The sequence below is a fragment of the Hakea prostrata genome, chromosome 9 (assembly GCF_041222555.1).
Source record: "Hakea prostrata isolate BN-2017 chromosome 9, UWA_Hpros_2, whole genome shotgun sequence".
Lineage (NCBI taxonomy): Eukaryota > Viridiplantae > Streptophyta > Magnoliopsida > Proteales > Proteaceae > Hakea > Hakea prostrata.
Genome location: NC_142608.1, coordinates 56675299 through 56819477, shown reverse-complemented (window position 1 = coordinate 56819477; position 144179 = coordinate 56675299). Strand labels below are relative to the sequence as shown.

The 144179-nt window shown below is 38.8% G+C and overlaps 6 protein-coding genes, 1 non-coding gene and 1 pseudogene across 9 annotated transcripts in view; 4 read left to right on the top strand and 4 right to left on the bottom strand.

The window, feature by feature from the left end:
• The window catches only part of LOC149005662 (TMV resistance protein N-like), a 5224-nt pseudogene extending 2328 nt beyond the window's left edge, over positions 1–2896 (top strand). The window contains exons 3-6 of the transcript XR_016175549.1: positions 65–361; positions 448–1262; positions 1470–1872; positions 1971–2896. The product of XR_016175549.1 is annotated as a TMV resistance protein N-like (transcript). The remainder of the gene's footprint in view (positions 1–64; positions 362–447; positions 1263–1469; positions 1873–1970) is intronic.
• A 25837-nt stretch (positions 2897–28733) lies between these two features.
• Positions 28734–31461, bottom strand: LOC149005661 (cytochrome P450 87A3-like). Its single transcript, XM_089135500.1, has 9 exons — positions 31262–31461; positions 30822–31146; positions 30546–30695; positions 29753–30016; positions 29572–29661; positions 29408–29486; positions 29222–29328; positions 28996–29120; positions 28734–28907 (listed from the first exon to the last, which is right to left on the bottom strand). Exons 1-9 carry the CDS (start codon positions 31459–31461, stop codon positions 28814–28816), a joined length of 1434 nt encoding a protein of 477 aa, XP_088991626.1. The 3' UTR covers positions 28734–28813.
• A 7764-nt stretch (positions 31462–39225) lies between these two features.
• LOC149005659 (protein HOTHEAD-like) lies at positions 39226–52475 on the top strand. The gene is made up of 6 exons (XM_089169678.1): positions 39226–39559; positions 49823–49880; positions 50038–51048; positions 51147–51372; positions 51519–51532; positions 51890–52475. Exons 3-6 carry the CDS (start codon positions 50727–50729, stop codon positions 52123–52125), a joined length of 798 nt encoding a protein of 265 aa, XP_089025804.1. The 5' UTR covers positions 39226–39559; positions 49823–49880; positions 50038–50726; the 3' UTR covers positions 52126–52475.
• Positions 47998–48069, top strand: TRNAG-UCC (transfer RNA glycine (anticodon UCC)). The gene has a single exon. It is a non-coding gene; the product is annotated as a tRNA-Gly (tRNA).
• A 25867-nt stretch (positions 52476–78342) lies between the features above and the next one.
• LOC149005658 (TMV resistance protein N-like) lies at positions 78343–83235 on the bottom strand. Its single transcript, XM_089169643.1, has 4 exons — positions 82566–83235; positions 81107–82232; positions 79579–80847; positions 78343–79455 (listed from the first exon to the last, which is right to left on the bottom strand). The coding sequence occupies exons 1-3, from the start codon at positions 83063–83065 to the stop codon at positions 80458–80460; spliced, it is 2016 nt and encodes a 671-aa protein (XP_089025769.1). The 5' UTR covers positions 83066–83235; the 3' UTR covers positions 78343–79455; positions 79579–80457.
• Positions 83236–86386: 3151 nt separating this feature from the next.
• On the bottom strand, positions 86387–101189 carry LOC149005657 (thiosulfate/3-mercaptopyruvate sulfurtransferase 1, mitochondrial-like). The gene is made up of 12 exons (XM_089167879.1): positions 100918–101189; positions 99184–99366; positions 98128–98187; positions 97794–97856; positions 97027–97151; positions 96725–96887; positions 96027–96086; positions 90328–90386; positions 88187–88268; positions 87292–87355; positions 86976–87043; positions 86387–86868 (listed from the first exon to the last, which is right to left on the bottom strand). Exons 1-12 carry the CDS (start codon positions 101017–101019, stop codon positions 86764–86766), a joined length of 1134 nt encoding a protein of 377 aa, XP_089024005.1. The 5' UTR covers positions 101020–101189; the 3' UTR covers positions 86387–86763.
• A 16693-nt stretch (positions 101190–117882) lies between these two features.
• On the top strand, positions 117883–121486 carry LOC149005656 (subtilisin-like protease SBT5.3). Its single transcript, XM_089168441.1, has 11 exons — positions 117883–117966; positions 118103–118212; positions 118298–118395; positions 118495–118659; positions 118984–119092; positions 119158–119689; positions 119799–119896; positions 120023–120268; positions 120396–120510; positions 120656–120869; positions 120951–121486. Exons 1-11 carry the CDS (start codon positions 117883–117885, stop codon positions 121484–121486), a joined length of 2307 nt encoding a protein of 768 aa, XP_089024567.1.
• On the bottom strand, positions 119767–127947 carry LOC149005655 (uncharacterized). 2 transcript variants are annotated; one of them, XM_089168429.1, is made up of 7 exons: positions 127633–127947; positions 125815–125967; positions 123848–123941; positions 123406–123488; positions 123067–123220; positions 122314–122545; positions 119767–122151 (listed from the first exon to the last, which is right to left on the bottom strand). In XM_089168429.1, exons 1-7 carry the CDS (start codon positions 127771–127773, stop codon positions 122148–122150), a joined length of 861 nt encoding a protein of 286 aa, XP_089024555.1. In that variant the 5' UTR covers positions 127774–127947; the 3' UTR covers positions 119767–122147. The 2 variants fall into 2 exon arrangements, with proteins under 2 accessions (XP_089024555.1, XP_089024557.1); XM_089168431.1 differs by lacking the exon at positions 119767–122151 and having other exon boundaries at positions 122162–122545.
• Positions 127948–144179: the final 16232 nt, after the last annotated feature.

Here is a 144179-nt window from a genome sequence, read left to right as displayed (position 1 = left end):
ATGCTTCAAATTTTTCTTACTTGAATACTATTTTTCTTACTTGAATACTATTTTTCTGCTATAGGCCACTCAAATGGTTGAGGTTATTCTCCTTCTAAATAAAATGCAAAAAGATGATTTAAGCTTTGATGACTTTGCAAAGATGCCCAATTTGAGGATTCTCCAGCTTCTAAGTAAGAATAGTATCAGACCAATTACTGGGAATTTTTCAAAACTTCCTTCCAAATTAAGATGGTTAGAATGGTCGGACCACACTTTGAAAATTCTACCAGCCAATTTTTATCATGAGGAGCTAGTTCATCTTAGCTTGTCAGCCAGCATCAACCAAGCTTGGAATGATGGACCTCAAAATATTGAAAAGGTAGAATATTGTAATTTTATCTTTTCAATTGTTTGACTATCAAATTTGAAAGACTGCTATTTTATATGTATTATTTTGTTTGACAGCGGTTTCAAAAATTGAAGATTCTTTGTCTCCAATCCTTCGATCATTTCTCAGTCTCTTCCAACTTCTTCTTGTGGTTTCCATGCTTACAAAGACTAGATTTCCGTGGCTGCAATTATCTTTTGCAACTACCGGAGAGCATGTGTCAGATGGTTTCTCTCAAAATTCTTATTCTCAATGGGTGTCGGTCTTTCAACAAGTTGCCTGTGTCCATTGGTAATCTGAAACATTTGGTTGAGCTTTTGGTAGGTAAGACAGAGATTGAGGAATTGCCGGATGGTGTAGCGCAGTTAGAGAAGCTTGAGAAACTAAATGTTTCAGGATGTGATAAACTGGCAAGACTACCGACCTCAATGGGTAGACTGAGATTGCCTTGCTTAGACTTGACAGGTACAATAATTTTGAAATTACCGGATGATTTTTCAAAGCTCTCGTGCTTAGAGGTATTAAAAATGAGCATGGCCTCCTCACAGCAAGATGAAATAGGCGACAACCGGATGCTTCAACCACTTCAAATCAGCGAGAGTAGTTTTCCTTGTCAGCTTCAAGAGCTATATTTGGAAGGCTACATGAACCTTGAATCTCTCCCAAGGCTTCCCTCCACTTTAACTACTTTAAAAGTTTGGAACTGTAATTCACTGCAGTTAATTTCTAATCTTTCAGACCTGGTATTATTGAAGAAATTATCAATCCATGGTTGCAAATCACTGGAAAGATTACCTGATTTGTCAAACCTTTCGAGATTGAAGAAACTTTATTTTAGTTGTGAAAATCTCAATGAGATTTCTTGCATTGAAGGGACAAAATCCTTGGAAAAGTTGACTGTAAATTATTTCCCCAGATTAAAAGAGTTACCAGATTTGTCAAATCTGAAGAGGCTGAGGAAATTATGCATCCACAATGCTGAAAACCTAGAGAAACTTTAGGGTTTCGAAGGAATAGAATTGTTGGAAGAGTTGACTTTGGAGAAATGCCCCAAATTAAGAAAGTTACCAGATTTGTCAAACCTGAAGAAATTGTGGAGATTGGATGTTATTCATTGTGAAAATCTAGAGGAAATTCAGGGCCTGGAAGGAACAAAATCCTTGAAAGATTTAGGGGAGGACAGTTGCAACCAATTTTCACAGTTGCCAAATTTCTCAAACCTGAAAAGATTGAGGGAAGTACGCATTCGCCATTGTGTAAATCTAGAGAATATCCAGTGCATCAAAGAAGCAGAATCCTTGGAATATTTGGAAATTAAAGGTTGCCATAAGTTAACAGAGTTACCTGATATATCACACCTAGAAAGATTGAGCCATATATCTATTTCAGATTGTATAAATCTAGAGAAAATTCGCTGCTTTGAAGGAGCTCAATCTTTACAAAAGTGTGTGGTCACTGGTTGTGACAAATTGATAGAGACAAGGAGGAAAATATCCGGGCAGGTACTTTTATTCTTCTCTTGTCCTGTAACTTTTTTATTCTTTTTCCTTCTGGGGGACACCAATTAATTGATTGATAGGAATTTACAATTCAAATGCAGGGAAGACTTCTTGATGATATTGTCGAAGGTGTCGAGGGAAGCAGCCAAATTGTCACTGGTGATCAAGGGTCCACAATTCTGTGTATTGTTTTTGCATCGAGATATAGGAAAAGCCTGGAACAGCAAAGGTTTCATGTTAAAGCTTATATCCATCGTCAAGGAGTAAGATGGATTCACTTTGAACATTCCATTAGATTTGAGGACCAAATTGAATTCACTAGTAAGGGAGACATAATCTACATCCACCATTTCAAAGGCTTCGATTGGTTTGGGTTTCCGCTGGAAAGCAATGATGCTATTGAGGAATTGACTGTAACTAGAGGCTACAGCCCAGTGAAATTTTGTAGGGTATTGTTCGAAGATAAGGATTCAGAACAACAAATGCCTGACAAACAATCCAGTGCCAAGTTGGTAGCAGATTTCTTTAGATGGTCGGATGGTAACAATGATGAGGTGGTGAAGGAAGAAGAAAGTGCCCACGAAGAGGTGGAGGAGGAAGATGGTGGGTCGATGTCGTCGTCGTGGAGTGAATCTAGTGCTGATGACGGAAACAAGACAGATGCTGGCCCAGAGACCTGCAGTTGCTTTGTTGCAGTGAAAGCAGTTTGGCATTGTTTCTCCAACTGTTTCAGTTCTACTGGGTTTTTGTTATGAGGCCACCCTATTCCCCTCTAAAGAAAAAGGTTTCCGGTGATCTTGGTCTGGTAAAGAGATTGAGATATGTTACTAGTGCATGGAATCTACTGTACATGTCCTTTTTTGGCTTTTAGAGAGGTAAGAGGATAATTTATTTAAGGAAATAATACAACTTATGTTTGGCTCTACTCTAGATGTCCTTTTGATGAGAGTTTGTACATCATTTCTGGGTATTTTTAAGATATCTTCATTGTAATCTTTTTAATAGACAGAGTAAAATTTCTTCAACTCTATCCATGGCACATCTCATTGATGCATTAGTCTTATTGTTATACCATTCTGATTAGGATACAAGATAATTATAAGATGGAAAAGTTCAATTAACATTCACGAAAGAATCAGTAAAATCAAGAAGTTTGAATTTCCAAATGAAAATAAAAATGCCTGTACCGTTCAGAGATATGACTGTGAGTCGAAAATGTACGTCCAGACTCAATCAAGAACATCAGAAAAACGTATGCTGTTGTATATGGCAAATGAGATTTGTCCATGGTTTCTAAGGCTTGGAGCTAGTGTCCAACATCTCCATTGCTGTCTTCTCTATTAACTATTCAGCTAGCTAATAATATCTCTATGCATATCATTCTATCTATTCATTGATATTTGAGGAAATGTGAGTCTGCTGAAGTCAGATTGAAGAATGCTTTGACAGAGGTAGGGAAACAGGATCAAGACCCAAAGAGAGATGCAAGCATTCGGAGAATCTGTGTATATACATATGATTTCTCAGTAAAGTCATTCTTAATTTTGGTAAGAAAATGTGCATGGTATAACACATTTAAAACAAAAGCACCAATCTAAGTGAATTTTATCAATTTTGAGCACAACCAGCTTCATCAGGATTACTCTGGATTGGATGAAACTCCACACGGCATACTAAACTGACAACTCTTCCAAACTACTCGACCTATGAAGTGGAGACAGGTGTGTCATCTTGTGCTCCCCATTCAGTCCAAGATCTATCATAAACAGCAGCATCACTCTTCCCAAGCCGATGGAGACCCTGCAAGACAATCGAACATAAGCACTATTTTCCAAATGTCATAATCCAGAAGAACAGTTCAGCACCTAGCAGATCTATATCTCTTATTTTTTGCACAGAGAACTCACCAGTGCAATAATTAACACAAGCTGTTACACTAGTACCACAAGACGTAACCACAGGTTTATCCAAGGAGATGCCTGAAAACAGAACATTACAATTAAGAATATAAGTATAAAAAAGACCAAATATCTGCTGGTTGCCACCAAAGAAACTATCACAACATAAATATGACCATATAAATATTTAGAATTCTACAACTATATGAGTAATCATGCAAGAGAAGCTCAACATAGATATGACTGGGCTCACCATAAATATAACTATATAAATATTTAGAATTCAAGGACTGCATAACTAATCATGCAAAACAAGCTACATAAGGATAGAAGAGCATTCATTCTATCCTCTCTTTTTTTATTTTTCTTTTAATGGGGTTAACAGAACAAGTATCAAGTATTCAGAATAGGTACGTTGTTCTTTACGGAGTCTGCTGATTTATATTGTATTAGAACATAATAGTATTCTATTATCTTAGATCTAAGTGAAAGGACAATGCATTGTATCCCTAAAGGACAATGCTCATATCATATAATCATCACATCAGCTAAAACATTTTGTTGTGTCTATACTGTCCAAATAGTTTGAGATCTGATTAACCAACCAATCCTTCATTTTTCAATAAATATAAGCATGAGAAGGTACAAATGTGATTCTAGAAAGGGAAGCATATTGACCTGAATATCACAATTTTAAAGTTCTAGAAAGCCACGGTCCTCCTCTTAAGTTTAACCTAAAAGCATATTGACTTTTAACTATCTAATCTCAAGGGATTACTACTTTCCCATCCCCTGCATTTTATTTTTCTCTCTAAGGCATCCTGAATGTGAGCCACATAATTTTCTTCTAGGCTTGCTCTAGAGAATTGGCATATTTTGGACAAAGAGCATTGCTCATTGAGGGCTTTATTTGCGTTGGAAAGAGCAGCATAATTGAAAAGAGAAAGAAGATTTGAAGGATACTGCACCAACCACCTTTCCAGAGATCAAGGAGAAAAAAAAAACAGGACGACACATATTCAAGCAGCCATGAAACAGATAAACAGTCATATACTGAGTCCCAAAAAAATAGAAAAGACCCTTTTTTTTTTTTTTTGGGTCCCCCGCCTGGCAGTTTTTTCTCTTTTCTCCCCCATTTATGTTGACAGACTTTTCACTCACTAATTAACAAGTTCTACACAAACCTTTGTTCATCTAGAGCATACAATATTGAAATAGTTAAATATGAAACTCAATTAGATCATACAAATATTTTGAAGGTCCAAATACCTTCTCGCTCAAATTGTTTCTCAAGCTCATCTGGAGATAAGAGGGTCTGTGATTCATTCAACATCTGCACAGGGTAAACAAACATGTTACAGATCAAGTTCCTGTGAAGTCTACTCTTAAGTCTTAACTGATGAACAAATTAAGAATTGAGATTTTTTTTGGGCTTTCCAAGAGATCTGAGGAAAGCATGCAAAATGGATATTACAGCATTTAGCAAGTAACATAATGCAAGCAGGTAGTTCAACAACTAAGAGACATCCTGATAGGCTACAGAATTACCAGGTAGTTCAACAACTAAGAGGTATGACAAGAGAAAAACAGCTGAACCTTACTCAAGATTTTCAAAATCTTTCTACGTTAAAAATCACATCTTGATCTAACATTCGAACATGCTTAACTTTGCTTATACTAAAAGAACGTAATACTGCTGAGAGTAGAATGGAGAAGTAGGATTCACTTAGTTGATCCCATTTAGTTGGCAGAATCTCTTACATCTCCTCTTTTTGTTTTTAACCCACCTCAGGCTTGATTAGCATCATAATATGCCTAATAAGATTGAATCCAATGAATTTCAGGAAGACAATCTGTTTGGAAATTCATCAATGAACAAAGGGAAAATTGGAGATACATTGAAAGCAAAGAAGATGACCTAAAAATGAAATTTTTTTATAACACAACGGCAACTAATAACAGAAAAGCTGACAGGTTGCAAAGAAATTTAGATTCAGATCAGAAAACACAAGGATCAAAAGCTTGAAAAATGTAGAGATCAACAATTCATAGAATAATGCAGATCCAAAATAACATAATTTTAATGGAGAACAACAGTACGCCTTTGACCTGAGCAAAAAGAATGCATTTGCTACCTGGTACGTGACCACTTCTTATTCCCTTTTGTGGCTCTGGTGCAACTCCATCAAACCTGCAAAAAACCCAATAACATCTCCATCAATTCAAGTGGAGGATTCCACAAGATGTGAACCTAACAGATTTTTGTTTATCTATTAAGATTTTCTATTTATCCTTGCTGATTCAACTGTGCTTGGCATTTTTATTTATTTTTTGGATAAGAAAAGAAAAAGTTCATTTACTGGTGGGAGTCGTTACAGTTACAATTTATGTCGGAGTGGTTTGTATCTCTCTCATCAAAATGAGGTGAGTTAGTTCTAACAGCCAGTTTTCTAGAGGGTGAGATCAGATATTACAAATTATGATGTTCTTTTTGCTTTCAAAAAGTTCAGTCATTGGTTGGATCAAATTCAATGGCCATATGCTATTGTTGTGTATGCATGGCTTGGAATTTGTCTTTGCAGCACCAAATTTCTTTTATATTTACAAAAATTTCCTTTGCCTTGCCCAAGCCTTTATGATGCATCGCGCCATTGCTTCCTTCATTGTCCCCATCTCTGTTTCCCCTGTGCTTACAAATAGTATTTTTCTATTCCATAAAAGGTCCACCCTCCACGTTATCTTGTATAGAAGTTCATTAGGTAGCCCTACACACAATAAAGTTGGTGAGCAAAAGGATTTTACACAATTACATATGCATTGATTTGTATTATTTATATGAATTTGCTCATTGTTCGTGCTATTTGGAATTAGCTTATGGTAGAGATGTAGGTCGGTTATCCACTTGTTTACATTATGCATTACTCTAGCCGGGTTAGGATCCTTATTGTTACAGACCTTAGAGTTTCTTTCATGCCATAGGAAATAGCAAGTTATTATGAAAACTAGAAAAGAACCATTTCTTGGATTGTGTATCCAAGTTTGAATTTAAAAGAAAGCATTGCAAAGATGGATGAGGGAGTTCTAGGAAATGAACTCCATCCAAAGTTCTAACTGTCCCGCCGCCCAAATCCTTTTTGTCCATTCACCATAAAGGAAGAGATGTCATTCTAATTCATTAGAAGCACCATAAAGTTTGCATACTGGGTCAATTTTCGTCCATTTTGAAAGAGCTATCTTAATAATGAGCCCTGCATTCAATAGACGCCAAAAAAAATTCTTTAAACTTAGGATGAAGTGGTAATTTCCAAAAGAATATCCGCCATCATAAGTAAATATTCTGCATGTTGTTGTTCTTTAATTTCGCCAAGGCTTTTCCTATTGTTTAACAAAGAAATCACCATCAGTCGATATTAAAGATGACCAAACATCCAGAGCTGGAGACAGTTGGACAATACTTATGATTGTATTTAGAAAGTGAGAATTAGGGGAAGGATTAGAGTTAAGAAGATACTCCCTGCTTTGTGATCTAATGTGAGTGATAACCTCTTCAACTATTGCTTTTGAAGGAAAAAAAAAATTAGGATTAAGCTCACCCACATAATGGTTTGCAGTGTTTCTTACCCAAGGGTCGAACCAAAGGAGGTGGTTATGCCATTCCCTATTTTTCTTATAATCATAGTCTGAAGCGTATGAGTTATACTGCATATACAGTTCCAAGTCTAGGATCCATTTATACTGCATATACAGTTCCAAGTCTAGGATCCTCTTTTCTTATACTGCATATACTGTTCCAAGTCTAGGATCCTCTTTTCTTCTTTATTTTAGGATAAAAATTTGTTGAGGCAGGAAAGTATCTTGCTTTTAACAGTTGTGCCCACACAACTTTGGGGTTGTTTACCAATCTCCATCCCTGTTTTAATAATAAGGCACAGTTTATATCCTCCATTCGCTTGAAGCCCAATCCACCTTCTTCTTTTGGTCTGCAACACTTGTCCTAAGAAATGAGGGTGACTGGATTGGTCTTTGTTGGTTTACTCAGCCAAAACCTCTGGCACATGGAGTCCATTTTCCTGCATTGAGTTTTTGGGAATTGGAAACATTGCATATGGTACAACAATTGAGGTTGGATTACAACCTTCATCAGCACTGTTCTTATTGCATAAGATAGGGATGCAGCTTTCCATGAGGCCAACTTTTGGTCATTTTTGTGAGTAGAAACTGCATATATTCTGGTTTGTTTCTCCCATGGAAGAGGTTGGTTCAACGATAGGTTGCACTTCTATTCATTTTCGTTATTCCCAGAATGGATAGGATAGCCTTCTTGTTCCCTTGTTCAAAATTTCTTTTAGAAGAAAGCTCCACTCTTCTCAATGTTAATCTCTTGTCTAGTTAAATCAGAGAGCAGCTCAACCGCCACTTTTATTGCGAGCAGATCCTCTTTTTTAGCACGGCAGAACAAAAAGGTATCATTAGCAAAGAAAAGATGGGAAATTTCCAGGGGGCTCTTCTGGCGAACTTAATACCTTGGAACAGATTCAAGCTTCTATATTCAGATAGAAGCCTAGATAAAACCTCCATTATGAGCAGAAAGAGATAAGGGCTGAGAGGACAACCTTGTCTTAGGCCTTTAGTGCTAGAAAACCACAGATAGGGGCTTCCTATAAGCTTAATTGAGAATGAAGCAGAGAATGTTAAAACACGAATCAATTTACACCAATGTGTATCAAAGCCCCATAGTTCAAAGAGCTTAATGATGACTCCCCATTCGACCCTGTTATAAGCTTTTGACATATCAAGCTTAAGGGCAACATATCCAATATTTCCCTTCGTGTTGCTCATGAACTGAAATATTTCTTGAGCCATTATTATATTATCTGTAATTTTCCTATTAGGTACAAAAGCTCCTTGGCAGGGTGAAATAATGCAAGGTAACAAGGGTTTAAGTCGGTTTGCCAGAATTTTGGCTAGAATCTTGTAGTTAACATTACAAAGATTGATGGGACAAAAATCAGAGATGACCCTGGGCTGCTCTTTCTTAGGAATAAAGCAGAGAAGTGTATGATTTACACCGAAAGGTAAGTGGAGGGATGTGAAGAACTTCGTCACAAAATTAAAGAGCTCACCATTGATAAGGTTCCAATTTTTGTGGTAAAAAAGAGCATTGAAGCCATCAATGTCAGGGGCTTTGTTAGGGTCCATTGCAAACAGAGCAGCTCTAATTTCCAATAGGGATGGGGGTTCCGACAATCTAGGTGGGAAAGAGGGGGGTAAAGGTGGAAAAAGACCTTCAACCAAAAGTGGATCAAGAGGACCAATCGAGGAGTAAAGATTTGTCATGAAAGAAGCAAAGGCATCAACAATTTCTCGAGGGTTATTGATTATGGCACCATTGTGTTCCATGCGTCAATTTTTCGCTAATGATAGTGGATCTTAGAAGTCAAGTGATAGAATCTGGTGTTTCCATCCCCATCCGAGATGTACTTGTGTCTAGATTTTTGAAACCAAAAGGATTCTTCAGCTTGCAAAGCCCATCGATGATTGGACAGTTTGGATGCAATTAGCTCATGGTTTAGGCAGGGGAAGGACTCAAGGGCATAATTTCTGCTAATAAATTATCAAACAGGTTGTCAATTCTTCCAAAAGAATTTATGTTCTGTTGCTGTAAGATTCTGGAGAGGTTAGCAAGATTAGATTCCATAGGAGCATGTCCCATATTAAGCCATGCATATTAGATCACCTCACTAAAGGTGTTGATACCAAGCATTTTGGAAGTGGAAGATTTTCTTCCCATATGGGTTGTAAAGTCAGTAAATAGAAAGATTGGATAGAGCCTACAACTGGTAAAGTTTTGAGTTTGGGGTGAAGGGCAATCCACAAGGGGCAACTAAGAAGGTGATCAACCTCTCCTTAAACAATTGAGGGGTTTTTTGTTTGTTAGACCAAGTGAAATTGTCACGCCCTCCCAGCCGGTACCCTATCTGGCATACCCGAGAGTGTGATCCACAGCCCGAAGATCAGGTATCGAGTGATCAACCTCCCACATAAACAATAACATAATCATGAACAATCATAATAAAAGTGCGGAAGATAAACCATAGATCCAATAAAGAAAGAATGAATCATAAATGAATCAGAATAATAGATATAATCAGAGTGTCAAACAGATAAGTAAAGTGAGGCAAAAATCCCACTTTACAACCAGCGGAAAAGTAGCTCTAAAAGAATAAACTAGACAAAATCTAATCCCAAGAGCAAGTACATTGGGTAACTAAATTGTTCTCCACTTTATAGACAACATCCTTATAAGTGTAAATCTCATAAATGGCACAAGGACGCTTCCACTCAATGGTCGGACTAAGCATCGTACGGAGCATAACCACTCGCGGGATCTTCGAGTAATTGTGGTAACCGCAATCACCTTCCCCGGAGATATGCCTCTTTGCCTTGCGCTTCTTCATAGGGACCGTCATAATACTCGGCACTGCGGGATAGTCTAACAAACATTGTACAATAAAGGAATGAGTTTCAAAGAAACTCAGTAAGGCGATTAAAATCCATAATAACATAAATGGCAGGATTCCGGAACAATCATAAATGCAATATGATATGAGACAAGCAATGAATGAATGAATCTAACTCTATGTATGCTGGTCTCTATTGGCGGACATGCTTTAAGTCATAGCACCGTACTTCTTTAGGAAAGTCCACTCACATCCTCAACCATTTAAGATATCTTGGATTCTCTCACGGATCATTTCACCGGTCTTGAGCAGCCGATTGGTAATGGGTCCTTCATCCTCGGGACAAACCTTGGCGGGGGTTAAGTCAACACACTCTCTCACAACCATTTGGTATAAGTAATGGCGCATGTCGGGGTAAAACCTAGCCAAATGCAAGTCTTCTACTTAGTTACATCAAGTCGGATCCAGATACTTCCATTCCTCGTCCCCGACGATCCTTTCCGGTATCCTTCACACTAGAGTCCTCATAGTCCCCGACTACGGACTCATCAACCCTATTGATCATCCACATATGGTAAACGGGAAGCTCTCACGTCCTCTCACGGGTTGGTTACCGGTCTTAAGCGCCCGTGAGCCCAAGTCTAACCATATGCAACCCTACCAATAAATGGCCCCCACAATGTGATTCCTGTCCTCTCACGGGTTGGTTACCGGTCTTGAGCGCCCATGAATCCCCATTGCTACCACGGGTCGTTCGGTCTCAATACCCCTCCGATTAGGGTCCGACATAACAGGACATCCTAGCCAAACACTACTAGACAATCCTAGATATGTCATCCAACAGTTTAGGAAGGTGTCCAGAGGGCATCTCCGGAAACATCCCATAATATTCCCGTAGTAGTCCAAGGACAGAAGTGTCAAAAGGACACCTCTCCTTTCCAAACCATACTTAAGCATACACATGCATCAATTCATATCATCACATATATGGTAACTTCATATATGGAAAGAAATCAATAATTACAATCACTTGTATAACATTGGTAAGTAAAACATACATGAATCAATTCAATATGAATAAGTAATGCTACTGTAATCGAAGTTATGCAACAGTAGTATATCATTGTAAGAATCTAATTTAGGAATCATATCTATGATATTCAAATATAGAAACTAGATTCATGCTATCTATGTAATTAAGGAAATAACCATCCTTACCTTTTATAACTCGCAAAGGAATCCTAAGAAATCAAGTAAGATCTTGGCAAACTTGAGAAGAAGGTCCTAAACAAGTATATACAACATATTAGGAAAGATCCCTAACAGAAAAGATACCAAAACATCCAACACGGACCAATTCGGAGTTGTTGTACTCATTGGTCGAGTGGATTGGTCGATGGCCCGATCGACCAATCAGTTGACCAATGCAGATAACGAGTAGCCTAAAAAAAAACGAGTTTTAAGATATGAAATCCGAATTTGGTGGTTCAAAAGGGTACTAATCAAGGGGTAAACTACATCAGTAGTATTCTAACATATAGGGGACCTCAAAACACCAATCAAATCAAGACATCAAGATCCAAATTAGGAAACAAAAAGTTACCATAATTAGATCAACCATGGATCTTGATGAATTCGAAATAGAAATCAAAGACAAGAACAATAGGAGGATGGATCATTGCTTCAGGTAATGGTATCATGAAAACATACTTAGATCTTCAAGGAACAAGGCTTAGAAGCATAAATCTAAATAAGGAAATAAAACCTACCATATATGTAACTATCATGCTTCATGAAGAACACATAGTATGGTAGAAGAGAACAACTAAAAATTGATAGATTATGGATCATGGAAGGAAAACATGTAATTAACTACTAACATGATCAATCATAGAAGATCCAAAGAGATCAGAATTCAAATCAGATGTTTAACAAGATTAGATCATGGTTTGATCATGATTCCTTCAAAAGCTTGCAATGATCATGGTTAAGATCATTGTTCTAGCCTCAAATCCTTAGGATGATCATGAGAACATGTTCAGAGATGTTTGCAACGAGAGAATGCAGCATCTCTTCTACTGTCTCAACTCGAAAGGAAAGAAAAACAAAGATGGAGGAGAAGAAGAGAGAGTAGACATACCTTTTGATGCAAAAAGAAGAGTTTCGACGAAGATCCGTCAAGAAAACACCAAGGATGCAAGGGAGATGACTTGCAGAGGTCTTTGGTTCGATCCAGAGAGTTTGGAGGCAGCAAATACGAAGTGGACTCGAGATTGGACTTAAATAGAGCAAGAACAACCTAATTGCCAAAGACAAGACTCATTGGTCGAGTGGATTGGTCGATCGGCCCAATCGACCAATCAGTCGACCAATGCCGACAAAGAAGACCAAAACAGGGAATTGAAGGCCCAGATCAAATCCAATCCTAAAGGGGTTTTGCACACAAGTCAAGTGACTTACCTAATAGGTAGAAATGCCTTCAAACCAAGATAGAGAGCACTCCAAGTCCATCAACTAATCAGATCTTCATCAAGATTCAGTTTCCATAAATAGAACTTCATCATCAACTTTCATGGATTCAAAGCCAGACACCAAGTCCTCTACTGGGATGGCCCAAAGCTGACTTCTTACTTTACTTCGGGTCACTGGACCTACAAATAACAAGGTTTCCGGGTCAAGGTTAGGGCTGGGTTTTACAGAAATAGGTACCATTAGTTGGGATTTCTTGAAGGTCAAGGGTCCTGGTCAGCTCCAGGAAAGAGTTAAGGGATGGTGTTGGCGTGAAGTTGTTCCCAATTTGTAGTCCTGCTTAATGACTTTATTGAAGTCACCCAAGATGATGAAAGGTTTATTGAGAGAAGAAGAGAAAGATAGGAATTTTTTCCCAAGAAAACTTCTCTATCATGATAGGAGGGTGGGGCATAGATGAATATGGTAATCCAATCTTTCTTTAGAGAGGATATTTGGATTGCAATGAAGGAGGGGTTAGTGTGCAAGAGGTGAGGGGTAGAGATGGTTTGGACAGCACACACACCCCTCCCTTCAGCCCTCGGGTTTCAAAACTATTGGGAAAAGCTGATAACTCAAGATTTCTAATCTCTTTAGGTATGAAAGTAAGGTGGTCAGAGCATTTAGTTTCACAAGGGAATAGAACATTCAGAGCATGTTTTTTCACTACTTTTTTAATACATTGCATTGAAATTTCCCTTCAAACCTCTCACATTCCAAGATATAATTCTCATGGTTAATATAGAGAAGATTCTATGATAAATCATACAAGAATAAAAGAAACACAAAAGATCTTTGGATTTTAATATGCAGCTGAAAGCAGCAAAGAGTGATAGAACAAATATGATCGTAAAAAAGAAAATCAAAATGCTCCACATGGATAATCTTCCTTCGAAACTCAGATTACTACTTCTCAGATTAAGCAGACATAGATAATGTAAATTACTATTAAGATATGGATCCGACAATCCCACTGTAGCAGCAAGATCAAGATCAGTCTCAATGTTAAGCACTAAACCTATTTCTACACTTGAAAGCAATCTTTTTAACTCTAGAGTGTATAATAGCAAGCACAAAAATCAAAGAAATCAGAGTAGATATGGTAGGCGAAGACCTGAGGGGCTTCATTGACTTGTTCCAGGACATGATTCATATCAGGTTGTGGAAGTACAGGTTGCATAGCTAGACTCTAAGGTTCTTGCAGAATGGGTTGAGTTGCCTGAGAATGCACGTTGTTGCATCTAGCTTCAATGCCTAATTTGAACCTTTCCAGCACCATTTCAGGTTGAGCACAGTTGGCTAGAGTTGTTTCCAGAAGGAAGTTCAAGTTGTCCACAGGGTCAACAAATGAAAGAGACTCAGATGTTCTTCTTTTCTTGCAAATGGTGAAGCTGCCCGAGGGTTCTTCACTGTTCAGGTCTAGCTGGTTCAAATGACTTGAAGCATTCATGTTCTGTTGAAGACACGGGTAGCCAGATGCAGGTTAAAGTCCTGCTCCAAGTTAAGAGCTTTTTCCTTCCCTTTTTGCTGAGATTTCACAGTCAGCTGCTCATCATTTTCTTTTCTTGCTGTCATGTCATCTGATTGCATACAGTTGCAATTGAAGATGACAGTTTAAGCATGGATAGAGTGGTTTGTAAAGTTTGCATGATGCTTAAGCCTCTCCATCAGAGTTCTAGTCCTGTCATCATTTGAGAGCTCAAAATCTTTCACATGAAACTCCACATTTTTGGAATTATCCTTCCCAGTGTTGATCTTAATAGTAGTGATAGAGTCTTGATTGTTAACCTTCCCTTCCCCATTCTTCTCCCCTCCTCATCCACAATAACCACCTTTGGGTTGGGAGGTAAAAGATCATCTTTTTTGGCCTTCAAAAACATTAGTCACAGTTGCTGATACATTGGATATGTTATCCAGATTATGGATGGAAGAGCAAGGATTTGTATTACTGGATTCACCCAGTGATTGTGTGCAGTGCTTTGAAGTCTGACCTTCCACCAGGTCTTTTCCCACTTCAAAATCCTCCATTAAGTTTGGAGGGGAGGGGGTAACAAAACTGATGCTAAGATTTTCCTCACAGTCAACCATGTATTTCAAAGGTGAAGTAGGTCTTCCTTCATCACTATTCAGTTTACAGAAATCATCAAAAGTAGGGAGGGAATACAGAATCTCCGAACTATGGGTGGAATGGAACTGGTGACCCCACCTTCAGTAGGGTCAGTAAGAAGACCTTCAAAATCAACACCAAAATCCCCTACTCCACTACACTGAGAAGAGGGGTGAGTGATCTTACCACACTTGGTATAGATCAGTTTCAGTTCATACAGTACCTCAAGGGGGACTGTCTCAGCATTAACATTCTTATAGGACATTTCTATTAACATCTAACATGATTTTCACCCTAGCTGCATCCTCAACATCCTCAGGCAAGCCCAGTTTTTCAGGGTTCAAATGCATTTCCACTACTCTTCCCAGGTCACCAGCAGCCTTTTTTACATTGTCAAAAGAGAAGTTATCATATATGACACCTCTAAATTGGATCCAAACAGCTATGGGAGGGAGAATGTGACCTTCCCTGTATTCAGGTATGTGATTAATCAATAAGTGTAGGAGGCAGTTTCCCAACCACCAGGGGGAGAGGGAGAGGATCCCATTTCTTCCTCAGAAACACAAACAACTCTGAAAAGGTTTAACCCCATCACAAATACAGACTCAACACTAAGGGGAAGCCAAAAATCTGTTAACTTTTTACAAGTAGTCACAATTGAGTCCTTAGTAAAACCAATTAGATATCCATAGAAGGTATGATCAAGCTCATTAGCAGTCTTAGGCAAGTTACCTTTGTAGCTCTTGAAACCAGCAAAACCTTCGGGTTGTTTCCAGATTGCATACCTGTATGTGGACTTCTCACTGAACCTGGAGAACCCATGGCCTCCTCCATTGTTAGGAGAAAAAGGTGGCCTATACGATCTCAAAGCAGGGTGGTGTTGCGTGTTTCAGTCGGATTGTCTCCCCATCTGTAGTTGCCAATGGGAAAGGACAGAATGTGGCTTGTTGTGTCGTGCACAAGTATCACAAATGGTGAGACACAGGGGATTTGCAACACCTTCAACGAATGGGAAAGTGAAGTGTTTGTCTTCAAAAGGAAAGAGGAGGTGTTTAAGAGGGAGATGAGGTTGGTGGGGTAACGTACTGCAAGTATAAATGATTTGAGTAGGATGTTTGAAAAATAGTTGGCATTGCACAGAGAGGATCAGATGCGTTTGAGGGTGATATGGAGAAAATATAACTGAACCTGGTTCAATCTTGGTTCGACCCTCAACTCCGGTCGGGACAAAAGGAATCGACTCGCTTCTGAGCGAGCCGGGTCCAGGAGATAGCTTGCCGATGAAGAAAACTAACTCAGTCACAAGCACACCCTAATCCGATACGATCGGAATAGGCTAATCAACCTAAAGATGGCTAGCAGTATTTGGCGGCTATCACTCATCGCTATGATATGGATAACTACCATATAAAGATCGTATTATCAAAGGAGTCATCTACTAGTCCAACCTACTAGAGATCTATCACTCAACGGATCTATTTGTTAAGATCCAATGACTATCCGAAGAAGGCTCAAATACATCCAACGAAGGAGATTCGAAGGTACACTCTATATAAGACATCACCTACCCACAAGGTGGAAGAAAAGAAGACACACACAGATACATACAATCTGAATCGTATTCTCGTTATTCATTCCTTAGCTCTGTGACCCAACAGAGCCGTTTGTGATTAAGTTCATCAACTGACTTAGCCTTCGAAGGTGGACTCCCGATCCCAGCGGTCGGGCCACATCTGACGTTCGTTTTTACAAGTCATTCTCATGAGATCTAAGGGCTGAGCAGATTTTGGACGCATCATTTGGCGACGTCTGTGGGAAACGTTTCAGAAAACTATGGTGACTAGATCAGCGGCTGCTGTGGCCCAGTGAGATGCTAGCGTCCAAATTCCCAGAGTGAAACAATCCGGATATTCCAGAGGGAAGTAGACCCCTTGAAGTAGATGGTGGTCAAGGAGGTAATAATCCTCCAAATCCACTCCAGTATCAACTGGATCAACTGAAACTCCAGATGTTGGAGATAAGTCAAGCACTCCGTGTGCTGACCAGACAACTGGTGATACAACAAGCACCCGATCATCATGATGCAGGAAGGCGCGCATCACAACGGGATCAAAGACTGATCGATGAGCAGAATATCGGTCAAAATTTTCGAGAAGGCGACCAGTTGTGAGAAAGAGAACCTAGGAGAACTGGAGATCTCCCTAGGCGAGATGATCGGTTCGACGGACCGCAAGGAAGTACGACCGGTTCAAATACGAGGTTGGTTGCAGGAGTACGCACTCACTCACCAACTATCAGACGCGTTGGTCGAGAGAATGATCGTGTTGTCGGAGATCGGTCAGCACATATTGGTCAAGAATTGGCCAATATCAATCAAAAGCTCGGACAATTGGCGAGAGGGAGGATAAACGATGATATATATTCGGTTATTTGAAAAACTCCATTTGCCGAGCCCATAGCCGGATATCGGTTTCCTCATAATTTCCGTTTGCCGACTTTTTCCACGTTTGATGGTTCGAGAGATCCCACTACCCACATCAATTATTATCAGCAAACTATGGCAGTTGCAGGTAATTCTGATGAAATCCTTTGCAGGGACTTCGGTTCGTCCTTGACGGGAGTAGCACAGAAATGGTTCTCGAATCTCCCGTCAGGAAAGATCGTGGATTTTGACGAATTGGCGTGTAAATTAATAGGACGATTCCAGAGTGGAATCCAAATCAAAAAGACCGAGACCTTGTTCACTATCAGACAAGGGAAAAGTGAATCGATTCGGGAATACCTTTAAAGATTCAACAGGGTCACAATGGAGATAGAGAATCTAGATGAGCAATTGGCTAAAACTGCTTTGTTCACTGGACTCACTAACCGACGACTCTTGGAGTTATTACTACAAGATATGCCTACCACTTACGCTGAACTAGTGCAAAAGTGCCAAAAGCAAGCAGAAGTCACGGAGATCCTAGACGCACGCCAGGGGGATAATAAAGCCTCTACAAAAGAACAGAAGGCTCCTGAGAACAAGTAGAAGCCGAAACAGAATGTTCGTGATCGAGTCGGAAAGCCTCATCAGGCGTGGCGGCAAAGATCTCCGGGTAAAAGTGAGTATACTCCATTAAATACTCCTCGGGCTGATATTTTGAATATTATCAAGAAACAGAATATCTTGAAGTGGCCTCCAAAGCTTCCCACCAAGCCTGGGGAGCAGGATCGAGAAAGGTATTGCCGTTTCCACAAGGATTACGGTCATTATACCAATGATTGCAGACATTTAAAAGCAGATATTGAGAGATTGATATCTCAAGGACACTTGTCCAATTTCGTCAGAGGAAGACGAACAGAACAGCGAGACCCAGGTAACAAAAGGGACCGTTCGGTTAGCCCAAAACAACCGACGGAGGCTCCTAAATCTAAGAAAGGTAAGGAGGTGATCGATGCCACTCGATCACCAATCGTAACAATATTTGGAGGTCCCGAACCTAAGTCACTCCGGAAGCTGAAAGCAAAATCCAAGTTCGTTGGGACCAGAGAAACACAGAAGCGTAAAAGGCCGAATGGTGAGGGTTCGATCACCTTCGGAGAGGAAGATGAAAGAGGCGTCTGTTTGCCTCATGATGATGCCATAGTCATCAAGGTAGAGATTGCGGGCCATGAAGTACATAGGGTGTTAGTTGACACCGGGTCTGTTGCAGACCTTTTATCTTATGCAGCTTATCAAAAGCTTAAAGTGGATGAAGACTTGATGGAGCCTTCATCCACGCATCTATATGGCTTTGCAGGATCATCTGCAATAGTGGAAGGATCAGTACAGTTGGACCTGTCAATTGGAAGCTTCCCCAAGGAGGCTACCGTTCGGGTAAACTTCTTGGTGGTTCGAGAGCTCCCGGCAACAACGTCATCCTCGGGAGACCATCCTTATCAAAGTTAGGTGCTATAGTTTCAACGAAGCACCAGAAATTAAATTCCCGACAGAGATGGGGATCGGTCAAGTTTCATCTGAGCAGAGAATTTCTCGGCAATGTTATGTTGCATATTTAAAAGATAAGGAGGGCCCAAGAAAGGTAACGGCGCTACCAATTGAAGTATGAGATGATCGGGATGAAGTAGAAATGCAAAGGCCCGAGCTGGTAGAAAAGTTGGAGTAGGTCCAGTTGTATCCCGATGATGAAAAAATAATTACATATATCGGGTCTGAGTAGCTGGGAGAATTCAAAAAAGAGTTGAAGTCTTTCCTTCAACAAAACAGTGATGTGTTCGCATGGTCTGCGGACGACATGCCAGGAATTGATCGGCAAGCTGCAGAGCACAAACTTTGGATAGATCCAAAGGTGAAACTAGTTATACAGAAGAGGAGAAATTTCTCCATACAAAAGTACGAAGCCGTTCGGGGCGAAGTTGAAAAATTGAAGAACTCTGGTTTCATTGAACCCATTGAATGCCCAATCTGGTTGGCCAACGTGGTAATGGTCAAAAAGGCAAATGGAAAATGGAGGATGTGTACAGATTACACAGATCTCAACAAAGCTTGCCCTAAAGACTGTTACCTGTTGCCCAAGATTGATCTGTTAATAGATGCAACAGCAGGATATGAAACATTGAGTTTCATGGATGCATACTCAAGATATAACCAGATCCTCATGAACCAGGAGGACGAAAAGTTTACGGCTTTCATGACTGATCTTGAGAGCTTTTATTATAAAGTCATTCCATTCGGCCTGAAGAATGCAGGGGCTACTTATCAGAGGGCCGTCAAAAAAATCTTTAAAGACTTGATCGGGAAGAACGTGGAAGCATATGTTGACGATATGCTGGTAAAAAGCATTGCAAGAACAAAGCACATCAAAGATTTAATAGCAGTATTTTCAGTACTGCAAAAATACCAAATGAAGCTGAATCCGGAGAAGTGTGCCTTCGGAGTTTCGTCGAGAAAGTTCTTGGGCTTTATGGTATCACAAAGAGGTATTGAGGCTAACCCGGCCAAAATACAGGCTTTGATTGATATGGAAGCCCCCAAGACTGTTCGGGATGTGCAATGCTTAACGGGGAGAGTAGCCGCGTTGAATCATTTCATCTCACAGTCGGGAGAAAAGTGCCTACCTTTTTTCAAAGCACTCAAAGACTTAAGGGGCGGTAAGGAGGCAAAATGGACTGAGGAATGTCAGAAAGCTTTTGAAGATCTGAAGGAAACACTCGGAAGACCACCGCTATTGTCCCGACCCGAGAAGGGAGAAATTTTACATCTATATCTAGCAGCATCCCCTTCTACAGTAAGCGCAGTACTTGTTTAGGAAAAAGACAAGAAGTAGTGGCCAATTTATTATGTCAACCACGTACTACTTGACACGGAGGCACGGTACTCTCAGATCAAAAAGCAGGCTCTGGCTCTTATGATAGCAGCTAGAAAACTACGGCCATACTTTCATGCTCATCCAATTGAGGTATTTACCACTTTTCCCCTTTGTAAAGTTCTTCGTAAACCTGATTTGTCTGGAAGAATGGTAGCTTGGTCGGTCGAACTCAGTGAGTTCCAAGTTAGCTTTAAGCCTCGAACGGCAATTAAAGCTCAAACATTAGCTGATTTCGTAGTAGAGACTACTGCACTAGTGGAAGAGATTATCGAACCCACTATTCGGACCGCTTGGGAGGTATATGTGAATGGTTCAAGTAATAAGCAAGGAGCAGGGGCTGGAATTCTCTTAAAAAGTCCAGTAGGTTTTGTTATTCGATATGCATTAAGATTCGCATTTGAAGCAAGTAACAATGAGGTAGAATACGAAGCCCTAATAGCTGGACTTCAATTGTCAAAAGCATTGGCCATAGCAGACGTGACTATTTTTAGTGACTTACAGCTTATTGTCAATCAAGTACAAGGGGAGTATGGCGTTAAAGAACCCCGATTACAAAAGTACCAAGAGATTGTGTATACATTGCAGCAAGAATTCAGGAATCTGAAAGTATGTCAGATCCCAAGAAAAGAAAATACAATGGCAGATGAGCTATCAAGATTAGCCAATGCCAAAGAAAAGAATTTAGACCCTTCGGTCTACATAGAAGAGATAACATTCCCAAGTTATCAGGAAAAGGAAATCTGAAGCAGAGCGTTGCTGGATGGATCCGATCGTAGAATATCTGAGAAATGACAAACTACCAGGGGATCCGAAAGAAGCAAGATTAATCAAGGTACGATCCGCACAATTCATTATGCAGAATGGAAGGCTATACCGAAGATCTTATTCCGGACCCCTTTTGAGATGCTTGGGTCCCGAAGGATCGGAATCAGCTCTGGCCTAGGTACATGAAGGAATTTGTGGTGCTCACATGGGCGGTCGGGCCCTGGCACACAAAATTTTGAGGCTCAAGTTATATTGGCCTAAGCTCCAGCAAACTGCTATGGAATATGTTCGTCGGTGTAGCAATTGCCAAATCCATGCTATGGAAATTCTTAAGTAAAGGCATCGGTTTAAAACCCGTGTGGGACCTTCTACAAGGCATCGGATTAAAACCCGAGTGCGTTCCTTCTCAAACTTATTGAATTTCTCCGGAAATTCTTAAGTAAAGGCATCGGTTTAAAATCCGTGTGGGACCTTCTACAAGGCATTGGATTAAAACCCGAGTGAGTTCCTTCTCAAACTTATTGAATTTCTCCAAAAATTCTTAAGTAAAGGCATCGGTTTAAAACCCGTGTGGGACCTTTTACAAGGCATCGGATTAAAACCCGAATGAGTTCCTTCTCAAAACTTATTGAATTTCTACGGAAATCTCCAAGTATAGGCATTGTTTTGAAATAACTAAGACATACTGCAACAAAGACTCAAGTGACTGATAAAGTTCAAAGATGAAGTTAATTATTTATTTCTTTAAACAACCAGAAGGGGCCAACCTTTACATCAAACATACATATGAGATAACAAGTGTTGAGATACAATCTTCGTTTGGTTAAAAAAGAAAGTAATCATCGATGATCGTCAAGAATTTAAACAAGATCGAAGCAGCTTTGTCAGAAGCAACACAAAGTCAAGAAGCAACACAGAATCAAGAAGAAGAAGAAGAACAGAGTCGAGAAAACATATGTTATTATTTGTTTATCTCCCACGGGGATTGCGAAGCATTCTGCAAGTACAAAATCCTCCGCAATTCCATACTCTTTATCCAGCTTTTCCAGAAGAAGTCTGATCTTTGATCAAACCTGCATTCAAGGCAAGCTCTTCATAGCTGAATCCTTTAAGAGGAGAATAGGGAGGAGAATCGTCAAGATGATGCATTATATCTGGATCTGGAGGTGGAAGGTCCGTTGCATCCTTGGTCCAGGCAGGAAGAGGAAGTCCTAGCTTTGCAAACACTTCAGGATGACAATTAGCGCGGTGGGGAGTCGTGTTGAAATAAGGATTTCTCCTTAATATCGATTCTCATACCTCGTTCTCACCATCCCGATATGCCTGCAAGTTATAAGCGTTCAGCATGTCAACAAAAGGCTTACTCTACAAATATTTGAAGATGCAAGCCCTGCGAACATCAGTTGAAGGGACTCGGCCAAAAGGGTAACAGCTTGCCTTTAGGACTTGGACACAGCTCCAAACCCTTTCGCCCCTGCTGAAAGCTTTCCTACTTCCCGCTTTAGCTGCCGGATCTTCTCCCTGGCATCATCCAAATCCGAACGAAGATGCTCGTTCTCGGAATTCTTCTCTCAGGCAATCTCCCAAGCTTGGTTTCCAAGACAAGCAATCTCAGCATCTTTGGCTTTGGATTCTTCCCGAAGCCTGGAAACTTCATCACTCAGTCTACTGAGTCTAAAGGCTGCTTCCACTTGATTGTGGAAGTTACCAGTGAGACTCCTGCAACAACTTAAGAGTTAGTCAAGAGCAAAAGAAAAATCTTCAGAACAAAAGGTAATAAAGAAAAACTTACATCACCAGTGATTTTATAAAATCCCTATCTGGGATCGTGGAGAGGGCTCTGCTCTCGGCAGGCATTTAAACAGCAGTGCACCATTCTAGTGCCTTATCAAAATTGCCTGTCACCAAGTCAGACCTCTTCAGCAACCAAGAAGGATGGAACACGTCATCAGTCAACTGAGGGCGCTTCCTAGTGGCAAAATCCTCCGACTCCAGGGAAGGAGTGGAGGAGGATGCCAAACAAGCACTAGAGTTGGAAATACAAGCGGCACCCGTGGGTACCACATCTTCCTCAAATGCCCGAAGGGTCTTCATCATGGAAGAAGACTCCAGCGTATTGCCAGCAGGGGCGTCAACAGTGCAAGCGACGACGGAGGGAGCCACATCCTCCTTAGAAGACCGAACGGTCTCTCTAGGCAAAGGAAGCATGGGAGAAGCATCAGCAGAAGCTATGGGAATCTGATCTGAAGATTCACCAACAGCAATCTCCCCACATTTAGAAGATTCACCAACGGAATCACCTCAGAGGGAACAATCTTCGTCGGTACTGGGGTAGTCTTCTTGCAAGAATTCGCCCTAATATAATCCAAGTTAATTCTGGGAGGCACTACAAATACAAAAAGCAGCATCAGTACAAGAATCTAACAATTTATAGCAAAAAAGGGAAAACCCTAGATTTCTATTGAACAGATGAAGTAACGAACACCAATCAGGGAACTTCCGTAATGAGTAAACCCCAAGTATGAATAGGGTGGAGATTACTCAAGGAGAAGAAGTTCGTGACAAAACTGAATGACAGAGCAGAAGACTTACTTGTTCAGGTTTTGATCGAAGATATTGTTGGAGGACAAGAGTACGGAAACAGCAAAGGAAGACAAAATATTACTTTGCAAATCTATCAGACAGAAATAATTTGCAGATAGCGAGATAAGGATGAAGCACCCTTGAGGAACTTAAATAGCCTCAAGGAGTGATGTGACGGTTGAAAGCCCAAGTTAATCAAGGGATAGGATGGAAGAGACGCTTCGAATTCCTAAAAATGCAGGATCAACGGTCTGGGGATAACGGCGCTTCAAATTCGAAACTTGAAGGCTGAACTAGGTTTCCGTATGGAACAGTGTGCACTCGATAGATGATACTCCCAAATACCAACCGTCGCAGCAATATTAAATAATAGAGTATTTTCAATTCCTTGGGAAGAGCAACTTGTATACGAATACAAGGAAACGTTTGGGCTTCGTCATAAACGAATGCAGTAGCAGCATTTTTCTGCTTCTTGGCCTCGCGTTCGGCAGCAACAGCACGACTGGTCGACGAGTCAAGTTCTTTCCTCAAAGAACTCATCTCCTCATCATGCTTCTCCTTCAACTCTTCAGCTGCTTTCTTCAGCCGGTCCACCTCAGGATTGGCCTTCGCCAAATTCTCTTCACAAGTTTGCAGCAAGGAGCCGCTACGATCAACTCGGCTCAATGCCTCCATGTGTTGATAGAAGCTCAACACAACATTCCTGGAAAGACAGGAGAATTATCAGAACTCCCGGGAAAAATTACAAAGCAAGTAGTAAAAGCTCAAGAAAGGTAATACCTTGTGGAAAGACGAACGAGAACGTCATCTTGCAAGGTTTCAAAGGCTTGACGATCAGCAGGCATAAGGCCGAGAGAGCTCCACTCGGCAGCCTTCTCGAGATCTTGCGTGATTCGGTCTGTCCGCATCAATGACCATTGGGGGACGAAAATCTCCTCAGAATCTTTATTCTTCTTGGATTTCTTCGAGGCAAAAGCATCGACCAAATCGTGCTTCCTTTTTGTTCGGACGGGAGAGGGAATTTCGACCTCTTCCACCATCGGTTTCTTCCCTCTCCCCGAAGCCTCAACCACTGGCTTCAAGTTTCTAATACCCTTATAAGAAGGATTTGGGGGCGGCACTGAGGCCACCTGTTCTGCAGCCAATGCCCAAGGAGACCGTTGTTCTGCAGTCACAACGGCCTTAGCAGCCTTCGCCCGAAGGCTGTCTGGATTCATTCTTGGAGGCACTACAAAGAAAGACGAAAGTCAGAAAGTTGAAAAAATTCGCAATACATTCAAGAAAGTGAAATGTGGCAGTTAGAAAGCTCCGTTGAGCCAGCCCCCAGTATTGGAGAATGGAGTTGTATTCCATCTCAAGCCCATGTATCTCTTGATACCATGGAATTGACTTGATCTTCCTGACAGCAGCTCTGTCTTCTTTGGATAGTTGAGGGACCTGGTTGCCCTCAGAATATGAAGTATACAATTTCCAGGTTGTCGGGAAGTTAAGATCTGATTGAGGCGCTCGGCAGAAAAAATACCACTTGCGCCACCCTTTGTGATTGGAAGGGCAAGTTCCCCTGACAAGAATGCTGCCTGACCAGTCAAGCTCAACCTTGTTGCGCTTGAAAAGCACAACCCAGCTAGGAGGATGGGAAAGAGAAAGAACATGAAAATGTACAAAAAGAGGAAGAGAAGGTATGATGCCAAGCTCAAAACATAAACTCAAGAAGCCGACGATGAGACGCCAGCTATTGGGAAGAAGTATTCCGGGACAAATGTCCCAATGATTCAGAATAGCAGAAAATAAAGTATTGAAGAAGGGAAAGCGAACTCCGCTTTCCAAATGATTCAAAATCACCAGTGATTTTTTATTTAATTTTATATTGTGAATAATGTTTATAGTTAGTAAGTTAATTACTACCATTGGTTTGCATATTTTAACTTTAAAAAATTAGTTTGCATTTCTTGCCAAAGAAATTTTTTTTAATATTAATTCCCTTCATTTTTTTAGTCAAGAAAATTTTGAGAAAAAAACCTTCTTCACACAATTAGGTACTCTTTCTCTTTTTCAATTTGTTTATCTTTTTTTTTTCTCATTTTTTTTGTAATTCTTTTTATTTATATTCTCTGTTTCTTTATTTCTTTTGCAAATTTTTTTATTTAATTTTATATTGTGAATACAATGTTTATAGTTAGTAAGTTAATTAATTACCATTGATTTGCATATTTTACCTTAAAAAAAATTTTGATTTGCATTTCCTGCTAAAGAATTTTATTTTTTTTTAATATTAATTCTCTTAATTTTTCTAGTCAAGGAAAATTTAGAAAAAAATCTTCTTCACAATTAAGTACTCTTTATTTTTCAGTTTTTAAATTAATTCCCTTAATTTTTCTAGTCAATGAAAATTTGGAAAAAAAATCTTCTTCACAATTACATACTCTTTCTCTTTCTCAATTTATTTATCATTTTTTTGTAATTCTTTTTATTTGATTTTATATTTTCTATTTTTTTATTTCTTCTGCAAATTTTTAATTTATGTTATAAATAAAATGTTTATAGTTAGTAAGTTAACTAACTACATTTGGTTTGCATCTCTTACTTTAAAAAAAAAAAAATTGGTTTGCATTTATTGCTAAAGAAAATTTTGGTTTGCATAACTTTTTAGGGTTGAAGTCATGTTTTTTTTTTTTTTTTTTTTTTTTTTTGTATTATTGTTTTAGTTTACCTATATTTTGTCTCAAAAAAATATCATTATCAATAATTTACCTATTTTTTCAAATATGTGTGGGTCTTACAAAATATATGTAAATCTATTCTTTAATATAATAAAATAATTCAGAGGTATGACCTCCAATGGATCTTATAAGGCCTATACAATATGTGTGGCAAAAAAACATTAGTGTTTCTTTCGAAAAGATTATCTGGACTTTCATTATGTGGCCCCCTAATATTGAATCTTGTTCCACTCCTATTAGAAATGGTGGACAAAAAAAAGAACCTTATTAATCCCAAAACAAATAATAAAATCTCAATCAAAATAAATAAATAAGATTTCTTTTAATATTTTCTCACTTTCAAAATCAAGATCCAAGGCCCTCCACACTTAAGAAATTAGTGAGGATAATAACAGATTAAGTGTGTGGAGGAGGGTTTTGTAAGCTTTTGATTTTTAAAGGGGGTTTTATTTTCAATGAAAGGAGCTCATATAAAGTTCAATAAATAAATATCAATAGGATGTTAAGATATTTATAAAGATATTAAGAATTAAAATGATTGGTAGGCTTTGGACAAAGACAACAACATGAATTGCTCGATACTTTTTTATAGATATAAATGGGGTTGTGTGTGTAAGTTGAGATTCTCTACTTTGTGTGTAGAAGCTGTGCTTTACTTACACATTTTCTATTAAAAAGAAGACACACCTTTGAATTATAAAATAAATCAAAGGTTCCCCTCTAGTAGGACCCTCCTAATGTATAGTGAAAATTAATGAGGAAAGTATAGATTCCGTCTCTATTCATAGGGAAGAAAAAAATCATAAAGAGACTAAACTTGTCCAGAAAATCATGCTCTTCATCAGCATGGTTCAAATTATTTTGTCAATAACCCCATGAATAGGTTCACATATTCAAGAAATAAAGAAAAAATAATCTTGATAGGGGCATAATAGTCCAAAAAGTTTTGATTTGGAGCCTTAAAAAAAATAAGTGAACATAAAAAACAGTATGAGACAACGACATGTTTTTGCTAAATTGGCCTCACACTAGCACTAGTGGGACTTAGTCTCACAACAAGTGACACATACTTTTGGTTTGATCTCTGGGCACAAACAAAAACAGCCCATATGTTAGGTAAACAAAATTTCCTGCCTTGACAGAAGCATGCTACGGTGCGAGAAGTACACAACAACTACTAGCAAAGAAGCAGGGATCTAAATAATTAGAACAATACTAACCCACTAACTTGTCTTTTTTCTTAGCTAATTCTTTCATTTAATCCATCTCCTACACAAGACTCATGGTAATCTCTATTATCGACAACAAAGGAATTTTCTGCAAAACAAGCAGAAATTACGTTGTCAAATACAAATAACTATGACTCGTTGCCAACATCTTCCCTTTGGTGGAAGTTTCATTAGAAACTACTAATACATCCAAAAGTTAAAAAAATAAATTTGCGTCTCTTAAATGCAGGATTGCCAATAAAGCTGACTCTTTCCAAATGGACATAAACAAATCCAATATGTGAATTATGCAACAACAAGGAAGAATCAATATGACCTATTTTCATCTTGTGCGAGTAGACAAAAAAATTTTGGGCAGCAGGAGCTTTGAGACTAAGATCGGAATTCATTAGAAGCACTCTCTTCTAAACTTATGCATTTCCTTTCTAACCAAATACTCATTTTGAAAAACATACTTAAAATCTAGTTCTTCTATAATTTCAGAATTACCTATTAGTTTATTTGGCTAGCAAAGAATGCAAAAATATATAACAACAAAAATCCAAATCCTTCTTACATAATTGGTAATGTAAATCAATGGATTAGCTAGGGATTTAAAAATTGCTGCCAAAGATCCTGAAAGGACAAATAATGAAACAACATCCCAAAATACTTGTCTTAAATATTTTTATTCAAACAATAACTTTGAAAACTCAATAATGTTAATGTGTGTAGGTATATCTGATGAATTAAATGGAGATAGATGGAGCGTATGACTGTTGTGTGATGGAATAATCAAAGTGTGCAAAAAGGATGGGTCACATTAGGACAACTGTTGAAGCATCTACTAGAAATCATTGAGGTAGTGATACAAAGAGCACAGAAAATGATGTCCAACTAAAGCATATTTGGTGTGATTATTTAGTAGGAGAAATCATTACCACATGCAAACAAACCACTCAATTATTTTCCCCATTTTGGCGACGATGATACTAATCATATCCAAATTAGAAGTATGTAATTTAAAACAGGATGTAGCTAAAACTTGGCTTCTTAGTTTGTCAGATGACCACATAAGGCTATACTACAATGAGACCATGTCTCATACTGGATGTAGCCACAAAGTTTGATCTCTATCAAACTTATCTTTATCATAAAAAATAAAAAAGACAAGTTATGTATTTAACTATTTATTTATTCATTATCAATAATAAACAAGAGACAATTTATTTACTTCATGGTTTAGATTAGCTAGCTGGTTGGATCACATATTTATGTTTGTAATACAAATAGAAGTTCCAGTAGTACTTCGCAGTGCCGACCTTGTCTCTTGGAATAAGTTGCCTTCATTTATGTTTTTCAAAGAATTGAACTTGAAAACCTTTCGGAAACTTTATGCCAGGATTTCTCAATATGTCTCCTCCTTTGGTTACCTTCCACCTGAAAAAATTACAACTTCTATACATGAGTGACTATTAGTGCTACAGCAAGCGTATTTGGTAAGCTGTACAAACCAAAACCTATATACCTGTATTTCGTGACCAAGTGATGTAAAAAGATAGTCATTTCTAGCTTTGCAAAGTCTGATCCAACACAAAGTCTCACTCCACCTCCAAAACCCATGAAATTCTTCCCATGACTTAATTCCATGGCCTTGTGTTTTCAATCAGAAACAGATGACAGTAAACTAAATATTTGTAGGAGAGTGAACATCAAAACTACATATTTTCTCAGAAGTTGTGCTGAAATGTTACCTTCCATCGCCATGGATTGAATGTCAAAGGATCAGCAAACATAGCAGGGTCCAAATGAGCCGCTGAAAGATAAAGCATAACAGCCCACCCTTTTGGAATTGTATATCCTGTGGAATTTGATCATGAGATCTTAGGTCGTATTAACACAAACTGAGAGAAATTAGTTCTCTAAATTTTTGAACATACCCTTTATATGGACATCTGCCACTGATTTTCTCATAATTAAGGGAACTGGATTTCCCAGCCTCAATGATTCATTGATAACCTGCATGTATTAATATAATTGATGGATAAACAGCAGGAGTAACTTTTGCACTAGCTGAACTGGTTGAGATTATTCTGCAACTCACCATGGACGTAAACTTCATTGATTTATATTCTTCCCATGTGATTCCAGAATCCATATTTTCACGTTTTTGCAGAATCTTCTCATGCTCCTTCTGATATATTAAAAAACAGTACCTGATCAGTATTAGTTAGATCACAAAACAAAGTAAAGAACCAAAAATCTTCAAATGTTTCGTTACGTACAGTTAGTTCTTCTACCACTGATGGGTGGTCTGTGAGAAATTTCATCATTAACGTTATGGATAAAGAAGTTGTTTCGTAAGAAGTAAAGATGAGCCCGAACAATATATCTACAGTGATATCCTCATTAAGGACTGAACCATCTTTCTCCATTTCCCCAATCATAAGATCCAAGAAATCACTATGGTCATTCATGGAAGCAGGTGATGCTGATTTGCGCCTCTGACGTAACATGTTCTTTATCAACGTTATAGCCTTCTTTCGCCCCTATACTTATACATAATACACTAAGAATTTGTGAGGATTAATTATGAGATAAATATGAAACTAAGAAATTGTTTATGTCCTCTTATACTTTCTAATTATTCTTATTCTCTGTCAAAAAGCTTCATTTGTGATTCTCGATGAACTATTGACCCTCTCCTCCTCTTGTGATATTTTAAAGAAATTTTTTTTGAGAGGGGAGTAAACTGTAAGAGTACATAAAGGTTAAATAAAGGAGCTGGAGGAGTTTGGCTTCTCCACCCATTAAGATAAAGATTTGTGCTTCCCTTCACATTTATCCATCATATATTAGTAGGAGACCCACTGAGAATCTACTTTTAATTTTCCTTATCAATTCAAAGATGCACCCACTTCTAAATATATAGTAAAAAGTCACCAAAGAGCATACTAACTCTAGTTACTCTACCCTATCTGCTAGAGGACTCCAACTTGTCAAAATTATAAACATTTCCCTTGTGAAAACATGTGACTTAATCTCAGGTATTAATTATGAGAGTGTAAAAAGCAGCACCTGTAAGCATTTATAATAAGAAGTTCCAGGTATTTTCAGAGGAAAGGAGATAAGACCACGCATGAAATCTGCAAAGTTCTCCCTGAGCTTCATGGAGCACTTTGCTTCATCATAACTGATCAGCTTCTTGGCTGCCAGGTTGAATAACATCTGTAGAAAACCCAGGAATAATTTAAGTTGTTTGCAGCTTGACGAGCTTATATTTTTATGATATATAAATGACCTCCATGCATCATTCAAATAAATTTCCATTTATCCATTTCTGAATAAATTTACCGTGCTAGCTTCTTCTTTCAAATCGATAGGTTTCTGGGTAGACCACAACTGTAGCTGTGTCATTGTTGCCTGATCCATTTCAGAGAGTAGCTTCTCCTTCAGGCTTTGAGGACCAGTCAAATTCAGTATCAGGTTCCTGAGGTACTTGTGAATGTAACCCTGAAAATCCATCAAACTTTGTTTCCCAAAGATCTTCTTGAAGGTATCCAAGTACCATATCACAAACAACTTTCCTTCTTGCTGGATTACGAAATTATTGAATTCCTGATCAGTTGATACTACAACAGGTCGACCAACTAGACTTGTACGAAATAATGGCCCGTACCTGCAGATGATATATGGCCATGAGACAACACAAAAGCAATATATTTTATACATACTTGGATGAACACAGTGACTAAAAGAAAAGAAAAAAACGTAAATTAAGTGGTTGTTGCTACCTTTCCATTCTCTGTTTGACGAAAGGAGAAAGATCATTTGATTTGGAGGAAGAAAAGAACTGAAGGGTCTCACCAAGGAGTGGAATCCCCATGGAACCAGGTGGTAGTTTACCATTACATTTCGGGTTCCTCCAACTGTGAACCCAATGTGTTATGCAAATGGCAAGAATAGCTATGGCGAATAAGAAATAGGACCACATCTGAGCAAGGTTCTGGTAATGGAACAAGAACGAATATGGATGATCAGAGAACAATATTGGAGATGAAGTTCAAGTGGCTATGAGAGAAATGCTGTTACTGGGAACCACTTTTATAGACTCTCACTATCGTGTGGCAGAGACATTAAGAATTAAAATGGTCGCATTCGGTGGTAGTACGAAAAAAGATAAAATTATGGTTCAGTAATCATATAATCTTACGGTACATATATATACGTTCAACATCCACTACCATCACCAAGATATGAATTGAAAGCAAACAGCTCATTTGCCAAAAAAGAGTTAAAACAAAAAGCTCGGCTGGCTAGGTTACTGAGTTTTTATTGATTAATGTGCAGTAACGTATGGGTGGTGAAGTGATAGAACATGTCTAAAGCTGCTGTACTTTGTGTAAAGCATAAGAAGAGAGAGAGAAAGAAAACAGAGATGATGTGGTTCGGACCGTTCGGTTGAGGTGTTCAATCAATGTCCACAATAAGAGAAGTTGTTGAAGCTTTTCTTATTCTGATGATGATAAGCAAGTTCTTATAAGATACATGAGAGAGTTCCTGAGAAAAAGAAAAAGCTCTTGACTTAAGTTCGACTTCAGTGACCAAATCCAAATGCAGCACTGAACTCCCACTGATTTTATTATTAATTTGCATGAATTACTTATCTTTTATTCTAGGCAAGCTTAAGAGTTCATTACAAAGCGAGTGATCTCTTAAGTTATGGGTGATATTCTCATTCTTATCCTTTAGAGGGAAGCCATTGACCAATCAAATGCAATAACAGCAACACAAAAGCAAAAACTTCAAAATACATCCCCATTGCATGAAAGTATTGAAATACTTGATGAAGATTAGCCACCAAGTCTACAGAAGCAGGGACTCCAACAGCAAGTAATTAAACATCTATACTTGCATGATCATGGAAATATTAGAAAACTAACCACCGATGAGATTATGTTTGGGGCAGTTTAGGAACAAGATGGTTGATGTGACATAGAGGTGATAAAGGTTATTGAAAATGGAGAGCTTATTTATGATCATCACAATATCAGGTCTTGTACTCTTGTGGGTTATGGTCATTGGCTATTAATATATCGATCTCTAGTACTATGTCAAAAAGAAACAAGATTTTCACTATTCTCTGTCTCTGATCTTCAAATACAAGGAAGAAACTTTGCGAGATAACTGGTCGATTAATTCTTTCATTATTATACGAAATTTATATCTCAGGCAGGGTGTAGGATATCTATGTTTGACAAATTCTCCCCCTGCTACCTCAAACAAATTTTTTTGAAATTATTACATTTCTTTTCCGAAAAGATATTCCCACTAACCTTCTTTTCATGTATGAAATATTAATATTTCGACTAGATAATGGGTTGAAAATTCATTGTGCTTTTTGTAAAATATCGGATTTGACCCCTCCCAATATTACATCCGGACTCTGCCCTACCTTTATTCTTGTTCAAGAATTGAACATGGAAACCATTTGGAAACTTCAAATCAGGGTTTCTTGCTATTCTCCAGTTTTAAAAGGTGACCATATTCACTAACATGCATCATGTATTTATAAACATTTTAGATATTATGACGTGGATAGCCATGCTTTCACTGTTGTCAACCATTGATCGGATTGAGTTACACAAGGAGTAGAACACATGAAAAGCTAACTCATCCATTCATTGTTCTTAACATTAAACTTACTACTTCGTAATTAACCTGAATGGCAATGCTAAACTTCAAATTCAACCATCTCTTATTAGCCATTCTCTTTCTTCAAGAAGATAAGAGTACTGGAGGAGTGGTTTCATAAGGTGGGGAAAAAAAGAAAAAAAAAATTATACTGTTGCAGCTAACAACTCCAATTTATTCACTGATCAGTTGATCACTTCCCTTGTCCATCCTCCTGCTCATGGACCTGTTCGTCAAAGATTAAAGAAACAATAGTCAAGATTACAAAAGGGTAAGAGACAAGAGAGAGAGAGAGAGAGAGAGAGAGAGAGAGAGAGAGAGAGAGAGAGAGAGAGAACTAACAATTGATGGCAGGCAGGTAGCACTCAGAAGTGGGAGCCCTAAGATGGTACGAGGAAGGAAAGTCATAGCGTTGGACAGCTAAAGGAAGGTTTTCCTCAGTAAAGGAGGAAGCAACAGAACCAGGACCATCAGCAGACCTAGTAGGTTGTTTGGATTGCCTAGAGGATTCGGTAGTCACCTTCGGAGTCATGGATGGTCCAGACTCAGGAAGGGCAGAAGAAGCCTCAGCTTTTTCTTCTGCTTTTTTCTGTTGACTAACTTCTGCGAAGTCACGCCAGAGAGCAGTTAGGGTTTTCTTGTCGCTATCCGACTACTCAGAGGGGACGGAGGCAAGGGCCTCATCACCAGTATCGCCCTTACCGGCGCTAAGTACAGGAGAAATTTCAGAAGAAATCCTACCGCCCTCCATTACTAAAAAGTCTAATTGTGGTTTCTAGCAAGAGAAAAGAAACTTGGAGACGAAAGTAAACTTTGCAAAGGAGTCAGTAAACTTACTAAATCACTGAGGCAAAAGGCTCGAGAGCGAGAAGATCGTGAGGGCGTGAAGAAGACGACGAGGTTTCAAAATTCCAGACAAAGATAATGAAACCTACGAAGAGAACGAACCGCTTTTAAGCACCAGCACGAGTGTTCGAGGACGTGTACAATCAAGATGAATTCAACATCAACAATCGAGATTCGAAGACGGTTCGAAAGTTTGAACTCAAAAATCAAAAACAGGCATTTAGAAACCGTCGTTTTGATTTCATGAGCAACGATAGTTTCGGCTGCCAAGGACGCGTGGCGTCACCCTCACAAAAAGTGAGAACACTCACAATGCTCGAGGAAAATGCGACACAGCCGCATTAAATGTGATATGACATTTAATGGGTTGAGGATTATGCAAAACTATTGTTCGACGGAAAACCCAGTTAAAAACCAAGCCCTCGGGATCGACCAAATGCTTGGCCTGGGGGGCTCGTGATATGGAGAAAATATAACCGAACCTGGTTCAATCTTGGTTCGACCCTCGACTCCGGTCGGGACGAAAGGAATCGACTCGCTTCCGAGCGAGCCGGGTCCAGGAGATAACTTGCTGAGGAAGAAAACTAACTCAGTCACAAGCACGCCCTAATCCGATACGATCGGAATAGGCTAATCAACCTAAAGACAGCTAGCAGTATTTGGCGGCTGTCACTTATCGCTATGATATGGATAACTACCATATAACGATCGTATTATCAAAGGAGTCATCTACTAGTCCAACCTAGTAAAGATCTATCACTCAACGGATCTATCTGTTAAGATCCAACGACTATCCTAAGAAGGCTCAAATACATCCAACGAAGGAGATTCGAAGGTACACTCTATATAAGACATCACCTACCCACAAGGTGGAAGAAAAGAAGACACACATAGATACATACAATCTGAACCGTATTCTCGTTATTCATTCCTTAGCTCTGTGACCCAAGAGAGCCGTTTGTGATTAAGTTCATCAACTGACTTAGCCTTTAGAGGTGGACTCCCGATCCCAGCGGTCGGGCCACATCTGACGTTCGTTTTTGTAGGTCATTCTCAAGAGATATAAGGGCTGAGCAGATTTTGGACGCATCAGAGGGATTAATGAGCTGGAGAGTAAATGGGGGATTGGTTCCTCAGTTGTACTTTAGGAAGTAGGTGTGAGAAGTGTGTGAATATAATGGGTCTCAGCCAAGGGAGCAAGAAGACAGTAGTTTAAACCCATTGATCTCAGATGGTATTCAATTATGGTTTCTTGTACCTGCACATAAAAGTTAAGGCTTGTCCTGCATCATCATATGAAGCCCCTCAGGTAGATTTAGCTTAGTGGCATGGTATGCCCCTTATGGGGCAGTAAGTAGTGAGCCATATTGAAGGCAAACAGATCCATTCAACAGAATTTGAATAACTAAAATAAGTTCAGATCAACTTTCAGATCAGTTTTGGATGTTAAAGAATTAATTCAAACCAAAAAACTACATTACCAGCAGCAACAGAGATATTAGTAATTTAACTTAAGAAAAGACAGTGCAAGCTCAAAACAAGATGAGTTCATTTTTCAGTTGGGTCTCTTGGGACTAAATGTAGCCTTTGCAGTAGTAATCTCTACCGGAAACAAGCAGTGTTGTTCATCACAAACCATAGCGTTAGACTGTGTAGGGAATGCACATACAGTATAAATTGATGCAGCAAAAAAAACCAACAAACAGGGGAGGGGATTCAGCAACACCCGTTTCAAGAGAAGTGGAATGGCTTTAGGGGTGTTAAGAACTGGAACTGCCAAACAGAATGGCTTAAGAGCTGCAAAACAGAATGGCATTGAGGGAAAGCCAGGCACCTGAAGGAAGAGGGGTAGATCTCTGTACTAAGCTAGCTAGTAGCAGATCAAACTCGACTCTAGCAAACTCCAAAATGGTAAAAGTAAGCCATGATATATACATATAGTTGTTGTTCCTTGGGTGGAGATTGCAGTGTGAGACAGCAGAGCATCTCTTCCATCCAAAATCTCAAAAAATTGCATAGAGTAAGGGAATAGGGAACCTCACTCACATCATCTGTGCTTGGCAGTTGACACCAAAAATAGTTCCCTTTAGTTTAACTCAGTGTAAAAGAGACCAGCTATCTCTTTTTATTTTTATTTTATTTTTATCTTTTTTAAATCAAAATTTGGCCTTGTCAGGAGCCAACATTCCATATGTTTTCTTTCACCTAGCTAAATATTCATTTAAAATGTTTGTGTTACTTTCACAGGAATGTGCCATGTCAGATGATTACACCCATTCCTGCGTTATTAGTCCTTGTTATAGAGGTTCCACTTGTGAATCCTTGATCAAGTTTTTTTATATTTGATAAATCTCTTGTTCTTGCCAGTAGGATTTAATTTCATCATTGTACTTTAATCCTCCATAGATTAGGAAAAACAAGTGAATTTCTGAACATGTGAATCAAATCCTGTTCCAGACAGACCACCACCAGTTAAGGACTCTACTCCCACATTCAGTGTTGTTTGTGCTTGACAAGTGGATAAGTGGAGGCTAGAACAGATACCTTATTAGATGGTGTTGATGAATGAAAGTTTTAGAGAAAAAAGGAAGGGGAAGATAAGGAACTATTAAATTTTTTGTTTCATTATGACCACAGAAGCTTCCATTTGGATCAACAAGATGATGAAGATACCAAGTTGTGACATATGCCTTTTGTCTGGCAGTTGAAAAAGCTAGTTTTACATTTTCTATTTTTTGGGGGGTTAAGGAGCTGGGCAGGGCAGGGCAGGGCAGGGAAGAAAGGGGGAGTTGCTATATACAGATGCAATTAGACACTGGGAAAAGCATACCACACAGATTTCACTTTTCTTAGGTACATACAGAATAGCACTAGGATTTTTATATCCTCCCCTTGTGGGAAGATTTCATGTCACTGACAGTCTACTCTAAATCAATTGAAACTGTTCTATCTCAGGTAAATCACACAATAGAATGCATAATTGATACTATTCAAATTATCTAAACAGAGCTAAGAAATGACATCCTTAAATAATTGAAGAACACTTCAGCGCCTAGCAGATCTATATTTCTATTAATTCTGGTAGCCAATGGAAATGTGCATGGTATAAAACATTCAAAACAAAAGCAGCTATCTGGGTGAATTTGATCAATTTTGAGCACAACCAGCTTCATCAGGACTGCTCTGGATTTGAAGGAACTCCACATGTCATACTGAACTGATAACTCTTCCAAATTATTCGACCTATGAAGTGGAGACAGGCACATCTTCTTGTGCTCCCCATTCAGTCCAACAACATTTAGAAGTGTTTATTGGTTTTTTTTTTTTTTTTTTGATAGATCTCCATTGTAATATTCTTTCATTCAGAGTGAAAGATCTTCTTCTTTGCCCATGGACATGGCCCATCACATTGGTGTGTGAACCTTGTTAAATCTGTATTGTCTCGTTTTGTTTCTATTTTTCTTCATGGTTTTTTGGTGTGTGTTCCAATGCCTTTATTTATACTGGTGTTGCATAAAAGACAAGATTTCTACTTGTAATAGGAATCGAACATACAACCAAATCTTAACACAACTACTGGCAAAACACGATTCCAATTAGGACATTTTGAATAAGAAACAACCACTAATGAAGAACCAAACCTTTTCAAGCATACCAAATTTTAATTCAAAACATTGTCTCCTAACTGGTATTGCAATTGAGACATTTAGATTTTGGACAAATGATTGGTATGGTAGCTACAGCGGTTCAGAGAGACAATCATCTCATATTTCAATAATATAAGATATAGTTGCAAATGAGAAACCAAACCTTTTCAAGTGACCAGCTGAGATGTGGCCGAAATTTTGTCTGAACAAGAATACAAGAAGTTAAAATAGACAGAAATTAAAAGCAGACAAGAGAAACAGAAAATGCTAAGTTGAATGAAATAGGAATCATTATATTCAATGAAATAAAGAAGCTATGAATGAGGCGTAAAATATACCACATGATTCGAGTTGTAACATGTGACCTCCAAAGGTTCCCTACTGATCCAACTGCAGAAAGATTGTGTCAACATCCTGGATGACTCAACTCAAGGGCTGAAGCAGCCAAACTTGCATAAGGGAACTGCTAGCTTAACTTTTCCCAAACAAAGAAATAATTTATGATGTCAAAAAAAGGATCTTACTTTTGAAGATCAATCTGATATACCATCCACATCAAAGAAGAGGGCACCGGGAATGTGTGCAACCTGTAGAGAAGATAAAGAGAATATAAAATTAAAGAACAAGATAGCAGCACCACTTCCACAAGTTGTACGAATTGCAGCTGGAAATGGTAACCTGGAATACAAAGAGCAAAGACAGAGAGTGATATGGAAGAGCTTCTTCTGAGTACTGAAGTGACACAATTAACAAAAACTACAAATAAAAGGCATTAAACACAATCTATAAAACAGTACAAATGCAATGGCAAAGGGCATTCATAGAACCAAGGAAAGTTCAAACAAAACATCAGCTGCACCTGGTACTCTTGTATTGGATTCCTCTGCTCATCTGGCATGTACCAGGAAGCATTCAAAACCTAAATAGTAAGAAGCTGATAGGTTTACATAGATCCATCCACATACAAATAAAATCATAATATTACTTCCCAAGTAGTCCAACAAAACAAACTATATGACCATAAACATGTAAACCAAATTATGCGGCAAAGTGTTCAATCATATTCTTCTCCAAAGTGCCTCCCCTAATTGGTCATAACCTCTCTTAAGATCATCTTTTTATCATATACATGAAAACTTGAACTCCTATCAAGAGGATCCATGCAACAAACCAACAAACTTAGCCTTCAATTTTGTTTTCCACGTTTGAGATGTCCATTTAGTGTTTTTGAACATAAGATCCTTCTTGGGTATCACCACAGCAGGTCCATAACTGGTGTAGGATGTATCCCTTATCATTTTAAGAAAATTACATGTTTCAAGATCCTTCTAACTTCTAATTAACTTCTTCTAATTAACTTCGTCTATCTGAACCACTCCACCATCCACTTATGCAAGTAAAAGAGAAGACTATTGAATTTCTGTTCTCATGCTAGTCCCCAAACAGTTATGCACTATGTACTGTCTTTCCCTTTCAATGAAAACCCACCAGCTTGTAATGTATTAGTTGATTTATCTTTAAAAAAAAAAAAAAAAAAAGGCAGTGCTGCGGATGGCTACTCAGGTTGTTCAACGATCATTTCAAACAAGCTCCGAAAATCACTGGAAGAGAAATGGAAAACCTGAGCACCTGTCAGTGAGCATAAAGTCACAAAAAGTATCACAAATGTTTTAAATAGAATTGTACAATAGTATCCACAGAAATGTCAATTAAACAAAAGAGTATAGTATCGCCAATTAACCACCTTCACATCAGGCTCCTGAAGTTTAGTATGAAGCCAATCAACAGAAACAACAGGATCTTTGGTGCACAGATTCTGTTACAAAAACTATGGCTTTTCAGGCTTCAACAGAGGTTCGTGAATTGGTGAAGCAGCGCCCTTGTCTCTCACTCATCAGAGCTCAGGTAATTTGCAGGTCTTCTCTTAAGAATTCTTGTATCATATTGCTTATGAAATTTCTCATCTTTTGTTTCTTTATAATTTTGTTCATCTATTGAAATTTGGATTATCATAAAGCCGGGTAACTATCACCTAATTGTGAAGAATTTTGCTCGGCCAATTCCCCTTTCTTTTCTTCCATCTCCTTTATTATTCTTCTCTTTCTCAACTTTTTTTTTTCCCGAGTCCCACTTTTTCTTTTCTGTAGTTGCTTGGATTGGACGACACTGTAGCAATTCCTTGATCAGAATTATCCTTTACTATTGATTCTAGGATTCTGTTTATTTTCTTGAAACAATGACAACCCTAGATTCCAGGCTCTTGATATCGCTGCTCTTCCGCTGTGAATGGTCTGGAACTTGCTCATTCTGTTTAAGGCCTTAGCTAGGATTACTAAGCCAAAGAGATTTCTTGCCTTCTGAAGCCACAAACGAGATTTGCAGTCGAGATCTTCTTTTTTGTTGACGGGTTTAAGGGTAGCAATGATCGTCCTTGCTTTTGCTTTGTCTCTGTTGATACAAATACTGGATTGTGGAATCGTTCATGGCGTTCCACTTCCATAGTTTTTGTTGTGTTGGAGGCAATGTCTATTATCCTTCCCATCTCCCTAGGCCACAGTAAAATGGAACATTATACAGAAAACAGAACGCGTTTTCTTTCACTGGGCCATCTTTTCTTATTCAATATTTGGCTTAGGCTAGGTTGAACGTTGAGAAGTGACTCTTACCTATGAAGAATTACTTTTAAACTCCAAGAAATGGCCCAAATTCCGGAAGAAAATTAACCATCCCAAAATACCAGCCAAAACAATGAGGGTGATTTTCAAGCATGGCCACCAACAATGGAAGAATTTGATAGCATATAAGTAATCATCCAGAACTCATAGAAAAAGACCCTAAAGAAATCGAGTGAGGGAAAGCTTGGGTTCTGTTTTAAACCCAAAACTGGGCAGTTCGTTTCTTCTTTTAAGAAAGAGTGGTTTTCTTCAGCTATTAGTCTTCCATTTTATTCTCATGAAGTCTCTCCCCTCAACCCTCTTCCTCCCCTCAGAGGTAATCATACTTGCTAAAAGAATATAAGTCAATAAAATCAGGTTAAACTAATAACACCTGTTCACTGTGGCTCAAAGAAACTCAATCCAAAAGGATATCAAGACCATGTAAACGATGAACCAACCACATACAACTAAACAGCAAATTCAAACTCAATTGCCACAGAAGGCAGGCAGGTGATATAAAAAGAAATCAACCCCTTACCCTCTTATTTAAAACTAAAAATGATTAAAAGAACTAAACAAATTCGAGAATCCAACCTGCTCGTACTATGACTAACGAATATCAAAACCATTAAACAGAAGCAGATTATATGAAGCCTACAAACAAGACTTCGAAACAGAATAGCAGAAAGATTGATAACCAGAGTATCTAACTTACATTGACGAAGGAACTGTAAATTGAACATTTTTTATCGAGCTCATATTGATAAGTTTGCATATACGGAAAATCTAACTGAGACCCTTGGTGAACGTCACAACCGATGATCTTAACCTTTATTATTAAACTATATGGTACAGAACGCCCCCTACTGACACTTGAAAAATTAGCTTTCAAGGTCTGGTCGCTTTGGTGAATCACTTGAGACTGATTCCTCCTTATCCTTAGGATAGGTCTTTCAGAGCCTACTTTCCTGATCGTAAACCACCCTCTCCTGCTTTTCGTTGTTCATCTCGTTCGGTACAAAATTGCTTTTCGTATCACCAGATTAGATCTAACTTTGTAAATCTTGGATTCTTCCAGATTATACAACACAACATAAGACGGTCAAACTTTCATCTATTTATATTCAAAATTGTTTTACTACCAAAAGCAAAATCACATTCTTGTTGCCATACATGATACATCTCTACAATTCTGGAAATTTATCAGGTGCATTTCTGACAAGGAAATGGATTATTCATTTCTTGTAGATGTGTGCCATGTGTCCCAACATTACATTATCATATAATTGAAATCCATTTATCTGTCACATCAATAAACTCTTTGATGTGACTGATAAATGGATTTCAACCATTTAATGTGATGTTTGGACACATGGCACACATCTACAAGAAAATTAATGATCCATTTCCTTGTAAGAAATGGACCTGATATTGGTCCCTACAATCCTTGTACTTTGAATAGTTCAACTTGAGTTACCGCTATGCAGCTTACAACTACTTTAGGAGGAAATGCCAAGAAGATTGCATTTTTGCACCTTATTTCCCTCTTGACGAACAAGAGATCTATTAGAAATATTTTGGTGGTAGAAACATTGTGAAAGTGCTTCAGGAGTTAGAATTTCATTTGAGAGAGAATTCTTCCACACTTTGATTAGTGAATGAGAGATGTATATTAATATTAATTACAACTTGTTTACAATCAAACTCTACAACTTGTTGATACTTTAATTATAACTCACTCAAACTCTTCTTGATCGGTTGGAGATAAGATCAATCGAAGATAGAGCTAGTTACGGTGGATTTGAATTTGAATTTGAATTCAAAACCTTATCCTTTACACTCCCCTGCAAGGTTATTGGTTGAGAACAGACAGTGAGCTTGGATTTTAAAATTTTGAATCTTGGAGCAGATAAGCGTTTGGTGAGAATGTCTACGATTTAGTCTCCTATAGGAACGAATCGAATTGAAAGATTTTTTGTGGCAACTTGTTCACGAACAAAATGATAGTCAATCTTGATGTGTTTGGTTCGTGCATGAAAGACCGGATTAGCAGAAAGGTAAATAGCTCCAATATTATTGCAATATAGAGTTGGTGCAGAAGTGACAACCCCAAGTTCAAGCAGTAGCTGACGTAACCATATCAACTCAGCGGTAGCATTAGCAACCCCTTTGTACTCATATTCTATAGAGGAGAGGGCCACAATGGGTTGTTTCTTGGAACTCCAAGAGATCAAGTTAGGGCCCAAGTAGACACAGTAGCCACTTATAGATCGTCGATCAATAGTTGAACCGGCTCAATCCGCATCACTAAATGCAATGAAAGAAAGATTAGTTGTTGGCTGAAATAGAATTCCATGGGATGGGGTCTCTTTAGATAACGAAGAATTTGCTTAACCGCAGCCCAATCATCAATTGTAGGGCGATGCATATATATATATTTTTGGATGAATAATTAAATGCATTAAAAGAACTGAAAGATCGCACATACATCGAGGCAAAAGAAGCTAGAGCAGACAGACCAAGCAATTACAACATAGCCTAAATAAAAGGGATAGTCAAAGACCAACAAAGCTATTTTGCGGATTTTTTCTTTTTCTTCTTTTTCATGGAGGGCGATGCATATATTAACAAACCCTATTGACAGCAAATGCTATATCAAGGTGTGTGAGAGTCAAATACTAAAGGGCACCCACTGTACTTCTATATTGGGACGGACCATCATAGAGGGGAGGTTCCTCAATGGTTGCTTTGGTGATGGAGTTGGAGTTGCTACTGATTTTACTTCATGCATATTGGTCCTTCGCAAAAGATCTGAAGAATATTTTGACTGACAAAGATGTAAACCATGAGATGAGCGAGTGACCTTGACCCCTCAAAAGTAGTTCAAGTCACTGAGATCTTTGATGGCAAATTCCTTGCCAGTGGCCATAATGACATAATTAACCTCGGAAGAACTAGATCCAGTGAGGACAATGTCGTCCACATATACAAGAAGATAGATTGTTTGATGTGCTGAAGTAAGAAAATATAGTGCCGTATCAGATGAGGACTTGTGAGAATCCCGAGTGACACTACAAGAAAACCGGTCTATGGCAGCACTTTGGGTAAGGATATAGCGGCGTTTTCATAAAACGCCGTTGTATGTTAACTTATAGCGTAGCTCTGTAACGGCGTTTTTCACAAAACGCCGTCATATGTCCCCTACAACTATGAAAAATGATTTAAAACTTCGTTATATTAAACTTTTTAACGGCGTTTTAGAGAAACGCCGTCGTATGTAGCCTTATGACGGCATTTATCAAAAACGCCGTCATAGGGCTTTGTATGAACATAGTATATGGCTTTATAACGGCGTTTCCTGGGAACGCCGTCGTATCTTTGTGCCATTAGCTCTTACGGCGTTTCATGGAAATGCCGTGGTTGCCCAAATATCTCCCGCCCGCGCCTATTTTTTACTTGTAGAAAACGAGCACTCGAATGAAAAACCACGCCTATTTTTCACTTGTAGAAGACGAGCAGTCGAATGAAAAACCACTCGCTCTCTCTCTTTCTCAATCCCTTTGTTCTCTGGAGCAGTCGAACTCGAGTTGGAGCTTTCGTAAGCCTAATTCTAACCTCGGACGGCTGCTTCTCGATTCACTCACTCCTGCAAGCATTCTGAGAGATCGAACTCGAATATCCTATTTTGTTAGAGAGATCGCTTTCATCAGAGCTTTCGGCTGCTGAATCTCAGATAAGGAGCTTTGTTCGGAGATTTCATTAGGTTTGAGACCTCCTCCTGCGTCTAGTAGATCATATTGAGTTGATTTGGAAATTTATGTTTGTTAGAAATTTAGAATCGCACACCCATATTTTCTGTTTCTGTTTTTGAAGTCATACTACTATCTCTGTTTTGTCTTCATAAGATCGTAATCACTAAGTGTGCACTATAAATCATGATAAAGATGAGATTTCATTTCTCATTGCTGTTTTTGATCTTTTGACCAAAAGTAGCTGATGATACTACTTACAGTTGCAGATATTGAAATGAAATTTAGCTATGGTGTTTATGTTTTAGGAGCTTTGGATATATTTATTTGTCTTACATCTACTCTGTTCTTCCATGGATAACTCCAATGATATATTTATTTGTCTCCATTCATTTGTTCATTTTTTATTTCTCCTACTATCGCATTTCAGTTTTGCTCAGTATGGAAACCTTGACCTAATGTCTCATAAATCTTGTTGCTCTTTTTGATATTTTCTGTTTCTGTTTTTGAAGTCATACTACATCTCTTTGGATTTTCTGTTCCTGATCTAGCCTATCTCTTGACAATGAAAATGCACGGATCGTTAGTGTGATAATCATGTTTTTAGGCTCCCTGGGATGTTTTTCTCTACTCCACAACTTAGCTTTGCTTTGCAAGTCTTCTAGGTTGAACTTTCAGCACAAAAATAAACTTAATTTGGAAGTGGTTTGTGTCTAAACTTTCACAAGTACAACAGTGCCATTTCACGATTTTCTGAATTTATGATTTTTGTGTAAGTTCCTATCAACTTCTACTATATTCCTGTATAAATCTGAACATTAGATTAAGATCAGATTTCTGTTATCTATTTTAAAAGTTCTTTTAATTCCATATGGTTCTCCCTATGGTTTAAAAGAACCTTAGACATGACTTTCACAGTCTAAGGTTCCTTTAATTCCATATGTTTTTTCTGTTGGAGCATTGCCTTTCTTTGGATATACTACTAGTAGTCTCAAATCCTGGTGCCTTATTATCATTTCCCTTGTGATGGTAATCTCTCATTTTTGTTTTTCTGTTGTTCTGTTTCACTGCTCTGGTTTTCCACTTCATTAGCTCTTATTGAGCTGAAAATTGGAATTTGATTAGGGACCTTTTGGGAATACATGTCCTCAACATAGCAGAACTAGGTGGTAGTATTGAAGTATTACAATCAGATTAGGCATACTGCCCACCCCAATCCAATATGGGATTGGGTAGGTTGGGCCGGAACAGCTAATCTAGATCAGGATCGCATCCTGATCCCTCTCTTAGTGTATAACAACAACTCGGCCATAGGCCAACTGAATGAATGAGACCGCGACATGGATCTTGTCTCACATTTAACTCATAAATACCATTAAATGATCCGCCAGGTTGTTTTTCTTGGGGGGTATGGTGGTAGGTGCACAAGGCTCCCATGTTAGCAGATTCATAAATACTGTTGGAGGTACATTCCAGATTCAAAGAAAGCAATAGAGAGCCTACCAAAGCCAGAAGCTCAGTCGACTTGATGTTCTGTGTTGATTTATCAAGGTCAAGGCTAATTTTCTGCACTTTCTTCTTCTTTGGTACAAGGTGAAATTTGTGATTTTCATCTTGAATGTCATTGTTGTCGAAAGGATCATGTTGGGTGATGAAATTCTGAATGCAAGCTTTACTGAGTGAGTTGAAGAATGGGACCTAACAAATTAAACAGATCTGTATGATTGGGTTGGTCTAGTTTACAGGTTTTGTGAATGGGACCTAATTTTTTTTTCTTTTCAATTTAGTCAGTTTCTTTTTCTCTTGTTAACCTTGTACTATCTAGAGTATGCTTGAAACATGAAGAATGCTAGTTGGTAGGGATTCTTACTTTTTGAATTCTCGGAATGAAAAATTTTCCATTGAAGTGATTGCTGTTACTTTACTCTCTCATGCCAATGCAGTGTGTTTGTTCTGAAGTGATTTCTAGTTGCTATTTATCAGTTAAAAGTAGGTGCAATTGAAGACCCGACTAAATCCGCAAGAAATTTGGCAAAAATTGAGAGTTTATGCTCTCTTGTTCAAGATAAGCTTAAAAGGGTGTGGTTGGACTAGATCTTGATCCAACCGAGATATTGTGGCGAGAACTTGAGATCTCATAAGATCTCGAGCGAGTTATGAGAACTTTGAGATCTGGTCTCGCCTTTTTAGCAAAACAAGATCTCGAGCGATATCTCAAACCATGGAGAGTGAGAGAGAGTGAAAGAAAAAGGGAAATAGGGAGAGAGAAGGGAAATGGAAGTAAAAAAAAAATAATAGTAACAATAAGTTAGCGTGGGATTTACAAGGCAGTGGGGAGATGAAGGAAAGGGAGAGAAGTGAAAGGAAATCAATAATAGTAATAATAATAATAAAAACTAATTGGAACTATATGCAGGGGAGGAAGAGAGAAAGAGGAGGAGAGAGATTTAGTGGAAAAGAAATTTTTATTTACTTATTATTCTGTTTCCCTACTTTTTGTCTTCTTTATACTGCGTATTGTTATTGGTTGATTATTTCCTTGCAGCCACTTTTGGGTCAATGTTGAGTTCAAAACCAATGCATATTTTTATTTGATCATGGTGTTTGTAAACCAGTAATTCAATAGGGTTTTGTTCAGTCAGTAGAGGCAATCATAGACCCAACTGCTGTCTCTACATTACATGTTTGGTAAGCATTGCCAGACAAATAGTACCATGAGTGGGAAAAAGGTCGACTCGGTAAAGATCACCATCTCATAAGTAGGAGATCAAGAGTTCAAAGCTCCTTGTGGCCGGATCTTCTCCCTTTTATGTTTATAAGTTCTCCTTTGAAAATTAGTTGAAGTGCATATAAGTTGGCCTAAATGCCTCAATTACCAAAAAGAATGCCCAAATATTATTCATATTTGCTGTCAGGATTAGAATGATTCCTTTTGACTGAGGAACATTGCATGTGAATATTAAAGGCTTGAAAATTTCAAACTAAATTCCTAGAGTATTTAGGTTTACTTTTATAGTGTTTCATAACCACTTCAACCCCAACTCATGTGTCTAGTTTTACCACTTTACATTATTGAACTGTTTAGTCCCAATGCCTTACATAGCTTTATTTTTCTTATTGAGATTTGTCAATGAGCCATCTTTTTAATCAATCTCTGTGAAAACACATTGGACTAGGATTGCTATGAGAATAGTTTCAGATAAGAAATATATATAAAAGGATGGATTAGTTAAAAGTATCAAAAGCACTGTAGACTTGTATAAAAGAATCAGGGTACAGCTAGAATTATAGGAGAGCTGCACTGGAATTGATCACTAGCCTGTTATAGTGAAGATGTTTGAAAAGTTCAATTCATTGCTGTCAAGGTGGCACCTAGGTATCCGGGTTCCTTTGTTCTCAGATGTTATTTGTAGGAAGAAGTCTGAGTACAAACCATTTTCCTATCCAGACTAAGGAATAAACCAAAACAGTAGAACCCTATTACAACTGTGAAACCGAACTAGAGCAGGAAACTAGGAGAAGAATGAGATGAGATGATAAGTAGTGAGGATATGCTTTAAGTACTCAACATGAGAGACTCCATCTATTGTGTTTACAACATGAAAAGTAGTGAGGATAAGCTTTTACTACTCAATACCAGCAAAAACTATAGCTAATAAACTTTTAACTGCAGCAGAGGGGAAGTAACCATCTAGATTTTTTTCTTAAAAACCAAATGCAGTTATACTAGAAAGTAACAGAGCTGACTAGTTTTAAATGGCAACCTGTCATTTCTTTTCAACAGTAATCAAAGTGAAGCTCGAATAAATATTGAGACATGGAACGCTTTTGAACTAGATGAGATTTCAATGTGTGTGAAACTAGATGTGGAAAGTTTAGATTCACTTGGTTGATTTTGTTAACCAAAGGAACTACAAAAGCTTGAACAAGCATGACAGCATTTGTAGTCCAATGGTTAGGATAATTGCCTTCCAAGCAATAGACCCGGGTTTGACTCCCGGCGAATGTGCAAAAGAAAGTCTACTCTAGTGTGTGAATATATATATTTATTTTAATGAAAGCATCACATAGATATTTCCTAGATATATGTGTATGTATATGATGCAACACTAAACGTATTGTAAGTAAAATTGGAGGCCCTGCATATATTTGCAAAAAAGACAAAACTCTTTGGGTATTAGTTGATACAATTCATTGCTTTTAGCATCTGTGTCACACCTTTTCTTGTTGTTTTAATTACTGTTATGATTATATTGATTGTACGTTAACGAATGATCCATGAGAAAATGTGCAAGCTTTTTAAATGGGAGTTATGGTTTTACATGAAATTCTGTTGCATCACTTTCCTGAGAGAATATAATACACAGGTAGCACTTCGGCTCATGTTCAAATTGTTACAACTGTGAGCCCAACTTCATCTCATGTACCCCCATGTTCCACCCAAATATGCCATTGGTTTCTCTCTTTTTTCTGGGTAATGTTGCTTTTGTGATAGTGACATGGTGACACCCCATCTAACAATCTCGCTCCTAAGATTTCTTTCTCCATGTGTGGGAAGAAGCTATTGACTTAAGAGGTTGAAATCTGAGTGACCTTTGTGGTTTGAATGGATGGTATCCACCAGTTCTATCATAAGACCATTACAACTGAAACTATTGTTAAAATCTGAATTTAGAACCTGGCAGAGCTGGAACTGATCCTCTCAACAATTCAGATTTTATATGACCAAGGACTATCAACACTAGAAGCTTTGCTGTAAATAGGAAACGGGTTTCCTAGAACATGGATGAATGAACCCTCTAATTTGGAGGCTTTGGGTTCTGAAGCACTGGAAGTTATCTAACCATTGCCTCTAGAATTTAGTCAAAGATGGATAAACTTATCAAGCTAAGTGCCACTGTCCCTGCACCAGTGGTCTAGCGGTAGAATAGTACCCTGCCAAGTAAATATAGCAGTATAAGTTGAGATTCTCTTTTCGGATTTGGGTGTTTTAAGGTAATAGAAGAGGAAATTTGATTTGGGTGTTTCAAGAGGAAAGGTTGAGGTTCACTTTTTTTATTTGGGTGCTTTAAGAGGAATGGTTGAGGTTCTCTTTTTTGATTTGGGTGTTTTAAGATAATAGAAGAGGAAATTTGATTTGGGTGTTTTAAGAGGAAAGGTTGAGGTTCTCTTTTTTATCATGTTAATATGTATCTATTTATCATGCATGTTTTCATTTGTCTGTGGTATTCAAGGCCTTGTGTGTTTTGTTATTAATAATCTTATAATCCATTATCTTTTCTTTATTTATCCAAGTACTTTTGAGTAAATATTTTCTCTTAATTGTGGTAATTTAGTATTTGAACTCTAATCTGTTCTTGGTAATACTTGTTAGCTAGTGTATCATGTGTGAGCTCTTTTGAAATAGTTAGATATTTATGTTGTTGGTCTATTAGATATTTATTCTGTTGGAAGAATTTGTTGGCTTTTCCTAGTTCTTTATGTCTACTCCATTATTTTAAATTATGAACTAATTGTTTTTGTTCCACAAAACAGTTGTGCTTTGTCATCGATGCCCTTTTTTTCTGGGTTTGGTATTCATAAATTTTGATACAATGCGGTGTTCTTTTTGTTCTGGTTGGTTTACTTGTACCGTTGGTGTCCTTTATAATGTATTAGTCTATGTTTGTGCTGGCATGTTCATGATGTATATATTGTTGGTTCGTTAGCTTCATATTGGTTGTATTACTAATTTATGGCTAGTGATTATTGTTTTTCTACAGGAACTTTTCCTTGCAATATCATTTTTAGGGAGGTTGCTTACTAAGAACAGTCAAAATGGTAAGCTGACTTGATAATTCTCACATGCATCAGTAATTTTGTTTCTGTAATTTAAGTCGCTGATTGGTATCTTTCAGAAGTTATGTTGAGTCCTGCTGCTACTTTGTTTTCTTACCTTGTACTTTGTTTTCTTACCTTGTATTTTGAACTTGTCAAGGAAGTCTACTCTTACCGATTCTCTTGGGGCTGCTGCTGGAATCATTGCTCAAGAAACTGCAGGAGATGTTCGGATGACTGATACCCGTGCGGATGAGGCAGAGCGTGGTATTACTATTAAATCAATTGGTATTTCTCTCTACAATGAGATGACAGACGAGTCTCTGAAGAGCTACAAGGGAGAATGTAATGGGAATGAGTATCTGATCAATTTGATTGATTCACCTGGGCATGTTGGCTTCTCATCTGAGGTCACAGCTGCTCTCCGTATCACTGATGGTGCACTTGTAGTGGTGGACTGTATTGAAGGTGTCTGTGTCCAAACCGAGACTGTTCTTCGACAGGCACTTGGTGAGAGGATTCATCCTGTCTTGACTGTAAACAAGATGGACAGATGTTTCCTGGAGCTCCAGGTGGATGGAGAAGAGGCTTATCAGACCTTTCAGAGGGTCATTGAGAATGCTAATGTGATTATGGCCACCTATGAGGATCCACTTCTTGGGGATGTTCAGGTTTACCCAGAGAAAGGAACAGTTGCCTTTTCTGCAGGTCTGCATGGTTGGGCTTTTACTTTGACCAATTTTGCCAAAATGTATGCATCCAAATTTGGTGTAGATGAGTCAAAGATGATGGAGAGGCTCTGGGGTTCAAAGTTAGAAGAAGAAAAGTGAAGGCTTACAACATATATCAATGGAAAGTTTCCAAACTTCTTTAGCAGCCCATGAGTCTGCTTTTCATGAACAAAGAATGTTTCATTCACTTCTCGCTCCCTTTGTTTCAAATCTTCTGCTTCTGTGGCAATCTGCAGTCAGAGATGGATTGATTGAAGCTGGTGTGTTGCCTGATAATGGCTTCACTTATGACCAAATTTATGGGACTAAGGTTGGTGGAACTATATTTGATTCCAAGGGTCATCGACATACTGCTGCTGATCTGCTCAGGTATGCCAACCCCAAAGGTCTCACAGTTCTTCTACATGCCACAGTTCATAGGATCATGTTTAGAACCAAAGGTAAGAAACTAATAAGAACCCAATTTTCCTTTATGCATGACTTCATAAACGATATCATCGATCTTATCTTAAATAGTTAGCATTACATCCCATTACAGGGAAGTTAAGACCGACAGCAAATGGAGTGGTGTTCACAGATGATGCAGGAGTGAGACACAGAGCATACTTGAAGAAGGGAGCCATGAATGAGATAATCTTATCACCAGGAGCCCTTGGCAGTCCACAACTGTTGATGCTGAGTGGGGTTGGTCCTGCCCAACACCTTAAATCCCACAACATCAAGGTGACATTGGACCAGCCCCTAGTGGGGCAAGGACACCAACGGTACAAGTAACCAAATGATAAATCAATTATACTTCTTTCATGCTTAAACATTGATCTATGTAACTCTGCTGTTACCTATTTGTTGAGTCTGATTACTTATTTGCTGTTTTCCATATGTGCCCTTTGATGAATTTGTGAACTTCCAGAAGAGAACTGATGAGTAAGTTGTTAAACTTATTTATTTTGGAACATAAACCTTTAAGTTCTTGGAATAGAATTTGTTAATTTTGTTGGCTATATGAACCTGCGAAAAGCATCTTCTTTCTAAGCTTTCAAGTTAAATACTGAACCATGGTGAATGAATCAGATGCAATGTTTCCTTTGAATACTAGTTGAAGTCCTCTTGCAATTGTGATTTTACCTTTATTTATTTATTATCTGGACTTCAATGTCTTCTTTTGAATATTGGGGATGCCCCAGTTGAGTTAAATCTATCTTACATAGATGGGAAATCATGTTTTAGGTTTCTAGTTGCTTGCAATATTAAAAAACAATGTCTTTTGCATGATTGTTCCAGTTACCTACTGGAGTTTAAAGATGATGAAGAAAATGGATCTCTACCCCAGAGGAAAGTACCCTTCCACAAGGTTGTTGAGCTGCCTGAGGGACATCGCTAGTGTCAATGTCTGCTGTGTTTGCATTGCCGCCGTTCGTGTTCTTTTCCAGCCAGATATACTTACTGTGTATCTCATGTTCCGTCGCATTATAGCAGTTCGAGTTTGTGGGCAATTACTTGTGCTATTCCTTGTCTAGAACTGTATAGGTCTTGTGATAATTTATTCTTATCAGTGGGTTTTGGTAATTTTCCCATTGATTTTTTCAGTTCTTGCCGTTGCTAGTCATTCCCCCTTTTTTTAAGGTCCAATATGGAGTAGAGAAATGTTTCTTTACATTGTGAATGATCTTGAGGTAATTTTCCCATTGAATTTATCAGTTCTTGCCATTGCCAGTCATTTCCCTTTTTCTAAGGTCCAATATAGAGTAGGGAAATGCTTCTTGACATTGTGAATGATATTGATTTAGCTCATGCGAAGATGGTTTACATGAAAACCCCATCAAGAAAATCCAAAAGAATCAATCCGATGTCATTTTCAAGCTTTTGTTCAAAACAAAATACCCCTAGTGGGGCAAGGATTGATGGAATTGAATATTCATTTGTAAAATTGAATTTGGCTTTTTGGAATGATTTTTTTTTTAATTTAAAAAACCTATCCCGGCGTTTTACAAAATGCCGGCATAATTAACGTGTCACGGCAACACTGTTAACGGCGTTTATAAGAAACATTGCAACAGAACTGTTAATGGCGTTTATAAGAAACGCCGCAACAAGAACTTTCATGGTGTTTATAAGAAACGCCGCAACAAGAACTTTCATGGTGTTTCCTAGAAATGCCGCAACAAGAACTTTCATGGCGTTTCCTAGAAACGCCGCAACAAGAACTTTTTACGACGTTTCCTAGAAACGCCGCAACAAGAACTTTTAACGGCGTTTCCTATAAATGCCACAACAAGTACTTTTGACGGCGTTAAAAGTGCCGTCGTAAGTGACCATTACCGTCACTTCTATTTAGTGTCGCTATAACAATGCGGCATTGGTTTTGCCGGCATTTTTTGCGGCGTTTTTGAAGCGTCGGGGAAGCTTTATAGCGACATTTTAAACATTTGGCGGCGTTTCCAAAATGCCGTTGTAGGTCCATTTTCTTGTAGTGTGAGTAAATAACTGTCAAGCCGATGAGACCATGCCCTAGGGGCTTGTTTCAAAGCATATAAAGCTTTCTGAAAGTGACATACATAAGTAGGTCTCTCTGGATCAATGAAACCCTGTGGTTGAACCATGTAAACCTCTTAAGATAATTCACCATTTAAAAATGCATTTTGAACATCCAATTGGCGAAGAGTCCATCCTTGGTCAACTACTAGCAATAGAATCAAGCGTATGGTAGTAGGTTTAACAACAACACTAAAAGTGTCAAAATAATCAATTCCTTCACGTTGATGAAATCCCTTGGCGACCAAACAAGCTTTATAACATGAAATAGAGCCATCAATGTTTCTTTTGATTCTGTAAACCCATTTATTTTCAATCAAATTCATATGGGGCTAATGAGGAACTAGACTCCAAGTACCATTATGTAAGAGAGCATCAAATTCGCCACTCATAGCAAGCCTCCACTTGGGGTCTTTACTGGCAGTGGTATATGAGGTGGGTTCTGTTTCAGGATTATCAACAAAAGAGGTGACTAGGAGGTTCAGTTTAGAGATGGGTTTAGGATGATCCGTTTTTGATTGGGTTTGCACATGGTAAGGTTGAGGTTGAGTTGGTTGAGATGGTGCAGGTGAGTTATGGGCTAGGGTTTCAGGTGGGTTTTAGGCTAGGTTTTCAGGTGGGTTATGGGCTAAGGTTTAGGGTGTAGGGAGAGGTTGAGATAGAGTTTCTGAAATTTCAAAATTTGAATTTGAATTTGAATTTTGATTGGAAAAGATGAGTTCAAATTTTGAATTTGAATTCGAAGTTCGGGTGGGGTGGGAAAATTCAAAATTTGAATTTGAATTGGAATTTCGGGTGGGATGGGAGATTTCAAAATTTGAATTTGAATTTGAAAAGAGATTATCAGCTGTAACTATGGTGGGAGTGGAGTGAGAGTGGGAATGGTGGTTACGAGGTTGAGTTACAAAGGGAAATTTGGTTTCATCAACAACTATATGTCTAGAGATGTAGAATTGGTCAAGAGTTGGATCATAACATACATACCCCTTGTGTGAGTTGCTATATCCAAGAAAGATACATTGCCTGGAGCAATATTGCAACTTGTTTTTGTTATAAGGCCGTAACTAAGGAAAACATGCACATCCAAAGATTCTGAGAAATAAAAGATCTGAAGCACGAGCCATAAGAGTGAGGCTTATTTCTACTATATGTCTATGCTTCCGTTCCACTCTCCCATTCTTTTCAGAAGTGTGCGGGCATGAATACTGATGAGATATATTATTCTCTTTAAGGGCCTGTTTGGTTACATGAGTCTAGAGATTTCAAATCTATAGATTTGAAATCTATAGAGTTATAATTTATAAAATCAGATGTTTGGTTGTGGAATAAAATATGTGGATTCATCCTAAAAAACTATTTGATCAACGTGATTTTTGTGAATGTGCAAATGTATAGCTTTTTTTAATCTCTGGATTTCACCCCTTACCCATAAATCAATAGATTCACGTTTTTAGTGTAAAAAGGTGAATCTCTAGATTTCATGAATCTAGAGATTTTTACAACCAAACGGGTATAATTCTCAGATTCATGAATCCAGAGATTTCAAGTCTCTGGATTCATGTAACCAAATAGGCCCTAAGATAATGATAAGAATATCCATTTTCCTTGGCACCATCAGATTGAAAAACTTGAATCTTGGAATTAAAGACATATGTTGCATAGTAATAGAATTGCTTGAATACTGAAATTGCATCAGAACAACATACAAGTGGAAAAATCCATGTAAATTTGTTGTAATCATCCAAAAAAGAAATATAATAACTATAACCTTGGGTAGATGGTGACTGAGAGGGGCCCCAAATATCAGAGTGCAATAATTGGAATGGAGATACTACCCTTGATTTATTCAACTTGAAAGGCAATTTATGCAATTTTCCCATCTGGCATGGGATACACAAAACTGGTGAAATAGATGAAGGTTGGTGCAGGCTAGAACTGCGAAAGAGAAAGTCCAAAGTTCTCTTCGACAAATGCCCTAATCGGTCATGCCACACTTCTTGAGACACATGTTCACTAAGATGAACTGAGGGAGATGTGGATGGTGGATGGTGGATGGAAGCGATAGAGGCCAGCTTCAGTTGATCCTTGAAGTAGAGCAGTCCCCATTTTGAGATCCATCACAAAGCACAAACTTGGATGAAATTCCATATAAACATCATTATCACGTGTAAATTTACTCACAGAGAGCAAATTTTTAGTAATAGAAGGAACATGTAACACTTTAGATAAAGTAAGAATTTTTTAAGGCGTTGATAGAGAAGCACTTTCAATATTTTTTATATGCAAACCTGAGCCATTACCAATGTGAAGTTGATCAATACCATGGTAAGGTATTGTTGTATCCATGTGGGTTACATTGGACGTAACATGATGAGTGGCACCTAAGTTAGGGTACCAAGAAAGATCAAATGAAGTCGTGGGTCCTCCCAAGAAAGCTTCTGGAGAAGAATTCAGCTTGGAGGCATTGTCACCTGGTGCATAGCGAAAATAACATTGCACCGCTGTATGATTAGTTTTGTTGCAAATCTAACAAGCAACCATAGGGGTAGGGAGGAGAGGTGAAAGATGCTTTGCATGTCGACCACGATTGGAGTAATCTCGAGCTCGTCCTCTGCCATAACTGTGAAAGGGACCACAATTTCGGTTAGTGGGTTGATCTGGTGGATAGATTAGCTTCTGATGAAGGCAAGTCAAGTTGGTGTCTTGTTTGATCTTTGAAGATTTCTTGATTCAATAAAAGGCCTATGAAGACGGAAGGTAATTGAGGTGGAAAATGAATTATATTCTTGGCCACGAAGCATTGTGAGGATAATATCCGCATCAACAACTGAGTGAGCAAAGGCGACAAGATGATCAACAATAGATTTAATCTTCTGAACATACTCAGCCATAGAAGAGTGGCCTTTGTGAATTTGCAAAAGTTGGTATTTCAATTGCATTATGCGGGCTTGAGATTGGGAGGCATAAGTCCATTCAAGGGAATTTCAAGTAGCATGGGAAGTGGTGAGACCAACGATTTGAAAAAGAGCACTTTCAGAAAGGGAGGAGATGATCCAAGATAAGATCATCTGGTCTTGCTTGCGCCATTGAGGTTAGGAATGGAGGTTGATGTGGGTGATGTGGTAGAGGGATTGGGTATGGTTTGAGGATGAGTTGGATTGGTTTCATCGACATAGCCATAAAGGTCATGTGCATGAAGTACAAGAAGAAATTGCGATTTCCAGAGGAGATAGTTGCTTTGATTAAGCTTTACAGGTAGGAGAGAAACAATGTTGGTAGGTGAAATCAGAGAAGAAGCCATGGCAGTGGTGGAGTTGGTCCTGAGGATTGTGTAGATGACAGTTAGAGGCTGAAAAACTGATATCAAGTTAGAATTTCGTTTGAGAGAGAATTCTTCTACTATTTGAATTACAATTCAAATATTTGAATTTGAATTACAACTTGTTGATATTTTAACTATAACTCAAACTCTTGTTGATCAATTGGAGATAAGATCAATCAAGGATAGAGCTAGTTATGGTGGATTTGAATTTGAATTTGAATTAAGAGACTTATCATTTACATCAGGTAAATAAAACTTTGATAGAAGACATTGTATCACAAATGTAAGTAACGATGCTAACAGATCTTAATAATCCCTGCATTTAATTCTTCAGGATGCTGAAGCCAGTCAAAGAGCTAGTGTGATAATGACCATGTACTTTGAGGCTCAAGCAAGGAATGCATATTCAATTCATGGGTCCACAAAGATCATCAATAAATTGAGAAAGTAGATACATGACACACAAGCTGAACTTGAGAAGACGTGTGCAACAATCGCCCTCAGTGGCAACCAAACAGATGTAGGAAACCAGTCTTAGCAACCATCTGATGCTTCTAGCAGCTTAAAGATCAATTCATGAACATCACCCATGTTGATCATTGGAGAGTCTTCTGTTTGCATCCATTAAACTCATCAATTGTAAGGAGCTTTTATGTATGCAAATGTGATTTAGTTTAGCTACATTTTCAGAAAAAATTTAATGGTATTCAATCTTTCGGTATTTGGTCAAGGGATATTCCTTCATCCACCTCCTCTATAAGCCTATAGAAGCTTTGACGGGAGTTGCTCTCAAACAGATGTAAAAGAGAAAATGCATCACCCAATTCGGAGTTGTTGGTGCTAAAATTGCCGATAGCCTCGAACCGCCACCTTCGCACCGAACTCCTCAGATCTAGATTGATCTGGTTGGTTTGATTTCCTTTGTCAGTCCCTCGTTCACTGGAAAATGAAACACACCTGTTAGAAACAGTGCCGATCGTCTTGATCGGCGTCGCGTCTCCGACGGTCTAGTTAGGTAGGTGAATAAAATTCCTTCGAGCTCGCAGGAGCTTCTGAGGTGTTCTAATGGAGTAAATCAAGCATTATCCAGTGTTTGAGCTAGTCTGAGAGACTTACCTTCTACGAATCCTTCTTTTCCTTTTTATATAGATTTTCCCGTTCATCATGTTTTTAATCATGACCGTCAGATCATAGCTTCTGATTGGATGGTGTTGATCACCTTTTCTTTATAATCTTGGGCGGACCCATAGATTCCTTCATCTCATCAACTAAATCCGGTTAAACCTGATTAGACCGGTATAAACCGGAAGTGGATATTTTAGTCACAACACAAGCCCCCAAGCCTACTGATCAGGTCGAACTTGTACGAGACTCTAGTCAGAAGGTTTGAATCTTTCTTTTAAGGTTATCCAGAGTGCTATGTTGAGTCCCTATATCTTTTCCCAAGGAACTTTATAATTTTCAAAAAACAATAACGCCAGGTCATCAAATCATCATTAACTTGAACGTTGATCTGTGGTCCACCTTCTTTATAAAATCACAATTTTCTTAATAATCAAACCATCCTCCATAATCATTAAGTTTCTGTGCTCAGCCCCCAAATCATCTTGCAAACCAGCGGAAATCTCTTTCTTGTCAGACTTTTCATACACTCTTAAAGATAACTTTTCATCTTCCGTAACGTTATCTTCTTTCGCGCCATTTGATCATAAATTTTGTCTCTTCCCAATGTACGGTTATTATGTTCTCCCTCACTTTTCTTATATCATCCTCGTATTCTCAACTGCAATACCCCTAACTCCACCGATTGATTCCACATGTTGGTTACGAAAAGTAATGGCCATCGATTTTGAAACATCGTATATTTCCCTCCACTTTTTAAGAAACCTTTTTCGCCTCTCTTCATTCTTTATATATTTATCTGTCAACTATCACCTGCTTTCATCCATACTCTGTCTTCCTTCTTCGAGAATATCAAATATATTCATCCGCTATTTCTATCACTCTTCTTCAAGTTTCCTCCCAAGTTTCATTCTGCAAGTTTTTCTCCTCTTTTTTTTTTTTTTTGTTTCAACCATGGATCCTGTTTCCACCTCTTCAGCACCCAGCACCTCTACACAGCCCATTGTGCTTCCAAGTATAGAACGAATGAAAAATACCTCTGGTGCTTCTTCTTCCTGTCAGAATCCTTCGGACTGGAAACCCTCTCCATATGCCCATGATGAAGTTATCGTTGCTTACACGCCCATGGACATGTCCAAGGAGAAAATGGACCCTAAATACGTAGGTCCAGAGTGGTATCCCACCAAGGTAAAGAAGTCTCATCTGTCTTCTTACTTAGAAAATTATCACTTTCCTTCCAATGCCAGAATATGGGTTCTCGAACCTTCTGATCGTCCCTATACCGTTGATCCATGAGTTATCACTATTTATCTTGACCATCTCGATTCAGGTTTCAGAATTCCTTTAATCCCGATAATCCAGTCCCTGTTGGATTACTATCATATTTGCCCTTCTCAACTCACTCCAAATAGTTGGAGGTTAGTTTATTGCTTTTTCGCCTTCATTCTTAGAATAATTCGCATTCCTTCTGTTGAACTTTTTAGGAACTACTACACTTTGAAAGTATCCCGCAAACATGGATACATTCATTTTGCTAGAAGAACCTGTATTGCAAATGAACTGGGCAAAGAATCCTAGATTTTCATTGACTCTTCCATTCCTCATAACAACAAACAGTGGCGAGAAAAATACTTTTTTTGTGCCATTCCAAATCCAAATTTCCGCTCCTGATGGTGTTTGCATTCTTTGAACTCTCTATTTCCTCAGAATAAGCGTCCGGAACTCAATGAGTATGATCGAGAGACCTGGGGCTTAATTTCTGCTGGAGCTCCGATCGATGCGGCTGACCTAAAAACTGATGCAGGCCTAGCCAACCATGGTCTTTTCCCAGGTAAAGGACGATAACAATGACATACTTTTTCCTCCCTTTTATTATTACTTTTTCTTTAAGCCTTATCTTTACTTCATGCATATACAGGAACCATTGCTCACCAAATTCCCAGTGTCGCCAAACTTCGAAGAGTTGCTCTAGAAGAAGAAAAGTCTGACCCCAAGCTTACCAAACCCCCCAAGAAAAGGAAACACACTGCCCTTCGTTCCTCCAAAAGAAAGTCTGTTGAGAAGGAATCCTCTCCTGGTCAGGAGAAAATTGACCAGGCACCAGAGGATTCCGTTAGAGAAACTCCTGATAAAGAAAACCCTAATGTACAACTTGTTAAGATTGTTGCCAGTAAAACTCCTGGTGTCAAGAGAAGGACTTCCAGAACTTCCAACACTTTGAGATGTAGGCTTCGGTCTACAGGTCCAGCCTCTTGTCAGGGGTTATCTAGATCTAAGAAGAGGAAGAAAAAAGAATCTGACTCTACACCCACTAAAGTCCCCATTGAAGAAAACAATCCTCAAGAAGAAGCCCCCAATGCTACTGAAATCAATGTTAAAGAAGTCATAGAACATATACTTCCCACTACATCAGCTGAATTACCTCATGACACTTCGATTCTCCTAGAAAAAATGGTCGAGAATGAAGGTCAAGGTAAGGAAATTTTCGATTATTCTTTTGATCATCTAAAGGAAATTGCTGAAGATATACTCGCTCATGCTGCAGGTGATATCATTGAAGAGATTGTTGATCAATTAGTTGATGTGAATGTTGATGTTTCCAATCCTCCTTTGGAAGTTGTTGCTGAAGAAAGTATTTTTGTGAATGTTGATGTTTCCAATCCTCCTGTTTTTGTTTTGCCTTTATCAAATCCTGCTATGAATGATGTCATTCCAGACATCAATATAACTCTTGTTCCTGAAGAAAATATCCAGAATATCCCACCACCTGAAGAAATCCTTGAAGTTGTTCCTCCAGAAATTAATGTTGCTCCCCAAGAAGTCCATATGGCAATTGATACCCAAATTGATCTTGGAGATCAAGAAAATATTGTGGCTGAAGATTTTGCAATGTAGACTGATTCAAATGATGCTACTGTGAATATGGATTCTCACAATATGATTGAGGTTGCCAATCCCCAGCCAATTCCTGGTCAACCAGATGATACCCAGAGTGTTGCTGACTCGGGAAATCCCTTTAACCCTGGATGGCTTTTGAAAGAGAATCATACAGCTAGCCATAATTGGGAGGTTGCTAGAGAATGGGGAACCAAGGGCAGGATTCCTCATGACAAGACAGAAACAGCCCGAATGTCTGACCTTGACCTTTACTCACATGGATGGGGGTAAGGAACAAAATTCTATCTTTCTTATTAAAACTGATCTATTATTGATTTTATTTATTCTATTTGGTCTTTATTGATTAACCTACAGATGTTTTGGAGCTGCTTTCAATGCTTTTTCTGAAGTTCTGAAAAGAGAAAAAGCTTTGTCTTAGAAAAATGACAGCCTGATTAAGAGGAATTTTGAACTGGTTAATGAGGTACAAGAACTCCGAAAAAGTTTGAACTCTTCAGAAAGAAAATTGACAGCTGCTGAATTCATAGAGATACATTTGATCAATGACTTAGATGATTTGCAAACTGACTATCAACTTTGCTCTGATTTATGCGCTGACTTGCAGGAAGAGGTTTCCATGTTAAGAAGTGCTGTTTTGAAACATAAGGATGAGCTTCTTCAGCTCGAGATGTCAAAGAATGATGCCCTGGAAAGGGCCAAACTTGCCACTGTTGAGAGAGAAGATCTCAAAGAAAAGTTAGCCAGAGCCTTTGCTTGGTCAAAAGATGTTGAAAGAGAGAAGAATGAACTTCTGGAAAAGTTTGAAAAGACTGAGAAATTAAATGCAAATTTGGAGTTGGCTCATGAATACCATCTTAAAGCCTTTAACTCAATTTTGCAGGAAAAGTCTACTTTGGAAAATCAAAATGATAGTTTGGGATTGAGACTTTGCGAGGTTGCAGCAGAAAAAGATAATCTCAAGGTTTCCCTGAGTTTGATTTCTCAGGAAAAAGAAAATCTAAATGTTCTTTTAGATGAAACTCTGAGAGATAAAACCTTTATGCTTGAAGATATGCAGACAGAAAGAAGACAATTTGAGGTAGAAAAGAAAAGAATACAAGATGAATATCAAGTGGTCCTCAGCTCAGTTACCTCATCCATAAAGGAAGTTGGAGATAATCAAGCTTTCCTTGGATTTTGAAAGAATATGGTAAAGGACTATTCTGATCAAATCTTTCCGGAAATCCTCAAGATTCACCCCAATATGGATTTCAAGTCTGCCCCCAGAATTTCTCCCATCTAGAAAATTTTTTGATCTCAAGAATTTGAAGCACCCAAACTTAGATAGTTCCACAGATGATGATAATGATGATGACAATGATGAGTCTTTAAATTCTGGCAACAGCCACTCTGCCAGTGATCAAGATGATGATGATGATTCACCTTCTCAAGGTGATAAAGAAGTTGTTGCAAATGATGATCCACCTGCAAATTAAAAGATTTAAGAAAGGGATAATTACTATTGGCCCCCTGTACTTTGATTTTATTACTACTATATCCCCTGTACTTTTCAAAATTACTAATCCAACCTTCAACTTTGTCTATAATTACTATTGCCCCCCTATCGTTAAGTTCCGTTAGTTAACTGATGATGTGGCATCTTTATATTTTCTCAAAAACCCCAAAATACCCTTATACTTATCTCTTTACTTATTTACCCTTTTGTCAAGTTACAGTAGTACCCTTAATTAACTGTGAACAAAAAAAAAAAAAGAAGAAGAAGAAGAAGAAAGAAAGAAAGAATGAATGAATGATTGAATAAAACTCAAATAGAAACGGAAGAGGAAGGAAAATCGAATTCAACTCAAATTGGAAACTGAATATCACCTAAAATTTTTTCAAAATAAATGAAGTTTAGTTAGGGTGGGAAACCAAATCGGATTTGGATTTTGCTCATTTCATTAATTCAAAATAAATGAAGTTTAGGGTAAAATTGACATTTAATCTGGTTTTATAAATGGGGTAGCATCGTCTTTTGATTTCTTAATTTTAATGAAGGGCAAATTAGACATTACATATTCAAACTTAACGGCAACTTAACACCCTTATAAGGAAGGGGGGCAACAGTAATTTCATAAAGAACAGGGTTTTATTAGTAATAAAATCAAAGTACAGGGGGGCAACAATAATTATCCCTTTAAGAAAACATTCTCTTTTGCTTTTCAACTTACCTTCTTGTTAACCTCTTTAATAGATAAGATTTCTGACTTTGTCAATCTTTTATATCAATAGAATTTCCCTTTCTTCTCTTTTGCTCCTTGTGGTTTTAATAAAATAGTACTTTGAAGAGAATCTTTGCAATGTTGACCATAGATATAAAATGATAACCATCCTCAGGCTGTTGCGCATCTGATCAGATATCACCTTTCTGACCAACTACTATACCTTTTATTAGTTTTCAAAGAAATATTCTTGAGGAGAATACAACTGATGAAGCTGTTATAACTGATCAGATATCTTTAGATAAAAATTGCTGATGAAGCTTTCATAACTGATCAGATATCCTTAGATAATAGCTTGGAGAAAGTCTTTGCGTTTTCAATTAAAATCTTCCATATAATCTGCTTGTAAGAAATTTTCTTGATTAGCTCCTTTGCCCTCGATCGAAAGGCTGCCTTGGAAAATTGGCTACTTGAGCTTGACTTCGGAAAGTCGGGACCATCCTCGGAAGGAATGATCCATGATAAAGCTAGCGTGATTAGGCCTCGGAAGGCTGGCTACTTGAGCCTGACTTACGAAAAGTTAGGACCACCCTCGGAAGGAATGATCCGTGATCAGCTTCGGAAAGCATGACCAGGCCTCGGAAGGCTGGCTACTTGAGCCTTGTTGGAAAATGCCATGTCAGCATTTTTGCCACATCGGCCTCCATTGGTTTTGATGATAACAAACATGAAACTTGAATTCACCATGTTTTGATGATAACAAACATGAATTAGAATTCACCATGGAAAAACATGAAAATAACATGCATATGAATGAGTGTTTATTTGCTAATAATTATCATTCATATTTTCCAATCATTCATGTGTTTATCATCATCAAAAAGGGGGAGATTGTTGGGAAATGCCATATCAGCATTTGCCACATCAGCCTCTATTGGTTTTGATGATAATAAGCATGAATTACTAATGGCTATATTGAGTTATGATGTTTTAGTTCAAGATGAGAACAAGTGGACCAACTCCAAGTCAAAGCCATATGCAAGTCAAAGCCAAGATCATGCCAAGACAGACATGAAGATGGACATGAAGTCTAAGTCAAGATGACCATGCCAAGACAGACATGAAGATGGACATGAAGTATAAGTCAAGATGACCATGCCAAGATGGACATGAAGACCGTTGCACAAAATCAAGTCGAAGACCAAGTCAAAGATCAAGACTTAGGCTAAATCAGGGCTTAGGACACCTTTGCATACACACACATGTAAATGCATCCATAATATGTAATCCATGTTACTAGAATGACCTAGGACATGTTAGTAAGGTGTACAACGCTTAGGATTGTCAAAACGATCCAAAAATCAAAGCCATATCCCAGCCCAAAGTTGTTTAGAAAAACAGAGCCCAGACGGATGTCCGTCTGAGCAGACGGACGTCCGTCTGTTTTGATAACTCTGTTTCTCAGAAAACAACAGAAGGCCAGACGGAATTTCCGTCTGGCAGAGGGATGTCCGTCTGAGCCAGTCCAGGCCAGACGGATGACCGTCTGGGCAGACGGATGTCCGTCTGGGCAGACGGACGTCCGTCTGGCCCAGATTTGACTATAACGGCTAGTTTAAAGAGAATATCCTCTACAGCTGTTTGCAACGGATACTTTTGAGACGGATGACCGTCTGACCAGACGGACGTCCGTCTGGGCTGAAAAACAGGACAAAAAATGTGTTCGTTTTCTATCCGTTGGGGATTGGGTTTTGGCACTCAAAGGTGCTCTATATAAACCCAATTCACCTCATTTGAGAGGGACAACACTCACACTTGATCACCCACTCCCCAAGTGATCCTAAAGCTCTCAAATTGCAAGAAAGCCTTGTGCTTTGCCTTTCACCTTCTCCCCAACCTTGAAGAACATACCAAGGTGTTAAAGTAAGCTTGTGGAAGTCAAGCTTGAGGTGATTGAAGGCTTTGGTGGTGCATACATTTCATATCTTGAGCATACAACTCTTATTGCATCACACACACACAAGAGGTAAAGTGTCACACCTCTTGTTAAGGTAACATCCTTCTCTTGTATCTGTTTTCAATTCTAGTCTAGGTAGATTAGAATTGGTTTTGGGTACTCTTGCCCGTGAACAAAGATTGGTTGGGTGCTCTTGCCCGTGAACAAAGATTGAAGAGGGTGCTCTTGCCCGTGAACAAAGATTGAAGAGGGTGCTCTTGCCCTAAGATAAACAAAGATTGTAAAGGGTGCTCTTGCCCCGTAACAAAGATTGTAAAGGGTTTGATCTCTACCCATTGTATTGAAAGAGAATCACTAGTGGAATACTCTCTTGAGTCCAAGAGAGGAGTGGACGTAAACTTGCAAAGTCGAACCACTATAAAATACTTGTCTTGTGGTTGCTTGTATTGTTTAGATTCATTTGAATTCTCAATTTATCTTGTGTTTCCGCACAAACCAAAAAATTGGGACAATCCACTAGTTGCAACCTAATCACCCCCCTCTAGGTTGCACCAACAAGCCTGACTTACGAAAAGTCGGGACCACCCTCGGAAGGAATGACCCTGGATCAGCGTTGGAAGGCATGATCAGAACTCATAATCTTACCTCGGAAGGCTGGCTATTTGAGCCTGACTTCGGAAAGTCGGGATCACCCTCCGAAGGAATGACCCTGGATCAGCATTGGAAGGCATGATCAGAAGGCTGGTTCGACGAAAAAAGACCTTTTGCACAAACTGAAGAATAATCTTTTGATGACAATGGTTGATAACATGATTTCTTCAAGAATACCAGAAAATTGTATTTCCTTTCTATTGATAATATTTCTTGAGATGAATTACATTCCATGGTCGCCTCAAACAACTCCCATATGCATCCTTAAGCCAATATGTATTTTTGCTTACAGTTTTTGTCACCACATATGGTCCTTCCCAGTTTGCAGAAAGCTTTCCACAATTCCTTGGATCCGATGCTGACTTCTTTCTCAAGACCAAATCCCCCACTCTAAAAGATTTAGGTCTGACACGAGCATTCTAGTACGCCGCTGTTCTCCTCTAGTATTCTATATTGCGATATAAAGCTCTCCCCCTGACTTCATCTAATAACTCAAGATTTAACCTCAATCCTTCTTCATTAGTCTTCGGATCAAACCTTTCTGATCTGTCTGATCCTACCATAACCTCCACTAGAGCCAATGCCTCGGACCCATATGCCAGCTTAAAGGGTGTTTCTCCTGTTGGTGTTCTGAATGTAGTCCTATACGCCCACAGCACATGAGATAATTCATCGATCCACATGCTGTTTGCTTCATCCAGTCTCCTCTTAATTCCTTGTAGAAGTGTTCTGCTGGTTACCTCGATTTGACCATTGCATTGAGGATATGCCACAGAGGAGTTTTTACATTCAATGTGATTATCTGCACAGAATTCCTTGAATCTTTCATTGTCAAATTGGGTTCCATGATCTGTCAGTAAAATCTTTGGCAGACCATATCTGAAGATAGCCTTGTTTCTGAAAAACTTCTCAATTTGATTTGTGGTGGTTGTGGCTAAGGCTTCTGCTTCCACCCATTTTGTGAAATAATCAATTGCAACTACCACAAATTTCTTCCCTCCGGTTGTAACAGGAAATGGACCAAGTAGATCCATCCCCCACATTGCAAATGGAATGGGATTGAGAATTGATGTCAGTTGCTCCGCCGGTTGGTTCTGAATTGGTGCATGAATTTGACATTGATGACATCTTCTTACATACTCAGTTGCTTCAATCTGCATGCGTAGCCAATAGAATCCTTGCCTTAGAACTTTATAAGCCAAAGCCTTCCCGCCTAGATGACTTCCACAGATTCCTTCATGGACCTCTGCCAAAGCATATTGTGCATCAAATGGTCCCAAACATTTCAACAGTGGTCCCGAAACTGTTCTTTTATATAACAGTTCATTCTTTAGAACAAACTTGGCAGTCCTTCTTTTCACATTTCTGGCCTTTTCTCTGTCCTCAGGGAGAGGAGAGTACCCTCTTTTAGATACTGTATAATAGGATTCATCCAAGATATTTCTGCATCAATTTCCATTATCTCTGGCTCTGAATATCCTGGGATATCCAGTTCCTCAATATATATAGCCTGTGGTAAAGAAGGAGATTTTGCAGACGCTAATTTCGCCAAAGATTCCGCCAACGTATTTTGATTTCTAGATATTCTCATGATCGAGAATTGTGAAAACCACCCTTTACACTCCAACACCTTCTTGAGATAACTAATCATCCGATCATCCTTTGCATCATATACTCCTGTAACTTGACTGACCACCAGCTCAGAATCACTTTTTACTTCAATGTTCTGCACACAGAGGGATTTGGCCAGTCGTAATCCCGCGATGAGAGCTTCATACTCTGCTTCATTGTTTGAAGCGTGAAAATTAAATCAAAGTGCATTCTGAATTACAAATCCAAACGGACTTTGTAAAATCACACCGCTTCCTGATCCTTGAGGATGACTTGATCCATCCACATGTAGAGTCCACTCAGCAGATATTTCATTGGAATCTTTTTCTTCTTCCGATGATGAAATACTCTCAGCAATAAAATCAACTAACACCTATGCCTTTATCGCAGTTATGGGTTTATAATCTATATCATGTTCTGTCAGCTCTACTGCCCATGACACCATTCTCCCCGCAAGATCAGGTTTATGTACTATTTTCTGTAAAGGCCAGTTAGTAAGAACAACAATTGGATGAGCCTGAAAATAGGGCCTAAGCTTTATGGCCGCTATTATCAAAGCCAAAGCCTGTTTTTCAAATTTTGGATATCTAGACTCTGCATCTAACAATGTATGACTTACAAAGTAGATAGGATTTTGAATAGTACCTTCTTCTCGTATTAATACCGCACTCACTACCGCTTTCGAAGAAGATAAATATATCTGCAAGACCTCTCCTGGCCTTGGTCGAGATAGAACTGGTGGACTGATCAGCCTCCTTTTCAATTCTTCAAATGAACTTTGACAGTCCTCTGACCACCTGAATTCATTAAGTGCATTTAGATTCTTTAACGCCTTGAAGAATGGTGCGCATTTATCTCCTGATTTTGATATAAATCTGCTCAATGCCGCAACTCTTCCCGTTAAGCTTTGGATTTCCTTCATATTGCTGCGTGCTGTCATATTCAAAATGGCCCTGATTTTTTCTGGATTCGCTTCAATACCTCTGTGTAACCATATAACCAAGGAATTTACCAGATGAAACTCCAAATACACACTTTTCAGGATTGAGTCTCATTCCATTCCTTTTAAGTACATCAATGCACTCCCTTAGGTCAGTGAGATGATCAGATCTAAATTGACTTTTTACGAGAAGATCATCCACATATACCTCCATATTTCTTCCAATCTGGCCAGCAAACAACTTATTCATTGCCCTCTGATATGTTGCCCTAGCATTTTTCAATCCGAAAGGCATAACCTTATAACAATAACTTTCCCGATTTGTCATGAATGTTGTATGGGGTTGGTCCTCCTTCTTCATAAGAATTTGATTATAACCACAATAAGCATCCATAAAGCTTAACATTTGCTTACCTGAAGTGGCATCGATCAACTGATCAATTCGTGGCAGAGGAAAACAATCCTTAGGACATGCCTTGTTCAAATCAGTATAATCCACGCACATTCGCCATTTGCCAGTATGCTTCTTCACCATTACGACATTCGCCAGCCATTGGGGACATTCAATTTGCTCAATAAATTTAGATCTTTTTAGTTTTCCACTTCGACCTTAATCGCATCATGCTTCTCTGATGAGAAATTCCTTCGCCTTTGCTTTACTGATTTGATAGATTTATCTATCCAGAGACAATGTTCTGCTACCTCCCTGCTTAAACCTGGCATATCTTGTGCCGACCAGGCAAAGACATCTGCATTTTGTTGAAGAAATTCTTTCAACTGGTCCTTGTCTTGATTGGTCTGATCAGCCCCAATCATGGTTCCCCTGTCTGGATTTTCAAGACCAAAACAAAAATTTTCCAGCTTTTCTACTGGTTCCCCTCTTTGAATTTTTTTCTTCATCCCTATTATCCATGACCTCCACAGTAAGAGCAAGAGCTTTAACTTGTGATTTTGAATCTTTCAAAAAAGTCGTATAGCTTTGCCTCGAGGTTCTCTTATCAGATTTGCATTCTCCAATGCCTCCTTCAGTTGGGAATTTTACTTTTAGATGCCTCGTTGAAACCACAGCTCCAATAGCATTCAGAGTTGGTCTTTCCAGAATTATATTGTAAGCTGACAGATTCTTTATCAACAAGAATTTAGCAACCGTAGTTACTGTTTGTGGATGTGTTCCTAATGTGATTGTTAACTCCACAGTTCCCTCCATTGAAGTAGATTCTCCAGAGAATCCAAATAGTCTTGTTCCGCAAGGCTTTATCTTGACCATATCCATCTTCAGCCGTTGAAAAGCTTCATAAGACATAATGTCTACAGAAGACCCCGTATCAATTAAAACCTTGTGAATATCCCTGTTTGCCACCTCAATGACTACCACAATGGCATCATCATGTGGCTCTTGAATTCCATCCATTTCTTCTTCTTCTGTGAAGACTATCTCCTTCATCTTCTTGATTCTTTTAGGAATAACATGAGATTCGACAGCATTGACATACCTGGCATGTGCCTTAGACTTTGAAATTGAATTTAAATCTAAACTCCCCAAGATGGTCAGCCCCCCCCCCCCCCCCGCCCCCCCCCCCCCCCCCCCCCCCCCCCCCCCCCCCCCCCCCCCCTCGACAGTTTTTCTGCTTGAACTTTTTTTTTTTTTTTCTTTTCCCGAGGGGGGTGGAAAACCCCCCCCCCCCCCCCCCCCCCCCCCCCGCCCCCGCCTTCCCCCCCCCCCCCCCCCCCCCCCCCCCCCCCCCCCCCCCCCCCCCCCCCCCCCCCCCCCCCCCCCCCCCCCCCCCCCCCTTCCGGGGTTTTTTTTTTTTCCCTTTCTATCTTTGAAAATCTTAGGAAGATGTCTTTGTGGGCCATCTCAGTAGAAGATATGGTGTTTGACCCAAAACCCATGGATATTGATGATGGTGTTTCCTTATGGAAACCTTATTTGATTTGGTGTTGAACTATTTATTTGTGAAGAAGACCTTGGTTGATGGACCTAAAGCTTAGTTGGACCTGGTTTGAAGACTTCCCTCCATACTAGGTAAGTAGTACGATGTATTGAAAGAAGCCCATCCAAAATATTGAAGTTTGGCCCATTAAATCCTTTGTTTTGAATAAGCCGTCGGCAGTGGCATTTTGGTAAATATCTGTTTTGAAGGTTTTCAAAAGCTTTATTTCTTTTAATTTCGTGGTAAACTATTCCCATTATGTTTCTAAACCTCTTGATAGTGTGGGATCGACCTTGAACTTCCTCTTTGGCAACCAATCAACCAACGGGGTCGGTTGGCGGTTTGGTGAAACCCTAGTAACTCTTGAACTCTTTGTGCTATTTAAAAGGGGGAACTCCATGTGTTTCACTCTCAATCTGTTTCTAAGTCTTTGGAGAACGTGGGAAGATCCCTAGATCCTCTCCTTCGAAGCCAAGAAAGATCCTCAAGCATCCGCCCGATTTCTTCACCGGTTCCTCTTCTAAAAGGTTGGTATTCAATTCGCTTCTTCTTTAATTCATTCTTTCTTCTCTACTTCTGATATTCTGATCTTGAGAAGGGTATTACACTACTGTAATGACCTCTTCTTTAATTCTTTTAACCCTAGAGTGAATCCCCCAATTCACTCTATGATCTTGAAGCCATATGGCGATGATCCTTGATTTTGATTCCACCAAAGCTCTTAATGATACTTTCCCTAATTTCCTACCTATCTTTATTATTGTGGGGAAGGTCTCATATTATTACCATGACCTTCCCTTGTGTCCTCATGATTGAGGAGTTGATCCTTGTTTTTCCTTGGAACAATTGGCAACCCTTTTATTTTCTATTAATTCATTGGACCCTCCCCAAAACCTTTCTTGATTGTAAATTCCTGCCCAAGGGTGAATCATCCCTAGTCCGTGGGATACAGGATTCGTAGTAAATCCTAATTGATGATTTGAATTGTTCCCTCACTTAATGAGAACCTATTCTCTCATAGTAGACCCCCTAATCACTATGAAAACAAGAGAACCACATGGGGGTGAGAATAAATATGGGTAACCTCATGAGAGGTAACCAACTCATGAGAGGTAACCAAAGAAACCTAGTTCATCGTGGAAACTAACACTAGATTGTGAGCCCCATGGGGAACGATCGCCTGGGTGATATTTGTGTTAACCTAAACTTGATCATCTATGTTCGTATGGCACAATATTCCCACCGGTGCCTCAACCCATGGGAGCCAAAAAAAGGGTGAAATCTAACCTCTGGATCAAACCAAGAACCCTAGTTTGATCTTGTAACAGCCAATCAAGTGCTTTACTAAAATTGAACCTATCATTCAATGTTATCCTGATCACACATACTCATGATCCATGTTTAACCTAATTAGGATTTAAATCTTCTGTCACTGATTGAGACGGAAAAAGATGATGCACGCAACCATCATTCCAGATCTCACCACTTGAGATCTATGATCATCATCATGACTAACCCAGCTAATAGATCGAAACCAACCCAACCGAAGACTGGAAACCTCAACCTCCAGGGAAACCTCAGGGTAAGGAACATAAACAGATCAGATCGAGATAAAAACTCGTGACAAACCCATGAGCCAAGAGAGAAACCAACCCAACAAACCAAGAGAGGACAGATCCCCAGAGGTGGGACGGCAACCCCAGAGCAAAGCACAAGCAAAACGGGGGGACAGGGGGGAAAAAAGAGAAGGAGGCGGAAAAGCGGAAAAAGACAAAGAAAGGGGAGCTAGGGAAGGGGGAAACGGAAGGAAGGAAGATAAAAACTGGTGATAAAGGAATGAATCTCCACTCTATTCTCTCTTTTAACCCGATTGATATGAACCCATCCCCATGTAGTGGTTACCCAATTGATGTTGTACTCCAAGGATGAGACGCAAAAGAATCCCGATTGTTTAATGGATGGACCCACAAGGGGAATGATTTGGGTAATAAATCTTTGTAATTCTAGGGTTCGTACCCCCTGTTCTAGACTATTAAGCGAACGGACAAGATCACCCAAAAGGATTGAAACGGAGATAAAAAGGGATGAGTTGAAACGAAAAGGGGGGAGGGCAACAAGCAAGCACAAGCAACGGCTGGCAAGAAGTGTAGGTTTGATTTTTGAATGGACCGACAACATTCTGTAACCCTAGCAAGGTGCGCAAATAAAAGATAATAGGGAGCAAGAGAGGACACTAAATACAGGTAAGGACAGAAATAGCAAACATATACATGAGATAGGTAACACGACAGAACGCTGAATGATAAAGATGGAATCAGACAGGGGACTGATGTACTATCCATGAATGCACAACGTCATGGTATGATAAAGAGTGGAGTGTGATTGTGATGGAAGGATCCATGGGAACGGGGGATACGAAGGGGAATGGGAACAGGGAGTAGACACAGAAGAACAAAGGAGCAGAAGAGGCAGGACCACAGCAACGGAAGGGAAAAGGGGGACCGGACAAGGAAGGAAGCACCAAAGAAGGAGAGGGACAGGCAGAAGGAGGGGAAGAGGGGGGCAGGACCAAGGAGCGGAGGGTGGAGGAGTAGAGAGCATGCCAAAAAGGGAGACCAAGGGAAGGAGTGAAGCAAAGAGAGGAGGAACAGGGAAGGAGAAGAGGGGGGCCAAGGGAAGACGGACCCAAAGATGACAAAGCAGGAAGAAAGAAGAGAAGCCAAGGGGGGAGAGAGGGAAAAGGGAGAGGGGGAACGAGAGGAAGGGAGAGGAGAGACACCAAGAGGAGGGCGGGAACAAAGAGCAAGAGAGAAGAGAAGAGAAAGAAAAAAAAGAGGGAGGGAAAATAGAGAAGGTAAGTTCGGGAAACAGAGAAAAAAGAGAGGAAAGGAAGGAGAGACGAGGAAGAGAAGGAGGGAGAGAAAGAAAGAGAAGGAAGATGAAGAAAGAATTGGGAAGAAAATGAGATGAATTTGGAAAGGAGAGAGAAGAAAAATGAATGATGATATTATTGATAGACTAAAACCATGGGCCGGGGGGGGGGGGGGGGGGGGGGGGGGGGGGGGGGCCCCGGGGGGGGCGGGGGGGGGGGGGGGTATTCCTTCGATCCCTCTGATCAGATCTCAGGACTCCATCTTCTTTCTTTTTGTCTCCGTCGCCATCAGTCTCCTTCCTCGCCTGAAGGATATCTTTCATATTAGCATACTGATTATAGCGAGTTGTCAACTTCGCAATGTTGGCTGGCTTGTTCATGATCAGGAATTCTAACAAATGATCGTCCGTCAAACCTCTGAACATAGCATCATACGCTACTGCTTCATTCAAGTTCTTTATTTGAATTGATTCTTGATTGAATCTTTTCATATAACTTCGAACTGACTCTCCTGATTTTTGGTGAATTGCAGCCAGATTATCCACTATTTTACTACTCTTCATACTACTTTGGAATCTTGAAAAGAATATTTTTGTCAAATCTCTGAAGTCATTAATAGAATCCGGTAACAAACCGAAGAACCAAGTTGTTGCAGAACCTTTCAACGAAGATGGAAGGATCGACATTTTAAAACATCAGAATTACCTGCCAACATCATAACGGAATTGAATTGAGCCAGATGTTCCATTGGATCTGTGCTTCCATCATACATTGTGAATACCGGAAGCTTAAAATTGTGCGGCAATGACGTTGACATAATATCCTTAGAAAATGGATTCTGATTCATTGCTTTTCCACCTTTTCTCCGTTATCTTTGTTCGTCAATTGTTGAATTTGATCATCCAGGATACAAAATCTTTTACTGATTTCAGATCCGTGAACCTCAGATATGCTACCTTCTGACTTCCTTGTTTCTCTTTTATCTCCTCGATCTCCAAAACTTCTACTCTTTTTACTTTGAATATGGCTTAATCGATCGTCCTTGGAGGATCCTTGATCTTCAGCTTCCAGAGGAATATAATTCGAATCTGCACTTTCTCCCGATCCTTCCCTGAGAATCGATCTTCTTTGACCTTCTCTTGACCTCTGGATCTGAGGATTCGGAACAGAAATCGTTTCAGCTCGAGAAAGAGTTCGAGATCTTCTAGCTGGTGAGATCGGAACTCTTCCCTCCGGTTGAATTCCAATTTGCTTGATGAACGTCCTCATCAGATTTTGAGATTCCAGTATTTGACGTTGCATACTTTCAAATCGTTTAGTGATTTGATTCGGATCCAGTTCCAAATGAGAAGCAGCTAGCGTATCTGTGAGTTGTTTCTCTTGTCTTTCAAACATCTCAGCAGGATGAGGTGAGCGATCTTCAGTCATCCTTTGTCTTTGCCGAGTCTGCATAGTCGGAATTTGCAATGCTGGAACCGTTTCTCTTGTTCTCCTTTTTCGGATTTACTCTCCTTGGTTCCCTCTGGCTTGTTTCTGCCATTTCAGTCGGTAATACCTCCTCTTGCTCAGGTGATTGAGCCATGACTTCCGTTTTAAACTTGTTCAAACTACGATTCCCACAGACGGCGCCAAAATGTTGGTGCTAAAATTGCCGATAGCCTTGAACCGCCACCTTCGCACCGAACTCCTCAGATCTAGATTGATATGGTTGGTTTGATTTCCTCTGTCAGTCCCTCGTTCACTGGAAAATGAAACACATCTGTTAGAAACAGTGCCGATCGTCTTGATCGGCTTCGCGTCTCCGACGGTCTAGTTAACTAGGTGAATAAAATTCCTTCGAGCTCGCAGGAGCTTCTAAGCTGTTCTAATGGAGTAAATCAAGCATTATCCAGTGTTTGAGCTAGTCTAAGAGACTTACCTTCTACGAATCCTTCTTTTCCTTTTTATATAGATTTTCCCGTTCATCATGTTTTTAATCATGACCGTCGGATCATAGCTTTTGATTGGATGGTGTTGATCACCTTTTCTTTTTAATCTTGGGCGGACCCATAGATTCCTTCATCTCATCAGCTGAATCCGGTTAAACCTAATTAGACCGGTATAAACCGGAAGTGAATATTTTAGTCACAACAGGAGTTAATATAAAAATCAACAAAATCATACTATTTTTTATGATAGCAAATTCGGAGTTTTCATGGAATCTGTCAGTCCTGTGGGACACATATAATGTTGAAATCTTGAAGATCACGTAATTTTCTATTTTTAATTAATGATATTTTTAAAATAAATAATTTGAGAAAAAAGTCGACTAAGAGTTAGTTTATTTGCATTTTTCATAACCCACTTGAACCTAAAAAACATTGATCACCGGTTAATCTTATGTGGTTCTTACATGCACTCATTAAAATTCACTTTTATCATTTTTAAACTTTACATTGCAGTTTATGTGTTGTATATGTAAAGGGGCTTTTATGTCTTTTACTATTAGAATAGGACAGGGATGTCTTATTTACTTGTTTAGAGGGTATTTGTGTCTTTTCAGTCATTGTATATATTGCTTTTGTATGGGGTTAGGGCATCATATGATTCATTCTTTCTTCTCCTTTGTTCTCGTTTTCTCTAATGTGCGAGTGTGTTCTGCTGGTTCTGGTTACGCCCTAGCCGTGTGCTTCTTCTTCTTGGATTGTTCTCTCATAGAGGTTTAGTAGCTTATGCTGTTGATACGTTGAAGACACTGCGGTTGCTGTTGATGTTCTTGGCCTGCGCATGAAGAGAGTGACTGGTTCAGTCTTGGTTTTAGGTGTAGTCGTTCTATGCTTGTTGTTTCTCTCTTGGTCCATATATAGAGTTCTTATCTCAAGAAGCTTAGGGTTGTAACATGTTCTTGCTATTGGATTATTGCATGACTTAATGAGTTCACTATTCATTATTGGATGTAGGTCCTTGTGACCGAACCAAGTAAATCGTTGGTCTTGTGTTTTCTCTTGTTTCTTGTTTTATTCCGCTGCGATAGGTTGCTATTTCTTAACAGTATGAACATTGTATTACTAAGAAAGAATGGGTGCTTTGAAATGTTTTCTTTGATATTAGCCAGCAGAGGTTTACAATCCGTAGAAGGCAGATTAATTCTGAAACGTTAGTTTTAGCAAAATCCTTGAAGATACCGTCGAGAATCAAAGAAGTTTACCCTCCACAAGAGGTTTTTTAGACTGCTCCTCGGGAAAGCTGGATGAAATTAACATTGGTGGGCGTTAGATAGGGAACCTTTCGCATGCAAGTACTAGAGGAGTCTTCCGTGATGTAAATGGCAGAGTATTACATTTCTTCCATATGTATTTGGGTGTATAGACAAACTTTGAAGCTGAAATGGAGGCTTTTATTTCAAGCATGGAATGGGTGCAGCATCTTCAGTTTAAGAAAGTATGGTTTGAGTGTGTTTCTATTGCTACTGTCGTGCTGCTCCAGAAAGGGATGTTTCCTTGGTGGATTCAACAAAGTTGGAGAGGCGTTTGCTCATATTTCTAGTCATTAGTTTGGAAAATTACTCACTTTTATAGAGACACAAACACTATAGTTGATATCTTGGCAAAACTGGCAACCAAACATATATCCTCAGGTATGGATGTTTCCTGGCCAGCTTTGGTTAAGGAAGATCTAAGCATGGGATGTCTCTGAATGATCAAGATTTCGCTTCTGAAGCATTGTCATTGTATTTGAAATCTTTTGCAACGTGTTTTCCTTTATAGGGAATCCGTGAAATTGGATGTAATGGGGGTAGCTGCTGTTGTGGGTCGACTGACGGTGGTTTCCAAACATGGTGTATTTTGTAATCTTTTTATTTTTTTTTAATATGAATGACCTTTTAGCAAAAAAAAAAAAAAAAAAAAAGTCAAATTTTGAAATATTAATAGTGCATCTAGCTATATGAATTTATGGATTTCAAATTCCTTGTATTATGAATATGATTTTCAATATCAGGTTCGTATAGATCTGGAGTTATGAATTTTACCTAAAAATTAGAATTGTTTAGATTTCATGATTTGAGGTTAAATCCACGGTTTCTTCCAAATTGACTTGTGGGTAAGGGGTGAAATCCAGAGATTTCAAAAAAACTATAAATTTGCACAGTCACAAAAATCACGTCGATCAAATAGTGTTTTAGGATGAATCCACAGATTTCATTCCACAACCAAACATCTAATTTTATAAATTATTGAAATCTATAGATTTGAAATCTCTAGATATTTGAAATCTCCAGACTCATGTAACCAAATCAGGCCCTTAGAAAATTTTACTTAGACTCACATAATTATAGTAATTTTCATTTTCCAAGATGAATAGGAACCAAATCAGTAAATAGGATCATGGAAACCAAATAATTTACTTTTATGATCCATGATTCTATAGATTCTAATTCTTTTATGTCAAAGTCGCCTTTTATATTTCTTAAGCATATTTATATAATTTCATTCCTTAAGCATCATTATGCAATTCCATTAGCATAACCATTTCATTACATTACATCAAGTATCATCATCTAATTACACTTTCATTCATAAACATATATTTCATAGGCATCATTGTGTAGTTCCGTTTCGTTAGCATCATCTTGTAATTCTTTTTCTTTACCTAAACATACATTTTCATTGCATAAACTTTCTTATATCTTCCCAATTCCTCACATAGTTGTGTCATTTCTGATGATAGATAAACAATTAAGAGGTCAACGTACAACAATAGAACCCATAGTTAATAAGAAAGGTACGAAAACGGTTGAACTAGGCCCTAGGAGCTTGATAAAGCCCATATAAAGCATGGTGTTATATAGGAGCACATATAAGTCGGTTGAGTAGTATAAAAAAAACTAGGGGTTGATCCATATAAACCAGGATATACAAAATACACGTGAAAGAATGCATTTTTAACGTTGAGTTGGTGAATGGATCAACGGTTGATAATCACACTAGACAATACATGATGAACAGTGCCGGGATTGATCATAGGACTACATATGTTTCGAGATAGTCAACTCCTTTTTGTTGAAAAATTCTTTAACAACGAAGCGTGCTTTAAATGTTTCAAAATACCATCAAATTTATTGGTGTTGAGGATTATTTGCAGCGGACAACATTCATACATAATTCCAGCATCACGAGACAAAGGAAATAGGATGCTGCTGAGGTTTAACTCGACAAGGAAATATTGTTTACTGTTGGATTGGCAAATATGAAGAGAACTCCTTTGTTGCAACTGTGGCTAAAGGATTAACATCAGGAATGAGAATTGCTCAAGATCAACAGTTGCAGTCGGGCGTAATCTTAACAAACTGGGATCGGATCAAGGAAGCCATACCTAATCCAAAAATTAGATGGCTATTAGAAGCAATTGAAGATCTACTGCTTCTCGCCTCTAAAATAGAGGGAATCCCTATTACCACTGATGAGGATCATGAACTCTTAAAGTCGGCTAACTTGCTTGCATGTATAGCACTAGGAGAGGCAACTCAATGGGACTGGACGAATATACCGTTTAATGTACCATACCAAACTAGTTGTATATTGTTGTTTTTGTATTAACTAAAAATAAAAAAAAAATTTCATACATAATTCCTGAAGAACAAGGATACACGTTTATTTTAAGACAAGGTTTAATGGCAGCATGCCAACTAGAAGGTCTTGGTTCTGTATCAAAGAAATCATGAGTTTCCAGTGAAAATAATTTTCGCTTTTGATTTCGAGCGTAATAGAATTTGAGACATTCAATGTAGTTGGACATGGATTTGATAGCAAAGGAAACGACATTGTGTGAAAAATCCTACTCCTGCAGCTCCGTTACAAAGTTTAAAAAAAAAATCACACAGTGAAGAGACAAAGGAAACAGCTGTTACGCATAGTGTTTCAAATTAGAAAGACTCAAGAATTACTCCAGAAGAAGACAGACGTACAAAAAACTAATTGGCACCTACTACAACTGTAAAAAACTACTTGATACTTACAAATCTACTTGTCACCTTGATATGCTTTTGGTGACGTGGAATGTTGTTCGACTTCGATAGACCTTCCACCCCCACCAAAGAATGCCAGGTGAAAAAAGCAATGTAAACGGGGAACAAATCAATTTTAAGAAAGAGGTTGAATTATGATGCTGTTCAGGTCTGGAATGATCAACAACAGCTGCCTCATCATCCACGTGATCAAGAACAGTTCTTTCCGAGGCACTTGGAAGTGAGTCAGAATTACTTCCATTAGCAACCATTATTTGGTCAAGAGAAGAAACTGCAGATGCTTCATCCTCCTCGTTATTTCTCACCCTTGACGTCTCTTCCTCTACTTCCACAACCTCAGAAACAGAGCCGAATTCTGACCAGCTTCCCTTGCGTTCTTCATTGTTGTACAAACTGAAGATCGGCTTTTGAATGGATAACTCCCAGAATTTTAACTCTAAACCGACTAGTGGAGCAGGTTTCGAATACTCAGAAAGCCAAATGTCTTGAATCACAATGAAATCTTTTCCTTGCAAAGGACTCCCAAACCAGGCAACACCGTCGAAACGGTGGAGGCAGATGGTATCTCGTCCACTAGTATATTCGACATCCTCAAATCTCAGCGTATGTACATACTCGGTTGCTTTATCTTTCTGATTGATCGTGGCACGAATTCCAAAACTGATGGATACTGGTTCACCATGTTTAATCCGCAAATCATCCACGAATCTGAAAATAATGCTCAAAATTAAACCTTTACAATTAGCCCAATCATCAGCATGGTATTCCCTTTTCTGTGACATTTCTGGTAAACGTAGCGTTCCCTACAAAACATCAGACAGGACAACAGAAGAAATTTAAGTAAATAGAAATATATATATCTTGCTTGCCCAGTGGTTCCAATGAGAATAAAAGATAATGGAGACAAGACTGAAATAACTACTTACCTGCCCATGTATATTTCTCTTTGTATCTGTCCATGCTATGACAGTTAATGACCTCAATATAATCCAAGGACTTTGTACCCTCAAGGCCTTGAATCTCCTTCAGGTTTTCACAATGGCGAAGCTTTAACACCGTCAAATATTGCAGCCTTGAGATGTCGCATGTTCGTACTAGTGAATCGCAGTAGTACAACCTAAGCTCAACTAAACTTAAGGAGACCTCTGGGAGCTCTTCCAACAGCTTGCACTGCCAAAGGTCTAATCTCCTCAACCTCCCAAGGTGGGAGAAATCTATCGGAAGAAATTTTAGATTCCAAGACATTTTCAACACCTCTAATTTTGAGAGCATTGAAAAATCCTCAAGCAATTTTGAAATATTGGTTGATATCAAATTAAGGGTATGCAAGCGCCACATCATTCTACCCATTGATCTTGGTAGCTTCAGTAGTCTAGAGCACCCTGAAGTACTTAATACTTCAAGATTCTCCAATAGTCCAACACTGTCAGGAAGTTCTTCAATCCCTTCAAAATCATCATCTGCAATGTCATATTCATTTTCTCTTTCACCATCGAAATCATATTTATCCAAATTGAGCTCAATCAAGATTTTCAGATCACCAATGAACTCAGGCAACTTCTTGAGTGCCGAGCATCCAACGAGCTTAAGATTATTCAGAGAACTCAGTTTGGAAACATTGTCTGGAAGCTCTTTCATCGATGTAAATGACAAGTTAAAATATTTGAGCCCACTCAATTGCCCAATGGACTCATCCAAACTTTCCAGCTTTGGACAGTATGAGAGATCCAAATGCTCCAAAGAAGGAAACCAGGAAAAGTTTGGGGACTTAGAAAGATTATCACAGTGACTAAGATCGAGAACTTTCAAATTTTGGAACCGCCGTCATACAAAGGGAAAATATATACCTTATCGGTAAAAAAATAATAATCAAATAAGAAAGAAAAAAAAGAAGCTAAATATTTTACCTCATTCACATCTCGAGGACCAACACTCCATCCTTGTACAATCGAGAATCCTGATAGTTTGAGATAAACGAGACCCTTGTGATAAAAGTTGGTCGATATAATATCCCAAGGGCATTTTGTCCACCTAAACCATTTTAACATAGAAGGAAGGCTGCAGAAGTTTCCATTGACACTTTCTGAAGTAATGTCAAGAAATCTAAGATTTGGCATCATCTCAAAGTGATGTTGATGTAAACAAACATCTGATAAGCCAGTATGAAGGATCAAGCTTGTTATCATATTAGTTCCCTACAAAAGAAAATTTGTCCAAGTGAATAAAAATTGATGGATACCAGCAAATGAATAAATGAATACATAATGGGCAGTCAAAAGAATGCATGAAGGGTCATGCCTTTTGACATGTTAATTCCCTATAATAGAAAAATAATTCAAGAAAAACAGAAACTGATGGACTGATAAAGTGGGTTCAAATCAACATTCAAGTTCAATTTAAAATATAATGTTATTTATTGCATGAGGAAAAAGAAAAGAAATACTTGAGTGTTACCGTGTTTTTGTCTAATACTTGCAAGATGTCATCACGAGACCACAACCTATTGCGCTTACTTAGATCCATAGGATTTTCTTCTAGAACAATCCCTCTTCCCATATCTCGTATTTGATCATGCATCTTTAATTGGGCACATTTAGAAATATGGTCAACTTCAAATGTAATAAGGGATCTTTGAATTAATCTTGGTATAGCAGACCTTGGATTATAGCCACATGCTTGCCATATGGAAATCAGAACTTCTTTTTCCCATCCAATAAAAAAACATGCTGCATCAAGGAAAATTTCTTTTAGATAAAGCCCTTTTAGGTTATCATAGCTTATCCTCAACCTTTTCTGGACATCACTATGAGGAATTTCTTTCAATTCCTGTAATGTACTTTTCCATTCATCTCTGTTTCTTGTGTCTGACAACCAAGACCCAAGCACCTCTAGAGTTAGAGGTAACCCTCCTGAATAGGTTGCCACATTTTCTGAAAGTTGCAGAAAACTTTCCGGAGGTTGCTCAACTCCAAAGGCATGTAGACTAAAGAGTGTAAGAGATTGGTTGTGATCCAACTCCGGAGGCTTATATATATTTTTTTTGTCAACTTTGGCCACATTCAAAACATGCTCATCTCTCGTTGTTATTAAAACCTTGCTTCCTGGGCCAAACCAATTAAGTCTACCAGCCAAAGCATCTATCTGATCCTTATTGTCCACGTCATCAAGAACAAGAAAAACTTTTCTATTGCAAACTCTTTCTTCAATCAATTGTTTTCCTCTATGAAGATTTTGTATGTCAAAGTCGCCTTTGAAAATTTCCTTTAAGAATTGATTCTGCAAAAACAGTAGACCATTGAATTGTGCTGCATGTTCTCTAATATCTGAAAGAAAACAATGCTTATCGAAGGTTGAGAGGATGATGTTATAGACAGCCTTGGCAAGAGTCGTCTTCCCAATACCGCCAAAACCCCAAATTCCCACGAACCGAACATCATCAGAGGCAATATTTAATAACGATAATAAATCCTTTACTCTAGAATCCATGTCAATAAGGTAATCATTCTCAGCCAATCTTTTCCTGTCCGTCAATTCACATAGAGCCCTATGGACAACATCCTCAATACATTCTGCCAGATTACTGTAATTATATAAAACAAAAATCAGAAGAACAACCAAAGGAATGCAAATATCAAATAGAAAGAATGTTAGAGATTAGAAATCTGTTTTGTTGTAAAAGTTGTCACTTACTGTAAACATTCATGTATAAACATAAGTTACAGATCTCACATTATTGAGATCAATCGTTCCTCCATTTCGTTACATTGTCTTACAAAGAAGAATAAACGAACTTAAACGTTGGAAATGAAACCAGTAAATGTAATGGTGATGGATGGAAATAAAATGGGTTACAGAAAAAACAGAGAAGAAGAAAAATAAAAAAAGAGAAGAAGTTTGTGTTATGGAAACTTACTCAGTGCTACTTACAACTACTCCTTTCAAATTCCCTGCCACGTTCAAAGCTTCTTTCCAAGCCTTTACTTCTCGGGGATCATATCTCTTGTTGTGTTTAAGAAATGCATTTTCAAAACTTCTAGTCTGATGCCGAACATCCGATGGGTCAACGTCGAAGAATATGGGCAAGATTATTTGATCGTTGGATCTGTAACAGTCAACCATCATAGCAAGTTCTCGCAGGCACCATTTGCTTTCCGCATAACCATTTGAGAAGACTGGGATGGAGATCATAGAACCCCTAATTGCTTTAAGGATGGTTGGGCCAATTTCTTCTCCAACCCACAATTCTTTACTATCAAGAAAAGCATTGATTCCTCTGTCTGTCAAAGATCTGTGGAGGAAGCTAATGAAGTTGTTGCGCGTATCTTCACCTCTAAAGCTTAGAAACACATCATAAATAGAAGAAGATCCGACCTTGGAGCCAGCAGAAGGGGAAGCCCCATCTTGTGTCGCCATGAAGTTAAAGTTAAAAAGTTGTAATTGCAGAGTAGCAGGAAAGTTAAAATGCTCAAATAGCTCAGTATCCTCTCAAGAAACTCTCTTGTTTTATTAATCCGTTTTCAATCCATATTAGACACCGTGACTAAATTGCCTTCAAAATTTTGCCCCTCTCACACCGTCTTTGACAAAGCAACACAGTTTTTAATGAAACCCCGTCACGTTCTTCCTTAACAGAGAAATCTGAATTTCATTTCATTTCACCGACTAATCTTGCTTTTAAATTAAATAATTCAAAGTGTCTTCATCATGAGCGGAAAGACCGTTTTGGCTTCATTGCAGCGGCTGCATGTGCAGCCAATGGTTGACTAATCTTGCTTTTAAATTAAATAATTCAAAGTGTCTTCATCATCATGAGCGGAAAGACCGCTTTCGCTTCATTGCAGCGGGTGCATGTGCAGCCAATGGTTGAATGTACAGTTATACGTGCACTTTAATCTAAACCGTTTAATTTAATAGTTCAGATGTTGGATAGGTGTACTGACTGTCCATCTAGTTGTTGACTTGGGTGCAGTCGCTGCACCCAAGCAAAGCCCTCGAAAGACCCTGCTGATGTAAGGAGGCGGTGAATAAAATAATGAAAGTAGTCGACAACGCGTAATCCCCCAGTCGGGAGTGGGGACAAGTGGACAATCCAACGGCCCAATTAACTTTTATTTATTTATTTATTAATTATCAAAACCAGTAATCAATCAGGAGGTTTGGCCACTTTATCATGTGGGAATGCGCTGTGAAATGATTTAAATTATTAATTTATTAATAAAATAATAATAATAACAATAAAAAAAGCACGTAACCGAATCTTTCTGCCCACCCCCCTCCAAAAACCAAAACTCGACATCAGCCAGCCACCCAAGAAAAAAGGAAAAATACCCCAAGACACAGTTACTGGGACGTTTGGGAGGAAATACCCGTCAAAGACAGTTTGCTTATTCAGCTCCCTATAATCAATAACCAATCGTGATTTATTTCGCTTGGTTTCACTGGGCCTCTGTTCCTAAAAAAGGCAGGACTGATGTGAGGACTTGTGGTGCTACAGATTAAGTCATATTTAAATAACTCATTGATATGCATTCTAAAGTCTTCTACATCATCTTTTGAGTATCGCATAGGTCTTACCCTAATTATAACTTATGAATACTTAGGGTCCTTAAACCAAATGGTAGAGAGTTTGGGGGGGGGGGGGAAGATCACTACAACTCCTCCCCGCAAAACCCCCTAGGGGATGGAAAGGGGAAGAAAGGGGCCCCCCCATTCTTCCACCCCCCCCCCCCCCCCCCACGGGGCCATATGTTTTTTTCCCACCCCTTTTTCCCACCGCCAGCCAAGGGTCTTATGAGTTTAAGATCGCTACACCGGTGACTAATATGATGGAAGGATAATTAGAAAACAAGGGACCCTGACTTCTATCATAGGATATTGTGCGTTTGCGCTTGCTTTTATTTCACAAACATCCATCTAGTTGTTCTTACCTTACCTTTAACATTTTTTTTTTTTTTTTGAATTCGAAGAGTTTATATATAGGGTGGTGGGAATATTACTAATATAGGTACCGCCGGATGGATGCGAATCCAAGACTTCCCTGTGGGAAGTTGGGCTTTTAACCACTCTACTAATCCACCATTGGCATACCTTACCTTTAACATTGTTCCTACTCATCACGGAAGATGCAAACAGTAGGAAATTCTATAGATTGTGATATTATATTCTGAAATCTGATTAATAAAAGATTCTTTTCTACTAAAAAAAAAAAAAATTATCAAGGAAGCTTCAGCTTGCTTCATTGGTAAATCATATCAGAATGGTCAATCCATTCACCAATTGGAGGATCATTTATGTTCCTCACTTCTCTTGGAAAGTCATAGTGGGGTTTATAGTTACACCTTCTGCTTTTTGACGAGAGTTTCGTACATCATTCTTGGGTATTTTTATGATATCTTTTACAATATCGTCATTGTAATCTTTTAAGAGATGTAGTAAAATTTCTTCAACTTTATCCTTAGCAGATCTCATTGATGTGTAAGTCTTATGGTATAAAGCTTTGATTTTTCAATTGAAAAAATGCCTGTACTGTTCAGAGAGAGGACTGTGAATAAAAAGTAAAAATGGACGTCCAAACTCAATCAAGAAAGTCAAAAAAACGTCTGTTGTCGCATATGGCAAATGAGATTTGTCTACTGGGGAGTGAGGTTTGTAACATCATTTTTTATGCTCTCTTTTTTTACATGCATAATAAAACTTCAGCACATCTCATTGATGCGGAGCCATGTTGGGACCGGAGGGCCATGCCCCCCTGATTTTTTGAAATTGTAAATATTTTTTTTTTTTCCTTATCTCTCTATCTTTAAATGTGAAATACCACTATTTAGCCCTCTCCAAAAATTAAAAATAAAAATTTAAGATAAAGATGCTGGGTACAAATGTCATTCATAATCTTTATCTATTGGTTATAATTAAATCTCTAGTTTTAAGGAATAAATGTTAAATTCTAATTAAAAACTAACTTAAAAACTAACTCACATCCATGAATTTCTCCTTATATATTCTCTTCTATTTTCATTTTTATTTATTCTCTCATGAATCTCCTATTTTATTCCTATTTTTTCTCTTTTTCTCTTTTTCTTTTTTTTTTTTTCACACGTCTCACAAAATATTGAAGTAGTTAGCAAATTTTGAAATTTTCCTAAATCTTCTCCACATCAGGTATTCACTCTCTTTCTCAAATTATTCATTTCTCTCTTTCTCTTACACTCACGAATTTTCTATTAATTTACCTAAGTTTTTAATGTAAACTCCACATTAAAATATAATAATATATTCTGATATAGGACCTACAGTGGGTCCCACATTGGCCCACATACATTCGGCCCCCCCCCAATATTCAATCCTGGCTCCGCCCCTGACCACTACTAGAAGCAGATCCACAAACTCAACTGAGGACATCAGAAAACTGTCTACCATCCATGGCAAATGAAATTTGTCCATTGCTTCTAAGGCTTGGAGCCAGCTTCCAGCATCTACATTGCTGTCTTCTCCATCAACTATTCAGATAGCAAATACCATCTCTTGGACCTTGCTGAGACACACGAGTATCATTTACCTCCAAGGTGATACCATTCTTCCTCTATTCATTGATGTTTGAGGGAGGTGAGTCTGCTGAAGTCAGATTTTGAAGAATGCTTATGACAGAGGTGGGGAAACAGGAGCAAATCCTAAAGAGACATGCAAGCATTTCAGAGAACCTGTGTAACACAGACCCAACAATAGAAGCACAACGTTGGGTTATGCCCAAGTTTTCGGGTTAAGAATCAGCAAGGCCCGCATGAAGCCTGTCCAGAAAACAAAAAGCATATACACATGTATGGCATTTTTTTTCCTTTCCTATTTGGTTACCTACACATGTATCACATTTGCAAGTTGGCGAGTGTGTGGTGCTTCAAAAGTTTCAAGCCTGTTTCATAGGAGGTCTCAACTTACATTCAAGTTTCTCAGTAAACTCATTCTTAATTTTTGTAGTCAATGAAAAATGTGCATGGTATAACACAATCAAAACATAGGCAGCAATCTAGATGAATTTTGAGCACAACCAGCTTCATCTGATTACTCTGGATTTGATGAAACTCCACATGGCATACTAAACTGATAACTCTTCCAAACTACTCGACCTGTGAAGTGGAGACAGGCGTGTCTTCTTGTGCTCCCCATTCAGTCCAAGATCCATCATAAACAGCAACATCAGTCTTCCCAAGCTGATGGAGACCCTGCAAGATTATTGACCATTAGCACTCTTTTGCAAATGTCATAATCCAGAAGAACAGTTCAGCACCTAGCAGATCTATATTGTCTAATCTTAGCACAGAGATCTCACCAGTGCAAGAACACAAGCTGTTACACCAGTACCACAAGATGTAACCACAGGTTTATCCAAGGAGATGCCTGCAAACAAAACAAAACATAATATTAAGAATAGAAGTAGAAGAAAGACCAAAGATCCATTGGATACCACCAAAGAAACTGTCGCAACATAAATATGACCATATAAATATTTAGAATTCTATGACCATATAAGTAATCATGCAAAACAAGCTCAACATAAATATGACTAAATAAATATTTAGAATTCAAGGACTACATAACTAATCACACAAAACAAGCTCATGATATGCACAAGGAGGTCCAAATACCTTCTTGCTCAAATCGTTTCTTAAGCTCATCTGGAGGTAAGAGGGTCTGTGATTCATTCAACATCTGCACAGGATCAACACACAAGTTACAGATCAAGTTCTGGTGAAGTTTACTCTCAACAGATGAACAAATTAAGAATTCAGATTTTTTTGGGCATTCCAAGAGATCTGAGGAAAGCATGCAAAATGGACATTACATCCTTTTGCATGTACCATAATACAAGCAGTTAAATATTTCTACTAGATTAGTTTTTCCACCATCCTGATAGGCTAGAGAACACGAAGGTAGTTCAACAACTGAGAGGGCATGATAGGAGAAAACAAAGGACGCTCACTTAGGATTTTCAAAATCTTTCCAGGTTAGAAATCACATCTTGGTCTAGTATTCGAACATGCTAAATTTTGCTTATACCAAAAGAATGTAATACTGCTGAGAGTTGAATGGAGAAGTAGGATTCGTGTAATTGATCCTATTTAGTTGGCAGAATCTTCGTTGAGTTAGCTCTTACATTTATTTCCTCCTTTTGTTATTAACGCACTTGGGGCTTGATTAGCATCATAATTTGCCTAATAAGATTGAATCCAATGAATTTCACGAAGAAAATCTGTACGGAAATTCATCAATGAACCAAGGGAAAATCGGAGATGCATCGAAAGCAAAGAAGATGACCTAAAAATGAATTTTGTTTTTTATGACACAACAGCAACTAGTAACAGAAAAGCTGATAGGTTGGAAAGAAATTTAGATTTAGATCAGCGAACACAAGGATCAAAAACTCAAAAAATTTTGAAACCAACATTTCATAGAATAATGCAGATCCAAAATGACATAAAAAAAAATTTCGGTACATGAAAATGACATAATTTTAACAAAGAATAACAGCAGCCCTATGACCTGAGCAAAAGGAATGCATTTGCTTCCTGGAACGTGACCACTTCTTATTCCCTTTCGTGGCTCTGGTGCAACTCCATCAAACCTGCAAAAGAACCAATAACTTCTCCATCAATTCAAGTAGAGGACTCCACAAGATGTGGACCTAACAGATTTTGGTTGATCCTCTAAGATCTTCTATTTATCCTTGCTGAATCAACTGTACTTGGCAGTTGGCACCAAAAATAATTCCTATTAGTTTAACTCAGTGTAAAAGGGACCAGGTTTTTTTTTTTTTTTTTAAATCAAAATTTGGCTGTGTCAGGAGCCAACTTTCCATATGTTTTCATTCACCTAGCTAAATTTTCATTTAAAATGTTCAGGAAAGTGCCATGTCAGATGATGACACCCATTCCTATGTTATTAGTTCTTGTTACAGAGGTTCAACTTGTGAATCCTTGATCAGGTTTATTCTTATTTGATAAATTTCTTGTTCTTCCCAGTAGGATTAAATTTCATCATTAACTTACTTTAATCCTCCATAGATTAGTAAAAGCAAGTGAAATTCTGAACAGGTGAATCAATACTTGTTCCAGACCACCACTAGTTGAGGACTCTACTCCCACATTCAGTGTTCATGCTTGACAATTGGATAAGTGGAGGCTTGAACAGATACTTTTTAGGCTTAACCAGAGCAAAATCGCCAAAACACATTTACAATAGATGGTGTTGATGAATGAAAGTTTTAGAGAAATGGAAGGGGAGGATAAGAAACTACTTTTGTTTCATTATGACCAGGAAAACTTGCATTAGGATTTACAAGATGATGAAGATATCAAGTTGTGACATATGCCTTTTGTCAAGCACTTGAAAAGGCTAGTTTTACATTTTTTCCCCTCTTTTTTGGGGGGATGGAGGGGTGGGGTGGGGTGGGGTAAGGAGGGTAGGCAGGGAAGGGAGGAAAGGGGAAGTTGCTACATACAGATGTGATTAGACACTAGGAAAGACATACCACACACATCTCACTTTTCTTAGGTACATACAGAATACTATATGTTTTCAAGCACTAGGATTTTTGGTTCATTATATCACCATTTTAATGATGAGGTGATATCAAGGTTGTCAAAGCAACCAAAGCGATAGAGGGCTTCTAAGGCACTAAAGCCACAAAGCGCCAATAAAACAATGACTAAGCAGTTAAAGTGTTCTAGTGTTAATTTTTTGATATTTGATCCAAGTATCAAAAATTACATAAAATTCCTAGCATTTAAGTATGAAATATTTTGCAAACTTAATGAAAAGTTCATTCATGTAATCAATATATAAGATTGGAAAACGTAACATAGTCGTTAACTTCGAATATAACCCATCAAAGTCACAAATCAAACTTCAAAGTTTAACAACCAAATTATCAAAACAACTAAAAGATCCTACTGGGAGACAGAAACTAACTCAGACACCTACTAAATAAATAACTTAGGCATTATGCATTCACTTCCAGTTGATAACCAGGAAAAGTAACATAAAAAATAAAAAATAAAAATAAAAACCCAATACTAGAATCTTAGAGAAGAAATGCTATTTCAGAATCATAGAGATATGAGATTGGGTTTATTGTTGGCAACCAAAGATGTGATACTGATATTGGGTTTACCATCGAAGCATTATTTCAAAATCTCAAAGAAGGGGGAAAAAAGAGATTTAAAAAAAGAAAAAAAAGCGCCAATAAACCGGTAGCTAGGCAACCAAAGCATCCAAAGCGCCCACTCAGACGCTTAAGCGACGCCCTGACAACTATGGGTGATATTACAGTTATGACCTCATCGTCGATGAAAGAAGACCACCTAAGAATTAGCAAGACTGTTATGGTCAATTTTCAACATAAAATCTTGGCGATTAGAAGAGAAATACATGTCTTAAAAGTGCAAGTTATTTTGACAATAAATAACTACCGCATTAAATTAACAATCAAATAAAGGACTGTTTATTAGTATAAGATATACAAAATTAAGTATAAATCCGTATAGAATGGAAGTACAATCCATTCCACTCTAAATCACTTGCAACTGCTCTGCGTTAGGTAAATCACACAATAGAACGCACAATTGATACTAATTGAGTAATCTAAACAGAACTAAAGATGACATCCTTAAACAATTGAATACCTGGGTTTAGAGCGAGCATCTATATGCTGGTACTCTTTGTCCTCGATATTTTTTCTAACCTGAAACAAATAAAACAAGGAGTAAATTGCTTGCAAATAGTGTCCAAATAGATTAAACTGTGGAAAATCTTAGAATCATATCATAATATTTTATTAGTATCTTTAATCTAAGTAGATCAGATTGTAATATTCTATTACAGGTATTTTTCTTATTATTGCAATCTTTTATTCTAGGTAGATTTCTCATTGATTGTAATCTTCTATTCTAGGTAGATTTCTCATTGATTGTAATCTTCTATTCTAGGTAGATTTCTCATTTATTGTAATCTTCTATTCTAGGTAGATTTCTTATTTATTCTAATCTTCTAGGTAGGATATTCTTTCCTATTTCATAGATAGCAGTTGTGTATATATTGATTGTAAAGTTCTGAATAAGATACTGAAGAATCAAACATTTCAATTCTTATTTCGTCATGGCATCAGAGCCAACCAATCTTGGGGTTGCTGTCCAGCTTTCAGACCTTCATTGCCTTTAATCTCTGTTGTTTCCGCCACACAGAGATTATTCTTCCTTTGGCCTTTATCGCCATTTTTTATTCTGCTCTGTTCTGTTTATTTTTCCGTACCTGAAAAACAGATTTTTTATTTCTCCGCCTTATCTGTCATTCTATTGCATCTTTGGTTACTGTTTCACATACTATTTTTAAGCACCTACAAAGAGTATGTCAGAACCAAGAGAGGTTACTTTCGGGACTGCATTTGATCAGAAAATAAAAAATCTACAAAATGGAGAATTGCAAAATAGAGACAATCTATGGTGTACCTACTGCAAGAAAGCTCGTCACACACGGGAAAGATGCTGGAAACTTCATGGTAAACCTCCTAGCCGAGAGTGGCGGCATAAAGAAGAGCAATCTAGAAATAATGGTCAGGCGCATGTTACATCTGCATAGCAACCTAAAGTCACTAATAAAGAGGTTGCTAGCCTTAATCAGGACGACATAGAACGTGTAAAAACTCTTTTGAGCAACCTTAACAAAAAACCAGGTACATGTTCTTTGGCATATTCAGGTGAGTTTCCACTTTCTATTGGATTAAATGTCTCTAATAATTCTCTTCCAAGCCCCTGGATCATAGATTCAGGTGCAACTGACCACATGACACACTCACCAAATCTTTTCACCACATATTCTCCCTGTCCAAGTAGTAGGAAGATAGCTACTACTGATGGCTTGTTAACTACTGTGCCTGGAACTGGAAATATTGAGCTCAACTCATCCCTCACCTTGAAAAATGTCCTACATGTTCCTAGACTATCTACAAATCTCGTTTCTGTGAAGAAACTCACGCAAGATTTACATTGTAATGTAGTCTTTCACCATAGTCATTGTATATTTCAGGACAAGGATTCGGGGAGGACGATTGGACATGCTAGAGAAAGGGATGGACTCTACTACCTTGAGGCACCAAGCCAATCACATGCTACTAATGGTAGTCCTTCTCAAACCAATAAAGAAAAAATCTGGCTTTACCATCACAGACTTGGACATCCTTCCTTTAGGGTAATCAGTCTTTTGTTTCCTTCTTTGTTTCAAGGCATACATGTCGATGAGTTTCATTGTGATGTGTGTGAGCTTGCTAAACACAAGCGTGTACCACTTCCTTTAAGCAAGAAAAGAAGTTCCATCCCCTTTTATCTCATTCATAGTGATATTTGGGGTCCTTCGAGAATTCCTAATGTGTCTGGGGCTAGGTGGTTCGTGTCATTCATTGATGATTGCACTCGTGTCTCATGGATTTTTCTACTCAAAAACAAATCCGATGTTAGTTGTGTTCTTCCCAACTTCCATTCCATGGTTAAAAACCAATTTGGAGTTAGTATAAAAAGATTTAGATCTGATAATGCCAGAGACTATTTCAATCAAATTCTAACTCCATTTTTTCAAAGGGAGGGAATTATACATGAGTCATCGTGCGTTGATACCCCACAACATAACGGAGTAGCTGAACGGAAAAATGGCCACCTTCTTGATGTAACTAGAGCCTCCCTATTCCAATACAATGTGCCTAAGTCATTTTGGGGGGAAGCAGTCCTCACAGACAACTCATCTCATAAATCGGCTGCCTTCGAGAGTCTTAGGATTCAAGAGTCCAATGGATGTCCTTTCCCAGTTCTACCCAAACCTAAAAACGACAAATAACCTTGTTCCTCGAATTTTTGGGTGTCTCATTTGTTCATATTCATGGACCACATCGGGGTAAATTAGATCCTAGAGCACTCAAATGTTTATTTATAGGATATTCCTCCACTCAAAAGGGCTATAAGTGCTATCACCCTCCTTCAAAACTGTTCTATGTTATTGATGTCACTTTTCATGAACATAAGTCTTATTTTTCCACACCTCATCTTCAAGGGGAGCATTCAATAATGGAAGATAAGAATGGGAATTCCCTACTTGACTTAGAGTTCACTCCCAAATACTTCACTATGTCACCTGAGTCAAACTGTGAACAACCTAAACTTGTGTCAGACTCACCTTTGTCAAACTGTGAACAACATGAACATATGTCAAACTTTGAAATGAATGAGCCTGTTTCTAATATTGAGCATGTGAGATATGGCAAAGGAAAGGTGTTCTCAAGGAAGAAGAATCTTGTTCCAGAATCAGTGCAAGTTCAAGACTCCAATCCAAATTCTGGAAATGAGGTACAAATGACTAATCCTTCACTACAAACCGAATTCGATGTGCCCACAGATATTAATGAACTAGACCTTCCTATTGCCATTAGGAAAGGCACTAGAGAATGCACAACGAAACCCATGTACCCTCTTGCCCAATTCTTGTCCTTTAAACATTTTTCCCCATCTCATAGAGCCTATCTGGTAAGCTTAAACACCATTGCCATTCCTAACACCTTATCTGAGGCTTTATCCAATAAGGAGTGGAAGCAAGCTATGAATGTGGAGATGGAAGCATTAGAAAGCAATGGAACATGGGAACTTGTAAGATTACCAGAAGGGAAGAAACCTGTGGGGTGCAAATCAGTATATACATTGAAGTATCAAGCAGATGGATCTTTAGAAAGGTACAAAGCAAGGTTGGTAGCCAAGGGCTACACCCAGACTTACGGGATTGACTACCTTGAAACATTTGCTCCAGTTGCAAAAATGAATACTGTCAGAATCTTACTATCCTTGGCGGCAAATTATGGTTGGGACTTGCAACAGTTTGATGTTAAAAATGCATTCTTGCATGGTGAACTAAAGGAAGAAATTTACATGGAGGTTCCACCGGGTTATGAGAAGGATTTAGCTGCTAATATTGTATGCAAGTTAAAAAAGGCCTTATATGGACTCAAACAGTCACCGCGGGCATGGTTTGGCAGATTTACTAAAGTCATGATTAGTATGGGTTACAAGCAAAGTCAAGGAGACCATACATTGTTCATCAAGCACTCATCATCTGAGGAAGTCACGGCACTACTTGTGTATGTTGATGACATAATAGTGACAGGAAATGAAGAAAAAGAGAAACAAAATTTGACTCAATGCTTGGCTAAGGAATTTGAGATCAAGGCTTTAGGAAGATTAAAATACTTCCTTGGTATTGAAGTTGCTCACTCTCAACAAGGCATTTTCATCTCTCAACAAAAGTATATCACTAATCTCCTTAAAGAAACAGGAATGGCCGCATGTAAACCAGCAAGCACTCCAATAGATCCCAACAGTAAACTTGGGAATGCAGAAGAAGATGTTGTGGACCGAGAGATGTATCAAAGACTAGTAGGAAGACTAATCTACTTGTCTCACACAAGGCGAGACATAGCATATGCAATTAGTGTAATCAGCCAATTCATGCACAGTCCAAAGGAAATTCACTTGCATGCAGCTCACCGTGTGCTACAATATTTAAAAGGGACACCAAGGAGAGGCCTTTTATTTAGAAGGAATAAAGGAATGATACTAGAAGCATACATTGATGCTGATTATGCAGGGTCAGTAGTAGATAGAAGGTCAACCACAGGATATTGCACATTTCTTGGTGGCAATCTTGTGACATGGAGGAGCAAGAAGCAGAATGTTGTGGCTCGATAGTGCAGAAGCCGAATTTCGTGCAATGGCTCAAGGAATATGTGAATTACTTTGGATGAAGATTATATTAGAAGACCTAAAGGATGAATGGGGTGGACCAATGAGACTACTGTGACAACAAATCAGCAATCAGTATAGCACATAACCCTGTTCCACATGACCGAACCAAATACATTGAGATTGACAGACACTTCATCAAAGAGAAGCTGGATAGCGGACTGATTTGTACGCTGTATGTGTCTACACATAGTCAACTTGCTGATGTACTTACTAAAGGATTGAGCAGCTCAGCCTTTCAAAAATGCATATCCAAGCTGGGAATGGAGAATGCCTATTCACCAGCTTGAGGGGGAGTGTGGAAAATCTTAGAATCATACCATAATATTTTATTAGTATCTTTAATCTAAGTAGATCAGATTGTAATATTCTATTACAGGTATTTTTCTTATTATTGCAATCTTCTATTCTAGGTAGATTACTCATTGATTGTAATCTTCTATTCAAGGTAGATTTCTCATTGATTGTAATCTTCTATTCTAGGTAGATTTCTTATTGATTGTAATCTTCTATTCTAGGTAGATTTCTTATTTATTCTAATCTTCTAGGTAGGATATTCTTTCCTATTTCATAGATAGCAGTTGTGTATATATTGATTGTAAAGTTCTGAATAAAATACTGAAGAATCAAACATTTCAATTCTTATTTCGTCATAAACCATGCTTCCACTTAGGGAGGGTTGGAACAATAACAATTACCCAAGTAGCAAACCCATTAATAGAGACAGACGACAAAGCCAATGAGGGAAAAGGACTAACTAGAGAGAAGAGATTAATACTAGCAGTATCACCCCTTCCCATGCGTGGAAAAAGGCCTTTCTTAATACTGAGTGGAATACAAGACGGCATTCCTATTTGCAATATAAATCAAACGTAGAACGAAACCTTAACTACCAAGTGAGTGCCAACTAATGACACATTTTCTGATATCTATGACGGAAGCAGAGGCTTGGGCACTGTAACCAATTTGAATACAATTTATATGCCTCACATTCACTTGTAAAGTCATTGTTCGAATCTGCCTTGGGGTTTTGGGTGAGAGTTTATAACACCATTTTGGGTTTGTGGGTATTTTTGAGAGATCTCCATTGTAATTTTCTTCCATGCATAGTGAAAGGTCGTCTTCTTTGCCAACGGACGTGGCCCATCACATTGAAATGTGAACCACATTAAATCTGTGTTGTCTCATTTTGTTTCCAATTTTCTTCACGGTTTTTTGGTGTTCGTTCTAATGCCTTTATTTATACTGGTGTTGCATAAAAGACAAGATTTCTAGTTGTAATAGGAATCAAACATAGATCCAAACCTCAACACAACTACTGGCAAAACACGATTCCAAATAGGACATTTCAAATAAGAAACAGTTGCTAATGAAGAATCAAACCTTTTCAAGCATACAGAATTTTAATTCAAAACAATGTCTCCTAACTGGTATTGCAACTGACACAAATAGATTTTGGACAAATGGCTGGTATGGTAGCTACAGAGGTTTAAAGAGACAATCATCTCAAATTTCTAAAATAAGATATAGTTGCAAATGAGAAACCAAACCTTTTCAAGTGACCAGATGAGATGTGGCTGAAATTTTGTCTGAAACGTAATAGGGGCAACCTGTAGAAACAAGAATACAAGAAGTGTAAAATAGACAGAAATTAAACAATAAGAAGACCAAAGAAACAGAAAATGCTAAGTTGAATGAACTAGGAATCATTACATTTAATGACATAAAGAAGCTATGAGTGAGGCATTAGATTCCAGCAACTGAGGAAAGTTAAGAGGTAAAATATTAACGCAAAGAAAAACTGAAGGACATTTGAAAGTTCTGACTGGGCAGAGGAAGTCAGTTACCTACAAATCTAAGCTGGTAGGTCAACCAAATGGTTGAGCTGGTAGCAAGCAAACTGGTTCTTTTTCTAGTTTACCATGGTCAACTTCAATAACTATGGAAGGTTTGTGCTTAAAATTTTTAGTCTTGACTCTTGAATAATTCCATAGTTAGTTGAGACTCACTATTCCATGGAAAATATTCAACATTGCTTAACCAATTTAATGTTTGAATATAACACATGAGCATTTTCATATATGAAAGAGCAATTTTAGCTCCCTTCACCTTATGTAATCTTCAATTTCAGTAGTATAGATGATGTAAAAGTGAAAAAAATACAGTTGTATGCAATAGAAGATGCCAGTATCTCACACAAAGCAAGAATCCAATACCATATCCAGATGGATGAATAAGAATAACTTACCGTCCGTCCCTGATAGATATTTTCTATTGCTTCACTGGAAGCCTTAACTTTCAAAATCGCATCTCCAGAAGCACTGGACTCAACATCAAAACCCGAAGCACGCCATCGTGGCAAGCCTCCATCTAATACCCAGATTCTGTCATGACCGTATACTCTGAACATCCTTTCCAAGTTTCCATTCAGCACACAAAAAAAAAATTCAGAAAGTAAACACAGGTGTTTAACCAAGGAAGGTCAAATGTGCTATTTCATTATTCTGTTTTTTTCTTTTATTTTTGGTTCTATGCAAAAAAAAAACTCACCACCAAACACGAGCTGCACTGAATATTCCTTTCCCATCATAAACAACCAAGCCATCTTTGTTCTCGATGCCAAGTGCAGAAACTGCAGCAGCAAAAGCTTCCTCCGATGGCAACATGTGTGGCAACTGATCCAAATTGTTTAAATAAAATGTATACACCGTTCAATAGATGATGAATGATTTCTAGAGAATACTAACATCAACAAGAAACGCATGATCCTAAAAAATTGACCAAAACTTCTCAGCCAGAGCCATACTGATAGACGATGGTATTGAGGGGGATGTACGATCACCCAAACAACAATCTCTCAACTCATCTAGATGAGTATAGACAGTCAGCTCATCATGTTGTTATTGTTAGTCATAATGGTGTTGGCTAAACCATCCAAAAACTTAATTTTATCTGATAGTGAACATGTAAAACACAGTTCCCTACGATGCAAATAAGGATATGTAAACTCAAACTTAAAAATAAAAACAAAAACAAAAACCCAAAAAAAAAAAGAGTAAACCATATGAAGCAAATATACATTATGATTAAGTCATTGAGTCAATATACACCATAAAATATACCACATGATTTGAGTTGTAACATGTGACCTCCAAAGGTTTCCTATTGAACCAACCGTAGAAAGATTGTATCAACATCCTGGATGACTAAACTCAAGGGATCATGCAGCCAAACTTGCCTAAAGGACCTGCTAGCTTAACTTTACCCTAACAAAATGTACAAAGAAATCATTTATGATGTCAAGAAGAGGATCTTACTTTTGATGATCGATCTGATATGCCATCCACGTCGAAGAAGAGGGCACCGGGAATGTGCGCAACCTGTAGAGAAGATAAAGATAATATAGAATTAAAGAAAAAGATAACAGCACCACTTCCGCAAGTTGTAACCAAATTGCAGCTGAAATGGTAATCAGGAATATAAACAGCAAACACAGAGAGTGATGTGGAAGAGCTTCTTCTGAGTTCTGAAGTGACCACAATTAACAAAAACTACCAAGCTGTTAAACACAATCTATAAAGGAGTACAAATGCAATGGCAAAAGTCATTCATAGAACCAATGGAAAGTTCAAACAGAATCATCAGCTGCACCTGGTACTCTTGTATTGGATTCCTCTGCTCATCTGGCATGTACCAGGAAGCATCCAAAACCTAAAGAAATAAATAAATAGTCAGAAGCTGATGGGTTTATATAAATCCATCCACATACAAATAAAATTATAATATTACTTCCAAAATAATCCAACAAAACAAACTATATCATGACCATAAACGTGTAAACCAAATTATACAGCAATGTGTTCAACCATATTGTTCTCCAAAGTTCCTCCCTTAATTGGTCATAACCTCTCTAAAGATCATCTTTTATTATGTACATGGAAACTTGAACTCCTATCAAGAGGATCCATGCAATAAACCAAGAGACTGAGCCTTCAATTTAGCTTTCCATATGAAAGAGGGTCGGATTAACCCCGAAAGAAGTGATCCAAAAATGGATTTGACCTAAAGTTTCAGGGTATGTCTGACCAAAGATTTTACCCACCCAATAGTGAAATCCTGCAAATAAAGCAAGATGTCTATTTAGTGTTTTTGAAAATAAGGTCCTTCTTCAGTATCACCACAGCAGGTCCTTAACTGGTGTAGGATGTATCCCTTATCATTTTGAGAAAATTACAAGCTTCGAGATCCTTCTTAACTTCTTCTATCTAAACCACTCCATCATTCACTTATGTAAGCAAAGAGAAAACTATTGAATTTCTATTCTCATGCTAGCCCCCAAACAGTTATGCAATATGTACTGTCTTTCCCTTTCAATGAAAACTGCCAGCTTGGAATGTATTAGTTGATTGATCTTGAAAAAAGGCATCCTACATATTAAATTAGGACTTCTATACGTTTTGATGTCCTCTGTCTTAGTCATGATGCAGGTGCTGTGGATGGTTCCCCAGGTTTATTCAAAGATCATTTCAGACAAGCTCTGAAAATCACTAGAATAGAAATTGAAAACCTGAGCACTTGTCAACGAGAACTAAAGTCACAAAGAAGGTATCACAGATGTTTTAAATAGAACAGTACAATAGTATCCGTACAATATTATCCACAGAAATGTCAATTAAATAAAAGGATACAGTGTCATCAATTAACCACCTTCACATCAGGCTCCTGAAGGTTAGCATGAAGCCAATCAACAGAAACAACAGGATCTTTAGTGGACACAGATTCTGTTACAAAAGTTGCTTTTGCTCCAAGGTTTGAAGAAGTAGCGAAACGAGCCAAACCACAACTTGCAGATGAAAGAGGGGGAAGATCAATCCTTCTGTAAAATGTTTTCTGGAAAAAGGAAAATTAAGCAGCATAAGAACTCAGTCACGGGGCGAAAGGAAAACAGATCTGGGTCATATAATAACTAATAGTTGGATTCATAAGAGAGTCAACACGCATGAGTATTTAAGGAAATTTAATAAATATTAAAAAAAAATCAACTCAGCTAAACCCAATCCAATTTGAATCTTTATCAACCTTTCCATCCTATCCAAAGCCATACGTGTTGTCAAAAAAAATCAAAAATGAAGATCATCTTTTCTCATTTTAATACAATTAACTAATAGCTCTCACCATCATTCTAATCTTTTCAAAATCAATTTGCATCATATGATTTCCACTCATTAGAGCAGAAATCAGTTTCCATCACTTATGTTAGATAAAAATTGCCACATTACATCACCTTTATCACTAACATCAACACTACGAAAAGTACTTCCCTAAATATAAAGGATGGAGCCTTTTTGCTCTTTCACTTTATTTTTATTTCCCGATGTTCATTTGTCATTTTTTCCCTTTCTTCTTATCTCAATTTCCATTCTCCATTCACTTTTCAGTTAGTCCCACTTAGTTTGATCGAGTCCATGCAATCACCCGATTACGTTGGGACAAATGAGCTTGTCGTTGTTAAGGTAGGTCCACTTTCTTCGTGCTACCGTGATCAAGGAAAACAGCCATAAGCATGTGGAACACCATGTGGCGACTCATTTAAGTGATGAACTCAAGCCCAATGCAATCAGAAGGACCACAGTAATGGAACATTATACAGAGAACAGAACGTGTTTTCTTTCACTAGGCCATTGTTTCTCATTCAATTATTTGACTTAGGCTAGATTATACCTTGAGAAGTGACTCCTAGCCATGAAGAATTACTTTTAGCTCTCCGAGAAATGGCCCAAATTCCAGAGGAAAATTAACCATTCCAAAAAATCAGCCAAAACAATGAGGTTCATTTTCAAGCATGGCCACCAACAATGGAAGAATTTGATAGCATAAAAGTAATCATCCAGAACTCATGGAGAAAGGCCCTAAAGATATCTGAGTGGGGATACCTTGGGTTCTGTTTTAAACCCAAAACTGGGTAGTTTGTTTCTTCTTTTAAGAAAGAATGGTCTTCTTCAGTCATTCTCGTAGAATCTCTCCCCTCAACCCCTTCCTCCCCCAGAGAGGTAATCATAATTGCTAAAAGAATAGAAGTGAATAAAATCAGGTTAAATGAATAACATCCGTGCACTGTGGCTCAAAGAAACTCAATCCAAAAGGATATCAAAGACCATGTGAACGATGAACCAACCACACATAACTAAACAGCAATTCAAACTCAATTGCCACAGAGGCAGCCTGCCGGCAGGTGATATAAATAGAAATCAACCCCTTACCCTCTTATTTAAATTAAAAATCATTAAAGGAACTAAACAAACTCGAGGAATCCAACCTGCAAATCGTACTATGACTAACGAACATCAAAACCGATAAAAAGAAACAGATTATATGCAAGCCTATAAACAAGACTTCGAATCAGAACAGCAGAAAGATTGAGAACCAGAGTATCTAACTTACATTGACAAAGGAACTGTAAATTTGTGGCTTCTGCGTCAAAGCAATCGAAGGTCGAATCGACCGAAGCCCCATGAGTGTCCTCGTTAACATAGTAGACGCCATTGAATTTCTCAAAAATTAAATTTTTGAATAGATGTCTTGAAGCCGAACGGAATCTAAAGGAAAGATCCAAGCAAAGCCGCTACTCAATGGCAACAGTACCAGCGACTGAAGCTAAGACCATAGCTGCAAAGGGCTTTTCTCTCTTCAAATCCTAGACTTTCTTGGTGGAATTATTATATTCTTTATTTCTTTTAACTATTTTTCTGTTTTTGGTGCAATTTTTATTTTTTGACTGTATTTTCCAGACGAGCAGCTCTTCCTTGCAGTAAATGGATGACCCGGGTGGACCGTGGACCGAATGACTGTAGGCCATTGTCCCGGTCGGACGAAGACGGTTTGTACCGGGTCCATATCTAAACATTTCATATATCAAAATAAGAAAGAGAAGAACTTTTTGTTTTTCCGGTAAGAGGGGGAGAAAGAAGAATCCGGATCTTCTCCCCGTCGGGGGAGCACAGAGTGCTCCCCCATGGCTTCCTGACCACAAACATCAGTGGGTCCCACTGGTGAGAAAAAAAAATTTTATTTTTTCCAAAAAATGTTTTTCACCGTGGGCCCCACTAATGTTTGTGGTCAGGAAGCGTGGGGGGACCACTTTGTGCTCCCCGTACGGGTAGCTGATCCGGACTCGAGAAAGAACTCCATCTAGGGATTCTTTTGTTTGTTGGCGGTTGGAGATACCCGAGCCAGTCTTAGAAGCATGGTTGTTAAAGCGATAAAGCGACAAAAGCGATTGGGGATCCGTCTTAGCGATTAGGCGACAATAAAACAACCAAAGCGATTGAGTCAATATTTTTAATACAACTATTTTTTTATACAAATATTTTTTATAATAAACTAAGTACTAAACAAACATTCAACAATCACATTCATAAAATAAAAAATTATAATAATATAAAAAAACATTCAAGAACCATAATTATGAAAAATTATCCCAAAAAAAAAACTACAAACATAACTTCATCTCATCAAGCATCATAAGATTCATAACAATAACTATGTAATATGTACTATATCAGTAATGACTCACATATTTAAATTTCTATACGGCATTGTAGAATAAATTATGATTAAAAAATAAGAAAAAATAATATGTACAAATTACAAAATGTAGAAAAAAAAAAAAAACTGTTGTTTTAACATCTAGGCAGCAATATAGCTCAAAAAGCGGCAAAGCGGTAGTGACTAGGCCAAAAAGCGGCAATAAATCAACCCGTCAGTTAAGCTGTCACATTTTAAGCCACTCAAAAACCACTTTGCCTCCTAGGCGGACGCTTTGACAACCATACTCAGAAGGTGACATGTAGATTTGTTGGGATTCGACGACTGTAATCTCCTTACCCTTGTAATCACAATCATTGGATCCTAATAGATTCACATGTCGCCCTTCTTTTTTTTTTTTTTGGTCAAGAAACTGAAAACTTAATTATAAAAAAGAGTTAAAGCCAGGAGACCTGGACAATACAGACGGATCAATCATAAACATTGGTGGAATAGTCCACCAAGACATTCTCTTAGCAAGAAAATCCGCAAAAACATTAGAAGATCTAGAAATATAATTAAAAAAACCCAACTAAAAGTAGAAGAAATTCTCAAAATATCTAAAACTAAACTAAGACTTATCCAGTCCAAATAAGAAGGAAGGCCCTGCAAAGAGAGAATCGCTGACATACAGTCAAGAGTTGAGTTGGATTTGCTCCATCCCCAAAGACTTTCCTAAAAGTAAACCATCTCGAATGGCAAGAAGTTCCATTGCTCAAGCAGACCAGCCCAAACAGTCCTTACACTAAGCAGCTATAAATGAACCTTGATGATCCCACAAAATACAGCTCTTGCCTCTCTTGTTTGTATGGTTATCCCATGCACCATCTACAAACACTTGACAACATTCAATATCCTCTGATGGTCTTAGTAAAGTAGGAGAAGCAAAATCCCCTGCCAAAGATGACCTAGTTAAGAAATTATGAATGTCAACACAAATGAAAGAAAAATGTGACATAGTAAATCTAACTGAGATATCAAGGCCACAAATACACCAAGCCATAGTGCTCCAAAGTTGATTCATCAGATCCATATCTCCACATCCCTTGAATTTTGTCTGGATAAACTTCATCCAATCATGAATGTCAATCCCTCGAAAATCTGACATATTGATGCGTAGGGGAGAAAGTTCCTAACATATCTTTGCGTGATGACAAAAAAAGAGAGCATGGGTAACATGTCGCCCTTCAAGAGCCGTACAGGTATTACAATAAAGACTCCAATCTAGGAATGTGTGGGTGTGTTGGTAAAATGACAGTATTTCAAAGTAGAATATGTGCTTAAAGGTAGAGGTACCCCTGTGTTGAGCTCAAGTTAGGACTTAAGGGGCATCCATCACAAAGTCAAAGTGAACATTTTGCATCTATTGTGTGCCATTTAGGTGTTATGTCATATAATATTATTTTTCTATTGTAACTTTTTTAATTTTTTTAATGATTGTATTTTATTATTTAGTATTGAATTTTTCTTTTAACATACTTATAAGGAAAATCCTTCAACTAGGGTATTCTAATAATATTTATAGGCTATTGCTCTAGAGGTGTCTTTTAATTTGTCAAAATAAACAAGTAGGTACTGGTGGAGGTGTAGTTAAAAAGAAAATAAACATGGGATTTTTAATGATACCATGCCTCCGGTACATTTTTAGTTGGCTTTCTATGACCGTTGGATTTGCACGACTTCATGATTTAAAAATAAATAACCAAAAATAACTTTTTACAATTAAATAGCATTTCCTAAGACTTTTAATTCTTCTACAAAATAGACCCTCGAAGTACTTCAAAAGTATAATTTAACCGCTATGCAAAATAGTATCTGTTGCGTATAGAACTTCTTCGAGAGCCGGATATTGAGATGACCACCTTAAGAGCTCTCCAACCAAGTTGGAATAACTGAGATGCCTGCACACACAAAGAAAGCAAGAACGGTCCGGCCTAGTTTTGGCCGGGGAACCGCCTCCGACGCTCAAATCAGCCTAAGTAACAATAAAGGTTCTTGAGAGAATTCTCAAGAACATAATGAGTAAGTACTCAGATGAAAGTTCTCGTTACCTTTCTCCATGTTGGAGGTAGGTTTATATAGAAGTTACCTGGAGGCGGCGATTCCTTAGATTCCGGATCGATAGTTGAGGAGTGAGTGTAGTGGAATAACGGCTCCTTCTTTGTCGCACCTGATATCGCCGTTATGATGACTCACCTCCCCAATTCTCGGAATAGATATGCTGAGTGTTTATGAGTAACTAACTCTTCTTGACTTAGTCAAGAGAGTCTTCTGAGAAATGCTAGAGTTGGATATTTTTCCCAAGTGTGGCACTTCTCCAACGAAGAAATGAATCTGCCAATATGGAGGTGTTTCTCCCGAATGAGGCCCTCGGGACCTTCTTTAGGGAAGAAGTGAGCCATCTCATATGGGAGGTGTTTCTCCCGAATGAGGCCCTCGGGACCTTCTTTAGGGAAGAAGTGAGCCATCTCATATGGGAGGTGTTTCTCCCGAATGAGGCCCTCGGGACCTTCTTCAAGGAAGAAACCAGATGACAAAAGGAGATGTATTTGTCCCGAGTGAGGCACTCGGGACCCTTTATGAGGGAAGAGAATCATCAACCCGAGGGGGTGCATCTCTCCCGAGGGGGTGCCTCTCTCCCGAGGGGGGTGCATCTCTCCCGAGGGGGGTGCCTCTCTCCCGAGAGGGGTGCCTCTCTCCCGAAGGGGGGTGCCTCTCTCCTGAGGGGGGTGCCTCTCTCCCGAGTGGGGGTGTATCTCTCCCGAGGGGGTGCCTCTCTCCCGAGGGGGGTGTTTCTCTCCCGAGGGGGGAGGACCGGGACCATATTTCCCACAACAGTATCATAGAGAACAATTTCTCGTTAATCTTCAAAGAGAAATAAAAACAACCATAAGAGTTAAACCAAACCATCTATCTTTCACTGTTCTTCTTCTCCGTCTTTGCTTTTAATTCTGCGAGGATGTGAACTAGTGAGTCCCACCTTCTCTCTTTCACGTCACTTTTTCTATGGCAGTTGGTCTAAATAATTAGTGGAAAGGTTGCAATCTCTTTGATAATTTGATGGTTGAGAGCCTCTCCCTATGATCAGCAACAGGATTTATAAGATGGTAGAGATGAAATCTAATGTAAGGAGAAAATCAGATTTGCTCCTATTCATTAGGTCGTCCTTTTTAGATTTCTAAGATCTGAATTTCAAACTAAAGATTTGTGCTATCTGAGGTTCATCCGGGTCAGCTTGCGCGCACCTTGATTACATCCTCAGGGGGGATGCTTGTCGTCCGCAAGGGTCAAACCCATGACCTCTCCACTGAGAAGTACGGATTTTACCACTCTACCAACCCTACATTGACTCAAACTAAATATTTGTTCTAAATACATTACCTGAATTGGTTTTATCACCTTGGAGATTTCATGCCCCTTGCGCTCTCTTTTGGGAGATATTTGACCAAATTTTAACAGTACTACTTAGACACTACAAATTACCACGAAAAGTATGCATTATCAATCAACTACAAATTCAATTTAATTAACTATATATTAACATTTTTTATTATCAAGAAAATTCACTATTAAAAGTGAACTACCATAACTCCTTCATTTGGAGTCAGAATCACCATCCAAAAGGTGCATCGAAAAGAAGACTTCAAGACCTGCCATTTTCCAATTTTTTTTTTTTGGTACAAAGGGGCTTTATTAAGCCGGGGGATAGGGATATTAATATGCCTCAACAAGAGTCGAACCCACGACCTCTTCACTAAGAAAGGCATTCATAGCGTCCTTCATTATTTTAATGTTTTTCAATTTCTTTTTGTATCCTTTTGTCAACATGGTTTTTAATTGGCTTAAATTTTGTATAGAACTCTAATTTTTATATGACTTGTTTATTATATTCTCTTGCTAATTTGTCATATTTTGTTTGTTTTAACTTCTTGTAAAATCTATTTTCAATATTATTTTTTTTGTTACTTATGTTAATCCTTTATTGTTACAAAATTTGTTCTAGATTCCATTATATTGTATTATTAGATCTATTCTGAAGTCATACATTTCTGATAAACTTTTAGGAAATTAGTATTACGTATCACTTTGTAGTGAAACCATTAGATGCCTTCCAACATGGCTAAATCCTATTTAAGTGTGGATCACTTTCCCAATTTAATGATGGTTATAATTTTGCCATTAGTCCTGCTATTACATCAAGGAGTAATTCCTATACCATTCACGGCTAAACACGTTATAGATTATTTTCTGAACGTTTAAGAAAGAGAAGTCCCCTCTAAAATTAACATCAAATCCCGCCCCCAACTTCTTTGGAAATTAGCTTTTATTTCCCTTTCTGCATATCGTGTATATCTAATCTAGAGTTTTTAATAAGATTCACTCATAGTAGAACTAGAAAGTAACATATTAAAATCTTGCTTGCACCATAGTGTGAAGAAAGGGAAACTTTGAAAAGAGAAAAGCATTAATAACGAGCCACATTATAAATCCTAAACATTAAAGCGAAACTGTTGTGGTCCTCAATTGGGAGGTACCCCAATGGAAGTTTAAACTTGAGATTAAATGTTATAATCTAATCTTGCATGAGGGACAAAAAGGAACTTCTAACAACCGCAAATCTGATGCAAAGTTGATGACAGTGGTACAAAACAAATAAAACTAGACTATCAACATTACAAAAAAAATTGCCTGAGGTAATGATTGGTGAAGAGGGAATAGCCAAAACAAGGAGGTTGGCCCGCACTAACTCTTTTGTGAGTGCTGGTTGTTCAACACATTGAGCGAGAGAAGTAGATTTTAGATGCAAAAGATTGACACCGTCTATAGAAACTAACAAAAAGTCACGACTAGGAGAACAGTAAATCATGTAGTTCAAGCTATTAACCAAACGGGAGAACAACAGACTTGGATTGAATGAAATACCATGATTTAAGAGTCTTAACTAGAGGAGATAATCCCATGTATAGCCCAAGTGTCTGAACTTTGGGTTGTAAGGATGCATTTGTATTGTTCATTATAATTGGCAAATATTCTATTATAATCAAAATAATAATAATAAATTTGTCAATGCAAACTAGCATTAAGTAGTCAAGGTGTTTGGAATAACCCAAATTCAGAAGCCTGGCCGCTAGAAGGGTAGTGCGAACTTAGAATGTTGCATCATTGAATCCAACCATAATCCACACAGACCTTTAATTCCCACAGTCGGATGTCTTCGCAATTGCTAGACAATGGTATGGTGCGTATTAAATTTCATAAAGAGAAAATTTTCAAGAGGAATACCCGATGTGGGACTAAACATACAAAGCAAATAGAAAACAATTCTCGTCAGGGGAGATCTTTTACCGCATAAACAAGAGTAAGAGGCCCATTGCCAAAGGTGGTATGTTAAAGCGGTTAAAGACCCAACTTCCCTAGGGGAGGTCTTGGGTTCGCACCCACTCGGAGGCATTAATATAAAGCTCCCCCCTGAAGTAAATCGTGGTGCGCGCAAGCTGGCCTAGATGGACCTCAGCTAAAAAAAAAAAAAAAAAAAAGGTAAGGCCCATTAAATAAAATTTTAAAAAATAATGAGAAATGAGAACCCATTGACCCCAATCCTTATTTATGACATAAAAAACTGTCATTGATGCATATTGTTCTCCCCTAACATGGAAGTGATCCAGACTCATTCTCAACCCTCTCACTGGCCTTTTTTATGCGCATACGGATTGTCTTTGTCTATGTCCAATCTTCTTGTCTTTTTTTTTTTTTTTTTGGTTTGCCAACCCCGGTTTATAAACCGATGGTTCGACCCGCGTCGCACACCTGGCTGTGGTGGGTGAGTCTCCCAGGAATTTTTTGCATCCACAAGGATTCGATACCGGAACCTTGCTTAAGCGAACCAAGCTGCTTACCACTTGGACCAACCAACCCCCGTTGGTATCTTCTTGTCTTTTCTGCTGTTGGATGAATTCCATGTGAATTAATTATTAAATCTTACTCGTCAGCGTTAAGATGTGCAGAATCCAATCATGTGAATTTAACTAATCTACATAACATTCATCCAACTGCGGAAAGAACGGAAAACATTGGGATGCTGGAAGTAGATGATCTGAATCCCTCCACCTGCGTTCACCACGCAATAACTCACCTGTGTTGGATTCTTTAACTTCTCAAATTTCAATAGCCCATTTCATCTTCTCCCTATTCCATTATTTTTTTTCCGGTTCCATTAAAAATGCTAATATATGGATAGGAACAATCAAATTGATGACAGGAGTTTACCAAAAAAAAATTAAAAATTGATGAGAGGAGTGCATAATTAAGCAATGACACGAAGGTACAAAAGTCTTTTACATGCAGTTAGGGGTGTCAATTTATAGCCCAAATCATTAAAACTGAACCGCACCGGCTCGTTATAGTCCGAATCGGCCCGAATCGAACCTTAATGGGCCGTAATTGGGCTGAGGGTTGTGGAGTCCGCATCAACCCGAAACCGAACTGCAACCCGTTATAACCCGTTTTGTAATTTTACATTAAATAGTATTTGAATCATTATATTACCATTAGGTAGTTGGTATAGACAATTAAAAAAATTAAGCATGAATTCAAAGATCAAATAGTCATTTTACTACTTAATATCTAGGTTTTTTATTTCTATAGAATGGGTGGGTTTTTTTTAATGGAAATTGACCAAGAGCAACTTTGTTTGCCATATAATTTTCGCTTTTGTTGTAGGATGCTCAATTGTTTCATCTTAGTCTTTTTCTTACACACCATAAACTGTTAGTCAACCCAAATCTAAACCGTTAGCCCAAACCATTAGTTAGCCCAAACCCAAAATGCACCAAATCGAAACCGGCCCGAAACCGTTATTTTGCTAATGGGCCGTGTTTGGGCTTGGTGTTTTTCAACCTTAAACTGTTAGACCCAGCCCAAAACCGCCCCAAACCGCACCGTTGACGCCCCTACATGCAGTGCACTCCAGCGAAGAATAAGGCGTTTAGATACGCCTATTCTGAAAATCATGAATTAAATGCATCTCTTTAGAAAAGTTCAAATCATTAAATGGTGGCCGTTAAAATTCATAATCTCTTCCAAAATACCAATATTACCCTTACTCCACAAGGAATTTTTGAGTATAATGCCATCGCACACCTATGGGTTTCGAACACAACATGTAATAATTTTCCCCCCTCCTCTTCCCTCTTCTTTTTTCCCTTGAAACAAGGACTTTATATATTGGAGATGGGGGGATTACATGATATAAGCAAGGCTTCACTTCTGGCCCTAAAGAGATCTGAACTCTAAGCACTTATGTGGAAGTATTGAATTTTTACTAACTAAGCCACCCTTTGAAGTTACAACTTGTAAATTTTTACTAACTGAGCCAACATTGAGAGACCAAGTATTTAAATGCTAATTATTAGTCAAAATAAATCCTCAACCTTGTTGAAAGGCAAATGTTAAAAGTAAGAGCACATAATACCTTTAATCTACAAGGAATAAAGCATGAAATTTTCAACATGCACCGTCAGAGCATTTAAATAAATGTCTAGTGGCAGAAGCAAAAATTCTTTGATGTGTAGGTGGTATTCTAGGATTCCCAGGCAGGTTGATTGAGAGAGTGAAGGAATATTACAATTTGTTTCTGTTTGGGTCTGTGAGTAGTTGGGATCAAGTCCTCCTACAAAAACATAGTAGGGCATACCTAAGCCGAATAAAAGGAATCTACCAAAGCTTGGTTCCAACATGGTTGTGCCGAGATGTACCACTCAACATTTTCATGCAGGGTTGAAATCAAGGTCAATTTGGGCCAAAGCCTCAACCTTCAACCAACCTTGCTTGACTCACTACCGAAAAAGGGTTTAAGGCTGCAACTCATTCCTACGGAAGCCACACTTAGCGTAGGGAAAAATGATTTTTACCTGCGGGCTTCCCATATCTGTAGGCATAAAGTGATACAAAAATTATTTTTACCTACAGTTTCATTTAAGCCGTAGGCATTAATCAATAAAATTACTATGTAGAAAAAAATGAATTTTACCTACTGTTACATTTAAGTCATCGGCATTAAATCGATAAAATTACTATAGCTTTTTCATTTCAGTAGCAAAAAATGATTTTTGCCTGCGATTTCATTTAAGTCGTAGGCATAAATTAATAAAATTACTACGGCTTTTTCATTCCCGTAGAAAAAAATGATTTTTACTTGCGATTACATTAAGCCATAGTCATCAATCGATAATTTATATAAAATTATTTTTACCTACGGTTACATAAAGCCGTATGCATAAATCGATAAAATTACTATGGCTTTCTTATTCCTTTAAGAAAAAAATGATTTTTACCTATGACTACATTAAGCCGTAGGCATCAATCGATAACTTACATAGGAAAAATGATTTTTACCTGCAGTTGCATTTAAGCTGTAGGCATAAATCGATAAAATTACTACGACTTTCTTATTTCCATAGCAAAAAATGATTTTTGCCTGCGGTTTCATTTGAGCCATAGGCATAAATCCATAAACTTACTACGACTTTCTCATTCCTGTAGAAAAAAAATGATTTTTACCTGCGGTTACATTAAGCCGTAGGCATCAATCGAGCGGTTACATTTAAGCCGTAGGCATAAATCGATAAAATTTCTATGGCTTTCTCATTTCCGTAGGAAAAAATGAATTTTATCTTCAGTTACATTAAGCCGTAGGCATCAATTGATAACTTACATAGAAAAAAAATTATTTTTATCTGCGGTTACATTAAAGTTGTAGGCATAAATTGATAAATTACTACGGTTTTCTCATTCCCGTAGAAAAAAATGATTTTTACCTACGGTTACATTAAGCCGTAGGCATCAATAGAAAATTTACATAGAAAAAATGATTTTTACCTACAGTTACATTTAAGCCATAGGCATAAATCGATAAAATTACTACGGCTTTCTCATTTCCGTAGAAAAAAATGATTTTTACCTGCAGTTATATTAAGGCTCTTTTTTGTATCAATTCTCATTCTCTATTATGACTATTTAAAAGAAATAAGTATAACAATTCATTATTGGTCAAGAATGAAAAATGGTTTGGTGACATTTGTCGACAATAAATTATGGAATGAAAAATAAGTTTGGTATGTCAAAATGAAAATTTGCTAGAAAATAATAATGAAAATTAATACAAAAAAAAATTAACCTGTTTTGTGACCCGTCTAAATATGGATGCCGAGATTTCTTTCCGTTTTAGTTGGAATGTTTTCCCGCGATGTTCCCTCTCCTCCATCTCTCTCGCCCCACCATGAGCAGTTGCAGGTAGAAGAGGAGGCATAGGGGAGAAAGCTAGATGGCCCTGTTGGTGGTTTGGAGATATCGTTTTGCAAGTATAATATTGTCTTCTTCTCCTCCTTTGTTTGTGAATCTGGGTTCAAAATCTGAGGTTAAGGTTGTGAATCTTCCAAACCCTTAGTTCAAAATCTGGTTCAGGTTTTCCTCCAACAATTATTCTGATAGTGGTGAATGAGTACAACTGATAGGCCCAACCCTCTCCTTGTTATCTGCTCAACATAATTTTTTTCTGATTTGTGGGGTTTACATCCGAATTCGGTTTGAAGGATAAGGATTTGATGGGGGTTGGAAAAAAGGGTTTTGAATGGGATTTGAATGATTGGAAATGGGATGGAGATCTTTTCATCGCTAGTCCATTGAATTCAACTTCGTTGGATTGCAAGATCAGCGACTCGGTTTCTGCCAGACCAGGAATCCCTGACGGTGGTGTTTTGTCAAATGGTTCGCCTTCTTGTTCCCACCGACTCCTGCTCTTATCTCTCTGCCACAGTCCTGCTTAATCAGAGAAACTCGAACAAAATCACCGGCACCGGACAATTCCAAATCCCAAAATCGAAAATTGAGAAAGGAAGAAGACGATTTCAGAGATGGGATTTTCAGAGTTTTAATCATTCGGGTTTTTAATAAACATGGCATATCATATGATTAGCCCAGCAAATCATATCGCTTGTTGCAGGGTATATAGGTACCCTATATTCTCACATGTGCCATCTTTAGGGTAAATGCCATTAGACCTAATAGATATATTGAAATCATACGTATTATCTATCTATCTATGGTAAATTATTACATGTCTTTCTCGTGGGAGTTCTAGTAAGGTTAGTACCTAAATCTTGGTTGTAGTCCTCTAGTACCTAATGAGGCCTAGCCAATATTATGTATCATTTTGTAGTGGAACCATCAGATGCCTTTCACAATGGCTAAGTCCTATTTAAGTGTGGATCACTTTTCCAATTTAATGATGGTTATAATTTTGCCATTAGTCCTGCTATAATATCAAGGAGTAATTTCTATACCATTCACGGCTAAACACGTTATAGATTATTTTCTGAACGTTTAAGAAAGAGAAGTCCCCTCTAAAATTAAAATCAGATCCCGCCCCCAACTTCTTTGGAAATTTGCTTTTATTTCCCTTTCTGCATATCGTGTATATCTAATCTATACTAGTTTTTAATATATTCACTCATAGTAGAACTAGAAAGGGAAACTTTGAAAACAGAAAAGCATTAATAACGAGCCACATTGTAAATCCTAAACATTAAAGCGGAACTGTTGTGGTCCTCAATTGGGAGGTACCCTAATGGGTATTTTAAACTTGAGATTAAATGTTATAATCTAATTTTGCATGAGGGACAAAAAGGAACTTCTAACAACCGCAAAACTGATGCAAAGTTGATGACAGTGGTACAAAACAAATAAAACTACACTATCAACATTACAAAGAAAATTACCTGAGATAATGATTGGTGAAGAGAGAATAGCCAAAACAAAGAGGTTGGCCCGCACTAACTCTTTTGTGAGTGCTGGTTGTTCAACACATTGAGCGAGGGAAGTAAATTTTAGATGCAAAAGATTGACGCCGTCTATAGAAACTAACAAAAAGTCACGACAAGGAGAACAGTAAGTCATGTAGTTCAAGCTATTAACCAAACGGGAGAACAACATACTTGGATTGAATGAAATACCATGATTTAAGAGTCTTAACTGGAGATGATAATCCATGTATAGCCCAAGTGTCTGAACTTTGGGCTGTAAGGATGCATTTGTATTGTTCATTATAATTGGCAAATATTATATTATAATCAAAATAATAATAATAAAATTTTAAATCAAACTAGCATTAAGTAGTCGAGGTGTTCGCAAACTTGCCCGATGAAACTCATCTCAGAAAACAAAATTGTTTCTCCTAAAAAACCAAAAAGTTTTTGTTTTTAGTCCCTTTTGGTTGGGAGACAAGATGCACCAACTCCTAAATCGTGTAGAGTTGAATCTATGAGCCACAGAATCTATGAGCCACATGATTCCCAACATTGCCTGAAAGCCCACAGCCACAATGGTTGTTGCTTAAACATGTCTCTAAGACACGCATACCAAAGAGACAGCAGTCTAGCAGACCAAGGACAACCAACAACTAAAGAACCGGAATAACCCAAATTCAGAAGCCTGGCCACTAGAAGGGTAGTGCGAACTTAGAATGTTGCATCATTGAATCCAACCACAATCTACTCAGACCTTTAATCCCCACAGCCGGATGTCTTCGCAAGTTGCTAGACAATGGTATGGTGCGTATTAAATTTCATAAAGAGAAAATATTCAAGAAGAATACCCGATGTGGGACTAAACATACAAAGCAAATAGAAAGCAATTCTCGTCAGGGGAGATCTAGCAATATGTTTTTTACCGCATAATCAAGAGTAAGGCCCATTACCAAAGGTGGTATGTTAAAGCGGTTAAAGACCCAACTTCTCTAGGGGAGGTCTTCGGTTCGCACCCACTCGGCGGCATTAATATAAAGCTCCCCCCTGAGGAAGTAAATCGTGGTGCGCACAAGCTGGTCCAGATGAACCTCAACTCCAAAAAAAAAAATAATAATAAATAAATAAATAATGAGAAATGAGAACCCATTGACCCCAATTCTTATTTATGACGTAAAAAATTGTCATTGATGCATATTGTTCTCCCCTAACATGGAGGTGATCCAGACTCATTCTCATCCCTCTCACTGGCCTTTTTTATGCGCATATGGATTGTCTTTGTCTATGTCCAATCTTCTTGTCTTTTCTACTGTTGGATGAATTCCATGTGAATTAATTATTAAATCTAACTCGTCAGCGTTAAGATGTGCAGAATCCAATCATGTGAATCTAACTAATCTACATAACATTCATCCAGCCGCCGAAAGCACGGAAAATACTGGGATGCTTGAGCTTGGAAGTAGATGATCTGAATCCCTCCACCTGCGTTCACCACACAATAACTCACCTATATTGGATTCTTTAACTTCTCAAATTTCAATAGCCCATTTCATCTTCTTCCTATTCCATTATTTTTTTCTGGTTCAATTAAAAATGCTAATATATGGATAGGAACAATCAAATTGATGAGAGGAGTGCATAATTAAGCAATGACACGAAGGTACAAAAGTCTTTTACATGCAGTTAGGGGTGTCAATTTATAGCCCGAATCATTAAAACCAAACCGCACCGGCTCGTTATAGTCCGAATCGGCCCAAATCGAACCTTAATGGGCCGTAATTGTGCTGAGGGTTGTGGAGCCTGCACCAACCCGAAATCGAACCGCAACCCTTTATAACCCGTTTTCTAATTTTACATTAAATAGTATTTATATCATTATATTACCATTAGGTAGTTGGCATAGACAATTAAAAAAATTAAGCATGAATTCAAAGATCAAATAGTCATTTTACTACTTAATATCTAGGTTCTTGATTTTTATAGAATTGGTGGGTTTTTTTTAATGGAAATTGAACAATAGCAACTTTGCTTTCCATATAATTTTCGCTTTTGTTGTAGGATGTTCAATTGTTTAATATTAGTCTTTTTCTTACACACCATAAACCGTTAGTCAACCCGAATCTAAACCGTTAGCCCAAACCGTTAGTTAGCCCGAACCCAAACTGCACCAAATCGAAACCGGCCCGAAACCGTTATTTTGCTAATGGGCCGTATTTGGGCTTGGTGTTTTACAACCTGAAACCGTTAGGCCTAGTCCAAAACCGCACCGTTGACACCCCTACATGCAGTGCACTCTATCGAAGAATAAGGCGTTTAGATACGCCTGTTCTAAAAATCATGAATTAAATGCATCTCATTAGAAAAGTTCAAATCATTAAACAGTGGCCATTAAAATTCAAATTTCTCTTCCAAATCACCTATATTACCCTTACTCCACAAGGAATTTTCGAGTACAATGCCATCCTAAACCTATGGGTTTCGAACACAACATGTAATAATTTTTTCCCCTCCTCTTCCCTCTTCTTTTTTTCCCTTGAAACAAGGACTTTATATATTGGAGATAGGGGAATTACATGATATAAGCAAGGCTTCACTTCTGGCCCTAAAGAGATCCGAACTCTAAGCACTTATGTGGAAGTATTGAAATTTTACTAGCTGAGCCACCCTTTGAGGTTACAACTTGTAAATTTTTACTGCCAGCATTGAGAGACCAAGTATTTAAATGCTAATTATTAGTCAAAATAAATCCTCAACCTTGTTGAAGGGCAAATGTTTAAAGTAAGAGCACATAATACCTTTAATTTGCAAGGAATAAAGCATGAAATTTTCAACATGCACCGTCAGAGCATTTAAAGGTCTAGTGGCAGAAGCAAAAATTCTTTGATGTGTAGGTGGTATTCTAGGATTCCCAGGCAGGTTGATTTAGAGAGCGAAGGAATATTACAATTTGTTTCTGTTTGGGTCTGTGAGTAGTTGGGATCAAGTCCTCCTACAAAAACATAGTAGGGCATACCTAAGCTGAATAAAAGGAATCTACCAAAGCTTAGTTCCAACAAGGTTGTGCCGAGATGTGCCACTCAACATTTTCATGCAGGGTTGAAATCAAGGTCAATTTGGGCCAAAGTCTCAACCTGCAACCAACCCTGCTTGACTCACTACCAAAAAAGGGTTTAAGGCTATGACTCATTCCTATGCATAAACTGATAAAAAAATTATTTTTACCTACAGTTTCATTTAAGTCGTAGGCATTAATCAATAAAATTACTACGTAGAAAAAAAATGAATTTTACCTGCGGTTATATTTAAGTCATAGGCATTAAATCGATAAAATTACCACAACTTTTTCATTTCCGTAGCAAAAATTGATTTTTGCTTGCGATTTCATTTAAGTCGTAGGCATAAATTAATAAAATTACTACGGTTTTTCATTCCCGTAGAAAAAAATGATTTTTACTAAAATAATTTTTACCTGCGGTTACATAAAGCCGTAGGCATAAATCGATAAAATTACTATGGTTTTCTTATTCATATAAGAAAAAAATGATTTTTTACCTACGATTACATTAAGCCGTAGGCATCAATCGATAACTTACATAGGAAAAATGATTTTTACCTGCAGTTGCATTTAAGCCGTAGCCATAAGTCGATAAAATTACTATGGCTTTCTTATTTCCATAACAAAAAATGATTTTTGCCTGCGGTTTCATTTGAGCCATAGGCATAAATCCATAAACTTACTACGACTTTCTCATTCCTACAGGAAAAAAATGATTTTTACCTACGGTTACATTAAGCCAAGGCATCAATCGAGTGGTTACATTTAAGCCGTAGGCATAAATCGATAAAATTTCTATGGCTTTCTCATTCCCGTAGGAAAAAATGAATTTTACCTTCGGTTACATTAAACCGTAGCCATCAATTGATAACTTACATAGAAAAAAATTTATTTTACCTGCGGTTACATTAAAGTTGTAGGCATAAATCAATAAAATTACTATGGCTTTCTCATTCCCGTAGAAAAAAATGATTTTTACCTACGGTTACATTAAGCCATAGGCATCAATAGAAAATTTACATAGAAAAAATGATTTTTACCTGCACATTTAAGCCATAGGCATAAATCGATAAAATTAGTACGGCTTTCTCATTTCCGTAGAAAAAAATGATTTTTACATGCAGTCATATCTATTTTAAGGAAAATGTTCGAAGATGTAACGCTCGGATCTGTGAGAACAAAGAAAACAGATCGTTAGGGGTTTTTTGGGTATATTGATCGTTTGAGAAGAAAAAAACGGAGAAACAACAAGTATTCATAAAAGGAATGTGTATTGACTAGTATACCCTTAATGTACACCTGGGATTTGAATTGACTACCGCATAAATGGATAGAATGAACTTTTGATCAAAATTCATAATAGACAAAAAATCCATTATGATTGTTGGAAGTTTTTCTATTCTTTTAAATAAAAATAAATTTTAAAATAGATGTCAAACATATAAAAAATAATAATAATAAGAAATTAAGAATGAGAATTAATGCCAAATAGACCGTTAGTTATTCTTTACAATTAATAGAGAAGTACGAAAGAGGAAAGTTTTCATTCACTACATGATCCTAGGGTTCATAAACCCCACCTCAATATACCCCCCTCGTAGATGGTAATTTATATGTTTTCCTTAGTATTAAAAGACTTGGCATTTGAGAATTCTTGACTGGCCATAATGCATTTCTATTTGTTGACTGGCCATAATGCATTTCTATATTTCACCATTATTTTTATTTTTAAATAAAAGCCAGTCTTTATTATAATTTAATTCAGTGTCAATATGTCTTGATGGTTAATGCCATTCAACATTCTCTACTAAAACTCCAGTTTTCATAAGATGTTTTATGCTTTTGAAATGTCAATGACGTTTGATCGTTACTCCTGATATTACTTTTTGATGAATTTCTTTGACTGTGATTAACAAGGGAAAGGGTGTCTCAGAGCAAGAGAAAGGTGGACAAGGGAAGTATAGAGACATGGTGATTTTGAAGCCTACATTTCTCTTGTTATCAACTCTATGCCTTTCTATGATGCAGAGAACCAGTTTAGCGTCTAAGAAGGTCAGTGTTAGATCTTTTCTCCCCTTACTTTCAAAATTTGAATAGTATAGTGGTGTTCATCTTTCTCGTTTCTATATGATTTTAGTGATATTTATAGAGGAGATACTATATTAATATTCCTTGTTTGATCTTACAGTCTTTTGTTGTATACCTTGGTGAGCATTCCCATGGTGCAGAACCATCTTCAGTTGATCTCAATAGAGTAACAGATTCTCATTATGACTTTCTTGGCTCATTCTTGGGAAGGTCAGAGTATTTGATGAAGCAAACTCTCTATCCTAGGCTGTGTTCTTATTTCTGATGTTCTCATTTTGAGTTTGCCATTTTATAGTAAAGAAAAGGCGATGGATGCAATATTTTACTCCTACAAATGGAATATAAATGGGTTTGCTGCACACCTTGAAGATGAAGAAGCAAAGAAGATATCAAGTGGGAAAATATTGTTTTTCATCTCAGCAGTTACTCTGATTCCTCTATTTTTGTCATATTGATCTCTGTTTCACATCTTGAAATTTTCTTTCTACTTAGAGCACCCAGATGTCATCTCTGTTTTTCTGGACAAGGGAAAGAAACTGCACACGACTCGTTCATGGGGTTTTCTAGGATTGGAGAGGACTGACAGAATTCCTTCAAAATCTATATGGAGAAAGGCAAAATTTGGTGAAGATATAATAATTGGAAACATCGACACCGGTTATTCTCTCCCTCAGTTTTTTCTTGCTTGATTTAGCTCATCAAATAATGACTTCCAACCATCTCTCTGGTGAAATGTGAAATCCAAACAGAGAAAATGCTTAGTTAGACGAGCTTTGACATTTTATTTCATGTGTTAACTGAATCTAGTGGCATTTTTTTGATAATTTTAGTTTTAAAGCACTCTCTGTATTGAAATTTGATTGGTGAGATAGTTGCCAAGTCTGCTCATGACTGGCTAGCTTCACTAACAATGGTGATATACAGTCATAGCTTGGTTTTCTTTTGTTGATTGTTTTATTCTTTTGGTGGTTTTGGTGGTAGGAGTATGGCCTGAATCAGATAGCTTTAGTGATGAAGGAATGGGACCTGTTCCATCAAGATGGAGAGGATTTTGTCAAAACAACACCAAAATTGGAGTTAGATGCAACAGGTCTTTTCCACTTTCTGTATGCACTACTCTCTGATCATGAGTTTATACATCAAACTGGTTCACAGGAAGTTGATTGGAGCACGGTACTTCAGTAAAGGTTACAAGGTTCCATTCGACGATCAATTCTCAACTGCACGCGATTATATTGGCCATGGAACACATACTTTATCAACAGCTGGGGGTCGCTTTGTTGCCGGAGCAAATATGTTGGGATTTGGAAATGGAACAGCAAAAGGAGGGTCACCAGATGCTCGGGTTGCAGCTTACAAAGTCTGCTGGCAACAGAAAAACAGTAGAAGTGTGGAGTGTCCTGATGCCAACATAATATCTGCTTTTGATGCTGCAATACATGATGGTGTCAATGTGTTATCTGTTTCTTTAGGCAATGATCTGAATGATTATTTATCAGATAGTATAGCAATCGGATCATTTCATGCTGTTAAGAATGGCATTGTTATTGTTTGCTCTGCGGGCAATGGAGGGCCTGTGTTAGGTTCTGTTGACAATGTGGCACCATGGATCTTTACTGCTGGGGCGAGCACCATTGATCGTGAGTTCTTGACATATGTGCAACTTGGCAATAAGATTCACATCAAGGTTCATTTTCTCTAGAAATTCCAATATTAAATGTATGAAATCTTCAGGAGAATCCTCATGGTTATTATTATTGTACACTCATTTTGATTTTTCTTCTTCCCTCTACTAGGGGCAGAGCATCTCACAAGAAACCTTGCCAGTGAAGAAGTTATATCCACTAGTTCTCTCAGTGGATGCTAAAGCTAGATATGCATCAAACTATTCAGCGTAAGAGCTAAACCTGTTTCATCTTATATGCAGATCAACTTGAAAAAAATCCATGTTTGAATAAGATTACATTCTTCAATCTGAATGAGTTGCACTGACAAATATACTTTCTGGAAAAACATGCAGAAGGCTCTGCCACATTGGATCCTTGGATCCTAAGAAGGTGAAAAGAAAGATTGTAGTGTGTCTCTGGAGTTCCAATCGAAGAATTGAGAAGGGAAAGGTAGTGCAAGATGCAGGGGGAGTTGGGATGATTCTAGTCAATGATATTTCTGCTGGTTATGAGATTATTCCTGAATTACATGTTCTCCCTACGTCTCATATTTCTGCAGCTGATGGTCTCATTCTGTCATCCTACATCAATTCTACCAAGTAAGACTTCTATTGCACTGCCATTATCTCTTATTTGATTTAATTTAAAATGTCAATTATTGTGAGTAATTTGGGAAAGTTTTCTGAGGTTTGTCAATTTGCAAATTGTTGATGTCTTAAAATGTAGGAACCCCAAGGCTTATATCTCACCAGCAATGACAAAGCTAGATGCCAAACCAGCACCATCAATTGCCTCTTTCTCATCTAGAGGTCCCAATAGCATTACACCTGAGATTCTAAAGGTTGATCTTGAATTTCTTTTCATGAAAGAAGGGGTAGATCCCCATCCATTTCTGATTTTGATTTTCTTTTCATCTCAAAAGAAACAAGGGGTGGGGAAAGACCATTTATTTCTAATTTGGTACTAAACCAGTGTTTATCTTCAAGCCTGATATTGTTGCACCAGGTGTGAGCATCATAGCTGCTTTTCCACCAGCATCCAGTCCTACAAGCCTTGCTTTTGATTCACGTCGAGTTCTGTTCAACTTGTTGTCTGGCACATCTCAGTCATGCCCAATTATTTCTGGCATTGTTGGCCTTCTTAAGGCAATACATCCTGACTGGAGTCCTGCAGCAATTAAATCAGCACTGATGACTACTGGTGTGGTGTTTCTCAACTTCATTTTCATATCCTTCCTTCAATTCCTCTCTATTAATTCTTCTACTTCTGTTTCCTTTTCAGCTAGAACTCGAGACAATATGAAAGAACCTCTACTTGACTCCTCACACACCAAAGCAAACCCATTCAGTTATGGTGCAGGCCATGTGAGACCAAACAGAGCAATGGACCCTGGCTTAGTCTATGACTTGTCCATCCAAGATTACTTGAACTTCCTGTGTGCAGTCGGCTACAACGAGAATCAGATAGCCAAATTTGCCAAAGAATCATATAAATGTCTTGCGTATCATCGGCTGATAGACTTTAATTATCCTTCAATCACAGTTCCTAGTCTGTATGACTCGGTCACTATAATCCGAACTGTCAAGAATGTTGGGTCTCAGAGCACATACAATGTTCGCATCAAGGAGCCTGTAGGAATTTCAATACTAGTAGAACCAAGAACCTTGCATTTCAACAGCACAGGTGAAGAAAGGACATTTAATGTGACATTGAAGTTGAAGGAAGGGATCTCAAATGATGATTATGTTTTCGGAGGACTAGTATGGCATGATGGGGTGCACAAAGTAAGAAGCCCTATAGTTGTTGGACTGGGCTAGATGGGAATGTTGATACTGGCACCATTTAAGATTACCGGAGACAGGTTCATCTGTCTATATTTTCATTAGAGATTCCAAAAGCTACAGAGTAAATAGGAGGATCAATATCTAAAAATCATCACTTAATGCTGAGTTCTGGCGTAGAAAATGCTTGAGATTGAGTCCTTCCAGCTAGAGTTTCTGATCCTTTGAATATGAACAATGACAAATAGCACTCTCATTGGAAAATCTGAAAGTAATGAAGAGACTCATATAATTTATCTACTTTCTGTCAATTCATGTATACAACCCAGATAGATGTCATTAGATTTGGAGCAGAAGGATTGGTTACAATGTGATCCAATATATCCTAATGAGCATCCATTGATGTAGGGCTGAGGTGGAATACTCTCATGATTTTAAGAATGGCCATTTTTACCCTCCTTATGCTTGTGTAGGTATTGTGAATATGTTAGAGCATCAGAGGAGCCATGATGTGAAAGTTTTGAAAGAAGCAAGCCTAGGAATGGAGATCTATTTGTTTACCTCTCTGAGGTGGCAATGGCCTTGTTGCTACAATGAAAGAATGCCTTCCTCTTCAATGAGAATTTGACTTCAACTAGCACGTACTTTCAACCTTCGGAGTTCCTCCCTTACTTTATTAGCCTTTTAAATCAATTATTTACCTAAGAAGTTTAAGACTCAGTCAGTTGATATTACAAGCTTTTGTACAAAGGTAGATAAAATTGACAAATACAGCTCTCATACACAGGTGTGAACCCATGAAGATTTTAAATTTCCCTGAGATGTTAGCCCCAACAGAAAAAAATTAGAAAAAACATAATTACCAAGGAATCTCCTGGCCATCCCAAGCAAAGAACTTTCCATTGTCATTTCTCTTCACACCATCAATGATGCTTAAAAGTTTCTGCACTGAAAACTCCTTGGTGAAAAGCTTGTTTTCTGGAACATTTCTCTGAAATGGCCTTGAGAGATCAGTATCTACTGTTCCTGGGTGCAATAAAATACAAATGACTGGATCCTTCCTCCGTGCAAATTCCACTGCCATTGTTTTTGTCACTGATAGATGAAACCACCATTAAAAACTTCTAAGTCAAACAAAAGTATGAAAGTACAAGACATTCTTTTGCCGATACATCCTGTATTCATGCTAATATTTTGTGTTTTGAGGGTTTCCGAAGTCCCAAATTGTTTGTCCATCATAAACATCATGAAATTTGGCATGTGGCAATCCAAATTTCCAATTGGTAAAAGGGTGCTGAAAATTACCACCAAGAGGGTGCACAAACATTCAAAGCAAATGCATATATGTGAGAGTATAGATAAAACTTCATTCTGAAATTAGATGTGGCTAATCCATGTAATGGTCAAAATTGCCGCATAATTCTTCCAAACAGCAAGTTTCAGATGGTATGCTGATAAGAAAATTTGGTACAGGAGGCTTGAAGTCCTCAACATTGCAGCATGAATTGATATTGTACGAATAATGTGCATAGGCCATGATTATTCCACTTCCTTATAGGACAAATAAGAAAATTTAAAAATGGGCATGCATGATAGTTCAAACTTAAAGACTTTACACTGATTAAGTGCCGCCTTTGATGATCGATACGAATGCCAACCTCCCAAACGATTGTCTCCAATGGACCCTACTCTTGCACTTAAGTTTGCCACTACTGCAACATCCCTTTCGGTCCCAGAGCCTCCTCCTACTTTCAGAAGAGGCCACATATGCTAATCAAGATTTGAAAGTACAAATTAGCTTTCTTCAACAATGAATATGTGATGAAAAGAATAGAAGTGATTCAAACAGAAGTTCAAAGGGAGGTTTTTTAACAATCATTGTGCTTCTTTCATCTAATGATATAATAACTGTACAAGACAACAAACAAAATATATAAGAAAGCACTCTTCCTTACCTTGGTCACTAAAACAGGGCCCACTGCATTAACTTCATATGCGAAGAGCAGAGATGACTTTTGCACCTTACTCAATGTTGTTTCTGTGTGGAGATGCAGGGATGTAAGCTTCTACATAGAGTAGGAGAGGAAAAAACAGAAGTAGACTAATTATCAAAGAATTAGTTTAGGATTATTTGACTCCATTGCTTAAGAGGGAAGGACTGGGTGCAAATTTAAGTCTGCTCCATTGTAACTGGTCACAGGTTTGAGTCTGGAGGAGTCCAGAAACAGTCTCCCAGCAAAGGCAAGGGTAAGGACACATGAATTATGACCCTCCCCAGACTCTGCAGTGACAGAAGCCTCATGCAATGGGTATGCCCTAACTCCATTACTACTAGGTTGAGGCATTATCTTTTTTAAACTTTAAATAAGGTCAATATGCACGTTCCAAAACCCACACCTGGTTGCAATACATCAGGTATTGAAAGAACGCCAGTTGCATTAATTAGAAGGTTCAAGGACCCATATCTTTCTCTTATGGAATTCGCAGACACCTGAAATGTGATTATTGTATAGGTGACACAATTCTGACCGTGGAAAGCACTTCAAGAACAAAATATAACAAACAAGAAGGACCCAGTAGCCATGAATTTTGGGGGTGGGGAGCACATTTTAAGTTTGGCAGAGAAACCTATGAATTTTGGAAACACCAAAGCCACAATGTGTTAGCTTGACAATTTGAAATAACATAATATATCCAAAGATGAAACACAAAACATTCAAACCTGAGAAAACTTATAAAAAGATATGAAGCAAGCTCTGAAAGAAGTAGAATATAATCAATACCATTGTTTTAGAACTTGATGGAAGCTTTAAAAATTACTGAAAATATGACCTGGACAGGTTGTGGGACCATGAAACTCAGTAACCATTGAATGTGAAACAACCTGGCTTGGGAAAGCAACACTGTTGAGTTTCATATCAATTAGCTGGGTTCAGTTACAGCATATACAACAACCTCTTAAAGCCAGCAATTAGCACAAAACTGCAGAAACTGGATGGGAATTTATGCTCCCCTAATTACTACACAAGAAATTTATTTCAATAACATTCAACGGAAATATGTCTACAACAGCGGAACTTAATACTTAGCATCTCTTAAGAGAATATATAGTGCAGTCTGGAAATGATCAGGACACTTTTGAGTTTTGACAAACAAAAAATACAAATCTGTGATGCCACACTTATTTAATGTATGGACTTTAATTTATCAAATTCATGATTGTGAAGCAACAACACCAAAGAGCTGCATATTTGAAACCATTAGAAAGGTAACTTCTAAGCCTGTTAGTTTTTGTCTGCCATAAGCTTGAATTGTAGAGTTCATCACATATATCCGTTCCGTAAACTGACCAACCAAAAAGGTGGATACTATAGCCACAACAAAATGAATGATGACAGCTGGAGGGAGACTAGGCTTGAAATCATTACTGGCAATTAACATTTCAAATTATAAACAGATAAAGTATTTTTGGAGAAGTTCTAACCATGGCATGAGATCTCGGATATCTCTATTTTTTAAGAAGATGAGACAAGATCAATGCAAGATTCCCACAACTCACTCGAGATCTTGCCATACCTCACTGACACTCTCAATTTTCACCCCATTTTTGCGCATTTCAGCTGGATTTTCACTTACAATTACTCTTAGCACATCTATAACACCGAAGGAAAACCAATCATTCTATGCTTGTCTTATGAACTTATGAGTTAAGACTTAAATAGAACTTCTAATGGTTGCATAATTTTATTATTCTATTCTCGAGAGTCAAAATTGTGATACTCATACGGATGGAATTTTGATGACATTTAAGTTATTTGATGTTTTTTATACACTTCATTTCATTTATATGCCTTAAAGGTTCTATATTACATGTTGTATAACCTTGTATTCCCCAATCCTACAGTTTCGATTTCACACTTAGGGTAGGCTTAGAACTCATACTTAAGATTGTATTCTCACAAATCTAAGGCCACTAATGTGTTTAGAAGGCTTAAATTGGACTAACTACCAAGTTTGAGCCCAACCTGGACCCTAAAACCCACCAAGATGAGCCATCGAATTGGCCCCAAAAAAAGACCATATCTCGACTGAGACCTTGCCAACTCGGTCGAGATCTTGATTTTTTGAAGGGCCGAGATCTCATTCTTGAACCATGGTTCCAACAGGTTGTTGTGTCTCATACTCTCAGAATTTAATGTTGATCTAGCAATTCACACTGTGTAGGTTTGGAGAGATTTATTTCTCCCAGAAAACTATTAAAAAGAAAGAAGCGATTACAAAATATAGATATTAACAGTTCCAGTGTGATCTTTATTTAGGTGAAACATCTAAGGGGTGAGAGCTTAAGATACCAATGAAGTTACCTGTATGGTATTCTCATCTGTCACATCCAACTGTAGTATGCTAAGGCGTTCATCAAACTTCCTTTTCAAAGCAAGAAGGGATGTTGCTCCACTGGGATTCCGACATGTTGCAATGACATGCCCTTTGTCTTTTTTCTCCAGCAGCTGTGTAACCTGTAGACCAACAGACAAATTACATAAGTAGTAAGAGTAGTATCAAAAGAACAAAACATTATCAAATATCAACTACAACCTTCCCCTGCATGTTTTGATGCTAATGACACCACCTTTTTTTGTATCAAGGATCCTAATGACACCTTATGGTCAGATGGAAAGCATTTTCTTTCTTTGACTGTTCCTTGAATGGAAACAAACTAGGGTTCCCCTTCACTTCCACTGTTTTGGTTTCCAAAGGTACCCCTAGAATGGAGATAGTGTTATCATGTCCCAACCCAATCAGGTCAACATTTGGTATTATAAACATTGTTGTAAAAAAATCGCTAAGTCTGTGCTAGTGTTTTAATGCTGCCATCTGCAATCCTGTGAGTGAGGTAATCAGCCGGAATTGTAACCATAATAGTCAAGTCATCGCCTACTCATCAAGACACCTTGGTCTACTTGTAGATGTTGCTGTGCATCTAGGGTCCCGACATTCCTTTGGGTCACCTAGATGATGCAACAACTATGATTGTAAAAAGTTCAGTACCAAATCTTTCAGCAAAGAATAGAACTGACAAATCAAGAGAATACTGAAAGTCTGAAACTTCATCATGGACCATGTAAAATCAAATCAAAACCTGTGACTTGTTCCTGATTCAACAGTATAGTATGGCTGGTACGTAGTTGAATTGGTACAAGACCATGGTCGTTAAACATACTGTATAGAAATGACTTCACAATGACTCTCAGTTTCAGTGTGCATTTATATTTGAAATGACTTAGCAATGGTTCTCAATTTCTATGTGCATTTATTGTCATACTTAGTAAGAGCTACTGACCAAGGGCAGCAACGATGTCAAAACTATGAAAGTCTATCACGCAGCTGTGCATGAACACTAACTATGACCATGCATGTTCACAAAAATCTAACTGGTTTCTGTTTAATCTTGTCTGGGGAACCTATACTACTGTGTAACTCTCATTTCTTCATCAAAGCATCAGAGTAGAAAATCCAAAATTCTATATAAACCCCAGCAATATCTTCCCTGTTTTATTTGAGGTCGGTTGTTTTTTGCTAGGCACAATCAAACCATAGAGAAAAGTATTCATTTGCACCCGAATTTGTGTTGAAGCAGAATATAACGAAAGCAATGATACAATTGAAAGCCTACTGTATATAAATAATAGAAAAGTGAAACATAGCTTTTGATGGTGTAGAGAAGAAAGAAAATTTCAAGTAATAAAATCTGGAGATAAGAAGTTTAATCAATCATACTTAAAAAAAAGGGGATGCGCCATATGCAGTAAATTTGACGTAAAGAAAGGAATCCATGAAAGAGATATTAGCAAAAAAAGGGGGGAAAAAGGGACGAATTTATATTCCTTTGAAGTAAGGAGCTCCAAAACAATGGGGTTTGAATCAGAGATTTAAACATGAAAGCAAGAGTAACCATTAATGGGTCGTCAGAGAAGCCATCAGAAATGACTAAATTAACACAAAACAGAGTCTGAGGTTCCGAAAAACACAAGATTGGCTAAGATAACCCAAAAAAAGAGATCTCACCCGGAATCACATACCCATCCAGTAAAAGATCACAAATTCAACTCAAGTGAATCACAGAACTGAAAACCAATAAAACATGAAATTATTCTACAGGTGCTCTCAATGAAACTGCTTACGAATTCAAGCCCAATTCCTCTTGAAGCACCTTGCACCAATGAAACGCCACCTTCCCATTTCAAAGCAGAACTGCAGAAAGAAGCCCTGCGGAATGATCTGAGAGTTGTGGCTATGAAAGTTCGCGGCATAAGGATCTTCATTCTTTACCAAATACCAACCACTCAAAATGGAAGAAAAGTCTCTTAAAAAATAGGGATATCAAATATCAGGTCACCTCGTGAAAATGCAGAAACTTTTCTGTGATACAATTAAAACTGCAACTTCCCAAACTTGCCCGTGAGCGTAATCAATGAACCAGTGTTCCGTTCCATCATTCTATCTGCACTTTCTGAAATTCTACAACATGTCTAACTTTGAAACAATTTCAGCATCCTTATTCTTAACTGGGCTTCAGCTAGATCAGTGCCTAATTAATTTGGGCTTGAATTAGACTAGGGCCCAGCGAAAAGTCTACTACAAGGCCCACCCCACCTAAAATGGACGGCCCAAGGCCCGTGAGTCGTCAACTCAGTTTTCTTTGAAGGGCAAGAAAAGAAGTTGGAAGAAGTTAAAGCTGTACGCCTATTTATTTATTTATTTATTTTCAACAGGCATATGAGAATGAAATTGATTTCAAAAGAGCCTTAAAAAGTAATATGATATGTTGGAAATGGGGTGCAAGTCTGGCCCTAATGGCTTGAACCCACTTTGAACCTGAATAAGTCCAGAATTAAGGACCGTTTAGGGTGCTTGGCCAAGTTTGGCCGAGCCTACCTTATCTTTTTTACCAAAAGTAGACTCTTGTTTTCAGTTCTTTTGATTAGGTGAAATTTGATACTAAAAAGCAAGTTTTAAAGTATCGATATCGAGTATTATATCGGTCAAGTGATTTTAGTATTATATCGGTCGGTCAAGGATTATGAAGAACCCACCGAATAGAACAATCAGCAAATAAGAGAAAAGAAGAACATAATAATAACAACTAAGAGAAAAGAAAGACATAATAATTTATGGACAAGAGAGAAAACTCCACTATAAATAAAGAAATATTCAAGAGAGAAGATATTTGGGATGATTAAAGAAAACGGAAGAGGCATTCTTTTATAATCTCTTCCTCTCCACATATTCCCACATCGACTGATGTGGGAATAATATTACAACAGAGTATTATATCACTCTAGCTAATATATTTTAATATAATTCAATGGAGAAACATATCGAAATGTATCATATCGTATTGGTTAGTATTGTATGATATCATGAGATACTTTAAACCTTGCCAAAAAAAAAAACCCTCAACTATATTCAAAAAGTACAATTTTGTTTCAATTATTTTGGTAACAAAATAGTAAAGGTGATTCTAGCATGATGGTGAGAGCCTCTTATATAGGAATAGCAAAATCAATGGGTTGATAACGACAAATAAAAAAAAAATGTTTGACTTACAAGAAATATTTAAAAAAAAAAAAAATCCCCTCTATAGTGCATTCATCATGTGATATGATACGGTTAAGGTTGAGAGCTTAATATGTGAAAGATGCGATGTCCAATGAAATCAAGTGAGAGATTTAACAAAAACAACTCTTCATGCATGTCGTTTCAGCCATAGCTATTTAATTTTGCGAATAATCCGAGAATTATTCTTTGAATCTAAATAATTTGTATTATTCTCTTGAAATTACATTTTTTCATTTGATTCAATAAAATTTTTGACTTTTACCCAGATAATCAAAATTCAGAAATATATGCGAATAATTTGGCCAGATTAATAGTAACACAAGAAAAGAGAAAAACCATCAATTGTTCCCAGCAAAAACGTCAAGGTTAATCTTTTTTCTTCTTCTTTATTCTATAAATTCAAAACCATAGTTTATCTAATAATTAACCCCTCTAAATTTTTTATTCGATTTTCTTTTAGCAAACGAATAATTATCGAATCTAATCCGAATTATAATTTGCCCACTCTCATGACCCATCTTTTGACCGAACCGATAAATTAACCCATCGAATTATTCCGAATCCGAGATAATACAATTTCCACGGGTGTTTCAACGAACCTGATATACTTCATGTTATTTCTCACAAACTGGTACTGTTTTGGAATTAGAAAATCCAACAGGAAACACTTCATCAAACCTTTTTCCTGCAGCCAGAGTCATTATCCTACTCACCAAGAACTTTATGTCTTCTGTTAAATTTGAAATGGGTCCTCTTAGATCAGTCATCATCACCTACGGATATAAAAGCATTTACCTAATACAGTTTGCCACTTCTGTTTAAGGTTGGGACATAAACCATCTATGTGTCTTTATTATAAATTAGAAATTGTTAAGAATAATGGATGCACAACTACGAACAAAGAAGAACACAAGCAAATCACACAAAGGGAATTAAACGTAGTTCGACAAAATCCTACCTACGTCCACCAGAGAGAAAAAGAATTTCACTATTTTTAGGAAACCACACACCACTTTCACACCTACACAATGCTACTTTTTACTTGCCCCCAATCCTTATCCTCAAGATGAGTTTCCCAATTCCCTACAGGATACAGGTATTGATTCTCCAATCTCTTACAGAGATTAATTCATATAAATTATTCCACAGAGACTATTTATAGGAAAACCTAAAATCTTAATCTCAATGTAATTACAATTTTACTCCAGTATTAGTAATTGACCCAAATGCTGTTTTAATTACAAATACAACTGTTGCGTCTAGAACTTCTTCGAGAGCCGGATATTGAGATGACCACCTTAAGAGCTCTCCAACCAAGTTGGAATAACTGAGATGCCTACACACACAAAGAAAGCAAGAACGGTCCAGCCTAGTTTTGGCCGGGGAACCGCCTCCGACGCTCAAATCAGCCTAAGTAACAATAATGGTTCTTGAGAGAGTTCTCAAGAACGTAATGAGTAAGTACTCAGATGAAAGTTCTCGTTACCTTTCTCCATGTTGGAGGTAGGTTTATATAGAAGTTACCTGGAGGCGGCGATTCCTTAGATTCCGGATCGATAGTTGAGGAGTGAGTGGAGTAGTGGAATAACGGCTCCTTCTTTGTCGCACCTGATAACGCCGTTATGCTGACTCACCTCCCCAATTCACGGAATAGATATGCTGAGTGTTTATCGTAACTAACTCTTCTTGACTTAGTCAAGAGAGTCTTCTGAGAAATGCTAGAGTTGGATATTTTTCCCAAGTGTGGCACTTCTCCGACGAATAAATGAACCTGCCCAAGAGGGAGGTGTCTCTCTCAAATGAGGCCCTCGGGACCTTCTTTAGGGATGAGGTGAGCCATCCCACATGGGAGGTGTCTCTCCCGAATGAGGCCCTCGGGACCTTCTTCAAGGAAGAAATCAGATAACCAAGAGAGGTGTATTTGTCCCGAGTGAGGCACTCGGGACCCTTCATGAGGGAAGAGATGCATCAACCCGAGGGAGGTGCATCTCTCCCGAGGGGGGTGCATCTCTCCCGAGGGGGGTGCCTCTCTCCCGAGGGGGGTGCATCTCTCCCGAGGGGGGGTGTCTCTCTCCCGAGGGGGGAGAATCGGGACCATATTTCCCCACAACAGAGCCCCCCATTCCGTGCGATTGACTTCTCGAACGTATGGAATGTTACTCCCAGGCTTCTTAGAAAATTTTCTTTCTTCTTGGAGAAACTTTAAGATGTCGTCTTGAATGAGAGCCATTATTTCTCCAAGGCCTTCGTAATTCCCAACCGTCGTATTAATTCATACTTATTGCTGCTTCTGATATGCGAATGGTCGTGTTATCTCGGCCGTTGATCTATTCGATCAAGGGCCGTCTGATTGAGATCTTGAGTCCCTTAATCTTGACCGTTGTGTCTGTTCATTGTTGGTCGTTGGATCGCGACCTTTCATGTGCTAGATCTCAACCGTCGCTTTGCTTGATTCACAGCCGTTGGATGTGTCTCTTCATCTTCCTACTCCTCACTATAAATAGAGGTTCAATCCTCATTTTCAATTTTTTGCTTGCAAACTCCCTCTCGAAGTCCCCCCGATTGCGTTGCTTGCTTTCTCCAACTCGCTATTCCAATCTTCAAACCAGTAAGTTTCTCTAACTTTTCTTCATTTCTTTCCTTTGTCATTTCCGTATTATGGATAACTTAAGAAAAGGCAAGGAAATAGCCCGAGCCCCTTCCCGACTGCCACGATCTCCAGTCCCGAGACGTCTTCTCGAACCCAATCCATGCATTATTCTAGTGAAGATGCTTTCTCTGGCTCTTCTGACTCTCGTATTGTGAGAGCGACTGCTGACTTAGCTAGGGACGACCCTCTTGACCAAGAACCTCTTTCCTCCGACTTAGGAACGGACTTAGTCAACCTTGGTCTTTCTATGGATTCTTCGGATGAGCGGGAAGTTGATAGTATTAATCAATCTCCTAGTAAATTCCGAGTGAGTCAGAGACATTATTAGCCTCGCCCACCCCTTTCTCGTCCCCGGGATTGCCACAATCGCGGGCCCGCTTTTATTTTCTCCGAATTGCTTTCCGAAGAAGCAATTCTCGAAGAAAGGAACAAACCCAAGACGCCCTCTCATATTGACTATAACCTCAAGTCTTCGGGTCCCGAGTTCTATCCTGGAGATCTCAACCCCAAATATCTCCAGCGTCTAAGGGATTTCTGTGAAATTCCAAAAGACTATCTCTTTCAGCTCCCGTCTTCTTCTAGTCGGGTTGGAGAGCCCCCGAACGGGGCTTTCTCCCTTTATTACGATGCTTTCTTAGGAGGTCTTCGCTTTCCAATTCAGAAAATTTTTGAAGACCTTCTCGTCCATTACGGAATTTCTCCCTCCAACCTTATTCCAAATAGTTGGAGAAGTGTTTCTTGCTTTGTTGGTTTTTGTCACAATGTTGGAGTCGAACCAACATTCCCCCTTCTTCTGCGTTTCTTCGAAGTTAAGAGTCAATCAAAAGGGGGTTGGCTCTCTCTTCTTCGTCAGGCAACCGACGCTGTGGATTGGTCAGGCAACATCATTTTGCCGAAGTCTATGCCTACCTCCACCAAGGGGTGGAGACATCACTTTTTCTTTTGCCAGCCCCCAGTTCCGCCGCCATTCCCAACTTCTTTTGTGAAGAAATCCAACTCTGATCTTAAAAGACTCAATAATCTCATTGAGTTATCCGCTGCCGAAGAAGCGGCTTTAGAAAAGATCATCCAAGTCGGCGAAGATTCAGCCGCAGTTCACGGATATTTACCTGAGTATCCGGCTGCTCTTCAGTTGTGGGGCTTTTCTCCGGGTGAGCCCCTTCTTCATTGACATTCTTCAATTTTGTATATTTTTCTTATCTTTGCACTTTCTGACTTTCTTCGTTTGTTGTCGCAGTGTCTAGCAAATTGGACATCGACGCTCTTCGGGCATTGACAACTGGGAATGTCAAAGAGGCTTTCGCCCGAAAGCCAGTGAAGAAAGGTGGTGCTTCGGACACGGGTCCCGTTGTCCAAGCTCTCGGCGCTCCCGGGTCGTCCAAGCCTTCGGGCAAGAAGACCGCAAGGAAGAGCATCTCCTTGGGAGGGGGGCCTCCTGAGATAGGTATTCCCCAGGCCTCTCCTTCAAGCCGCTCGGGAAGGCCCTCGAAGAGAGCTCGGGAGAGCGAGAAGGCTGTTGAGGAGGACTCCCAAAAGTCCCCTGTCTTCGTTCCCGGCTGGGATTTGACTTCTTCTGACACCGTGCTGGGGGACTCCAACACTGCCAGATCTTGGCTTCTTGAGGGGATGATCCCTTCGGACCGAAAGTATCTGAAGGATCTTTCGGATGACAAATTCTATGCCAACGCCTACAGGTAACTCTCCGTCCTTAGTCTCTCATAGTTCTCCAAGTGATTTCTTTAACGTGGTATTCCGTATTTTCTCTAGGTTCTTCTCTGGAGGGGCGCATTACATGGGCGAGTGCCTAATTCGTTCCGAGCACTTGAGAGATCAGCTTCGAGAGCTGAAGGAAGATCAGGAACGCACCGCTGCCGACCTTTCTGAGTCTATTAAGACTGTCAGGTCTTTGAAGAAATGTGACGAAGAAAGGAGCTTAAAGCTGAAGGAGATATCCCAAAGCAAGGCGGCTCTCCAGGGGGAACTCTCCGAGGCCAAGGAAAATTTGGAAGAGGCCCTTCAAGAAATGGAGAAGTTAAGGCGTGAGAAAGCTGAGATGGAGTCCATTGCCATGCAACTTCGCGAAGAAGTCCGAGCCGGTAAACTTCCCGTCAGTGCCGAAGAGGTGCCCGAGGTGGTCCAGAAAGAGATCATCACTTCTTACCTCGGCACTTCTTAGTTCAAGAATCTCCAGGTGGCTCTCTCTGCTTCTACCTACCGCCTCGGGCTTAATGACGCTTTCACTGCTGTTCTCCGACGGGTCGATATTCCTAACCCGAAGGAATTAGGCGGAATGCTAGACGGTAGAGTTTATGAGACTCTTAAAAGAGCCGTACCCGAAGGGGTTGAATGCCAAGAACCCTTCAGCCCTCCCGACCCTTTTCTCTATGTTGATGATGATCAAGCGGGGGGCTCTGGAGAGAGTCTTGAGAAGGAAGCTCCCGGTGGCGACGGGCTTGGTGAAGACAATCCTCCCGGACTTGAGAATTCTCCTGAGAAGTGAAAGACTTCAGCCTTTTCTTCCTTCCGTTTCTGAGAAACGTTTGGAATTTTTATAAACAATGTTTGAATTTTGCGCAACTTTGCGCTTTCTCTGTAATATTGGTCCTTGTGGCCAAATGTTTTGAATAGTAGCTTAACTTATTGTTTTATTCAAACTGAGGCATTAAGCTTCTCTGTTGACTGATCTCGTGTGTCTTCTCCCTTAGCGTAATGCCTTAGGGTTGACGATGTTTTGATTTCTCCCGAGCCTTTATTCCATCTCATGAGAGTCTCACTTGGACTTTCATGAGAGGTGGGGAAAACTCCCGAGCGGCTACCCGAGCGAGGTCCCGAGTGTAACGCCATTGAATAATTCCATCTCATGAGAGTCTCACTTGGACTTTCATGAGAGGTGGGGAAAACTCCCGTGTGGCTACCCGAGCGAGGTCCCGAGTGTAACGCCATTGAATAATTCCATCTCATGAGAGTCTCACTTGGACTTTCATGAAAGGTGGGGAAAACTCCCGAGTGGCTACCCGAGCAAGGTCCCGAGTGTAACGCCATTGAATAATTCCATCTCATGAGAGTCTCACCTGGACTTTCATGAGAGGTGGGGAAAACTCCCGAGTGGCTACCCGAGCGAGGTCCCGAGTGTAACGCCATTGAATAATTCCATCTCATGAGAGTCTCACTTGGATTTTCATGAGAGGTGGGGAAAACTCCCGTGTGGCTACCCGAGCGAGGTCCCGAGTGTAACGCCATTGAATAATTCCATCTCATGAGAGTCTCACTTGGACTTTCATGAGAGGTGGGGAAAACTCCCCGTGTGGCTACCCGAGGGGGTCCCGAGGGGCCGGTTGTAACGCCATTGAATAATTCCATCTCATGAGAGTCTCACTTGGACTTTCATGAGAGGGGGGGAAAAGGGGGGGGGGGGGGGGGGGGAGGTGGGAAAAACCCCGAGTGTAACGCCATTGAATAATTCCATCTCATGAGAGTCTCACTTGGACTTTCATGAGAGGTGGGGAAAACTCCCGTGTGGCTACCCGAGCAAGGTCCCGAGTGTAACGCCATTGAATAATTCCATCTCATGAGAGTCTCACTTGGACTTTCATGAGAGGTGGGGAAAACTCCCGTGTGGCTACCCGAGCGAGGTCCCGAGTGTAACGCCATTGAATAATTCCATCTCATGAGAGTCTCACTTGGATTTTCATGAGAGGTGGGGAAAACTCCCGTGTGGCTACCCGAGCGAGGTCCCGAGTGTAACGCCATTGAATAATTCCATCTCATGAGAGTCTCACTTGGACTTTCATGAGAGGTGGGAAAACTCCCGTGTGGCTACCCGAGCGAGGTCCCGAGTGTAACGCCATTGAATAATTCCATCTCATGAGAGTCTCACCTGGACTTTCATGAGAGGTGGGGAAAACCCCCGGAGTGGCTACCCGAGCGAGGTCCCCGAGTGTAACGCCATTGAATAATTCCATCTCATGAGAGTCTCACTTGGACTTTCATAAGAGGTGGGGAAAACTCCAGTGGCTACCCGAGCGAGGTCCCGAGTGTAACGCCATTGAATAATTCCATCCCATGAGAGTCTCACTTGGACTTTCATGAGAGGTGGGGAAAACTCCCGTGTGGCTACCCGAGCAAGGTCCCGAGTGTAACGCCATCGAATAATTCGAAGAGATAGATGTCGACAATGAAGACGTGGATTTATTGAAAATCAAATGGTCTTTCGACTTTACCTGCAAATGTTACATATTTGGATTAATTCTATTGATAGAATTTCCGAAGGTTAATGGAATTCCAAGTTCGATCAATTGTCTCGCCCGTGGCCAAGCTTTTTAGCTTGTAGGTTCCTGGTTTCGTCTCTTGTTCGACGAGATAAGGCCCTTCCCATGTGGGTGAGAGCTTGCCTTGGTTTCTTGGGTCTGAAGCCACAACTTTGCGGAGCACTAAGTCACCCGTACGATGTCTTCTATTTTTTACCCGAGTATTGAAGTATCCAGCTACTCGGTTTTGATATCTTTGATTCCGGTATTCTGACATGCTCCGTACTTCGTCTATTAGATCAAGATTACTCTTCAAGCCTTCTTCATTTGCTTCTTCATTGAAGTCAGTATATCTCTTTGATTCTACCAATACCTCCACAGGGACAAGTGCTTCTGTGCCGTAGGCTAGCCGAAAAGGTGTTTCTCCCGTAGGAGTTCTAGCTGTGGTGCGATATGACCAAAGGACGCTTGGTAATTCTTCCACCCATTTGGTTCGACTTGTTTCCAAGCGCTTTTTTATTCCATCCAACAGCGTCCGATTGGTTATTTCAACTTGCCCATTGCTCTGCGGATACGCCACGGATGATGTTCTATGCTCAATGTGATATCTTTCACAAAAATTCTTGAAGCCGGCTCCGATAAATTGCCTTCCATTGTCAGTCACAAGGATCTTTGGGATTCCAAATCTGTAGATGATTCTTTCTTGAAAGAACTTCTCCATTTGTTTCTCAGTAATGGATGAGAGAGGTTCGGCTTCCACCCACTTAGTGAAATAGTCGATTGCCACGACCAAATATTCTCTATTGTTGGCGGCCTTAGGGAGCTTTCCCACCAGATCCATTCCCCACATGGCGAAGGGAATCGGACTGGATACAGATGTAAGGGGACAGCCGGAGTCTTCGGAACAGATGCATGAAGTTGACATTGCTTGCATTTTCTGACATATTCCACGGCATCTTTCTGAATAGTCGGCCAATAAAGGCCTTGGCGTATTATTTTATGGGCCAAAGCTCGGCCTCCCATATGCGCTCCACATATTCCTTCGTGTACTTCGGCTAAGGCATATTGAGCTTGAGAAGGGCCAACACACTTTAGAAGAGGCTGTGTGACCGATCTTTTATAAAGTTGTTCTTCAATAATGGTGAACTTCATTTGCTTGATTTTTAAGCGCCTTAGCCTCCTTGACGTCTTCCGGAAGGATATCGTTCTTCAAATATGCTATAATTGGGCTCATCCAACTAAGCTCTTCTTCAATATCCATCGCCTCGGCCTCTCGAATGCTAGGAATTTCTAACTGTTCGATATAAACGGCCGAGCCTAAGGTCGAATATTTGGATAAAGCCAACTTGGATAACTCATCTGCTACTTCATTTCCTTTCTCGGAATTTGCTTTATCTCAAAATGATTGAAATAATGGCGACAATCATCTATTTTGGCTAAGTAATTTGCCATTCTTGTTTCCTTTGCCTCGTACAAGCCACGAACTTGATTCACGATCAACTGCGAGTCGCTTCGGACTTCCAATTCTCGGACTCTTAGGGCTCGGGCAAGTCTTAGTCCTGCTAAGAGGGCTTCATACTCGGCCTCATTATTAGAGGCCTTAAAGTTGAATCTTAAAGCATAATGAATAGTGAATCCATCCGGGCTGATAAGCATTAGTCCTGCTCCACTCCCCGAAGAGTTGCTCGAGCCGTCAACATGTAAAGTCCATAACTCTGGACCGGGTGAATTTTTTACTCCTGAACTAGGCATGCTATTCTCAAGAATGAAGTCGGCCAGAACTTGTCCCTTTATGGCTGGACGAGTTCTATACTCAATTTGATACTCGCTCAACTCAATAGCCCATGTGACCATTCTTCCTGCTAAGTCTGGTTTCTGTAGTATCTTCTTCAACGGGAAGTTGGTCAAGACTACAATTGGATGAGCTTGGAAGTACGGTCTGAGTTTCCGAGATGCAATTACAAGTGCTAAGGCTTGTTTATCCACATCCGGATATCGTGTCTCGGCATCTATTAAAACATGACTTATGAAATAGATAGGGTTTTGTGAAGTACCTTCTTCTTTTACTAAGACCGCGCCTTTGCGCATTTGGAGAAATGGCTAAGTATGTGAATAATTGTTCTCCCGTTGAAGGTCGGGCTAAGAGAGGTGGAGTCCCGAGCTTCTCCTTCAATTTCTCAAACGCTTGCTGACATTCATCGGTCCATAAGGTATCCTTTGCCTTCCCGAGCTCTTTAAGAGCTTTGAAGAAAGGCAAACATTTCTCACCCGATCGTGAGATAAATGCATTTAAGGCTGCTACTCTTCCGGTTAGACATTGGATGTCTCCGACCGTCCTTGGCGACTCCATCTCGAGCAAGGCTTTGATTTTCTCCGGGTTTGCCTCAATTCCTCTTCGGGATACCATAAACCCAAGGAATTTTCCGGAAGAAACTCCGAAAGCACATTTCTCCGGATTTAGCCTCATCTGGTATGTTCTTAAAGTATCAAAAACTTCTTCAAGATCTTCCAGATGACTTCTTCGGACGATACTCTTTATGAGCATATCATCCACATATACTTCCATATTTCTTCCTATTTGGTCTTTGAAGAGTTTGTTTACCATTCTCTGATAAGTGGCCCCAGCGTTCTTTAACCCGAATGGCATTACTTTATAAAAGTAACTTTCTCGATCCGTCATGAAGGCCGTATCCTTCTCGTCCTTGGGATTCATCATAATTTGATTATATCCCGAATAAGCGTCCATGAAGCTCAATACTTCATGTCCTGCTGTAGCGTCGATCAAAAGGTCGATCCGAGGAAGTGGATAGCAATCCTTTGGGCATGCTTTATTCAAGTCCGTGTAATCTGTACACATTCTCCATTTGCCGTTGGCTTTCTTCACCATGACTACATTCGCCAACCAAGTTGGGCATTCTATGGGTTTTATAAAACCCGATTGCTCTAGTTTCTCCACTTCGGTCTGATGGCGGCATGTTTCTCGAGCGAAAAATTCCTTCTTTTTTGGATCATTGGAATTGCATCGTCCCTTATCCATAAGCTATGTTCTGCAATTCTTCGATCTATTCCGGGCATGTCTTCGGCCGACCATGCGAATACATCTAGGTTGTTTTGGAGAAACTCGGTGAGCTCTTCCTTGAATTCCGTAGGCTGTTCGGACCCGATCATAGTCCCTCTTTCGGGAAGATCCGGATGAAGTTGAATTCGCTCAAGCTTTTCAACTGGTTCGGCTCTCTGCATAGCTTCTTCATCCCGATCATCCCGAATTTCAATACTCATTGTATTGCCCGATCTCTCGGCTTTTTTGACTTTCTTAAGATAATTCACATAACATTGTCTGGAGAGTCGCTAATCCGAAGAGCACTCCCCGACTCCCGCTGTGGTTGGAAACTTCAACTTCATATGTGTTGGAGAAACCACCGCCCCTAAGGCGTTAAGAGTTGGCCTCCCGAGTAGAACGTTGTAAGCTGAAAGGTCCCGAATCACCATGAATGTTGCTTGGACGACTGCATCCCGAGGGGAGGTCCCGATCCTTAGATCCAATTGGATAGTCCCTTCGGATATGGCGGACGACCCGGCGAACCCATATAAGTGAGTCCCGCATGGAGTCATCATCTCGTCCTCGAACTTCAATTTCTTAAATGCTTCATAAGATAGTAAGTCGGCGGAAGATCCCGTGTCCACAAGAACTCGGTGAACTTCTCGGTTTGCCAATTTCACTTTGATAACTATAGCATCGTCGTGAGGAGAAGTGACGCCCTTGAGATCTTCGTCGGTGAAGGTTATTGGATCTGGGCATAGGTCATTTCTTCGTTTTCTTGGCAATTGCATCGATCCAACGAACCGTGCCTTTTGCTTCGCCTTCTTAATGGATTCTTCCGTCGGATTTCCCAAAATGATGTAAATGGGGGAAAACTCCCGAGTGTCGGGTTTCTTCTCGGGATTCTTATCTGCCCTCTCGAGACTTTTGGATCTGAGTCTTTTAGTTGATCTAGGTGGGGACTTCTCTCGATCTTGTCGCTTCTTCTGAAGATATTTTTCAAGTTGCCCCTGCTGGATGAGCTTCTCGATCTCGATCTTTAGATTTCTGCACTCATCCGTATGGTGACCGTAGTCTTTGTGGAAACGACAATATTTTGTCATATTCCTATCTTCGGGTCGGGCTCTTATCTTGCCCGGCCACTTCAAGTTGTCGTTGTTTCTGATCTGTAATAGAATTTCTGACCTCTTAGTATTAAGAGGTGTAAAGTCTCCATTAGCGAGTCTTTCTTTCCAAACTCCCTTTTTGTCATCTCTTGCCCGAGCATTTGAATTTTGACCTCTTTCTCCATAATTCTTCTTGTCCTTTACGCCTCTTGTGGACTCTTCTCGGGCTTCGATAACTTCTGCAACCGTTGCTTGTTTTTGGCATTTCTTGAGAAGTGCTCCATAAGTCCTCGGCTTGTCTTGGAGTAATACCTCGAGCAAACGTCTTTGGGTTATTCCGCTCCATAGTGCATTGTACGCCACCGTGTCATCCAACTCTTCTACCTCGATAGCCACTTTATCGAATCTGAGAAGAAAGTCCCGAACGGACTCATTTGGTTTTTGCCTGATGGCAAAAAGGCTATCTGTTGTCTTCTTACTCCCGATGCAACTTCGGAATCGGGCAATAAATTTTCTCCCGAGTTCTCGAAAGTTTTGGATGGATCTTGGCGGTAGGCTAGAAAACCATTTTATCGCCGGGCCTTTGAGAGATGCCGGGAAAGTTCGGCATAATAGCTCATCTTCTCGGCCAATAACAGCCATGACCGATTTAAAATAACTAATATGTTCTCGAGGATTGGACTTACCTTCAAAGGGAGTGAATGTCGGCATGATAAAGTTCGGTGGAAGAGGTGCTCTCATGACTTCTTCTGAGAAGGGTTCTCTATCAACCACATCATAGTCATCATCGAGGTCCCGATCATCAAGCCGTCTCTCCATGGCATCTAATCTTCTCCCGAGACCATGCGCCTCTTGACGCTCTTGCGGAGACCGAACACTTCCGAGATCAGAATATTGGGAAGTTGGTCCATGAGAAGGTCCATATTGACTAACCGACCCTCTCGGGTTATTAGATCTAGAATGGCCTCTTCCGTGGCTTTCTCCTTCTTGCTCCCGAACTCCTTCATTTCTGCGCCCTTTTCTAGGTAAATCTTGAGTTTGCCTAAGCCCAGCCAAACGGTGGAACACACTTCCCCTCGACCGATCCTCTCGGGGACGTGGCTCTTCAATATGCACTCCTTGAAATCTTTCTCCAACTCGTTCGGCTGGCCTTCTTGGTATTCTGGGATTTCTCCTTTCTTCATTCGCCGGACGTTGCTTATCCCGAGTCTGACGGACGGCTTCACGCCTTCGTCCCTCTTGGGAGTCTCTGGGGGGTCCGGATGGTATCCCGATCTGATGGACTAAGCCTCGAACGACTCCTTGGAGTTCCAACATTTGTTGTTGGACTTCTCTTTGCATATTCTGCAAATCGGCCACTTGTCAGTTGGAATAGGAGGTTGACTCGAACCGCCTTCTCCAAATGGAGTTGGAATAGTTAACGGGGGATTCTCCGGAACTCCTTCTTGACCTTCCTCTGGAATAGGAATTTGTCGATCTAGAGAAGGGAGAGTTTGTTCTTCAACACGTCCGTTTTCTGTCTCCCTTTCTCTCGCTCGAGTGAGAATTTGAGAACTTGCCACCTGAGGTGTGGTACGTCTCGTCATGACTTTTTGTGACGGTTCCCACAGACGGCGCCAAATTGTTGCGTCTAGAACTTCTTCGAGAGCCGGATATTGAGATGACCACCTTAAGAGCTCTCCAACCAAGTTGGAATAACTGAGATGCCTACACACACAAAGAAAGCAAGAACGGTCCGGCCTAGTTTTGGCCGGGGAACCGCCTCCGACGCTCAAATCAGCCTAAGTAACAATAATGGTTCTTGAGAGAGTTCTCAAGAACGTAATGAGTAAGTACTCAGATGAAAGTTCTCGTTACCTTTCTCCATGTTGGAGGTAGGTTTATATAGAAGTTACCTGGAGGTGGCGATTCCTTAGATTCCGGATCGATAGTTGAGGAGTGAGTGGAGTAGTGGAATAACGGCTCCTTCTTTGTTGCACCTGATAACGCCGTTATGCTGACTCACCTCCCCAATTCTCGGAATAGATATGCTGAGTGTTTATGCGTAACTAACTCTTCTTGACTTAGTCAAGAGAGTCTTCTGAGAAATGCTAGAGTTGGATATTTTTCCCAAGTGTGGCACTTCTCCGACGAATAAATGAACCTGCCCAAGAGGGAGGTGTCTCTCTCAAATGAGGCCCTCGGGACCTTCTTTAGGGATGAGGTGAGCCATCCCACATGGGAGGTGTCTCTCCCGAATGAGGCCCTCGGGACCTTCTTCAAGGAAGAAATCAGATAACCAAGAGAGGTGTATTTGTCCCGAGTGAGGCACTCGGGACCCTTCATGAGGGAAGAGATGCATCAACCCGAGGGGGGTGCATCTCTCCCGAGGGGGGTGCATCTCTCCCGAGGGGGTGCCTCTCTCCCCAGGGGGGTGCATCTCTCCCGAGGGGGGGTGTCTCTCTCCCGAGGGGGGAGAATCGGGACCATATTTCCCCACAACAACAACCAAAACCATCATTACATGGACCCACATAAAAGACACCCAAACCCAACAAAAACTAGTCTCATACGAGCTCCTTCATCAGGATCAACTCACGATATTCTCAATTACCTCATTCGTATGAGTGCCATTCATCCTAAAAGAACCCTCGACTCTCCCCATGCCATCTCCTCAAATGCACTTACCCCGCCCGAGAACACCACCAACCTATACCCAGTTTACAAAACTTTACTTCTGGAATGAAACCGAACAACATCAAGAAATAGGCGGTTCTAAGTTCTCACTTTTAACCAGGGAAAAGAAAAAAGAATGATCGAGTGGTTGCAATCATCTTTGTCATGCAATAGGACTTTAAGATCTGCTTTAATATAAAAATAATTTTTGAAATAAACGGGGAGATTGACTTGGTCACAAAGTTTATAAAATTCATTTAGAAGGCATTACACTGTCGTCCTTTTTGTTTGTTGCTATCAAATTTTTCTTTATATTATGGGCATTTGTTGCTATCAAATTGACTGAAAGCAATTTCTTTATATGATTAATGCTTCCAAGATTAATGCTTTAACATCAAAATATATGATTCCTTATGAGAAAGTTATATGATAGTTCCACATAAATAATATCTAAAGAAAGGATTAGTATTTTTTTTTATTAATATGGGGCAGTTTGTATATTTGTGAGGGCGGGAATGTGCGTAGAAGAATCATAGGTACAACAACATGAAACTACTTCACTCAAACCTGCAAAATAGTTTCCTTGCGATGCCCAACGTCATTGGTTCCAATAGAAGTATAATCACTCAGTAAATCAATCAAACTTGAACTTAGGGAGCTTAAGCATCCAATTCAATTCCTTTTGGATGCGATCAGGCCACACTCCAAGAGGTATAGTAGTCTGATCTTTCTTTACTAATTTATCTAAAAAACTAGTGATAGGCCTCATGGTAACAATGAATTATCGTCTAATCAATCGTCTAATCACCACTGCCATAGATTTTTTTTTTTTTGGTCAAAAGTTCAAACATTTCATTCATAATTGAAATAAACACAGACACAAACGTTGAACAAAAGAAAAGAAAAAAAAAAGAACTAAGGGATGGGCCGACCCCAATAAACCCTCAGAAACCTGGTTGTGACAACCACAGAGCCAAAAAAACATAATGGATATGATAAACATAACCACCACCACCGCCTGCGGAGACACATCACAAAGGCAGACACCGACGCAGACATAACCACGCCCCAAGGGCTTACATACCACACGCCTCAAAGGCGAAAACTGAGCACACCACAAGGGCTGACAAACCACACACCCAAGGGCTTACATTCCACATGCCTCATTGGCAAAGACAGAACACGCCATAAGGGCAAACAAACCACACGCCCCAAGGGCTTACATACCACACGCCACAAGGGCCACAACAACGCATGCCACAAAGGCGCCAACTCAGTTGTTAAGGCAAAAAGCACCCGATCTTGTCTCCGAACTCCCATCTTGAAATTGCAACCCAAAATACCACCAACAGCAGAATACGATCCGAAAAAAACTCCAAAACCGCAGAAAACTCGCCCAAGACTTGCATCA

Coding starts and splice junctions, on each gene's coding strand:
- LOC149005661 (XM_089135500.1), bottom strand. CDS start 31,461: ATGTGGTCCTATTTCTTATTCGCCATAGCTATTCTTGCCATTTGCATA. Junction 30,017..30,545: donor CTTATTATAAATGCTTACAG/GTGCTGCTTTTT, acceptor GTATAAGTATAG/GGGCGAAAGAAGGCTATAAC. Junction 29,329..29,407: donor GGCAGATGTCCATATAAAGG/GTATGTTCAAAA, acceptor CAAATTCCACAG/GATATACAATTCCAAAAGGG.
- LOC149005659 (XM_089169678.1), top strand. CDS start 50,727: ATGGAAAGTTTCCAAACTTCTTTAGCAGCCCATGAGTCTGCTTTTCAT. Junction 51,049..51,146: donor GATCATGTTTAGAACCAAAG/GTAAGAAACTAA, acceptor ATCCCATTACAG/GGAAGTTAAGACCGACAGCA.
- LOC149005658 (XM_089169643.1), bottom strand. CDS start 83,065: ATGGCGACACAAGATGGGGCTTCCCCTTCTGCTGGCTCCAAGGTCGGA. Junction 82,233..82,565: donor GTAGTTGTAAGTAGCACTGA/GTAAGTTTCCAT, acceptor ATATAATTACAG/TAATCTGGCAGAATGTATTG. Junction 80,848..81,106: donor AAGTATTAGACAAAAACACG/GTAACACTCAAG, acceptor TTTCTTTTGTAG/GGAACTAATATGATAACAAG.
- LOC149005657 (XM_089167879.1), bottom strand. CDS start 101,019: ATGGCGTCTACTATGTTAACGAGGACACTCATGGGGCTTCGGTCGATT. Junction 96,888..97,026: donor AGTGCAGCTCGTGTTTGGTG/GTGAGTTTTTTT, acceptor AAACTTGGAAAG/GATGTTCAGAGTATACGGTC. Junction 96,087..96,724: donor ATATCTATCAGGGACGGACG/GTAAGTTATTCT, acceptor TTGTTTCTACAG/GTTGCCCCTATTACGTTTCA.
- LOC149005656 (XM_089168441.1), top strand. CDS start 117,883: ATGGTGATTTTGAAGCCTACATTTCTCTTGTTATCAACTCTATGCCTT. Junction 117,967..118,102: donor CCAGTTTAGCGTCTAAGAAG/GTCAGTGTTAGA, acceptor TTGATCTTACAG/TCTTTTGTTGTATACCTTGG. Junction 119,897..120,022: donor TATGCATCAAACTATTCAGC/GTAAGAGCTAAA, acceptor AAAAACATGCAG/AAGGCTCTGCCACATTGGAT.
- LOC149005655 (XM_089168429.1), bottom strand. CDS start 127,773: ATGAAGATCCTTATGCCGCGAACTTTCATAGCCACAACTCTCAGATCA. Junction 123,942..125,814: donor CAGATGAGAATACCATACAG/GTAACTTCATTG, acceptor ATCACATTTCAG/GTGTCTGCGAATTCCATAAG. Junction 123,221..123,405: donor GCCCTGTTTTAGTGACCAAG/GTAAGGAAGAGT, acceptor AATCTTGATTAG/CATATGTGGCCTCTTCTGAA.